Here is a 118,401-nt window from a genome sequence, read left to right as displayed (position 1 = left end):
GTCAAGGGCAGAGACTGTCTTCTGTGAACTGAGAGAATGATTTCGACGACCATCCGCCAAATTCAGGACTGTTACCGTACCTCTCTGCATCCGTCACGGGAAAATGCTACTAATTCAAAAGCAGGGAAGTCAAGAGTGCTCCTCAGCTCTCACGCACAGAGCAGAGAACACCTAAACTGCAGCAACGTGGGAACGGGTTGTTTTGCCATGATGATTTATGAGTGTAATAATCGGGCCGTATGAATTTTGTAGGACTTTATGATGAAAACATTCATCGACTTCCGTAGCAGTCAGGTCAAACACTTCTGGAAGCACATATTGCAGTTTATCCACCTTTGCAAGCACAAGCATGTCCCCAAATGTCTGAGCTGTGACGTGTCTCGCGTAGTTTAATGTGAACAGATACCCCATTTCCACTGGCTTCTAGAGCTGAGCTGGAGGCTGCTGCCTGGCAGGTGTGGAGGGGGCATGGGGACAGCAAGCCCACTGAAGGTGACGCTCAGGTCCTTGTCACTTACTGTGGTGGCACGGTGCAAGCCAGAGGCTGAGCAGGGGTGAATGCCAGCGCCCCCAACATTCCCTCCTGTTCACAGAATGGTGCCCGGCGAGCATCTGGTGGACCAGCCCTGCCGTGTGGGTCATCTTATTGCCATAGGCCCTGCCATCTTAGGGACCCAAGGGCCCCCAAGACCTTGACTGTAGTTCCCTTCAGAGTCCGTGATAAACCAGCTGTGTACCCAGCCTGCCCCCGTGAGGCCTGCCGGGGAAAGCCTTTGTAATCGCCCAGGGCTGTGCCCGAAAAATCACACGTAGGATTTTCATCAAGAGCAGGACTCCTTGGTTTACCGGGCAACATCAGGCTAGAAGGATGTTTTATTTCTGCACTCTGTTAGATACTGGCGACAAACACATCTGAGCCAGCTAAAAGCAAAGGGAAATTTGTTGGAACGCTACTGGGGCATTTTAGATGATGGAAAGAAGGAGCTAAATACAATTATGGGATTGGCAGTGATAGACTTGAGCTTTAGAAGCAACTAGAACCAGGGTCCTGAACATAGCCAGGACCCTCCTCTCTTCTCGAAGCATGTCAGACATGTGCTCTTAGGCAAAATGGGGACTTCGGTGGAAAATGACTCCTTAGGGTAGCTCATATAACTAAATTCTAACAACTTTAGAGTTTCATATATCGTGGTTCTACCACTAGCCCTACCTTTCTCGGTTCTGGTTTAAAAAAAAAAATGGCAGAGAAGTCTGAATGGTCCCTTGCAGTCCACCCTGATTACTGGGCATCACTTATTAGAATTATTAGCCAGAAAGAGGCATAGAAACCTTCTCTTTAAACACATAAGAAGAAATGGCATTTTGGTAGTATGTTTAGGAACACAAAGGAAAAATGATTATTGAGAAAACTTAGCCAACAGCTATTCATCTGCCAAATAATAACTTGTTTTATAAACAGGGCAAAGATCAAAAATGTCCTTGTTCCTCCCCAGCCTGATTTCTTAGTTTTGACAAATGTTGCATAGCTTCCGTAAGATGCTGACATCAGGAAAGCTGGATGAAGGGCACAGGAATGCTCTGTACCATTTTTGTGACTTCTCTGTAAATCTAAGATTATCTCAGAATAAAAATGCTTAAACATAAAATTAAGAAAAGTAAAAAGTGACTAGGTTTTGGAATCAGATAGACCTTTGTTCATATGCTGTTCAGACCTTCTAGCTGGTGGCATGCTGGAGTGGACTTAGGAGAGATGACTTCCAACTTCAGGGATATTGCAGATCAGTTATTAGACACAGACTTTATCAATAATTAACTTTTACCAGTTTACAAATAATTTTTTAAAAAGGTAGTAATTCCTTAAGACTCCTCATTTCCTAATTATTTAGTAGAGTCAATTCTTGTTACCCAAGGTAGTTATGTTCTATAAAGTCGCTGCAAACACTGAGTTAGTGGGTACAGTAATAGGGCCCTTGCGCCTAGGGGACATGCAGGTTCCTGCGAGCCTTTGGTGACAACATTTCCATCAACTGATCAATGCATAACCTTGTTTTATATGTTTCTGTTTACAGACGCCTCCTTTAATATATATTGCTGGTCATTAACATTGCACTCAGGTTCCACACAGCACCATAGCCTGTGTCTGAAGGAAGCTAATTGACACCTATTTTGCCCATGAGCCTTCTTGGATTTAGGAATACCAGACAGCACTTTAGCACCGGGCTTGGGGGTCATTTTTAACATCCAGATCGCCAACAAAAAGCACGGCAATGCAGAAAACGTGGCAATAAAGAAACCGTGAAAGGGATACCATGTTTACAACATGAGCTGAAACAAGAAGGCAGAGGGTTGCCTTGTTTGACCTCAGCTGAAAACATGCACGTTGAGCAACTTCACTTTTTCACTGGTATGACAATCTCCATGAATGACCATGACAACACAGTGAGTATTGATTTGGGGGTTGCAAATCAATTTTAGCAAGGAGAGGATTTTGCAAATATGGCACCCGTGAAGAAATGGGGATCCACTGTATAGTTTACTATTATCAATGTGCTTGAGGTCGTTCACCTCCATTGTATCTGTGTAGCAGAAATATATAACCGTGTCACCGTGGATCTCTTCTCAACTGTTGTGTGCAGTGACGTCACGTCACCCTAGTTGCTTGAAACTGGCCACAGTGGGAGCATTTACACCACAGAAATTGGCAAATGCTATAAATCTGGCCTTGATTTGTTGATTGTCTGGATTTAAGAAAGTGATGGAAAAAATGTAGATTAAACTTAAAATTCTAATATCTGGAGCCATTATGTTGCAAATACTACCAAAAATGAGGAAGTATTCTTTACAGATTCAAAAACTACAGTCCTGAATCGTAGACTGCTTATACACTGCCTAATACTGTCTGATTCAGCAGAGTAGTCACTTAATGATTGATGAACAAGTGACATTCTGACATATGTCATCATTTCAAATCCATCTTAATTAATACTGCAATAAAACTACAACATGCATGCCAGAACTTTAAAAAAAAAGTTTTTTTTTGAGACAGGGTCTTGTTCTGTCACCTAGGCTAGAGTGCAGTGGCATCATTATAGCTCACAGCAACCTCAAATTCCTGGGCTTAAGCAATCCTCCTGACTCAGCCTCCCAAGCAGCTAGGACTATGGTGCACACCACCACAGCTGGCTGATTTTTGCTTTTGTGTAGAGATGGAGTCTTGCTATTTCCCAGGCTGGTCTTGAACTCCTGGCTTCAACTGATCCTCCCACCTCAGCTTCCCAAAGTGCTATGATTACAGGCGTGCATCACTGCACCTGAGAACTATACTCTTTTGTAAATTGCAACAACAGGTTGGCTGTGATGAACATCAACGAAAGCGTTCTTTGAGAATCACTTGTCAAAAGGAATTTACAACACTGCATTAGGCATTACTATTAAATTGTGTCCCACACATCCTTTATTGGGAACATTTATAATTTAAATGCATTCATTTCCAGGTAGCTGGTTGCCTAGGCAGAACACCACTGCCTCTAGCTAAGTGGCCTCAATGACTTAACCACCAAACCTCAGCTTTAGCTAGGTGTAAAACAAAGAAAAATCAACATTCCTTCCTTGCACGATTTTGAGAATTGAAAGCATAATTTTCCCAATGCATTGTTTCCAGGCAGGGACTCCACGAAGCTCAGTCCCCTTCTTCTCCTCGCTCACCTCACCTGGAGGGCAGAACCAGTGGCTGACTCATCCCAGCACACACTCACCCCACCTTCCCAGTGTAGCCTGCGGGGGGAGCTGCCTGTCTGGGCCAAACAGGTTTCTTTACAGGCAGGTGAAAACTCACCACTAGGGGGCGTGAGCAAGATGCCTTTCATGGCTTTGGTTCTTCTGACAGTATCCCTGATTTGGAATACTGTGACATATTAACCCTCCCAACCCTTACCAGGCTAGGCAGAAGATAAATGTTTGAAGTCTGCAGTCACAGTGCTGTGTCCAGAGAAATCTAGCCTGGTGATCAGCGTTGGCACCCTGGAGAAAAAAAATGTTAACCTCCGAGCCCCATTTTCGATAACTATAAAACAAATTAAACTTCATCTTCCACCTGCCTTGTCTTCCTAGGCACACAGTGTGCAGGGGCCGCTGCTGGCTGCTCAGTAATGCCCATCATTGTGATCTGCAAAGGCAGGTCTCACCTAAGGAGGGGCAGGCAGTAAAGCACCCCTCCTCCCGGATCCTGTCTTCCAGCCAGATCTTTCAAGAAAAGACCAGCATTCACAGTTTATATGTTACCTGCTTTTCACAGGGAAGGTGCATTAAACCAGGCTCTTCTGGAAACCGATGCTTGAAGGAGATGATTCCACTGGCGGTAACCTTGAGCAGGGCTGCAAAGTGCTAGATCCATGAGAGATCTCCAGCATCTCTCCCCAACCCCCACCCTGTCACCTAGGTCTGGCCCTGGGTATTCCTGGAGGGGCAACTTATTTTTTCTTTTGAGGGGAGTTGACCAGTGACTCCTCCCTAGTGTCTCAGCGAAGCCTGCCACTCCTGAGCAAATGGGACCTCACTTGTTAAGCTCTCAGGCTCCCATCTGTTTAGCTGTCCCCACTGGTGGGGACTCTCTCAACAACCATTTTCCTCCTTAAAAAGCCAAATACTAAAGATCACCACTTGAGAATGAAAATAATAAAAACCACCTTGATTAGTTTTCTGCCTGCGTGGGATTCACAAATAAAGATTCTGTAGGGAAGCCGTTGACTGCAAATGTAGCTGGCTTAATTCATTTCCGCCACTCTGTCCTATGTTCTGACACCCCCATTAATGATTCTGATGAATAGTTTTACACATCTGGGATGATTCTGGCCATTCTAACAATATCCTCTTGAAGCTCTTCCAAGACACATCCATGCTGAACGTAAAACATCAGTTTTCTTGTAAAATGCAGAAAATCTTACCTGAAACACAATCAAAGGTTACCTTGTGTTCTTGCATTACACTAAAGATTGACTTTAAGGATTTTAACCACAGTGGAAATTCCCAGGTGTGTATGTGGTGGTCTTGAAATACAAGTCCCACAACTGCATTTTAGACTGCCAAGGAATGAGTGACAAAGTCTTACTAACAATTTTGTAACAGGAAATGGCTCAGAGTGAATTCAAAGGACCACAAAAACAGTCATTTTTTTTTTTCTTCTTCAGACTTTATTTTGAATTTTCATTTTTGGATAACCAAGCAGCTCTTTAAGGAGAATGCACAGAAGGGTCATTCTGGCACTTTTGGATAGTACATAAGATTTTTTTTTTTTTTTTTGTAATAGTCACATTCAGCCCACTTGCTCAGTCCACACTCCCATGTTTGGTGAACAAGATCAGCCCATAGGATTCCAGAGTTAATACGTCACCGTATATATACAAACAGCCAATAAAACCATAATGGTGGCTAGTGGCCAGAGGGACAGGATGGGCAAGGGCATCTCTAAAGTGTCCTCTAGTCTATCTTAGCTAAACAGAACCCACGTTACACATGATAACTAGAGAGCACGCTGCGCTGAGAGGAAGGTGCTGGGCCCCAGGGCACTTGGCCGCATGCAGTTTACAGAAAGGGATTATCATCGAGTAACTTTATAAAATCCAGGCAGTTCAGTTAAACGGGTTCAGAAAAACCAACAAAAGCGAGGGACTGTCTGTTGTCACTGTAAAAAAGGCACTTGGAGTTAATGCGACCAGAATTGAAGGACTCTTAGCTGATTAAAAAAAAAAAAAAAAAATCTCAGTACGATTTCATTTAAAAGGCTTGGATGTCAAGAGATGACATACTCAGGAGTTCCCGGAGGGAGTCACTGAAATAAACCACTGAGAAGGAGAACAGATTAAAAAACAGAGGAGTGAAATTTTTACAACCAAATTGTATTTGAAATAAAAAAAAAAAATAAGAAAGAAAAGAGAAAAAGGCAAACCCCAAAACAAAACCTAACCAAAGCAAAGATCTAAGCGACGAAGCAGCAATGCATAGCTTTCCTTTGAGATAACGCATTCCTTGAGACACTAAAGTGCCCACTGAATTGCTCGATAATAGCTTCACAGTAGCATTATTGGGATAAAATGGATATTCAAGCAATGCAAAAACGAGTTCCATCTGTTTCCAGAATCTGAGGGGGAACTGAGGTGATCGTTGGAGTGTAGCGACATCACTCGGGTCTGCTCGGTGTCCCCGGAGGCGGGACACTTGTCCAGTCCGTGGACAGCCGGACACTGCTCTGGGCGTCCACTGGAGTCACCCTCTATTCTGAGGGGTCGCCGCCAGTCCGCTCCGGCAGGTGCGGAGCAAACGGGAATGCGGCGAGCGAAAGGCCCACTCTTCCCACGGTGGCCGCTGCTCCGCTTCCTCCGTGCACGGGGACACGCTTCCGCGGGAAAGGATATTTGGCAATCTCGTGTCATTCCCCGCGACGGCTCATTTAATGTTGAACGCCATCAGGGGTCGCTCCTCCCGTTTCTGCCAGGGGCTCTTCTTGTCCTCTCCTTGGTCGTCCTCGTCGTCTTCGTCTTCGTCTTCCTCCTGAGCAGACCGTCTCTGGCGGGGACTGGCCGGGGGCTCGGCGGGGACGTCTGCAGTCCGCCTGGTTGTCTCCTCCTGCAGGCTGGGCAGCTGGCCGCCGCTCCTCCGGCCCGTCCCCTCCAGCAGGCACCGCAGGGCACTGTCCTCGGGGGTGCAGACCGTGGTCCCGCACTCGCTGCCGCTCTGGTCCATGTCGTCCAGGTACACGAGCTGCGTGTAGGCCGTGCCTTCCGGGGCCCTGGGCTCCCTCTGCTGGTGCTCCTGGCCCGGTGGGTGGCTCTGCTGCAGGGACAGAGGGTCGCCCCTTCCCTTCCGGGCAGATTTGGGCTCGTTCATGTCCACGCCGGAGTCCAGACTGGCGTCGTTGCTTCCATTCCTGCCAGCTCTTTGGAGGTCGATGTACGAGTGTCTGACGTGGGCGTTGGACCTGCCGTCCAGGGACACGAACCAGGCCCGGGGGTGCGGCAGCGGCTTCCCACCCCCGAGCTCCATCAGCGCCTTCTCCGTCAGGAGCTGCACCTCGCTGTTCATCTGCGCCAGCGCCGCGTCGTTCAGGGACGCCGGGATGGAGAGGGACTCGGACATGGCCGAGGTCTGGGGGCCCCACTCCCGCGCCCCCGCGTCCTGCAAGTGCTGCTGGGAGATGGCCTGCGACGACAGCGGCTGGGGCTGCATCGGGCCCGGCGGGTGCGGGAAGATGCCCGCGTGCGGGTTGGCCAGCTCGGCCTGGAGTCTTTCTATGTCGAGCTGCTGGTCGGCGGGCACCACGAGGGGCTGGCTGACGTAGGAATGGTCCCCTGGGAGTTTCATGTAGTGGGCGGGGATGACCAGGGCGGGCAGCACCTTCCTGTAAACGCTGTCATTGACCTGGTCCACCGAGCTGCAGCAGATCAGCTGGCCCGGCCTCGGGAAAGACGTGGGTCTCTCGAGGTGATCGACTGACCGCGACATCATGCACTCGGTGGGTCTGCGGTCCAGGAGCTGCTCCTTCTCGGGTGACGAAGGCGCAGGATACAGGTGCTCCTGGATGGTGAGTTTGCTCCCTGCAGACGCCGGATCCTCTCTGTCCTGCTTGTCAAACAGGGGCTGGGACAGCACGGCACTGTAACTGCCCCTGTAGTCGTCGTTGCCAGGGGACTGGTAGCCTTCCCTGTCTGCAGACTTTCTTGCCTTTAGGGGAAAGATCTCCACCGACTTGCGGTAGTCTTTCCCCAGCGTCCCGCTGGGCGTCAAGTTATCAAAGGAGATTTGGCTTTTGTCTTCCTCCTTGTGGGACAGGAGCTCCTCCCGAGAGCTGAACTCCTGGGAGGTGCTGTAGGAGAGCTTCAGCATGGGGGTGTGCAGGTCCTCCTCCGCGCCGGGGGACATCATTTCCAAATGCACCCCGCTCATCACCTCCTTTGCGCCCGGGGCCTCGGGGCGGCCGTGGCCGGCGACAGAGAGCGGGCCGGGGAATTCCGACGCCCGGCGTGAGAACAGCAAGTTGATGTGTGACATCGAAGTGGACTGGTCTCTTTTGGAGCTCTCCAGGGCTGCGGGCAGCTGCAGTTTTCTGTGATGCTGTCGTGGCTTCAAGCACTTCCTCCTGCGACCGAGAGACACAAGTCAGACCCAAAGATCAGAGATTCCCATGGTGGAAAAGTTTCACCTTTCCCCGTCAGATCCTAAATTCTCCATTTCCACGGGGAGAAATCAAACAACTAAATGGACAGCCAGGAGAAGGCTTCTCACCCCACACTCTATCCTTATTTTAACCCAGAGCAGCAGAATCTTGGGATTTCATCTTCAGGCTTTTTATAAGCCAAGTTATTAATTCGAAAGGGGCTACTCAAGGGTTGACAGTCAACATTCTTGCAAACCAAACAGATGTGGCATCAAAATAATAGTTCTGCTTTGCCCTTGAGACTATCATCTCGTAACCAGCATTTAGGAATACTCTGAATGAAGCATATGACAGTTGTCAAACTTTAAAGAAAATAACTCCCCGTCTAGGCAACGTTATCCACAGCATGCCTTTCGTCTGTTCATTTGCTCATTAGATCGAACATTTGAGTTCTTAGGTACGTTTTCACAAGCAGAAAAAGTACCTCGATTTAGAAAAACAAAAGAAAAAGACACCCCTCCGTAACAAGGCTTCCAAATACCAATTGCACAAGAAAGTCTAGATTAAAAGAGATAGTGCCAAAATGGTAACACTTTACCTGCAATAATACAAAAGCAGACACAGCAAAACCAAAAGTATGAAAGCCATTCCTCCTAAAATGGCCAAAAGAAACACCGTGTGATACGTGGTAATGTCCTGTGTTACAACGGGACCTAGAAGGTCAGAAAATGGCAATTTTAGAGTTTTGAATACCTTGAAAACAAAAAGAGGGATCATTCATCGAGAATGTAACATCTTCTTACTTTTCCTGGCTGGGGCACAGAGCAGTGGCCAGTGGAAAACACTCTTGGGATGATGTGCTTGCGGTTCTACCATTAATCTTTTCATTCAACGGTTAACACGACTATTATGGGATATTCTGTGGCTAGTGGCACTTGGAATACTCACATATGAAATATGGTTGTGTCAAGAGGCTCTGCTTAGCCAAGAAATGGGCCTCTCTTGGTGGCACATGCAACATTCTAAATACATGCTCTTTTTTTATTTTTTTTGCTACTACTTTGTCAACTAATACATGCTATTTTAATCAAAGAAAATGAACATAGGATAACGTTACGAGTGGGAATCTCACATTCAGAAAGATGGCCTAAGTATCTGGGATTTTATATTATAAGAAAAAAAACTTGTATGATTTTAGTCTCACTTTTTCTGGGCAGTCAATTATTCTTTTTTATTTTTTTATTTTTTTTTATTTTTTATTTTTTATTTTTTTTTAGGCAAGGGAGTGAACTGTCTAAAACCAATTATTCTTGTGTGGAGTGATCTTTGTCTAAATGAATCAGTTAAATGTATGAAATAAATTTTCTGTGACTTAATCGGTCACTTATTACAGAGTGTCAAGGGTGACTAAGATGGTTTTCATCTTTAAAAATAAAATCCTCCTCTGCAATGCCTTTTCAAAATAGCGAACCTCCTTAGAACTTACAGATAAGGTTACCAGAGATAAAAATATTTTCTTTTGAATTCACATTGTAAAGAATACCAAGAGACAGTTTAACTCACATTCTTTTTTGTTGTTTTTTTTTGTTTTTTTATCCCAACAATGCCATTGGTATATTAATTTATTTCTATTTTTGGTAGAGACGGGGTCTCGCTCAGGCTGGTTTTGAACTCCTGACCTTGAGCAATCCGCCCGCCTCGGCCTCCCAAAGTGCTAGGATTACAGGCGTGAGCCACCACGCCCGGCTACTCACATTCTTTATGTTCAATAGTAGTATAAATCTATCCTAATGTTACTGACAACGGATTGACAACGAGAACCTCCCCAAATGATAATATTTGGGCATTTATCAATGTTCAGGTACCCTGACAGTATACCAATATATGGGAAGGAACAAATTGTGCTTTCACATGACTTCAGAGTAGCATGGTTATAATTATTAAACAACACAATCATTCACTTATTTTTGATTTTTCATCTTCTAAGAAGTAGATTTTTTTAAAAAAATCTATTTAAGGAGACAAATCTCTTCATTTAAAAGCTAGATAAACTCAAGGTCTCCCAATTTTTGAAAATAGTGACATTACTTAAATTCAAGAGATAACCCGCTCTCTTTCAAATATAATTTCCTTCAATGGAGTGGGAAGATGAGGTTAAAGTTAACAAAAATTTATAAAATAGCTGACACCTCTGTACTGCCTTACTTGTTTTTATTTTTAAAAAAACTTTAACAACTTTTTATTTTTTAATTTTTAATTTTTATTTTTTTTGAGACAGAGTTCACTCTGTTGCCCAGGCTAGAGTGTCGTGGCATCAGCCTAGCTCACAGCAACTTCAAACTCCTGGACTCAAGCGATCCTCTTGCCTCAGCCTCTGGAGTAGCTGGGACGACAGGCATGCACCACCATGCCCGGCTAATTTTTTCTATATATTTTTAGTTTGCCAATTAATTTCTTTCTATTTTTTTAGTAGAGATGGGGTCTCGCTCTTACTCAGGCTGGTTTTGAACTCCTGACCTTGAGTGATCCTCCCACCTCGGCCTCCCAGAGTGCTAGGGTTACAGGCGTGAGCCACCACACCCGGCCCAGGAAACAACTTTTTGTACAAAGACAGCCTCCACGGACACACAGGCAAAAAGCTTTGTCAGAAGTCACCAAGAGACCTGGAGCACACTTAAAGATCATTTACCAAGTAACTGCAGCTTGGTGCTTTAAGTACTCAGAGTGTTACTGTCTTAATTTCTGCCAGTGGAATGCTTTATAAAACCCAAAGCCTCTAGCCGGGCATGGTGGCACATGCCTGTAGTCCCAGCTACTCGGGAGGCTGAGGCAGGAGGATCGCTTGAGCCCAGGAGTTTGAGGTTGCTGTGCGCTAGGCTGACGCCACGGCACTCACTCTAGCCTGGGCAACAAAGAGAGACTCTGTCTCAAAAAAAAAAAAAAAAAAACAAAGCCATACCTCACTTCCTTCCTAAATAGAGAATTAAGGAAGAAAACCCTAATTATTTTCATTTTGGTTTAGGGCTCGTGAAAGCTCAGCATCACTGTAATTTGTTTTACTGGAAGCGATGGACAGCATACACATCCCCGTGCTAAATACAGACAGGGGCTGTGCAGTGTATCCTTTTTATAGCTTTGCGTCTCCTCCTTCCCTATGAGGAAGCTCCCGGGGGATCTACGTGTGGCAGTTCCTGCTTCCCTCCTTATAAAAGCATGTATAAGTCTGCTGCATGCTGGGAAAACTGATAGCCAAGTTTCTCTGAAATATATCTAAAATAAAAGTCCACTTTAATGCATCGATTTTGTAGCCTCTACTTTGGAACAAAGGAGTATCTTTTCCTTCCTCCCTCTTCAATCATATTTTAGATATTTTACATTTGCAGAATGGGGCATTTCTACACCTGGTTCATGCTTCTATTGCTACAGAAACAATACCACCAAGGGAAACACATTACTCTTAAAAAACACGGGTGTGAAGTTGAAATTCTCTTGGTGTGGGAATGAATATAAAGTCAGCGAGACCTATCTTTCAACACCCTCCAACAAATCAGTTACTTTGGGAGTCTAAGTGCTAATTCCAGTGATAATTCCATTGCTGAAATATTCTGAACTTTCATTGTGGAACTGCCTTCATGGTTAATTTACAAGAGATAACGTTCTAATTCACAGCACATTTCGACCTAGCTCCATCACCTACTCTATTCACCAGTTTTGGACGTGCCTGACTTTCAGATGTATAGAAGAAAATATCAAAGGCACCCTCTTGAGCATAAAGATCTGCCGCCAATGAAGATATTTGCTAATGAAAGCCATTGCTGGAAATAATTCCCCCAAGATGACCATTTCGAAAAAAAAAAAAAAAAAAAAAACAATTCTGGAATACTCACTCGGGGTAAGATAGGTTAAAAAATAAACTATCCAGCACATTCTGAAAGATACGAGTTAATGCACATATCTTAAACAGAGGTGAATATTCTTTTAGACACGAAGCAATGGGTTTGCTTTCAGGCCTTTTGGAAATGCCCAGCTAACCTTTTTTTTTCTCCCAGTCTTGACTTTCTTCCAGTGCCTCTGCTTTTTCTTACTCGCTCACTCACACCAGACCACAGCTGTTTCAGGAATTAGGGAGGAGGCCCTACCCGCCTCCGTGGGCTTTTGATTAAGAATTCCCTAAGGCAGCTGTCTGAGCAAAACAGGGACCCGATTCAAGGCTATTTTCCATGCATTATTCTTATCCTAGATGGGAGAGTTCCAACCAGAACTCCCCCACCCCCACGAAATACCTTATTGTCACCACTTTCCCTTGCAGACTTCTGACCATTTTTGAACAAGATGTGATCTCCCCCCTGAAGTCATTTGCAAGAGCATGCTTAGCCTGAACCCTCAAAGACCAGGCAAATCAATCCGCATCATGGCAAGTGTTGGCCTCATGTTACCTGGCACGGGAGGGGACATAGCTGCCACCCAGTACCCCAACTGGGGGGCAATGTACGTCCACGTCGGCTGGCTGCCTTCCTGGTGCACGAGGCCCAGACCGCTCTTCAGCCACGTTCCTGGGGGACAGAGAAAGGAACTTTTAGCCACATGCCCGTTAAACTCCTATTGAAGCCTTAAAGCCCATTGTAAAAGGCGCCTTAAATGTCATGTTTAGAACCCAGAAGGTGACCAAGATGGCCACACTGTCACCTAGGGACCACACACAGCTTCCAGCAGAAATTCTTTTCAACTTCCCTCCCATGGATAAGGTGAGCAATTTTAGTTTTACTTTGCATTCCCAGTTGAATTCCTTTGAAGCCACTTTTATCAAACATCTCCCCTCCCAAACACAGATAAATTTAGCAAGAAGCCTTCAAAGTTCAGAAGTAGAATAAAGGCAACTTATGGGGTTGATGGGGGGGGGGCAAGGATGAGGAATATCCAGCTGTTTATGTTCTTCATCCTCGAGCAAATAAGCAAACTTCCCATGCCAAACTGCAGACTGCCTACATCAAAATTACTTAGGGAATTAAAAAAAAATACATATATATATATAGATTCCTTGATACTATCTTGGCAAATTCTAACCCAGTAACCCTGGCTTAAGTGAGCCTTTTAAAAAGCTCCCAGTTGGTTTTGATGCAGGGAAATATCGAATAGGTCAAGGTCTCTGCTCTGTCTTCCAATCACCACTTTAGTATTTAACATCAATGAGCACCTGCTGCATACTGGCTGGTCACAGTAAGTCTTATACTCATTACCTAGAATTCTCACAACAACCCTACAGAGTAGGACTTATTTTCCTTTTTTGGATGAAGACACCGAAGGCCGGTGAGTTGTAAAACTTTTCCGAGGCCTCCGGGTTGCAGAGAGCAGGGTAGGAACAGAACCTAGGGCTGTCTGGCCTCTGCTCAACCACGCTGTGTTTCCTACAAACCTTCTCAGCGTCTGACTGTATTTTAACTTTGTGAAGTTTCTAGAAGCAGACCCGCTGAAGAAGATTAACTCGCTTTAGGTTGCTGGGCTGTTTCCCAGCCAAACACGAACGCCTCTTGCTGGGCTGAGCTGCTCACCGACAGAGAGCCCACTACACACCTACGCTGCATGGTATGGCCCATCGCTCCCAGGCTACAAACATGCACAGCAGGTCGCTGTGCTGAAGACTGCAGGCAATCATCACGCCACGGTATAATAAATATTTATTAATTAAATAAATATTAAAATTAAAGTATTTATTAATATTTATTGTGTAGCTAAACAAATCTAAACATTGAAAAGGCATAATAAAAATACGGAATTATAATCTCATGGGACCACTGTTGTATGTATATATGCAGCCTGCTGTTGACCCAAACGTCATTATGGGATGCACGACTGTCTTCTACCCCCAGGGCTTCAAATGCTTGCCTTTCCCAGCTACGCACATCACGGAGGTGGCAAAGGTGGCTCCCCACCCCCGCCCCCTGCAAAGAAAGCAACACCACTTGGGCTGCTTGGAGGCCTGGCTGGTTGCCATGGCAACAGTCCGATGCAGTGGGTGGCAGGAAAGGTGCCTGTAGTGATGCCTCCCCGGCAGCCCCTCCTCCGCTCTCACCCCACTGCCCACACTACAGGGGGAAGGCGGGAGAGCCAGCCCGCCGGCAGCAGCAGACTCTGCATCCGGACCTTCCCCTGCCCCGCGCTAGGTCCCCCCTGCCCCAGGCCCCGGGTTCAAGTCAGAAGAGTATACATGCAAGGAGATTTCTAACAAGAGCTTGAGAATCCAGGATGCTCAATTTGGATCTACATCCTAAAGTGCACGCACCCACCCAGACATCGTTCAGCTGCTTGGAGGATCGCTCGGTGCTACGGGGCTGCCGTGCTAAGGAGACAGAAACAGAAGGCCTTGGACACATGAAGAAAAAGGGGTTTTCTGCTGGCTAAGAAAGTTTCCCTGAAGGCAGAGAATGGGTTGTTTGGGCCAGGTGCTTCCATGTCCCCAACCCCCCCCACTCCCCTGCCCACACTGGCCCGCAACTGTCGCATCTCTGCACCCAGGAAGGGGCTGTGCACGCTCAGTTTGCAGTCTTCCCACATCGGGCAGCACCAAGGAACGACATCCCGCATAACCGACCTTTCTAGATCATTGGCTTTCCAATAGTTTTTAACGCCTTTGGAATTTTCCCCTTTAATGGGATCTTAAGCAGAAATTAATATCCGGAACTGATAAAAGGGAAGCTTCTCTGCATGAGGGTCCAGTCCCCCCTCAATCCCCAACAGCAACCCCCAAGACACCCACTGAACACGGTCCGGAAGTTACTTTTCTATATAACTTCAGTCTCATTTGCCAACATGTGAAAAGGCAATTTATAAAAATTCTAAAAATTATCATTTACTCCCGCCTTACAAAAGCGTATACAGTTTTGATTTTTCTTGAGAACCCAGGGCCATGATTATAGTCAACTAGAATGCCAGGTTTCTGACATATTTTTTGTCTTTGTTTTTTTTTCATTTCAGAGTATTACGGGGGTGCAAACGTTTTTGGTTACATGATTTGCCTTTGTGCAGTTCGAGTCAAACTTATACGTGTGCCCATCACCAAGATAGCGTGCATTGTACAGCCAAGGAAATAATAAATAGGGCTCTAACACATATATTCCCTTAGGAAGAAAGGGCTGAGAATTACACAGTTGTTCTGCTAAATATCCTTACCTACCTTCACGTTTATTTCGCTGTTATCAGCTCTGTGCCCCCATCAGCAACGACACCCCAACTTCCCCCCCGGGGCAGGGTGCTATAGGAAGACAGACAACTTTCCTTATTCCAACTGTCTGCAATAACACACGTGGGCAGAGTGACAGATGGGAGAACAAAACCAGATCTGGGGCCGGGCGCTGTGGCTCACGCCTGTAATCCTAACTCTTGGGAGGCCGAGGCGGGCGGATTGCTCAAGGTCAGGAGTTCAAAACCAGCCTGAGCAAGAGCGAGACCCTGTGTCTACTATAAATAGAAAGAAATTAATTGGCCAACTGATATATATATAAAAAATTAGCCGGGCACAGTGGCGCATGCCTGTAGTCCCAGCTACTCGGGAGGCTGAGGCAGCAGGATCACTCGAGCCCAGGAGTCTGAGGTTGCTGTGAGCTAGGCTGACGCCACGGCACTCACTCTAGCCTGGGCAACAAAGCGAGACTCTGTCTCAAAAAAAAAAAAACAAAAAAAAAAACAAAAAAAACCAGATCTGGAACACTGACATTCTGAATCCAAGTTCAGCATTGTTTTTCTTCAATGCCACACCCTCCGATCGGGTTTTGCCTGAATTATCATTCTTTTAGAATTAAACGCAGTGGAAAGATTATTTTTTTATAATTACGCAATGGAAAGATTCCGAGATCTTTTCAAGAATCAACAGTTTGTTGAAATAGCATCCTAAGTATTTGGAAATGAGTTAGTTACGTATTCGGCTGGCAAGGCTCACTGTGTGTAAAGTGCCATGACTTCTTCATTTGGAAGCTACGTTTAACGACAATGATCATTATGCATATTAATTGACAGGCAGGAAAAGATATGCCTTATCTTTGCCTGTGAGATCTGATGTGGTCTTCTAGCAACCACCAAGCATGCCACTTTCCTGCTGGGTTACCAAGCCATAAAAAAATTGGCTTTTGTTTGCAAAATAGCAAGAAAAGTTGAGTTCAAAAATTTACAAAAAAAAAAAGGGCCCAAAACACAATGTCTACTTTGAATGCAACCTAACTAAAGAGATCAGATTTATCCTGCTGTCCCCGGCGAGCACGTTTATTCTGTCCAGAAACCCCTCAGTGGCAGCCACGTTACCTTTCTCAACGTTTGGTAACGAACAGAAAGACCTGGTATCACGAGCACCGTGGATTTTGAAAAGAAATCGGAGAGAGTGAAAAACGCACATTTTAGCAGACTATGCATCGATGTTGACATCTTGCACGTTAGCCAACGTGTAGGAACACAAGTCGCGGCTTTACACTGACACATGTCACCATGCCAGACCTCGGAACACTGGGCAGATAAACACCCAGTGCTATAAAGAGTCAACGGACCGCATGGACGACTTCCTGGGCGCGACTTCCCACTTTGCCACTTCCTAGCTGTGTGAGCTGAAGACGACACAGAAGAGGAACTGGGCGTCGTCTGTGACATCAATGAGCCACTGCAGGGATCCTGGAGCTGCCCGCCTCAAGTTTCTTTTGTCATGTGAACAATAAACGGCCTCCTCAAGCCAACACTGGTGGGTGGGTGGGTGGGTGTTCCACCTCTCGCAGCTAATGCATTTTAATGGATGTTATTTTTTCCTACAAGAGGCTAGAGTGAGTTCTACTGGGTTTGTGACCTGGGACTGAGGAAGCAATTTCACAGCCACTCCAAAGTCCCCTCTCCAAAAGTTCTATCAATGAAAAGGCGAGTATTCACACTACACACTGTGAAATATAGCCGTTTCTATTCCTGCACCTAAATTGCCACTCTAAAGTATCTGGGAACATTGAGGATGAGAGGTGAGGTCACATCTGAGCAGGTGCAGGTATGAATTCAGATGGAGGAATCTGCTTCTCCTCCCCGGGCTTGCGACAGCTCTGGATGAGTAACTTGCATGCAGTGAGCATCGGCTCACTCGAGGAACAAGCATCTTCAAAGGCGTGCACCTGTCAGATCCGGGGCAAACACTCATCATCATCATCATCATCATCATCATCATCATTGAGCCCTTCCAGATCACTGAATATGTTGTGTTTCTCTAAAAACCACATGACTTCCTTTTTAGGGCTTTCATCTGCATTCTCTTAAGCTATTAACATCTACTATCATTTTCTACCATCTATACAGATAGAATTATCAAAATCTAAGTCTACTTTATTGCAGGCTTTATCAAAACTGGCACAGAATCCCACTAAAATCAATATATAAAAATCCATCAGCCCATAAGCCACCGTTCATCAGAATGGCAGAAATAGTGACAATTTCTATATTTATGATATTGTATACAGTAGCCTTTCTTCCCCCCCCCCCCCGAAATTAAAGTCTATGGCTTTGAATAGCTAGGTTTCCTTCTCTGGAATTATTTTTCCATGAAATCAGCGAGGAGTAAACATTCCTTGTTAATTATACAGCAAAGTATTTGCCTGGTGGTCAATTATCTAATCGTTCTTGCTGAAAGCAATCAAACCGAAGAGCAAGAGTTATGTGCAGATGGTTGGATTCTTATAGCTCTGGGCAAGTACATTTCAGGACTGGTTTAAACAAGAATAAAATGAAGGGCAACTCACTCTAATCAACGACCTTCTGTACTCACCATAAAATCACAGGTATGCTGAATATTAGAAATTAAAAACAACGACACTGCATTCAGCTGCAACATGTTCCCTGGGTATTTTTAGGGTAGTTTTTGAGAAACAGATTCTTAAAAATAAATTTAATCTAAGCAACTGATATATTTTTTTTTTCCTTTAAGCTTTAGCTGAGCTGTCACGAGACTTACTGAAATAAGTTTCAGGAAAGAAGCAGTTATGGGAAACCATAAAGATTCTGGCAGACTTAGAGACAGCCTATGCCTTAAATAGACAGCCAAAAGTATTAGGATGCGTAATAGCATTAATAAAATTTAATAAGAGAATTCTGAATTTATAAAAAGATATATATATATACATTTCCAGAAAGAACTGTGAGAATATGACCTAATTAGCCCCATCTTTAGAGAAATTTTGTTCATTAACCACTGACAGCCAATACTCATCTTGCAATGACAGGTCAGAAGGGACTGGAAGGGGGACTCGGATTGTGGGTGGCACAGCTACGAATCCCTTGCATTAGAAAAATCCCCACAATGAAGGATCGCATAACCAGAAATTTGCAAACATCTGCAGAGACGTGGCTAGGATGATGCACTCAAGCAATGCTTGCTAAAGAGTTTGGGGAGCTTGTTAGATGCAGATTCTGATCCGGTGAGTCCAGAGGCAAAGTCCAACAGGGCAGTTCCAGCGAGCTCCCAGGTGACACTGCTGCTGCCACCACGAGTACCAATGCTCTAAACTATCTGCTCTTTCAGGAATCCCGGATGCCATTTCCCACACACATTGACGGGGCGGCCAGTGCTTGAAGCAACTTCAGATCTATTTCTGATATATTCAAGAAGAAATCTAGTCATTTGTCAGACTACAGGCCAGGGGTCGGCAAACTCAAATGCCTACAGGCGCCACCATGTCCCTGTCTAGAGGGGAAGAGCTCTGCTTAGTGACCTGGCCTGCTGCATTTCTGGCCAAATGGTTCCAAGCTTAAGACATCTCCCTGCCCCCAAGACATTCCCATGCTGGGCTTCTGAGTGTCCTTTGGATCTCAGCTCAAATGTCTCCTCTCCAAAGGCTCTGACCAGCCAATCACTTTCTCTGACATCCCTCTGCTTAATTGTCTTGTAGTACTTAAGCCAACTGGTTCACTGTCTCCTTCTAGAACAATGGCTTCATAATTATAGGGTTCTTCCCTGCTTTGTGTTGCCATTGCTTTATCCTAGGAGCCTACAATAGAGTAATGTCTGGCACGAAGATGTTCAATAAATATCTGCTGACCGAGTGAATCGCTCGATTTCCCCCCCCCCCAAAAGAAGCCAGGAATAGAAATGCATGGGAAATCTTTCCATTTGCAAATATTGGCAGAAAATACAAACACAACAAACAAACAAACATCCCCACACCAACTGTATGGGCCAAACAAAATATATCTGGGAATGGGTTGATGTTTTGCATTCCCAGATCGGTCCATCATTCTATTAAAGCCACAGCAAGTCTTGGCGTCGAAGCAGGAATCCACGACAATCTGATATTCTAGAAAAGGAAGGGGAATGTGGAGTCTGAAGGGTCACGTTTCATGTCTCTCCTTCTCGGTTCCCAAGTGCTGGGTTTCAGCTTCTTTCTGACACAGAAAGACGGCAGCCCCTGACAACTGCAGGGTTGTTTTGAGTACAATGATGAAAAGTGTCACTTTATAGTAATACCTATTTTTCTAATGGATAAGCTCAGCTAAGAATGAGTTGATTGAAAAAAAAAATTTTTTTTTTTCCTGAATGATCTGATGTGTGATCCTATTTTTCTTTCTGTTCCATTCAGGCAAACTTCAAACTGCACGTTGGAAATGGCGAGACTGCCACGCACAATTGCACCTGTGTGTCACTGTGTGCGTGTGCACACACGTTTTAAAGGGGTGATTCAAGGGAAGGGGTGGAAAGAACCACCATAGTAGGCACGGAGCATGTGGCTATCAATGTGCTGGGTTGCTTTACGTGTGTGTATTTAAGTCTCATACAATCTTGGAAGGTAGGTTTTACAGATCTTGTTTTTGAGGCTAGAAACTCTAGGTGCGGAGAAGTTGGTAATCTGCCCAAGGACAGGCCCACTCCTAACGTTTGCAGAACCTGAGAGTTTTCACACCTGATGAATGCACAAAACTGCTTTCACAAGAAAAAAGAATTCTCATACCAAGTGTTGACCTTATTTCAAAAAATCTTAATATGCATTACGTATGTGCTAATGTTAATATAAAAGGGCTTACAGCTCATACAAAAGTATAAAACCAAAACAAATTCAGAAATAGAAACAGAAGCAAGGCTATAGCTTCAAAATAAAATTCAAATTAAAAATGCCAATCTCATGCAGTACCTGATGACATACAACTGAACTTGTCACTTGACAGGTGAACGTGACAAAGACAGCTAGGTGGGGCTTCTGTTGAACTTGGCACAGCTATGATTCGATTCCCTCCCACCCTTCTCAAGCTGAACTTACTGTAAAACTTTCCTTCTTTCTTTCTCATACTTTGATCCCACTTTTCACGTGCTGGGGTTGCACCATTTATATCCTACGTCTCCCACTGTTCAGTTCTCATGAGTCCCACTCTATCAAAGAGTCTGCTCATAAATGCAAATCCAGGCAATAACAGTACCTGATAGTTTAAAATCCTGAACTGAATCCAGAGGATGCAGAATATTTCCACGTTAAGTTGTTTTAAAAGATCGTGATCAAACTCCAAATTTGAAAACCCTTACAGACAATTCCCAGGCCCTCAGGAAGCCCTCTGGGTCTTCGGGCTCTGGTTGGGGAGACACCTGTGAAGCGAGGACAACACAGGCTGTCACAACAGCTGCTCTACTTCAATGAAGGACAGAGCAGAGATGGCGACTCACGGGGGAGACCAGTGCAGAGACCCGCTCTGCACGCCAAGAGATCTTTGCTCCTGCTTTACTCAAATGAAAAGGCACCACCTCTTCTGAACTTCCAGGGTCATTTGGAAGTTCAGTCCCAAACGATGATGATATTTCCAAATACGGAACAGCTGGTAGACTAAGGCACCAACCAATCAGCCTGGATGGCCAGGCATCACAGCTCAATAACAGCTTTGGGTGAGACTGGGATGTGACACTTAAGGACATTAAGGCTTTACTGTACCCATCTTCTTGTGTCACCCTTCAAAAAAAAAATCACAAATGCTATAAGGGCTAAACAATAGCAATGATTATGATAATAATAACAGCTAGCCCATGCAGAGCCTTTTTAGCAAGGGTGAGGCCCCCATTGTAAGTCTTCTCTATTCATAATAATTCTGTGAGTCAGGGACCATTATTATTCCTATTTGATAGATGAGAAAACTGGGTCCCAGAGAGATGAAAGGACTTGCTCAAGATCACACAATTAGTAACCCCAAAGAGGAGCCAGGATTCAAGTCCAAGCTGCCTCCATGCCACTCACGAATGCTGATGGCTCTATCTCATGCAATGCAATATTCCAATCTATCAAAAATATTGCCACCTTTTAATTACCCGTTCAAGTCGAGGTAACTGAAAACAGAAGACATTCTAAAGATATTTGGTTTTGAAATCAATGATAGCATCACTATCTTCCTAACCTAACCGTTCTTTACCTGGGCTCGTATTAGAATGAGCGTGCTAGATGCATGCTTGAAATCCAGGCCAAAGAGCCGCAAACTAAGAGGGCATCCAGGCTTTTAGGTGATGGGGAAAGACAGCAAGAAGATGCAAATTTGCAACCAACAATCCGCAGAGTGGGATACTCCATAAGTGGTAATTACAAGTTGGCTGTAAAATACGACATGTTTTCTTTCAGGGAGAACATATTGATCTTGATAATCTAAGACCAGAAATGCAGGTGACACCAAGCATGGGAAATTCTATTTCTATGAGAAATGACACTTAAAACCGAATAGCTCAGAATAGGGTTTTAAAACAAAAGAGCCCCTGAACCACAACTACACTAGGGCTACTGTGATGGTATTATTTTCTGAAAATTCTTAATTTTAGGCGGGGGCGGGGGCTATAAACACCAAAGGCTTATTAACAAATTCTTAGGAATGGATTGACTACAAGATTGTTTTTTGGGGTTGCTAGGCAACACTGAAAAACAAATGTCCATGTTCTGAGATCACTGTGCGTGGGGCTTCTCCCAAGTGTTCCCGGCCTTTCTCCCCTCCGCCCAGACAGCAGGAGCAGATCACTGTCACTGGGCTGGTCAGGGATCGTGGTGGCAAAAGACACCCAACTGGACCTCAAAAGAGAAGTGACAACTGACCGCCTGGCTGCCAAGATCTTTGGCAAGAGAAAGTGTCCCCTGGACTGTCATCATTACCCAAAGGACGTCACATGCCCCTCCGTGTTCTTTGCTACCTGCGATCACTTGGATCTGCTTGCTTTGCAAATAAACTGCCCTTTTTGCTTCTACAAATCTCATGAAAGCCCGATTCCCTCCTAAGGGCGATTTTAATACCTAGGAAAGTAAAGACTCTTTTCCTGAGAGTTATTTCTTTGTTTCCAAGCAATAGTCTTCTCTGTGAAAAGATCTATTTCATAACAGCTTTCTTAAGGATTGATTGATATCACACGTAGATAAGGCGAAGATTCCTCCTTTGTTTAATACCTTTCAGTACTGCGTCTGTTCTTTTTGGAAAAAAAAAATAGAAGACGATGAGTAGGGTTCTAAAAATGAATATCACACATCTATGGACATACTTCACTGTTAGAGAAATGGGCCCTTTTTGAATTCTAACTTTTGCCCACACAGTCGAACACAGTTCATCCTTAAAATTCAATCCCTACACCTCAGTATTCCAGTCTGACTTCTTCCATCTGGACATGTGGTTTATGATATGTAGAGAAAAGGATAAACCAGAATAATAATTATTATTATTATTATCAAAGGCAATTATTTTAACAGCAGTTTTAGGTTCACGGCCAAATTTAAAGGAAGGTACAGAGATTTTCGATAGACCCCCTCCCCCCACCCCCCATGCACCCTCCCCCATGATCAACATCTGGAAATCAGAGTGGAATCACATTTGCTACAACTGAAGACCCTACCTGGACACATCCTTGTCACCCAAGGTCCATTAACTTACATGTTCAGGAACACGATTTTCATTTTCTTAAAGTTACAAACATCATCTAGTGCTTATAAGAACTCCCACTCTTTGCACCTGACCTCACACACACACACACACACACACACAAACAAAAACCCCAATGAAATGGAAAAAAAAAATCTCAGATCTGTATTTGAAATCAAGCTCCACCTTCAAGGGGCCAGATGGCCACGACTTACCTAAAAGGACTAATTGAGTGAGCGAGCACAGCTTGGGCAGTTATGTTCGCCGTCTGATGCGGAGACAAATCTACTACTACAGGCCAATTATGACGGGGTATTCCTGAGTGCATGCTACGTATGCACCATACATGCTAAGAAGCTGGTTCAGTAACCACCATTTCTATAGCAACCCACACACACTCCGCATGCTGTGCTTGAGGAAGGCAGTTAAAACTGGATTTTTCTACAATGCGGCTTCCCTCTTAGAATATGCTTTTATTTCTGTCATCTCTTTAGAAGGAGAGTATTCCAAACCAAGTATCCTAAGATACCATTGAGCAGCAGAAACGCAGCAAAAACAGAATCTTTTAAATCTCGATTTCTTTGCCACTCCGTGTCAGTCACGTTGAAGTCAAACCGCTGACCTGGTTTTCTTGTTCATAAATGACCAATTCCCCAGGGCAACAAGTGAGAGCTCGGTCTGACAACCTGTACATCAGACGGCCATCTGCTGCCCCAGTTACAGGCTGAAGGAAGTATATGTCTGTGAAATTGAGCTGACAAAATCATCTCTCACTGTCCAGAAAAGCTCAGCTAAGAGGCATCTACTACGATCAACAAACTTCTTTTGCCAGACCTGGGAAGGAACACTCTTCTTTCAAAGGTCAAACTGGCCCCAGTACATATACACCGTGTGTATATTCACTTTATCTCACCCCCTCATAGACCTTGATCCCCTAAGACAGAGAGAGAGAGAGAGAGACAGAGACAGAGACAGAGAGAAAGAGCAGAAATTAGATAATAAATGAAAATATTCTGAGAATTTTTCAAAGGAAAAGACATCCACTAAATAGAGTCCTCTTCTGGTCTATAAATCAAGTAGCATTTTTAACACAATGGCTTCAGCAAAGCATGTAAATTGTGGCAAAAGTTTCAATTCTAGTACAGGTGGATATCCCTTATCTGAAATTCTTGGGAGCAGAAGTGTTTTTGCATTGCACACTTTTTAATTTTTTTTGGGTGTTGGAATATTTGCATCATACTTAATCAAAAAACCTGAATTCTGAAATGCTCCAATGAGCATTTCTTTTGCATGGCAGGTTAGTGCTTTAAAAGTTTCAGATTTGGGGGCACTTTGGACTCTGAATTTTCCAATGAGGAATGCACAACCTGTGTACACAAATCGTGCTTCTTAAAAACAATCATTTTTTTATTGAGGGTATGTAGCAATTAGCCGACTCATACTGTTGTAACAAACTAAACAAAATTCAATGCTATTTGTATTCTAAGATAGTGTTAATCTATTAGGTCACCCCCTGATAAATATATAGGTTGAAATATGGAGATGCTAATTTCTACAATAAAAAATTCTTCACCTGTTCCACAAGAAAAAATGAAAAGACAACTGTAGCTATTTTTTTTTTTTAAAAAAGATGTGTGATAAACAGCAGCAACAAATACTGACCCCACTCTCACCATGTTTGAAAGCGAACATCTCTAAGTCTCTGTCCTAACAGTCAACTTTCAGCTATCTCTGGCAATGATGGATAAAAGTATTCTACTTAGAGTTAAAACATGGCTTTATTGAGTTAGTGTTAAAACCTCATTTTATCATTGAAACAGAAGTTCCCATTGAACTACAAAAGAATTCCATCTTTCTTTCCAGAGTTTGAAGTCCAGCCCTACAATGAAGGTACTGTCACTCTAAGCATCCACTGTCACCCCTGGCAACATGTAGGAGGGCTCTCTGGTTAACAGGAAATGTGAAAGTAGTGGTTCTATCAACCCCCAAAGTTTTGATCCTGCAGAGTGCAGAATATACTTGCACTGTAATATTCGAATGGAGCTTTCTAAGAGCTTCCCCTTGGAAGGCATTTAGAATAGGGGGTCACACACTTTTTCTATAAAAGGCCAGACAGTAAATATTTTTGTTTTGTGGAGACATAAATCTCTGTTGCAATGACTCAACTCTGCCGTTGTAGAGCAAAAGCACTCACAGACAATTTGCCACCAGATGGGCATGGCCGGGCTCCAGCGGAACTTTATTTAGGGATGCTTTTGCATGAATTTCATACCATTTTCATGTCTTAGGAGATAGTCTTCCTCTTTTGGTTCTTTATTCCTTCCATCTTTATTGAGGTGTAACTGATGAATATAAATTTTATAGAAAGTATATGATCTGATGTCTTGATGTATGTAATAAGCTATTAACATATCATCACCTCACAGTTATCATTCTCTTTTCTTCTTTTCTTTTTTGGTGGTGAGAACACTTAGAATCTACCCTCTTAGTAAATTTCAAGTATGCAATACAATATTGATGAGTATCACCACCACTCTAAGTTAGATCTACAGAACATATTCACCCTGCGTAACTGAAACTTTGTATCTCTAGGCCAACATCTTCCCATTTCTCCTCCTCCTCCTTTTGTGTTTTTCTCCGATCATTTAAAAATGTAAATGCTATTCCTAGCTTTCAGGCCACAGGTGGGCAGCTCTGCTTTAGATGAAAAATTCTTGATGGATTCACAAGTTGCTATTTCTGGCTGTTAAACAATGTGGAATTGACAATTGTTTTGATGTCTCTAAAAATGTCAAGTATTAACTGATTTGAAGTGATTACCATAATCATAAATAGCAACTTATTAGTAAACTGTATTATGTTCTTAAGATGTGTTTGATGTATTCCTAAATTTTTTCCTGATTTGATAATACTGTCTGCAGAATTTTTTTTATTTAACTTAAATATTTAAATTTCTACTTAGACAAAATTATTGACTAAATATGATAGTCACGAAGACCTTATGAAATATGTTTTTCTTTTTTTTTTTTTTTTTTTTTTTAAGACAGAGTCTCTCTTTGTTGCCCTGGCTAGAGTGAGTGCCGTGGCGTCAGCCTAGCTCACAGCAACCTCAAACTCCTGGGCTCAAGCGATCCTCCTGCCTCAGCCTCCCGAGTAGCTGGGACTACAGGCATGCGCCACCATGCCCGGCTAATTTTTTCTATATATTTTTAGTTGGCCAATTAATTTCTTTCTATTTGTAGTAGAGACGGGGTCTCGCTCTTGCTCAGGCTGGTTTCGAACTCCTGACCTCGAGCGATCCTCCCGCCTCGGCCTCCCAGAGTGCTAGGATTACAGGCGTGAGCCACCTCGCCCGGCCTTGAAATATGTTTTTCTATTGAGTTTAGTAAGTTAAAAAGACTTGTGGTTTCTTTGGAATGTCCATCTAATCTTGAAGTTTTCAGAAAGCATATTTTAATTCACTTGATTCTTTTTGAATTACTATCCACACGCTGGCTTTTCTCTGTGCACATGCAATCTGTTACAGCCAGGAATTTGGCAGTTGTGTTTTTCACAGTAGATACTAAGTTAAAAAGACCATTTAAATGGAAATAGATCAACTACACAATGAAGCTACGCAATGAAAAACAGCTCAATGTATCCTGGGGATTTTTTTCCAGACAGGAAACAAGAGAATCGGATAACTTATATTTCAAAGGCTTCATAACAATGCACATTTCTTTGTTTTCACTGAGTTCTATATTGTATGAGTTTCCTGTTGCTGCTATAACAAATTAGCACAAGCACTACACATTTATTCTCTTATACTTCTGGTGGTCAGAAGTCCAAAACCAGTTTCTCTGGGCTCAAGCCAGGGTGTTGGCAGGGCTGATTCCTTCTGGAGGCTCAGAAGGGAGAATCCTTTTCCTTGCTTTCTGCAGTTTCCAGAATTCCGGAATTCCTTGGCCTCTTTCCCCACTGTCAAAGAGCATCACTCCAATCTCTGCTCCTGTCCTCACAATGCCATCCCTGCTGATTCTGTCCCTTCTCACAAGGACCATTGCAATGACAGTGGCCTACCCAGATAATCCAGGAACACCCCCTGCCTCAAGGTTCTTAATCACATCTGCAAAGTCCCTTTACCAGATAAGATAATATTCACAGGGTCCAGGGGTCAGGAGATGGTTCAGTCTGCTACACATTTCAAAAAAATGTCTTTAAATAAACTTTTGGACCAGGCGTGGTAGCTCACACCTGTAATCCTAGCACTTTGGGAGTCTGAGGCAGGAGGATCACTTAAGCCCAGGAGTTTGAGACCAGCCTGGGCAATATAGTGAGACCCCACCTCTACAAAAAATTTAAAAAATTAGCCGGGTGTGGTGGTGCATGCCTGTAGTCCAAGCTACTCAGGAGGCTGAGGCAGGAGGATCATTTGAGCCCAGGAGTTTGAGGTTGCTGTGAGCTATGATGACACCACTGCACTCTAGTCCTCCCAACAGAGCAAGACCCAGTCTCCAAAAATAATTCATTTGTGAACTATATATTCATTTGTGAACTATATACAAAATACACGAACAAGAGCAAGGATGCCATATGCTTACAGCACATATCACCTACACATGAATCTCTAGAGAAAGCTTCATCCTATTAGGAGCATGAGCTTTTATACCTCTGGCTCTACTCATCCATATGCAAATATATTCATTCAAAAAAGAGAAGGCAGGAAGGAGGAGGAAAATATAAACAGCAGGGTGGGAGTTCTAGGACAGAGAGAAATCCAATATAAGTATTTTTCTCTCTAAAAAAGAGCTCAAAGCATCATCCTTTTAGTAAACATATATATTAATACTGCAGTAAGCATATATATTAATACTGCAGTAAGCATATATATTAATACTGCAATAAGCATATATATTAATACTACAGTAAGCATATATATTAATACTGCAGTAAGCATATATATTAATACTACAGTAAGCATATATATTAATACTGCAATAAGCATATATATTAATGCTGCAGTAAGCATATATATTAATACTGCAGTCCCTAATCCTCAGGCTGCAGACTGGTACCAGTCCAGGACTTGTTAAAAACCAGGCTGCACAGCAGGAGGTGAATGGTGGGAAAAAAATGGATGAAGCTTCATCTGTATTTACAGCCGCTCCCATCACTCGCATCACCGCATAAGCTCCGCCTCCTGTCAGATCAGCAGCTGCATTAGATACTCAGGAGCACGAACCCTGCTGTAAACTGTGAGTGTGAGGAATCCAGGTTGCCTCCTCCTTATGCGAATCTATGTCTGAAGATCTGAGATGGAGCTGAGGCGGGGATGCCAGCGCTGGGGAGTGTCTGCAAATACCGATTATCATTAGCAGAGAGGTTTGTCTGCACGATATATGTAGTGCGCTTGAATCATCCCAAACCATCCTCTCCCCGCCTCCCCCAACGTGCAAAAAATCGTCTTCCATGAAATTGGTCCCTGGTGCCAAAAAGGCTGGGGGCTACTATATTAATACATATAAAAGTAAAGGTAAATTTTATGTATATATAGTCATCTTAAGTACAGATGTTATATCAGAATATCTTAAACTTCTGGCTTTTAAAAACATATAAGTTATCTCATCTGATTCGACCATGCAACAGACATTTTAGTTGGATACTTAGCATCATGCCAAGAACTGTTCTTGATCACAGGGATCCAAAGATAAATGAGCCTCCTCGAGGGCACAGGAGGTAACCAGGAACTGCACAGCTGTGACCGGCCACACCCCTAGGACCAGCACAACAAGTACAACGAACGTGCTGTGTGCAGTGCAGTGGGGAGACCCGCGTTTACTTACTGAACACTTGGGGTGCACTTGCTATGTTCTAGGTGCTGCACTGAGCTTCACACAAATATTAATTCATTTACTCTTGTGATGATTAATTTTGTGTGTCAACATGGCTAAAGGCCACAGTCCCCAAATATTTGCTGGGGAGGCATTTTTTTTTAGGTGACATGAACATTTCAATCAGTAGGCTCTGAGTATAGCAGATCACCCTTCGTGGTACCTATTTTCTAGGTACCTTTGAAAAGATGAATTGATACAAAAAATATCTCCCAGTTGTCTTTATGCATGACCTTGAAAACTGACATTTGTTACTTGAAAACTGATGTTTTAGTATTACAAAAGTATTACTAAAATATTGCTGAAATATCAGTTACTTGAAAACTGATATTTTAGCATTACAAAAGTATTACTAAAATATTGCTGAAATATCAGTTACTTGAAAACTGATATTTTAGTTACTTGAAAACTGATATTTTCAAAGCTTGACTTTCAGGGGCCGGGGCAGCAGGGTGGAGTTGGAACCCCCTTGCTATCAAAATCCTCGGCACGAGCACGTGTTCCGACCCTGCTGCCCTGAGTGGAAACTGTTGAAACTGACTTAGAAACGCCTTTTAAAAGTTTTATACTTTTGTATATTTTGTAACCCAACGATTCCATTTTCTCCCCGGGGAAATAATCATGGCTATGCATAAAGATTTAGCTACAAAGGTTATTTGTTAAAGCATTGGTTAGAATAGTAACATTTTCTTTTCTGATTGTAGAACTGAATTATCATCTATCTATAGAATGGGACACTACCTACTCATTAAAATTGCTCCTGCAGAATAATAATGTTACGGAGAGATGTTCATGCTATACTCATGATTTAAAAGCATGTTATAAGAACAGTACCGAGCGCATAATCCCATTTTTGCCAAACACGTTTTATGGAAGGCAACCTCTAAGATGGCCCAAAATGACCCCCCCCACATCTTGGAAAGATGGAAAGAAATGGTGGCATGCCCCCCACATGGAAAGAAATGGTGGCATGCTGCTTTTGAGATTATAAAAGATGATGACTTCCATTCTGGGCCCTTGGGCTTTTGAATTTTTATCTTGTTTTTCATTTTCTCTTAGATCACTTGCTCAGGGGAAAGCAAGCTGCAATATTATTAGAAGGTCTACAGAGAGGCCCACCTGAACCTTCTGGCCAAGAGCCGTGGAGGAACCAAGGCCTGCCCCAAACCATGCAAGGAGTGTGGAAGAGAGCTTGCTAGCCCCGGCTGAACCTGGCTTGCGATGACCTGGGCCTAGGCTGACAGCTTGATGGCCACCTTACAAGAGACCCTGAGCCCCACCCACCCAGCTCAGTCACACCTGGATGTCTAACCCCCAGAAACCAAGCCGACAGGAGACTGCATTGCTGTTTTAAGCTGCCAAGTTTGAGGGTAATTTGTTACGCAGCAATCAACGACGAATACATACGTGCATAGTGAAATGACCAGAAGGACAGAGTTCAAAATAGACTAGTGGTTTTCTCTAGGTGGTGGGATTTATGGCTGACTTTTATTTTCTTTGTTTTGTACAACGTTGGCAAATATCATTTTTTCCTTTTCCAGAAAGCAGAAAAAGAAAACCGCACGACCAAGAGCAATCATAGGAGCTTCTGAAGCATAAAAGCATAAGGGAGAGCCCCTTTTAGCTCTGATAGCCCTTAAAGATTCAAGTATAGTAGCTGAAATGTGCAAAACAAAAGCAAAAAAACAACAACAAAAATGAAGTCCAAGAGAAGGCCTGAACGCACAGTGGGGGTGGCTCTGCCCACTCGTAACCACGCAGTGTGCCGTGAGCAGCAGCCTTCACCAACTTTAAGGAAAGAAGATTTGCAAAAGCTTCTTAGAAGGAAACCGAACAGCAGTGAAGTCATCTGACAGCCAGTGGTCTGCACAGAACTCGCGCTTACCCAGCTTCTGGTCAAACCGCCACGCCGCGACATAGGCATTGTGCCTCAGGCTGCTCTGTGTGGCCAGGGGCACGGTGACATAGATGGGACCATCCACCAGCACCGGCGTTCCATTACCGCTGAGCAGGTGGACGCTGACAGCTGTGACCGGGGTCAGGTCGTGCCTGCTGCTGTTTCCTAGAACGAAGAGGCATTCTCTGTCACACGCACAAAGTACCCACACCGGGCTACCGTGACCAGATTGTCGCCGCTGCCGGTTACTGAGCACAGCACCTCCTACAGGCCAGGAACTGCGTGAAGCACTTTAGATATATCATCTGCACCACAACCCAATAAAGGCAGGTAAAACTCCCATTTTACACAGAAACAGGCTCACAGTAATGGTAGCTGCCTAAAGGCATGTGCCAATTAGTGGTCAAGGTCAAGTCTGCCAATTCCAATTACATTATTGTGCTTCGCTTTCAAAAGGGAAGGACTTCTCTATAATGGGAGATGAAAGTGTACGTGGAAATCACTGAAAATAACTTCCACACTAAGTGAGCCCCAGCGCACGTGTTAATTACTTGGCAGATTACCACGTGAAACCAAATGTTTTAGAGTAGAGATTGCTTTTTTTTTTTTTTCTAAATAGTAAATTTTTTCAAGGACTGCTTCATTCTGCTCAAAAGTATCCTATTGAAACTTGGACTTGAAATATTTATGAGTTATTTTAGTTGCCATTGTTATTTTGGTCTGTTTAAAAGGAATTTAATATATCAATTATTTTCCATTAGAGGCCTTTTGTCCAAGCCAAAGCTTTAATGACTGTCTACAGATAAATTAGACAATGCTTATGAGAGCGATATTTATGCACTTAAGCAATCCATTTCAGATCTTTCTCCAGTGAAATGCTGTATCACACAAAAGGTATTCTGCCATAATTTTACATCTTTCCTTGAACGGCATGACAAAAACACAGTGCTAAAAAAACGTAAGCTATATTAGAACACAATCTATAGGATTTCCTATTCAGCTACTTACATACTTACCTACCAACCTACTTGAACTAATGCAAACCTCCAATTTGGACTAAGTTTAAACATTGAAAGCAAACCTAGTGAATTTCAGAGTCAACAATGAGTTACAGTTAAATCTCCATAGAGCAATTTCTACACAGCTAAGAACATTGTTACCTTTTAACATTCACACCCCTCTCTGTTTTTCAATGAAGGGAAAGGCACAGGAAGGGACATTTCATTGAAAGGTCTAAGTTGTAATCATAGATTCAAGTTCTGAAATCCTTTAGTTTGGCCATTTCATTTTAGGGTAAAGAAAATCCACACCCAGTATTTACTGTACTTCTGGTCAATGTATCTTGTGGATCCAGACATAAACAGGCCGGGTGTGGTGGATCATGCCTGTAATCCCAGCACTCTGGGAGGCCGAGGCAGGAGGATCACTTGAGCTCAGGAAAAATTAGCCAGGTATGGCTAATTAGTAGCTAAATAGTAAAAATTAGGTGGGTATGGTGGTGTGTGCCTGTAGTCTCAGCTACTTGGGAGGCTGGGACAGGAGGATCACTTGAGCCCAGGAGTTTTGAGGTTGCTGTGAGCTAGGCTGATGCCACGGCACTCTAACCAGGGAAACAGAGCGAATCTCTGTCTCCAAAAAACTAAAAAAGACAGAGAGAAAGACATGAAGAGACAGGAACATGCCAATTGCTTAAAGGAGATGCAGCAGCAAAGCCAGGAGTACAAGGTGACACTCTGGCTTCTGTTAGAACCCCTCAGTGAGACAGAACTTAGAGCTACAGAGACATTAAGTAACTTATTAGACTGCATAAACAACTCAGAGGTGATGATTTCCATTAGGAGTGCTGTTTTCTCCCATCCTACTTAGGCAGGATGCTTCAATAGGGCGGCAGCAGGTAGTTAGAGTACAAAAGCCCTAGAAATGGAATCTTCCTTCCCACAATCCTGCACATTCTGGCCCAGGAAGGTGAGTTTCCAGTACCAGATCGGCCACTAACTGCCTGCACAGCCTCTGGCAAGTGACTTCACTCCTCTGGGGTCTGTATTTCTCATCCTCAAAACTAAGGAGGGTGGGGGTAGATGTCTTTCTGAGACTGTGGAAAGAATTATGCTTGGCTGGAAACATGTAGGAGTATGTACGGCATTGCAGAGTTGGGCATATTAATGGGAAACAATATGCATTAGGTTCATGTAATGTCATGTTCCTTTAGAAGTTCTGTAGCTGTTGGTAAGACACTGGGGACAATTACATCTGCTTTCTGGAAGCTTCTCTCCTTCCTCTGGGCTCCTGGAAGCTTCTGTCCTTCCTCTGGGCTCCGTTAAATGCCTGTTCCTCCTCTGTACCTTCCCAACAACTCTCCCTTTACCCTCTCGCATTCTTTAACCTGCAACGATTCGTACTTTGAAGGATTACATTATTTTCCTTCCATTCTTCGTCACGAGACTTCAGTTCTGCACAAAATACCAAGGTCTATATCTAACGAGGCTTTCCTTCCTGTTCCATCTGGAAGTTGCCTGGCTCCCGTTACGTCCGGATCAAGACAGGCGTCAGGCAAGAGCAGGGGGACGAGGGAGAAAGACCGCTGGGCCGCAGGAGGGGACGAGCCACACCGTCTTGTGCCTGCCGCGTGGTCACTCGCATCACGAGAGGTCCCGCTCAGCTCACACCTAGGGTTCTGTGTGGCTTTGCATTCTAGTACCAACCTTTTGGGATTGCAAGAAAACTTTGCACCTTAATCATGTTGTTGACACCTCTCTGCATCTTCCTGGGGTTGTCAGCGTAAGTCATGTTTTCAAAACCCCTTGGGAGTGTCACAGAACAGCTGTGCTTTCTTAGCAACATGGGGAAAACAGCATGATGCTTTTTGGCCTGCACGTGAGGAGGGCGTCCCTCTGCAATGCCAGGAAGCTACGGAGCAGACGGACCGAGAAAAGAAGGGAGGAAGTGGCTGAAATCTCCACGTGGCTGCCTTTCTCTCCTTGCAACTCTGGATCGTCCCCCTCTAAACTGGATACCACAGCCTTTAAGACAATACAAGGAAAACCTCCTAGGGGGACCCTTTCCTTCCCCTTGGCAGCCCCCCCTCTGTTTCTGCCACCTTCAGTGAACTCCAACCACGACCTGTCATCTCACAAAGACACATCCAGGCCAGACTCTCCCTCTAGGCTGAAATCACTTAGATGCAAAATCTCTGAAATCTCTTAGATCTCTTAGATGAAACCTTTTATGAAACAGGAGGCAAGTAACTGGGAGAAAGACAAACTGACGCTGGAGACAGGTGCCGAGCTGGTGAACCAATGGGGTGTCTACACTCTGGGGAGCCCACGCCCCAGACCCCAGGGGTACATGCAGAGTACTCTGGGCTGGACCCCTTCCCTGCTCAGTCTCTGATATGCTCTGATCCTTTCTAGGTCAATCTGTCAGTGGAAGAGAAGTTTAACGTCACCTTCCAAAGACCTTCTCTCTCCTCTCTGAAATAACGGAACGATTTTCAAATAAAACAAACCCCTCTAAAATCAATAGTCCTATGTCTTTGTGTTCTTCTTGCTCCAGTCTTCTCAGGTTGCATGACTTACTCCAGAGCTATTGGAAGTGGGGCACAGAAAAAATTAATGAGCTCGGAGGATGGAGGTTGTCCCTCCAAGTTAGGGTTTTTATCGGTCTTGCTGCATTTTGTCCGGGAGACTGGATGGAGGTTGTAATATTTTGAATGGGACTTCTTCATGCTCCCTGGGAAGACACTTTCCTCCCAGGCCTGCACAGTTCAGGTAAAAGTCAGTATTTTTTCCCCAATAACGTTCACTTAAGGTGACTACTATGCATCTGTCTGTTGACAAATCACTAACACATTAATCACAACACCAGCACACAAAAATAATAAGAAGAAACGTTTCAGAAAATGGTACCAAGGAAGGGAGAAATGGGAGTCGAAAATCACAAGGTCACCTTCACATGTAAACAGAAACTTACTAACACGCTACAAAAGGGATCAGACGTTTCAGGTTTAAAACCTTTTTCAGCATAACTGGTTTACGTGCAGTATTGGAAAATTAACCGAAATTCAATAAAAGTGTCCCTAGGAAATGCAGTAACTTGCCTTGCAGGATTGAACCCAGAACAGCTTCAGATTTTGCATTTTTAAGCTGTGACTAAAGTGTGGGAGAAAAGAGGAGGGGGGAAGACAAAAAAAATAATTGAGGACCCTAGAATCCTGGCACCTTTTCCACCAGGACGACTGGGGCCACCCTAGCGCGGAGGGTGGAACGTCGCATGGGAATGGGGGTGCAGGCTCACGTCTCCAGCCCTTCTCTGATAAGGAAATGATTACGTATTTTCCGGCTGGTGGCTTTGGGTGTCTCTGATCTTTGAGCTGCATGTGTCATGTCAGAACGGTGAGAATGACGGAGATGATTTAGAGACCTGCCGGAAGAGGATTCCAGAGCCACTTCAAAGCCTGGCCGCTTTGAAGGCAGGGAGGGCAGGCACAGAGAGAGAAACCACGTGAGCAAAGTTGGAAGGCCGTGGGTGGCAGAAAGTAGTGCTCCCCATCCAGAGTGCTCCCCATCCAGAGTGCTCCCCATCCAGAGTGCTCCCCATCCAGAGTGCTCCCCATCCCGAGTGCTCCCTGTGCCTGTGGGGTGGGATGGAGGTGTAGGGCCACCCTGTCCCTCCTGGCTACAGTGCATGATGGGTGGGGTCGTGGGTCTCTGCCGGGCCAGCCACTCCCCCAACCGCACATTCCAGGAGCACATGGGACAAGGCAGAGGGCAGAGGCCAAAAACCCACAAATCTGATCTTATGCTTTGTAAAAAAAAAAAAAAAATGTTGCAATCTCGACTATAAGAACCTCTCTGAATTGAATATGCTTAGTCCTCCAAAGGAGAGCCCAGAGAAGGTGCTCGGGGAAATTGGTAAAAGCAGAAAGGTTCAAGGAGATCAAAGCATCAACTGCGGTTCTGCCTGGGTGCAGACTTGAGTCCCTAAACGCACTGACGTAGGGCAGCGCAGTGGACCTGAGCCTGCAGAAACAGTTCTCCTTTTGCAACTTTGCTGCCGTTCTCGCATGTAATGCGAACGCTCTCAGCCATAGCTGAAATCCATGCATAACGATTAAAACACCGAAGCTCCCCCACCTGAGAAAGAGAAGAGACTCAAATTACCTGTTCCATTCCCGTCTAATCCTCGCAAATAAGGAAAACTGTCCACCTCTTGCGGGGAGCTGGCGGCCGTGAGAAAGGCGGTCAGGTCACTGTAGCTGGTGTTCTCTGGCAGCCGCAGGGCCCTTCTCTGGAAATGGACTCGGGGCTGCGGCCGGGCACCTGCAGAGACGAACCTCTGAGTTACCTCCCCAAGGAGCAGTTTCTGTTTTTAGAAAATGCAAAACCAGGAAGTGCGGGCTCTCGGGTTTCAGCACGCCTCCCCACCCCGGCCCTTCCCACCCAGCTCCCCACCCCCCTCCACCCACCCCCCTCCACGCAGGACACGGCGATGTGACAGCATGCTATTATGGCGGAGGAATAATAGCCCATTGTCACATTTGTTTTGACACAGGATCACAGGATGTTATTTGGGTTTTTAACAAAAAGCTTTTTCCAAGTTCTAATTGTCGAGCAGCCTTTTCGCTGCCTGTGGATTGGGGTGACGTTTTTTTTGGGAAAGTCCGAGTAACTGAACTGAGTAGGTGACAATTAGTCTCTTTACACAAACAATGTGAGAGGCGCTCTGTGATACTGCTACAGCCCCATCCTTAATCTCCCTGGTGACCTCGGGCTTAATGCCACAGACCAAAGGGAAGCAGAGCAAGGGGATTAAACGTGTAGACTTGAAAAGGACCGTAAATAAGAACCCACCAGCCACGAGCCCTTTCCTTTCTGCAGAACCTGCCACTGGGCATCCAGTCTATTCCGGAGGGGCGATTCCTACTTGTGACAGATTATGTCGCAGATTTTACGACAAGACTTTTGAAATGATGCAAAATGACGCTCCTCCACCAAACTCCTTTGTGCACAAGGGTGGGTTTAGCCAAGAGGCCCCCCGCCCACCCCCACTGCCTCCACAGTGTTTGTGCTGTCATCTGCAGTTTAACTTTGCCCCCAGATGTTGTTTTCATGGTCAAACCTGAACGTGTTCTTACCTAAGGCTACAGGGACAGTCACAAGACGTAAAGGTGCTGCGTAATGTTGCACAAACCCAGCAAAAACATTAAGACAGAAATCGTAGATCCCATCCCAGGCTTGAGACAGTCCCCGTTGCGCTTGTACTTGGCCGAAGGTGCCTCCTCCCCAGCCCACAGCTGTCCTGGTGCGACAGTCCTGCCCCAGAGCCGGTGGCCTTTATAGCCACTCTTGGGTTCCTTTTAACCCTGGATCAGAGAACTTATAAGGGGAGAATAAGCCTGTGCAGACATGTTCTAGAATAAGGGGAGTTTCAGAGCTCAAAGAGTCAAGTCGTCCAGGTCTCTCTTGCTACAGCCAAGGAAGCCCAAAGGACGTACACAGACTTATGTCTGGGGCAGGCCGTCCTGGCTATGAACCGACTGCCATCCACCTGCTAAAAGTCACCGGCAAGGCTTGTCCAGGGCCTGTCCACTCTGTGAAACACGAGGCCCGGGTTTGGAGCCTGCAAGAGCAGGTGCCCGAAGTCATGATGGTCCCATCTACCTCTGGTCACCTCTGCTGAAACTAACCGGACACAGGCGTCAGTCTGGTTCCAGACCATTGATGCCCTTTCTTTACCCCTAACAACCCCAGGGTGACGCACTCGCCTCTGGGCATCAGTATCTTTGTCATTCTTTTTCTCTGCCCTTTTCCTTCAGTTTGACGGAATACTGACGTCTCATTCCTGCCACCTCCTCATCTGCAGAGAGCTCCCCATGAGTGCCTTGTACCCCGCGGGGAGCCCCCCGTTTCCAGCCCCTGTCCCCAGCGTGGCCACGCATGCCCCTGGCTTCCTTTGGTCTCCTGTCCTCTGAGATTGAAAGTCAATGTCAGGCCTGTCTTTTCTCACCCTCACCCCCGACGACATAACGACACTCGTTGCTTCTATTATTATTTTTCTCAATGATCGGGAAGTGCACGTCCTCTGCCTGGTGTTACTCAGTGAACACCCCTCTGCAAGGGCCTGGGTTTCCCACCGTGGAAAAGCACAGAACTCTGCGAAAACCAAGAAAAGAAGGGCGCGTCTGAATGTGACAGGGGGAAGCCGGAGCTTGTGTTCGGGAGGGACAAGGCAGAAAGCAGAATCGGGGCTGGTTACCCCAGAATGAGGGTAGGGTCCATGCACCCTTGGGCCTCAGGAAGAGCCCCTTGTGCAACACACAGGGGCTGCAGACTGACAAGGGGTGGCTTGTGGGGAACCCAGGACACGCAGTTGCGGGGACTGACCTGGGACCCAGAGAGCCACAAGCCCAGGCTGCTCTCCCCGTTCTCGGGGCTCCCATGTCTCACCCTGACCCTCCCCCATGTCCCTCTACCTGTTCGTTCCCTAGCAGTGCAAGCGTTTCATGCATTTCCCTCGGACTTAACAATCCCCTCCTTCTCCCCAACACCCAGTTCTGATTCCAAGTCGCCACCATCATGTTCCCTATTATCTCGCTCAAGTGCCAAGACTGGCCAGTCTTCCCTTACCCACATTTCTTGCATCATCTTTCCCTCCCTCTCCGCATCCAGCAGCCTACGTGACCTTATATCACCCCCTGTCTCGACTGTCAGGGAAGTCTCCTAAATGACCCCTCTGCTTCAGTCTTTCCCCTTCCTGCTTTTCATCCACCCACACCTTGACTGTTCTAAGACACCACGGTGACCATGCCCATGCCCTGCCCGGACACCGTCGGTGGATCTCTACCGCTTACCGAAGTAACAATGATGACGAGAACAACAACAAAAATGCGTAGACCACGGTAGACCCAGACTGCTACAGCTACATCTCTCCTCTAAGGGAGAGGTGTACATCAGCACTTTACAATTTTCAAAGTTCCTATATTCGCTACTTAACACACACAACCACCCTGTGAAGAAGGAACTGTCTTCACTCCAGCTAGATCATCGTTCCTCAGCCTCAGCACACTCTTTGCATTTTGGGCCAGGAGATTCTTTGCCGGGGTGAGGGCTGCCCTGTGCCTTGTAGCATGCTCGACTGCATCCCTGCCCTCTCCCCACTAGGTGTCAGTAGCAGCCCCCAAGCTGTGACACCCAGACCATCTCCAGACGCAGCTAAAGGTCCCTGGGGGATAAAAATCACGCCCCCCCCCCTTAATGGGGACCCACTGCACTGTCCATTCGGAGCAACCCCACGGCAATCCAAACAACACATTCCGAGCATCCTCTCCATAGTGGGTACCGGGTAGGCGAAGGGAAAAGGAAAAAGCTGTTATTTTTCTGGAACTCAAGAGTAGACAAGGCATTTCTCTCTGCCTCTTTCTGTCTCTGTCTCTCTCCGCCTCAGTCTCTCTCTGTCTCTCTCTCGACCCATCAGATGAACGAATATGCTTAAAAAGATGCCAACACTCGGTTTCCGCAGGGCAGGATGAAGACGTCCAAGTCAATTTCAGAAGGTGAAGTTTAAAGAAAACCGAGGTTGCAGTGTGAGAAGGGAGGGCACTGGAGCCTGAGGTTGCAGAGGTTTTCTCTTCCCTGCCCCAGGGCTCCCTTCCACGGTGCCACTTAGGCCTCTTAAATGGATCAATGTAGATGTCAGCCATTAATCTTGGGGATAACCGGTCCTGTCTCCTTCTCCCTGAACCCCAGTCAAAGGAATCTCTTCCTAGAGCTCTTATCACCTCTTGATGAGTTTATCACATCATCCTCTTTTTCTTAAACGTTTAACTCCCTAAAACATCAATAAAAACCCTTCCTGTGGGGAAAAAAAAAAAGAGTGGAGAAGGCAGCCATGGAAATGGCTTAATTATCATAGTGTTTTATTTATTTATTTATTTATTTATTGAGACAGGGTCTTGCTCTGTCGCCCCAGCTAGAGTGCAGTGGTGTCATCACAGCTCACAGCAGCCTCTAACTCCTGGGCTCAAGCGATCCTCCTGCCTCAGCCTCCCGAGTAGCTGGGACTAGAGCCGTGAGCCATCATACCCGGACCATCATAGCGCTTTAAGTGCCAGAATAAGAGAGAAATGACAAAAGAACAAAATAAACGTCAAGAGAGTGACCCACTGCCCAGGAGAAAAGCAGTTCCCTTGGTGGCATCTGTGGGGGGCAGGCGAGGGGTGACAGCAGACATGAAAGTATGGGGGAGGGGGGAGGTCAGGTGGGCGTGGGGAGCTGAGCAAGCCCGTGGGAGCCACGTGGGGGCTGCATGGGGGCCGGGGACCGCCCAGGAGGCTGGGGAAGGGCGTGGTGAGGCCGGCTCAGGAGTCTGGCCTTGCATGTGTCTGCTGGGGTGAGTTGGTAGCAGTCATTGCTTTGTTTCCACCCAATTCTGAGAGCAGGTGGCGAATGGCCGTGGGTGGAGACTCTAGTGTCACAGCGATGGGCCAGGAGGCTGCTATGAAATGGTTCAAGGGGGACAGGATAAAGTTCCAGGTGAAGTCGGCACAGAAGCTGAAAGCTATTTTTTTGGAATAAGAAGAGACAGTGGCAGAGAGACTCAAGAGGGCTGGACCAGGTGGGGACGTAAACCTGGGGGTTGGGGGCTTCGGGAAGGACAAGGAGGGCTTAGAAGGTGCGGGGGGTCTGGGAACTCTGGCTCTGTTGAACCATTATCCTAAGACGGTTCAGGCTTTCTTTATACAACAACTGTTGACGATAACAATACAATCACTTTCCTCATTTTCAAAATGCAAGCAATGCTGACCGCTAAGGCCAATCCCACCGAAACATGCATTTACTGTGCAATGATCGGTCCGTTTGCAAACATGCTGCAGAACCCTGCCTGGTCAGATGAGAGATCCGTTTTATTGGTGTTTAGAGTCAGAATGTACACAGATGCCACACGGTCTATCTGCAGAGCAGAACGCAAGCGGGCAGTGTTTGTATTTTTAACGAAAACTCAAAGTCAACCCAAATTTACCCTCTATTTTATTTGGCTGGAAATATTTTTAAAGCAAAAACCTCAACAGAAACATGAAGTGTCCCCCTGATGAGGGCAATGGTCCCTCTTCCCTCCTCTCTCACTCTGTCCCCACCTCCTACCGATGGCCTTCATTCTTCAAAGCTTTTACTTTTGCATGATGTAAAACCAAACAAAGAGGTGTCATCTAATACCTCGTAGAATACATGCAAAGCTTCCTAACTAACTAAACTGTCTTCGTACTACCTACTGCTTTTTCTGGGACTGTCTGACACGTCACACCATCTAAGTAACACACTAAAATCCAAATGGCTTATAGCTCATGCATGTGTAAGCAGGCAGGAGTTTATTGTCTTTCTCCTCTGAATCTATTAAAAAAAAAATAACAAAAGCAACTAAACACGAGCAGTTTGAGAATAAAAATGTAGTGTATCACTTTTAAATTCAGTATTATATTTGGTTTTGTAGATGGAACAGAGCTGCATGAATTAGACAGAGGCAAAGACCTACATGTGGCTTTCCTTCCAACAAGTAGGAAAACTTGAAACTAATAAAAGGATCCATTATTATTACTGTCAGGCCTCGACTCTGCTGAGAAATGGAATCAGTACAATTCAACATTATTGAACTCATGAAGTCTGGTAAGTTAAAAAATTAACAAAATGTAATTTTCAAAAGCTGGCATGGAAATGAGATAATAAAAAGGAAGAAAGGGTGCTCAGCTGGTTTCTGGTTATATAAAGGAGGCAATGATAGAATAGACTGAATAAATTAACTGTTAACAAAAACTACTTCCTTGGTCTTATTTATAATATGATCATTCTTCTTGCTCCTTAGAGAAAGAGCTATTCAAGTAGTCAGTGTGTGTGTGTGTGTGTGTGTGTACATGCAGATACTACACTTATCTTAGCATTCACAATACAGAAGATAATTGACCACAGAGTAAGTGGTCTATATAGGAAGTGCACGAAGCAGGTGGATTTTGTGTTTGTTTACGCAGTCATTCGATGAACTACTCTCTAGGTGCCTACCATGGGGAAGACATAGGGCTGGGCCCTGGGGGTCCTGAGATGATACCAACACAGTCCTTGCCCTTCTGGTTTTTAAATTTCATTGGGAGGTAACGTGTACCACCAAATACGGTAGCAAGGGAGGTATCACAGGAAGAGCCGGACTCCCAGCTGCTACTGTCCCTTGCTGTTAAGGACATGAGGGGCTATAGGGAGATGGACCCGAGGGAATCCAAGGACTGGAGCCAGAGGGTGTCAAAGGCACATATGGTGGAACCGCCCTGGGCTCAGGGTGGCTCCTGAGTGACACGTGGCAGGAGCGTGTGGGTGTCACTCCAATGCTGTGCCATGAGTGTTGAGACCCGACTCATGTCCCGTCTGCTCCTTGCTGACCTGCTGCCAAGCATCTTTCTCTACTTACTCGTCCTCTGTGTTCTGTTCCCCCTGGTGCAACCCCAGGCCCAGCCTGCCCCTGGTGACCACTCAGCCATGATTCTTTCTTCTTCTGGGCTTCTTCTTCAAGAGCTGCTGGCCCCAGCTGATTTCTTCCAGCCAGGTCCCACTCCCTGGCCACCCCATGGACTGGTTACCCCTGAGACAGGGACCAACTCTAGACCCGAGAGCCACGGCCTGGCGGGATGGGTGGGTCACAGGACACTCGTCCCCTAGCAGCTGGGGTTGAAGGCCAGGCGGTAGATGTCTCCCGCCTCCAGTGGACATTCGGGAAAGACCCCTGGCACACGTGCTTGCAGGCTGGCCTTCCTGTCCGGGGGGCTCTGAAGATAGACCAGACGATGGAGTGGGATATCTCAGATGGAAAACAGACAAAGAAGTCCAGTTTGGCTAGAATGCAGCCTGTGAAGGAACAGAATACTTGGAAGGGACGGGGAGACCAGACCACAGAGAGAGTGCTCAGGAAGGAGACTGGATTTTATTCTACAGGCCAACGGTGGCCATCAAGGGACAGAAAGGGCTGGAACTCAGCCTGGGAAGACTCACGTGGCAGTCCAGTGCCTGGCGTGTTAGGAAGGACAGACTCGAGGCATGAAGCCCAGCTCCAGCCCCAACAGAGACCAGGAGGAACAGCCCAGGGGCTACTGCAATGGTCTGTGCAGAGACCACCAGGCCCTGACTCGGGGCCTGGGCAGCTGGAAAGAAAGCCAGCGCACACAGGCACAGGGAGGTGACCGTGCAGTGACCTGGGCTGCAAGGCCAGGCTCACAGCAACTGCACTCGACTGACAGAGTATAGAAGAAGGGAAGACAAAGGTCGCACGCAACTGCCACGTGGGCGGGTGACTGCTCACAGAGGGCACCTGCCACGATGCTGGGATCCTTCTCAAACCCCGTCTGAGTCACGAGAGGACACTGCCAGGCGTCAGGGCTGGCAGCAGAGCAGGCAGCGAGGAGGGCGCTGGGCTCGAGGTTCCAGACCCTGCAGTTTGAACCCTCGTCACAGACACCACGCCAAGGACAGCGCCGGTCCCAGGAAGAGAGAGACAGGAAGAGATTTTACATTTTCTCCTTTCGCAACTTAGTAAAGGGAAATGTGGGCACAATGGGTGTCAAAGGCGGCTGTGAAGGGGAAGCCACTGACGACCAGCACGCATGGCCCACAGGTCACGTGATGGGGGGGGGTGACGCAGGGCACCTGCCCCGTGGGAAGCCCCTTGTGCACAAACTTGGCAACCTCGCCCCTGCCTTGCCAACCAACGGTCACTTCCCCGATGACCGCAGCGGCCACCGAGGCCAGCGCCAGGGCACCGTGCAGCTGTGAGTGTGGGGAGTTGGATTTTATTCCAAGCACAATGGGAAAAGTCACTGCAGAACCGAAGGGAGGTGACTCGGTTGCTTTCGCTTGTGACGATGGCTTTGGCAAGAAAGTCAGTGGGGCGGCCAGTGAAAGAAAACCCGCGGCAGTGCTGTCTGGTGACACGGCGGTGTCCTGGACCCGTGAGGTGGCCACACAGACGGGGAGAAGAGCCTCAGCAAAACGATGCGATTGGAGGAGAGAAGACTCATCCCTGGCAGTTCCCAGAGTTTCAACTTGATCGACTTTTGCACCGTTTTCGAGACCGACAACAAAAACCAACACAGTCTCTGTGTGTACGTGTCAAACGTGAGACACCTGTTAGGCCCCCAGGTCTAGATGTCAAATTAGCAACTGGGGGAGGGGAGGCCCATCCCCAGGGGAGGGTCCGGGCTGGAGACATGGAACTGGGCGCAATCAGCATCCCCAAGGCATCAGAAGCCGGAAGTCTCAATGAGATCGAGAGAAAGGACTAGAAAGAAATGTGGGCCCAGGACAGGCACTGGAGTCCCCGAGAAGAGGTGACCAAGGGGTGGAAGAAAGAAAATCCAGGCATGATGTCGTGGCGGAGAGGGAAGGGAGTGGTGGCCGGGTGTCTCTGTTCCATTCAGGGGAGGGATCAAGGGGGGTGGAGAGGGAAATGTCCTCAGAGTTGGGACAACATAGAGGCTGTGAGTGACTCTGCCAATTGCAAAGCTAAGAAAAGAAATCCAGGAGGCTCCCGAGGCTGACGGGCACAGGACCCTGTGCGGTTCTGCTGGAAAAGGCCCAGCTCTGCTCTCCCAGAGGGGAAAAATCAAAACTCATGGCTTTTAACTGTGCAGGCGACACCCAAATCTGTATTGCTATTCCTGTGTTCTCTCCCAAACTTGAGTCAGAAATGCTGCCAGATGCTTCTACTTATCTGCTCTTCAGATACATTCTCGAAGAGCAGCGGCTGCACGCGGGGCTCCTCCTGTCACCGCATAGCTACGCGGTCACAAGAGCGTGGACGGCAGTGGCCTCGTTGCACGCGGGGCTCCTCCTGTCACCGCATAGCTACGCGGTCACACGAGCGTGGACGCAGTGGCCTCGTTGGCAAACGGCACACGGGTTTGGGTCCGTGGAGAATGATGGGTACACAGTGGGATTAAAGTAAAGAACAGAGTAAATGCAAAACGAATCTGACGGAACATTCAAAGCCAGGAAACATCCTCCTCTGGCCCGTGATTAAGATGCAATGAAACGATGCTCTCTGCACAGAATTGCGTCTCAGGTAAGCATTCCCGGTTCTAACCCCCGTCACTGAGCAAAGCGCAAGTCCCTGGAACCTTCTGTGTGAGCTTCTCTGTGGGAGCAACAGGAGCCAGAAAGGGGTGCGGTCACATGTACGGACATCGGGACACACGGGGGACAGATTAAAAAAAACAAGGGGACAGAAGCCACACTGTGTGCGGATTAAGTTTAGAGGCAGTGGCTGGACTCGGACCCAAACAAGATCCAGGGACAGTGTCTCCCTTGGTGGGAGGAGACAGAGGGTGGGAAGATCCGGGCAGCCCCTTCTTCTGTGTCATACACTTAAACCGTGGTCCCAAAGGAAATAAGACTATAGCCAAATGACAGTGAATAGACAGTATGTCCCGGCTGTGGATAAATCCATCGCCATCTCCAAATGACAATAAGCGGGTCCCATATAAGATCTTAGTGGTTGGCCCCAAAGTGACCATCAGTTTCCTTTTTAAATATTAAATATACCCAAATAACTAAGAGGATACATTTCAAATGTCTCACCATTGTAAAAGAGGCAACAGATTTGTTAATTAGGTTGATTTAATCATCCCACATTGTACACATACAACATCCCACTGTACCCCAAAAGTGTATGCAATTATGATTCATCAAGCAAAAATAATATTAATAATAATAAAAATCAAGACAACTGTTAAACATACCTTGGAATCCTGATACTATCTGGACAATATCTTCGTACACCATCAGAGTGGCGGATCGTTCTGGGAGCAGGCCAAGGCTCAGTGAGGAAAATACTGTAGGGAAAAAGCGGACATGAGGGAACTCTGGCATTTAAACCTAAATGCCCACGCTCATCTTTTGGGTACTCTGCATTCTTTGCATCCGCTGATTTCAAACCCATCAATATTATCGACTTTTTGTATGATTAGCAAAATACCTTCAAAACACCCCCATTGAAGTATTGCAATTTCTTATATAACAAACTGCTCTGTAAGAGTCATTTTGTTTGTTAGAAGTTTCTAGCAAAGTACCTGAGCCTATTCACATTCAGTATATCAAAAGCTATAATGTAAATACTATATGAGCATAGAATATACAATGTCAAGTGTCAACATTTAAGAGAGACTTTAAAAATACTTGGTTAGGTTCATGTGTGCCTCATAGTAAAAGAACATTGTCCCCAACCCTGAGAACAAATAACATGCTAGAAATTGTGCTACGTTAAACCTCTTAAGTACCTAAACTTCCAACTAAAAATTTCACAAAGCCTGCAAGTTTCTGGGTGGAACATATGAATTTAAGAGAAAAAAACAAATAAATGCATTACGGAATGACAATAATTGCTAATATTATCAAACCCCTTACTAACATGCCAGACATCATTCTAAGTGCTTTAATTGTGACATTTTATTTAAGTCTCAAAACAGCTCTATGAAGTTAATATGCCCATTTTACAGGTAAGGAAATAGGTTTATATACGAGGAAGTGACTTGCTCAATATTTAGCAGTTGATAAATGCTGGAAGCAGGATTTGAACTCTGGAATCTGCCCCCCACCGCTATGCAACATGGAAATGGGGCCCAGAGAGGCAAAGTGACTTTCTGGGGAAGTATCAGGAACTAGAAAGATCTAGTGCTGAGAATATCAATCCTTTGCCTTTGGTGCTGATGCTTAATAATGCCACAGGGGACCAGACGGGGGTGCTGGCCTGGCAGGTGACCTCTCTGTTCACTCACCCTCCACCCAGGCAGTTTCTTTAGCTGTTATTCTCTGCAAGGCCCAGGGCCAGATCCCAGGGTGCACCAGATAAATGCTGGAGGCAGCCTGTGCCTTCAAGGGTCACGCATTAGAAGGGGTCTAGACTCACAATAAATAGCTGTAGGACAAGCAGACTGTGGCAAGTACCAGGAGAAACATAAGAACACACCTTGGAGCTGCGGAAAACAGTCTGGCAGTTCCTCAAATAGTAAACAGAGAGTGATCCCACGATCCAGCCATTCCACTCCTAGTTATAACCCAACAGAACCGAGAACGTACGTTCAAACGGAAACTTCCATGAGACTATTTGTTATAGCATTATTTATAATATGTCCAATGTGAAAACGACCCAAATAAATGTCTACCAACAGATGAATGGACACAGTGTGGTACATCCATGCAGTGGAATATTATTTATCCATAAGAGGGAATGCAGTACTGACACATGCTACAACATGGATGAACCTTGAAAACATCATGCTAAGTGAAAGACGCCAGACACAAATGGTCACATCTTGTAGGATTCCCTGTACATGCACATGGAATAGGCAAATCCGGAAAGACAGAGAGGAGATGAGTGGAAGCTGAGGCCGGGAGGGGTGGGAAACAGTGTATCATTGGGCATCCGATTTTGGGGGGTGATGGAATATTCTGGAATTAGTTACTGTTGGTCCCACAGGGAAGCCAGGCCTAAAGGGAGGAACCCGAACTTTGAGAAATCCTGCATGACGTCCAAGTAAACCTTTTATCTGTGACTTTTTCACCCAATGGCGCTGGGCATTTGGTGGGCGGGAGAACAGGACAGGACTATCGTAGCAGATGCTGCCTGCAGGAAGCAGCTCAGCTCTCAACCCAGGCTAGGGCTCCCCTCCCTCCATGCTGTTCGAAATGCTGATGCCTGGGCCATCCTGCCCCACCCAGAGCTACCACGGGGCCTGCAGGCATTCACCAGGCCCCTAACACCTCCGTGTGGACCGGTATGGGGGCTCTGAGCTCTGAAGACACCTGTGATCATCTCAGAGAGGTACGTGATTCATGCGTTGTGTTCTGAAAACTCTTCTCACCTAAAATATTTGGTATGTCCATATATAAGGAGGTTGCTCTGGGAAACTGTTTCTCAAACCTCATTTCTTAAAGGGGAAAAGTGATTTCTTGCAAAGAGCCTGCAAAAGAGGTACCTCCAGGTGCTTTCCAGAGCAGAGAGCAGGGCTCATGGGACCAGTCAACCGAGTGCCCAGGGGGGTAGGAGGCAGCAGAGAGGCCATGAGTTCTTCGAGAACATCGTATTTTTACCCAACCTAGAACAGATGCTAATCAATGCCCAGAGGTTGTCTTCACACCCAAGTACATGTTTTTTTTGTTTTTTGTTTTTTTAATTTTTTAATTTTTCTAGGACAGAGTCTCACTCTGTTGCCCAGGCTAGAGTGCCGTGGCATCAGCCTAGTTCATAGCAACCTCAAACTCCTGGGCTCAAGTGATCCTCCTGCCTCAGCCTCCCGAGTAGCTGGGACTACAGGCATGCACCACCATGCCCAGCTAATATTTTTTCTCTCTATATATATATTTAACTGTCTAGCTAATTCCTTTCTATTTTTGGTAGAGTTGGCGTCTTGCTCTTGCTCAGGCTGGTCTCGAACTCCTGAGCTCAAACGATCCTCCTGCTTCGGCCTCCCAGAGTGCTAGGATTACAGGCGTGAGCCACTGCACCCAGCCCATGTTTATTTTTTCATATGCAGAGAGAAAGGAACATCTCATTCTACCTGGGAGAGGCAGGAAGACTTCTTGGAGCAGCAAACAGCCCAGCTGGGCTTTACAAATAGAAGACAAGCTTGCAGTGGACAGAGGTCAAGGAATAATGGCACAGGCACACACAGAGAAGGGAAAACACCAGACTCCTTCAGAGCATGACAAGTTGGCCAGACCACAAGATCAGGGAGGTAGAGGTGATCGGGGAAGGAGGAGTATGTCACCTCCACTCCATCCTGGGGCCAATGAAGGATTTTAGGCAGATGGATAACCTAACTGCATGCCTTCCTTGAAAGGGAAAAAAATCAACACATCCTCTAGGAACTACTACTGTTAAGGATGAAAAAGGAAATCCATCCCAAGAGCTCACAAGAATGCTCGTGCAAACATAAATGCTGTGCGGCACATGAATTGTAAAGAATGTAACCTAAACATGTGTACCCCCATAATATGCTGAAATACAAAAAAATTTTTAAAAAAGAATGCATTTTTTAGTTTCAGATTTTCAGCCTGTTTTAGAAGAGGCTCCCAGTTCTCCTCTCTTCCTTGCCCAGTTATGTGGTAAACCGCGAGTATTAGCCTTGACCTCCAAAAACTTGCGGGAGAACAACAGTTTACTCTGTTTCTCACACAGGGCACCCTAGATTTTGCTCACATTTCCCGTTAGATTCTACTTAAGAGTCCCTTTATGGCATTAAAAAGGCGAGCAGAGTGAAATAAGCAAAGACACAGGAAGGTCCTTAGAAATTATCTGGGCTTATTAATTTAATTTTAGAAACAAGAAGCCCAGGCTCAGAAAGAGGTGATGGGCCCATGTGCGTGGCGCCAGCTGGGCGTGGGCAGGCGGGGATGTGAATGTCCTTCTGCCTCGCCCCAAACTCCTTTAATCAGATGACGACACCCCCGTTATTTGACTCCTTTAAGAAAATGGACATTACGGAAATGGTTTCTTTTTCTCAAATGATCATGTTAACGGCATCAAATCAACGTAATTAGAGTACAGTTCATCCTCATTATTTACAGATTCTGTATCTGCAAACGCATATACTCGATAGAATTTATCTGTACCCCCCACATGGACGCTCGTGGTGTTTTACGTGCATACCTTTGGTGTCAGCTCTCATCCTGGAAGTGTCTCTATTCGGGACAGGCTTTTTGTTGGGGGATTCATTACTTAAAATGGAAAATGGTTTGGCAATTTCAGAAAGCACTAAAAACACAGCACTACCATTCAATTCAGCGATCCCACTACCGGGTATCTATCTACCCAAAGGAAAAGAAGCCATTCTATCCAAAAGGTACTTGCACTTGTGTATTTATCGAGGCACTGTTCACAACCGCCAAGATACAGAATCAACCTAAGTGCCCATCAATGGGTGACTGGGTAAAGAAAATGCGGTAGATATATGCAGTGGAATACGATTCAGCCGTAAAAAAGGGATGAAATCATGTCTTTTGTAGCAACATGGCTGGGACTGGAGTCCGTTATCTTAAGTGAAACAACTCAGATCCAGAAAGTCACATACCCTATTGGGAGCTAAATAATGCGTATACAGGGACAAAGTACAATGATAGACACTGCAGACTTGGAAGGACGGGAGGGTGGGAGTGGGGTGAGAAATTACTTAACGCGTGCAACACACACTATTCAGGTGACTGCTGCACTAAAAGCCCAGACTTCACCACTATGCGCTCCATCCATGTCACAAAACTGCACTTGTACCCCTTGAATTTATACAAATAATAGATAAATAAGTGACGCGGCCCCCAAGCGTGATACTGAAGTTCTACCTGGTGTCCCTATGGCACGAGAGGGCTGTGATGTGCTTTGCAGGGACAATAACTAACGTGTGTCCCATAAGCTTCATCTGAGCACGAGTTACAGGGGCTGTGGGCCGTGAGTTTGATGCTAATCGATCGACTGTATCAAACAAGGTGTCTTTCAACAGAAACACACAAAAAGCAAAGGGATGTATTGATCGGCTCATGAAAGTTTTGTGACCAGAGGCTGGCAGGAACCTAGCCCTGTAGGTTCCCTCGTTGGAGGATGGCTCAGTGTTGGCGAACTCCGAGATGGGGCAAGTTTATGGACCATGCCTCCTGCCGATGATGAAAATCGACTGCATTCTGTGCACTTGTTCTCCCAAAAAGGCAGATACTGTCCAAACCTCCCTGGGTTAGTTCCAGAGCCTTCTCAGTATGGAGAACAGGGGAGGTCACATGTTTCCTATAGATGTCGCCTAGTTGGGACCGCCTTACCTATTCTGGGGCCTTGCCAGGTGCCTGTCCCAGGCCCCCTGCCCGCCACCCTCTGGGTGACCTCGTAGTTCTGACTCTCCCCTTAACACGGATGAGCCAAACTAAACCTCCAGCCCAGACCTCTCTCCTGAACCCCCAATTCGTTTCAAACTAAAGGCCAAATGTGCTCACTTGGTGTCCCAGAGGCAACTGAAACCAAATATACCCTGAACTAAGACTGTCACCAACTAATTGTGCCCCCAACACCTGCTGCTCTGCCCGTTTACCAATCTCCACCCATCTCTGCCCCAGCCTGGGCTTGGGGGGGGATACATGCAACAGGAGGGGGGAGGGACCTGTCTAACCCCATCTGTTATTTGAATCAACTTCAAGGAACTGTGGTGTGGCTGGTCCCTCCACTCCAGAGCCTGCCCCTACATGTACCCCCCTCTCTGCCACCAGCCAGACACCTGGTCCACTCACATTCCCTCCATCCCATCCTCTTCCTCGCCTCTCTCCCGCCATTCTCCAATGCCGTCTGGACTTCGCTCGCTAAATCATTTTCAAGTTTACCCCCTGTCCTCTAAAACCTTCCCAAATCATCGCCTCCGTTTCATCTGTACGAAATCCACTTTCCGGCTCACGAAGCCGGGTGTCAAACTCTGGCGGACATTTTTATCACTAAGTACCTGGTGGGGTGGGGAGGTTGCAGGTTAAAATGCAGATTCCCGGGCAACCTCCCAAGATCGTGAGGCAGAGTCCCGGGATCTGTATGATTTCATGGGCAATTTCAGATGCCGATGCCAACGAATCCTCGAGACTCGGCTCCCCTCTCGCTGCCCCTAGGAAGCCTCCACCCACCCCCTGGGCCGGTCACCCACGCTGTCCCCAGCACCCTATCGGCACGTCTGAGCCTAAGTCTATCAGACAGACATCGCTTCTGGGGCTGACTTCGCAGGGACACTATAAACTCTCCGGGGCGAGATCTGTGTCCCTGATCTGTACCCTCAGTGCCCAGGGAAGTGCCTGGTACACAGTAGGTACTTAATCAATGCAAACAGAACTGAAGGAAATTCTGGGAATTCACGTAGACGCTGGAATTTTACAGAGAGAACAGACAGTTCCAGGGATGGCCAATGTCCCCAGAGGCAGGAGGGTGCTTGAGGGAGGGAAGGCACCTCCTTGTGCTGTGGGACAGAGTCCAGCACTAACATGGCACCATACTCAGCGCTGCACATGTACTGAGCACCTACTGTGTTTCAGCACTGTAAGTCAGTTTACGAACGTGAACTAATTTTCAATCAGAACTTCTCTACGAGGTCGTCTTCGCTCCAGTGTACAGAGACAGGCACTGAACTCTAACCCTAACCCTAACCATAACACCTAACACTAACCCCTAACCCTTAACCCTAACCCTTAACCCTAACCCTAACCCCTAACCCTAACCCTTAACCCTAACCCTTAACCCTAACCCCTAATCCTAACCCTAACCCCTAACCCTAACCCCTAACCCTTAACCCTAACCCCTAACCCTCACCCTAACCCTAACCCCTAACCCTAACCCCTAACCCTTAACCCTAACCCCTAACCCTCACCCTAACCCTAACCCCTAACCCTAACCCTAACAGATGGGAGGTTAGAACCCAGGTCAGTCATTTTCCAAAGCCTGTGTCACCCACTCCCCAACTCCTACCCCCGAGCTGACCTGTGTCACGCACTGTCCTCACCCCGCGTGGCGGACGGACTTTCTCTAACGTGGTGAACGGCAGGAAGGGGCAGAAGGGGAAAGACAATCTCTCAATCACTCCCCACCTCTGTGGACACCCTGTTCGCACACCACCGGCTTCGCACTCTGTCCCCAACTGTCCCTTGCGAGAGGGGACCCCAAGAGGTAAAGCAGAGAAGAGACAAGCTTATTTCATTACTGTTTCCGTGTGTGGCTCTGTCACCCTGTGCCCCCCAACCCCCACCCCGTGTTAGAGGAAGACGGGGACAAGCTTACCGGGCAGCCGGATGGGCTTCCACGGGGCGGAGTTGGGCACGTAGGCGTGCTTCGTGGCCGTGACGATCAGCTGGCTGCCCAGCTTGTACTGGAACTTGATGAAGGCGACGCCATCCGCCCCCGAGGTGCCGGACGCGATGGAGACCTGGTTGGTGAAGACCTCGATGACGGCGTCCGCCACCGGCTGGTGGGTGCTGGAGTCGCTGACGTGCACCTTCAGCGTGACCTCTGGACACGGGAGGGAGTGACAGAGAAGAGCTGCCGTGAATTGGCCACGATTGTGGCGGGGGTGGGTTTGAAGGTTGGGCGTGCTAGGAAAACCTAGATCCCCGCCGGAAACAGGAATGATTTCAATCTGGGACATTCTCTCTCCTTGGAGGTCTCTGTTCACGTCACACGATTTCCTATTGTCGTCAGAGCAGAGTCCCAAACCGCTTCCCTCTTTGCTCCTTCCTGCTCTCACCGACAAATAATTGAGGGAAAAATTCTACCCCTTTAGGACAGCGGGCGACAGACACAACACTCGTCCAACAGGGTCCGCGCTGCAGCAGAGGGGACCGGCAGGCCCAGGGAGTTGCAGCCGTGTGCGACATACTGGCACACTTGGACAGAAGTCACTCGGGACCCTGCCGCTGGCCATCGAGGAGATAAGAGTGAAAATCGGTGAGAGCTATGTATCTTTAAAGGGAGGACCCCCAGAGTGGGGTGGGCGATTGTTCATCCTCTCTCCAGGCCTCAGTGTTCCCATCTGTAAACTGGGAATGACAACAATGCACATCTCAACATACAGGTGGGAACATTTAGCATAATATGCCTGGCAGCAGAGTAAGCACCAACTAGAGCTACTGCCCCGAGATTTTTCCGATCATGATGCAAGCGTTCTGCGTTGGGGTTCAAGAGTGCCAGGAGAGGAGCTCAGAGAAACGAGTCAGAGGGGAGAAAAGTGTCACACAAGAAGGGCCAGACAGCCCTCTCTGGGAGTATTAATACCTTCATATCCAAAGTTCTGTCCTACACCGGGGTTTGGGTTGAGAACCTCCACCGTGGTAACTTGCCAACTATTTCCCTATTTCAACTATTATATACTTAAAGCAGCCTTTTCAATATCACAGATTTCAGTTAGTCATTTTCTCACCCATTTTTTTCACGTGCTGATTTAATAAATTTCTTGAGATGACCACAGAGAACAGCTAAACAATCCCAGACTGTGGAACTATAGATTGCACCTAACAAGTCTCCCAAAACCTTTTAGAAAGAAAAAAAATTCATCCTACAAAAAGTAAACTTGGCTACTTCCAAACCATAGGAGGAGGAAACTAGTAGCAAACAAGGGATAAACCAACATCATGAAAATCAAGGATGTGATATTTGAATGCAGACCTGTAGGACATACCCCACACACATTTTATATATATATATATATATTTTTTTTTTAATTACTATGGGTACATAATAGTTGTATCTCTTTATAGGACACCTGTGATGTTTTGATACAGGCATACAATGTGAATCAGTGAAATCCGGGTAATTGGGGTATCCATCACCTCAGGCATTTATCATTTCTTTGTGTTAGAAACATTCCAATTCCACTCTTTTAGTTATTTTAAAGTAGTGTTATTATTGATTATAGTCACTTTGTTGTTCTATGAAATATTATTCCTTGTATCTAACTCTATTTCTGCATCCATTAACCATTCCCACTTTACCCACCCTGCTCCTTCTACCCTTCCCAGCCTCTGGTAGCCATCATTTTATTCTCTGTCTCCATGAGATCAATTGGTTTTAATATTTAGCTCCCATATAGGAGTGAGAACATGCGAGATTTGTCTTTCTGTGCTTGGAAGATCATTTCCTCCAGTTCTGTTCTTTTTGCTCAGGACGGTTTTGGCTATTCTGGGTATTTTGTGGCTCTGTATAAATCTTATGATTATTTTTTCTATTTCTGTGAAAAATATCATTGATATTTCGAAGGGGATTGCATTGAACCTGTAGATTGCTTTGGGTAGCGTGGACATTTTAACAATGTTGATTCTTCTAATCCATAAGCATGGAATATCTTTTCATTTTTTTGTGCCCTTCTCACTTTCTTTCATCTTTCAGTGTTTTATAGTTTTCATGATAGAGATCTTTCACATCTTTGGTTATGTTTATTCCTAGGTATTTTATTTTATTTGGAGCTACTGTAAATGGGGTTGTTTCTGATTTCTTTTTCAGATTTTCCACTGTTGGCATATAGAAATGCTACTGATTTTTGTATGTTGATTTTGTAGCTTCACTGAATTTGTTTATCAGTTCTAGCAGTTGTTTTTTTGTGTGGAGTCTTTAGGTTTCTCTACATACAAGACCATATCATTTACAAACAAGGATAATGTGACTTCTTCCTTTCCAATATTTGGATGCCCTTTGTTTATTTCTCTTGTCTGACTGCTCTAGCTAGAACTTCCAGTATTATGTTGAATAACAATGGTGAAAGGGGGCATCTTGTCTTGTTCTATCTCTTAGTGCAGGGGTCCTCAAATTTTTTAAACAGAGGGCCAGTTCACTGTCCCTCAGACCGTTGGAGAGTGCGCACTGTGGGCCCGGGACAAGTCGGCTGCTAAGCAGGACAGGCAGCAGTGGCAAAAACACCTGGAGGGCTGGATAAATGTGCTAGGTGGCCTGCATGTGGACCGCGGGCCATAGATTGAGGATGCCTGTCTTAGAGGAAAGGCTTTTAGTTTTTCCCTATTCAGTATGATACTCGCTGTGGGTCTGCCACATGTGGCTTTTATTGCATAAGTTCCTTCTATATCCAGTTTTGGGAGAATTTTTAACATGAAGGGATGTTGGATTTTATAATGCTTTTTTAGCATCAGTTGAAATGATCATATGGTTTTTGTCCTTTGTTTTGTTGATATGATGCATCACACTGATTGGTTTGTGTAAGTTGAACCATCCTTGCATACCTGGGATGAGTCTTACTTGATCATGATGGATAATCATTTTAATGTGTTGTTGAATTTGCTTTGCTAGTATTTTATTGAGGATTTTTGCATTTATGTTCACCAGAGACACTGACCTATAGTTTTCTTCTGTTCACACACACATTTTCTTATTTAACTTGGTCTTCCTCATCCACAAGTAGTAGGCTGAATTATAACATAAATTACCCCAGCTTTCATTAACATTCACATAGCAGAAATTCTTCATCGATGATTATGTAATTTTATGGTAATGTAACATTTACCAACAATTGGGATTATAACATTTCTGTTCTCTCGTCACGGTTTGCTGAGAAGGCAAAAGCTGCTGATATTTGGAAAAAAAGATTTACAAATCAACGGAGAAAGAGGGAGCTCCACTCTAATCAACGTCTTAGATTCTACCACTTGAGTTTCTTCTAATATGGGAAGCCTAGTTTATAGTCTGCAACATACTTTGCAAGAGATTACTTAGTTCCTTTGTTTGGTGTGATGAGGTAGAACAAAATGTCAATATGGTTAGGTGATTCTTACAGAGCATGGGGGTGTCATTTTTATAGAATAACACTTCAAATGAGAAGCTCCCTTCAACAGCAAACAAAACTATTCCCACTAAACGACAACCAGGGGAGTGATCTTATGACTAGGTGAAACACTAGTTACTAACGCTACTCTCATTTACAGGAAGACCCCTAATGGGTCCTAGACCCAAATGTGCGTGAAGATGCACCATGTCTCTTTGCTGGTGGTTGAGTTGGGGGCCCTAAATACCGTATAATCCGAAACTGGCACGTGATGGTTTCACTCCCACCCCTGCACATCCTCCACCAAGTTCTGCTCATTTTCATTCCAAACTCCACATCTCAGAGCAGCCCTTTCCTCTGCATCCTTGTTAACACTTCCCTATTGTCATGTCTTCACCACCCATCACCTGAACTGCCACTTGGTCTTTTCACAAAAACTGTCACCTTCTTTGGACCTGAGCTCCGAAATCCCACTGAAGCCAGAGGGAGCTATCTATTAATAAGACACTCAGCTGACCTCTCCCTGGAGCCTTTTGTACCAGTGGAGCCATGTACCAGTGGTGGCAACTGCAGCCCAGCCCTTAGGCCGAATGGGGCCTGCTGCCTGCTTTTGTGCAGTCCCTGAAAATTACCTGGAATTCCATTTCACTGCCCCTAAATAAAGTTGTATTAGGACACAGCCACACCCAGTCACTTGCACGCTGTCTATGGGCTGGGTGTGCATTGCAAAGGTGGCGTTCAGGAGCTGTCACAGAGGCCATATGGCCTGCGAAGCCTCAACTGGGTCTTTTGGGTCCTTTGAAGAAAAAGGTGCCACTGCTGAGGGGCAGCGTCCATGCCAGGCACCCTGGTCCCCAATCCCACCGGTGCCACCTGGCTCCACGCACTGCCCTGGCACCTCCTTCCTGCTGTTGCTGCTCCTCTTTGAAGGAAACGCTTTTCTCCAAGTCCCCTTTCAGGTGGCTAATTCCTATTCCATACAAGTCCTAGGTGAGGCCGGTTCAGGAAACTGCTCCTGAGTGAATGGCCAGCCCTTCGCTCCCCCAAAGCTCTCCCTGCACACGGACTCTGCCCCTCTTCCTCTTCTACTTCCATCTGTCGCATGGCAGGCAGACCGTGGGGGTGTACGGTGGAGACCAGTCCCTTGACCTGGAGGAGGTCTGAGCTTTGAGGCATCTGGTTTTGGGGCAGCAGGGGTGTCCCTGGAACAGTCACACCACGTGGCTCCACCATGGTTCCAGCTGCGAGCCTCGGCCTTCCAGAACTTTCGTGAGCAACCCCAAGCTTGAATAAATGTCCCATTAAGCCAGCTAAAGTGGGCAGAGCTCTTCGTCCCCCTCGGGTTTTGTGTCATCCTGGCACAGCTATGTGGCCTCCTGGAAACTGCACTCTTAACCCAGTGGGCCACTTCGCCATCAGGAATGCAGATGTCGCCTCTAGAGCCTTCTTGGATTTTCATCGGCCAGCGGCAGAGCCAAGAAGGAAGAAACAAGCACCCAGGAACTCTCCCTGCGCCGTGATTCAGAGCTCCCTCTGCTCTTGGCACACACGAGGCTGTGGCTCTGCGGGCACAAACGAAGTAGTACAAAGAGCATCTGCTCTGTGGGTAGAACACCAAACATCTCCTTTGGAGTCTAGCATTATCTTTCAGTCATTTCCTTCCCAAATGCCACCAATTTAGAACTAAATGCAACAAGCCTGTTTCAAATTGTTGGCTTGGGAGAAGCCACCTCTAAGTGGCAAGTGAAGAGCAAACATCGTGGTGGGGACAGGAGGAGGGAATGATGGTGGACAGTTCACAGGCAGACAGAAGATTCCACCGGTCAGTGTTCGACAAAACTGCCTGAAAACACGGAAAGGCTAAGCAAGTATGAATATAAAGTATATCTTGTTTCCCTTCCCCTTTTGTCATCAAATAATAATGCGTATCTTTACTTATTTTTCTGCAAATGATGGGATGCATTGATTTTATGACTTCTCATCCAAACTCCAAAACAGGCTAACACAGAATATTCCAGAACACTGAGTCCCTTGTGGTTCTCACTGAGAGAGAACAACTTGCGCCTGCTTTTTGAACATTCTACACTTCTCAGTTCTCACATCTACTCTCACAAACTCTGGCTTGATCTTAAAAGGGAAAGTGAAATTTGTGGACTCGATTTCCCTTCTTTCTTTTCTTTTCTTTTTTTTTTTTTTTTGGTTTGTTTGTTTCTATGATGTTTTTTGGCTCCCTGGGACTGCTTTTTGTTCCCTTTTACATTTCCTAAAACTGGCCTTTGTTCTGGGATTTTAATTTTTTCTTTCTTTTTGGTTTTTAGAGCTGTTGGTTTCCAAGGCAACTCACCCTAGTAGTTGGGAACCCAGTATTTTCTGGGTTGGCCACTGGGGCCCCAGCAGGAAGAAAGTCTTATTTCTGCCAAGCAGACCCAGCAAAGGCGGTCACCCCAAGTGGCCCCAAGCTCCGGCACGCTAGGGACAGCCGCTGAAAAGGACATCACCCCACTTAGCCACCAGCACTATGATTAGCTATATTTAACTCCCCCAATTTAGGGGAGTTACAATGGCCTTTCATCTCTTAAATAAGACAATAAAAGATTATACCTGATCACTTAAAAACGTTTTCCAAATGAGAGGGTATTTTTAAAATGTCACTAGACCTTTGCTCTAAGAGATTCTGCCCCGTGTTACTTGGTGCTATGATTTTATGATATTAGCACATGGACAGAATTTCCATGTTTTTATTAAATAGCCTGTTCTAGGACACTTAATGTGCCAAGGGGCAGCTTTCTGTCCATTTATCTTACTTCCTTTATAAACATAAAGGTTTAACTTTGTAATCTGATGAAATTAGGATGCATTTTGTCACGTGCTATTAGGTTATTAAGTGTGAAATGTCTGATTTCTCTAAGTACTAAGTTTGACAGTTGACATTTCTGACATTTTACATTGACACTTCTTGTTTTATTTTTATTATTTGTTTGTTTGTTTATTTACTTATTTATTTTTTGAGACAGAGTCTTACTCTGTCACCCCAGGTAGAGTGCATTGGCATCACTGTAGCTTACTGCAAAACTTCAAAACTTCTGGGCTCAAGCAATCCTCTTGCCTCAGCCTCCTGAGTAGCTGGGACTATAGGTGCACACCATAATGCCCAGCTAATTTTTCTATTTTTAGTAGAGGCAGGGTCACAGTCTTGCTCAGGCTGGTCTTGAACTCCTCAGTTCAAGCAATCCTCCAGCCTTGGTCTCCCAGAGTGCTAGGATTACAGGTGTGAGCCATTGTGCCCAGCCTTCTCGTTTTATTTTTATTGCGAAGGTACATCCTCAGTCTTGCAAACACACGTTTTGGCTTGCGATTATCTTTCAAATTCTTTTTAGAGCAATTTTTGTGAAACCATGGATAAATAAAAAATTTGTGTTATTTTAAAGTATGAGTTCTGTCTTGGAACCAATGCAGCACACACAGCTCAAAATATCACCCAAATGTTTGGGAAGGGTGTGGCAAATGAATGCACAGTACATTGATGGTTTGAGAAGTTCTATTCTGGTGATTTTAATTTTAAATTAGCCACGTGGGCAACCTGAGCCCACAGTAGATGATGATCTGAAAGGTGTAGTGGAAGTGAATCCATCTCAACCTACGTGTGAATTAGCAGCAAGGTTGGATGTTACTATTCCAACAATACTGGGCCATTTGAAACAAATGGGCAAGGTAAAGAAGTTGGATAGATGGGTTATGCATGAATTAAACGAGCATCAGAAGAGACACCTTCTCAAAGCTTGCCCTTCTTTGTTGTCTCAACATGAAGGTGAACAATTTCTGTATTGTTACATGTGATGAAAAATGGATTTTTTTTGACAATCACAAGCCTTTGGCACAATGGTTGGATAAAGATGAAGTGCTGAAACACTGTCCAAGACCGAATATTCATCCAAAAAAGCTAATGGTGTCTGTCTGGTGTCCAGCGCTGGAATTATCCACTACAGTTTCATGAAACCTGATCACTCAATGACAGCGGATGTCCTACTGCAGCCAATTGGATGAAATGATGAGGATGCTTGTGATTAAACAGCTGAGACTGGTCAACAGACACAGGACAATCCTCTTGCAAGACAACGCTCAACCGCATGTCGCACAAACAACGCTGCTCAAAGCACAGAGCTGGACTTGGAAACTCTCTGTCGTGCACCGTATTCACCAGACCTTGCACCAACTGCCTACCACTTCTTCCAGGCTTTGGACCGCTCCTTGCAAGGAAAACTACTCAATTCTCAACAAACTGTGGAAAATGCCTTTCTGACTTTCATTGCCACTCACTCTCCAGGTTTCTTCATTGCTGGCATAAACAAGCTACGGTGAAGAGGGCAAAACTGTGTTGACAGTTTAGGCGCATCCTTTGATTAATTGCAATGCTTCTTCTTTGAGAGATATTTAATTACACTTTTGACACAAAAGCAGACATTTCATATTTAATATTTTTCTCCAGTCTCACATAAGGCACATACATGCACCTTATACTGTTCAATCTTATTTTTTCCTTAAAATTTATTAAGTCATGTCCTCCAAGAAAATGACATATATGTATTTTAAAAGACCTACATCATATATTATATAAGGTATTATATTATATGTCATACAATTGACTATTTAATATATTTCAAAACATAATAGTTATTTTAACGTATTATTTATTAATATAATATATAATACAAGGCAATAAAAATCTGGTACAACTTGCATGTCTCAGGATTCCCTTACATCCAATTTCCAGCTGCACTATATTGTTTGGCAATCCTGTGTGTGTTTAACCCTAAAAGCAATATTCAACTAGATGTTCTGCAAAGACCAAGACTTCCGTCCTGTCTGCATAAGAGGAAGGACCATACAGGCACACTTCAGAGAGACCAGTTTGCTGGACATTTGGTCTCCCCCTGTAAACATCTTTTGTACCAAGAGCTGGCCTAAACCTGCCTAGCAACCTGCGGTTACAACTTCTGATACAGCATTCCCACCTATGTGGGGTTCTCCTTTTAAATGCATTCCTTCATTTTCAGCGGAGGATCATGATCTCTAGACATCCACTGAATGTCTACTGACTGCAGAGGCACGTAAGCAGTAAGCTTGCTTGAACTGAGAATACCATTCTGTGTTTTTTCCTGTGTTCTACAGTCTCGGGCAACTGACTCATACTCTGAACCTCATGAAAAGACAGATGCGTGGTAGATTCAACAGCTACAGCTTCAGTTTAGACCAGAAAGAGAAGAGATGGCAACAGGCAGCCCATGGGTGAAATTTCCGTGGGCTGCTCCTATGGGTTGCCCACCCTTTGGAGAACAAAAAGCTTAGAGCTTTTTGTGCCATCATGGTCTTGACAGGTCAGATGGGTACCGCATGAATTAAATGAGTGTCAGAAGAGAAATTGTCCTGATGCTTGCTTTCCTTTGCTGTCATGACAACACACAGTCTCTTACCTCAACCTCCTGATCCCTCTGTCCCTCTAACACATAAACTATCTTGGCAGGGCTCGTACGGTATGTCTGGCCAATCAATCTATAGGTTCCTTGCTCCTTCCCTTCCATCATGAAAATTTTATATGAGGATCAAACTGAGGATCATCCCATCAACAATACTTTCTAGCCAACATCACACCAAGTTGCCAAGAATGTTGAAATACACAACAACAAACACTCATGTAACTACAGCAATTAAAGAAATGATAGAAGAGACATATATTGACTTCTTACTTTTTTCAAGTGATGGTTAAGCCTCCTCTTCCTCACTTTAAACAATCTATAATGGAAACTGAACACGTAATACTCAAATACCAACAATTAATACTCAAGTACCAACAATCTCCTACAACTTTTTGGCTGAGATTTCTATGAAGTCTGTACATGTACTAGTACATGAAACAGCAGAATTCCATTCTCTGTTATTGTACCTGATACAAAATGAGGTTTTATGGGTCTGGTTCCATATGCACATTATGCTAGAAAAGAAACCATAAAGTGGCTACTTTCTTGCAACTAACCAAGGAGTTATTTAGGTAAACATTCCAAGATAGTCTCAAAACTATTGCTAGACATACCTGCTTTCACTGTATAATTTACATATACAACCAAGTGTTCACAAGCAAAATTCGTGCCAGAATGTTCCTATGGTCTCATCTAAAAAAATTATCTCATCAGATAGACATTTGACAGCAAACTAAATTGACATAAGCCCAATCTTCTTTATGTGGTTTCAGGAATCACTTAGACATAGCATTAAAAGTAGAATACGAAAATATGATTACTTATCTTGGGGGAAACTTCTCCAAAAAATTCAAGCCAATTTAAAATAAAAGAATGTGACTGTTCAAAAGAAATACGAATCACCATTTTGGTATTCAATAACTATTTCCATTAAAACACTAGCAACACCAAAATAAAGCTGTGGTTCCATCTTTTAAGATTATTTTTCCATAAAAAAAATCAATGCATATACACAAACCTCACAATATCCTCATTTTTCTCACATCTGGTACAGTATATAATGACTACAACATGGGAATATAAATACTAAATGGGTTGACTAAGCTTCACACAGTACCCTGCCCTGTTGAATAAGACAATTAGATGATGCAACATTGCGGTGATCCAAGACCTACAAGTATTTTTGTAAGGAAATCCCCACAGTAAACCACGCTAAAATGCTTCTGTTTTGTGGGTGTTTTAAAATTTTCACAAAGGCACCAAGTCCCCTGATGAGCGTTTGGAAGAATCTGGAAACCGCTAAGTTAATGACCAACATTAAGCACATCTGTGAAATTAGTGTACACACCTTAGCCGAGCTTCAAAGATCTGCTGGAAGATGCTAGTGGGATGGTTGCCAAGGCAACTCGGCGGGGGAAAAAATTCTGTGTGTGTGCTTCCAGATCTATCTATATCTGCGCATACGCATTTAGAACAGTTTTTCTGTCTAGGACAAGAGCAAAATTACATGACATTTCTAATAGCTTGAAAAAAGAAGCTTTGAGAGGATGATGAAGATGATGATGTTTTTTTTTTTTTAGCAAGTCGTTTCTCTCTGGGAAGAGCCCAGTTAGAAAGCGCTAAGTGGGATGCAGTAGTGAGGAAACTGACTCATTAATTGCTTTTGGAATTTAAAAAAAAAAATGAACCAAAAAAAGGCGAGCTGAAAGGGCTTGCTGAGAGATTGCAAATGGCCCAAGAATATGTGACGCTTGGTGGCACGGGTATTACGAAACAAGATAAAAGCCACTGGAGCAGCTCAGGTTTGGTCGATGCAGTGATTAAATCGCACAGAGGGGCTTATCTTTGCAAAGAAACAGAGGTTATTTAACAAGCCGATGATGAGCTATTATTAAAATTTTCTTTTCTATTTCAGATGAAGTTGAAATATTTTAGGGCACTTTTAGGTCTTATATTATGAACGTTGGGACCACTGGGGAATGTAAACTGAGTGCACATGTTACGGCCACATAGTCCAGGGCTGGCTCAGCTCTTTGATCAGCTCTGTGGTCCTGGGCAAGTTGACAGCCTCCTTGAGCTGCCATCTCTTTGACCCTAAAATGGGGACACCGAGTATCTTGAAATCATCCTGGGATTTGTTGGAGGGCTGACCGGAGGTAACTCTGCAAGGCATCTCCTAGCACACAGGTGTTCCTGATCTTGTCTACTTGCAGGCATGCCACTAACTTTATCTGGTGACGCAAAACTGTGAACCCCTCCTCCCCAATTCCAGAGCTCCTCAATGAAAGCAAACTAAAAAAGGAAAGACAGTTTGCTATGCAGAGCGAGGGGCTCTGGACTCCGACAACCTGTGCTCTGAGTGTTGTTTCTGCCAATTCCAGGTTAATGCTCTTAAGCAGAGGTTTTCTCATCTGTAAAAATTGAGGGTGATGCCCCTGCCCATAATCATCTCACGGAAAGAGAGTGATATAACAGGTGCAAACTACTGTTAGCCATTTTTATTAATATAATTAGCTTAGTGTTTCCTAACATTTTGACACTTAAAGGATTACTAAGGACACTTACAAAAGACCTCCTGAAAAGGTTCGTGCAAGGAGCTGACCACATCTGGAAGATTCTTCTTTCTCTCTCAGACCCACTACTGACAATTCCCAGAAATAAGAAGAAGCGGGTGCCATTGGCATGAGAACTCTCCCTGGGTCTCTTGTACTTCTGCACCCCTTGTGGAGCAAGGTACTGACTGTTGCCCTCTGTTTGGGGCTCTCTCTTCAAGGATGTTTAGTGAACAGCCATGCAAGGTAGATAGCAAAGGGTGGGCATGCTAACTGCTCATCAGAAAACCTTTGGGTTTCTGGAGCTCGGGGTCTCTCTCCTGTAAAGCAGCCCACTGCGTGCACAGGTGTCATTTGACCTTCTCTGTGTTTTGTCCCTACAGGAAATGGGGCCAGGGAACTGCAGCAAGAATGCTGACCCTCTGGCTACAATGACTGCTGCTGTGAGTAATAAACAGTCCTTCGTCTCTGACCCAGAAGTATCGTGTCTCTACCAGCTTTTATCAAACTAATTCTAGCTTTTAGTTTGATAGAAGCAGGTAGAGACAGGCTAGCTTACTAGCTTCCAAGTAGGGCAGAACAGCAAACCCTTCCTAGTTCTTGGGTCACTAGCGAACCCCAGGAACTCCAGGAATTGTGAAGGCATGGAGGCAGGAAAATAGTAGAGAAAGGAACATGGAAGTCAGAAAAAAACAGACACAACATAGTCATGAGTTTTAGGTAATGCCATTTGGTTTATGAAGTAGATTTTCAAATTCTTTTTTTTTTTTTTTTTTTTGAGACAGAGTCTCACTTTGTTGCCCAGGCTAGAGTGAGTGCCATGGTGTCAGCCTAGCTCAGAGCAACCTCAAACTCCTTGGCTCAAGTGATCCTCCTGCCTCAGCCTCCCGAGTAGCTAGGACTACAGGCATGTGCCACCATGCCCGGCTAATTTTTTTCTATATATATATGTTAGTTGGCCAATTAATTTCTTTCTATTTATAGTAGAGACGGGGTCTCGCTCTTGCTCAGGCTGGTTTCGAACTCCTGACCTTGAGCAATCCGCCCGCCTCGGCCTCCCAGAGAGCTAGGATTACAGGCGTGAGCCACTGTGCTCTGCCTGATTTTCAAATTCTGAAATAACCCTCTGTGAGGGATGGCTAAGGTTGCCCGTTTTCCTTGGCAAATTCTAACCATTCCCAACTCCCCACACCACACTTTCTCCTACCTCTCAGCCACTTTGCTTCCCTAGTTTAACGTGTTGTTCTAGAATGTTCCACAAAGGTCCAGACTTCCTAGAAGCAGATTCTGAGGGTTTCCTACTCCGAGCGTTAGTGGATGTTTTGTTTGTTTTTTAAAACACTGATCATTTTAGTTCCCTTAGTTCCCACAAGAGAGTTGCAAAGCCACATTTAGGTCATCCCACCCAGTAACTGAAGAGTAGGATTAAAATGATATGCTAATTAGGGAGCCAGTTGCTATTCATTTAACATTCAAAAATAAATGTACATTTGTTTAGTGAAATACCATTTCTGCTTTTTAAATCTGTTTCAATAAATTCTGTATTCATGAGACAGCACTGCAAACTATGCTCTCACTCCTACCAGTTACAAAACCTTACCCTGTCCCGATTAACACCAATATTTATAAACTCCAATTTATAGAGTTTTCTAAGAAATTTAAAACTTTTCACAACACAATTGAAATTTCCTGCCTCATCTATGGGGGGGGAAAACCTGCCAATTCTGAACAGCAAAGTACTGTCTCTGGTGATTTTTTTTTTCGATAGTGAACACTAACACATATAATATCTTCCACACAGCTTGAGTGTGTAGAATGGTTCTTAGTTTGCGCCAAATGATTAACCTTTCGCCTTTTAACCTTTTATAGCTCATGCCTTGGCAGTGATGTCAATAAAAGAGCTTTATTTTCCTCTTGCCTTGAAAAATAAGAATTCCACACACCCTTTCATTGCCACTTCAGTTAACAGTTCTGCAACATAAAATGGAAGTCTAGTTTTCCAAGTGGCAGCACAGGAAGTCTGCCATATTTTGTCTTACTTGGAGATCGATGGTATGTTTAGTTCTCCCTCACAAAGGCACTATTCAATGTCACCTGTCAAATGGGTCACAGATACTCTACATTGAATAATCTTTTTGGCTTAGCCCAAGACCTCAAAAGTTATGAGAGTTGTAGGGCCAATGATGATGTCCCTAAAAGAGCCCATATGTCTAAGGAGTTAAGAAAACGAACATCGGCAGAAGAGTACACATATGGAAGAGATGAAAGGGATGTCCCAGGGCGCCCACTGACCTGCCCTCCTGGCCACGAGCCAAGTGGAAAATGCGCTGCCCACGCCACAGGCACGTGGGGCCAGTTCCCAGGGCTGATGGAGAACCTTCCCACTGGAGCCAACGCAAGGAATGCGGGAATGGTGAAAAAGTTACAGGAGGTGTCAGAGAAGCATTGTCCCCAAAGGAAAAAACAGTCAGCTCTTGGATGCACTATAATCTTTAACTACTTTGCAGATGAGGAACTTGAGGTTTTTGTTTAAGGTTACACAGGCTAGCTCATCACTGAGATGGGGCTGGCAGGGTGAGCAGGTGTACTGATTGTGTCTTTTTATTCTGTCCTTTTGATGCTTTGAGATCTTGGAGCTTCGCTGAGCCTGGACACTGCCCCTCGCAGGGCCAGCTAATGCCTAGAGACTGTCTGCTACTCACCAGTGAGTGTGATTTTGATATGTAACCCACAAGTTCAGAGCCCAACTGTCCCTAGCCTCCTTTAGGGACTTGTGCATTCCAGGCCACCATTCCCCCATCCCGATCACCCCAGGATCAGATAAGATACCAAGCAAACAGGGAAGGGACAGCCCCAATCAAATCAGCCAATCCTAAACCTGCCTAGCCTGTCTGCCCTGCCTCTCCCACTCCTTCTGAGAAAACCACAATAAAAGCTCTTGCCCACCCACATCTTCCCTCCCTCCCTCCACCTCCTGATCAAGCCTGGCGCTGCCCCAAGTAGCCCTGCCTGGTGTGGCATGCCCCTCCCCCCTCCTCTTGGAACTGTGAGTACAATGAACTATCGTTTCCATGGCAACTGTCTCCTGATCTGTTGACCTCGCCACACCTGAATAATAATAAAATCTATATTTTAGAACAGTAGGTGAGGATACACCGTGGACAGAGTACTGGGACCGAAGTAGTCATGTTTACACTTGCCATGAGGAAGAGTTTTCTGCAAGTTTAGGTTGCAAGAATAAACAGTCCGTTCTAGATCACAGCAGATATTTAAGAAACGAGAGGAGAAAATGTCCTGTCAGGGAAGCACAGCAGAAAACAGCATGGGACCTGAACCTCTAAGTTACCTTCCGGACTCTATGGAAGACATATTCGTGTCCCGGCAGTGAATGAAACATTTCAGGCTTTTGATGGCAAAGGAGCCTTGACGATTTCTGAGTAGAAAAGGATTATTCTTACATATGGTGCACACAATGAGCTGCAACAGATGGGCCCTGTGGGACAATGGGAGAGTCAGAGGATTACAGTTGAAGACCACCACTGGGCTCAGAGAGAAGCTCACTTGTGCCTCTGTGCTTGGACATGAAGGTGGGGGAAGAAACAGGAGGAAGAGTAAACTTGAACTTTTCCATATGCAGCTTGACTACACATTTCTTGCAGGGGCAGGTCCCTATCTGAGTGTGCATTCAAATAAATGCACACTCAGCAATGCATTTATTTGAATAACGTGATGCAGAAGATTTTAAGTTATAGATTTGAATTTGGGGGTTTCGCTGAGGCTAGGACAGGCACAGTACTTCTTTGGTTCTCCTTTGAAAAATTCACATAAAAATATTTACGTTGTGCAGAGGAAAAAAATGTTTAAATAATTCTGCCATCAATATCAGGCGATGGAGAGTCATTTATTTAGCTTTTCTGGGATGGGATGTTCTTTTTTAAATTGACTGTCAAGATCATTGGATTTAGGGTGAAAAATCTTAAGAAGGGCAGCGAAAGAAAACTGCATCTCATATAACAATCTGCACCCGGAGAATCAGCAGTTACTTCCAGATTGTTCTGCTCCACTAGGCCCTATCCACCGTCACACTGGAACTAAATTCAGCTGACATCCATCACAGCTGACACTCCTTCCAGAAGAAGCTTCCTAGAGCAAGGCTTTCTAATATGCTACAAGACCTTTCAAAAACACTCAGTAATTCTAGAGTGAGACTGGGACCCTCTCCAAGGATTTGGGTCATCACACACAGTTCACGTGTGTGGATATTAACTTAGATCCTGTGCGTTGTCAAAATGCTCTCTGTTGGGTGACCTGACTTCCTGCTTCCACCATGAGTGTAAGGACCATACCACCAGCCCACCCTCAAGACGGAAAATACTTTGACTTGTTTTCTAGGAAGCTGTGAATCAGCATAAACCCTACAAATGCCCACTTGCTAGCACGGTGCCACTGGATGCCATATACACAAGCCATATGGGGGCCGAATCCACAACCCTGACATGACACAGATGGGGTGCCGACAGGCCAAGCTCATGGGCCATACATCAGATTAAACAGCGAACATTTCATATTAAAGTACAAAGCGATTTGAGGAAGACCCCAAGACAACAATTCTACCACCACAAAAACACGAATATGTTCTTCTAACACTGTGATGTTTCCTTTCCAATCAACTGACCAATAAATTCTTGGTGCTTATTTAGGAGCATGGAGGCATTGTGAGGAAATGAAAACTTTTAATTGTTAGAAAACATGACACAATTTTGTCATTCTCATGCTGTCCATAGTCACACTGTGATCTTTCAAAATCAGTGATTGTTACACACACAATGCAAACATGATACATTATACTCTACTTCCAAGCATACAATCAGAGTATGCAGGACTTACTTAGGAAGGGTAAAAACTGTAATGCCAGAAAGCAAAACTGCTACCTCATTGTGAAAATTCATAAATGCCAGCAAGAGGTTCTAAAGAGAAAGTCTTATATAAATAGACAAACATCTACTAACATTTAGTTTTTACAAGCAGAAAGTTTTTAAAGATACAGAATAGCTCGGACATGTTATCTTGACAAAGTTTATTTTGATCAGTATTTGCACAGATAACTGCTAATTTTTCAACTTTAAAAAAACACATATAATCTTAACATGAACAGCTAATTCCTTGTTGCAAACCTGGTCCCACTTTTTACTTTGAACAGTCAGTTTTCTTGATAATTTCTTATTATGTAATTTGTAAGCAATAAATTATAGACACCCATAACTTAAACATGAATGTGATTCAAATTAGGAGCAAGCAGAAACCAAGTTTACTGTCTAATGTGCATATTTACTGAAATAATCAACGAGCTTAACATTTGCTCACAACGCATGATTTAAAAGCTACGCAAAGCAAACCACAGTATGCAGTCTTGGCCGACGATTCCCCAAGTTTAAGATGAGATACTCAATAGTATGTGAACTTGAATCCACAAAGAAAATGAAATATTTGAAGGTGCAGAATCTAATCACACCTAATTTCTAAAGGTTTGCTTTAGCACTTGAAGGAAATCTGCATTTTCTACGACTTCTTTTCTATGCCATGGAAAACAAATGATTAATTACAACCACAGGTAACTGCTGCTAATATTTAAACTTTCAGGGATCATGAAATTATTTTCACTTAATGATTGGGCGAATCTTCAATTAGGAGGAAAAAAGAACATGAAAGTTATGTCTAATTTCTAAACTCTGATCTTTAACTTTGCCCAGTCTCTGGGGTTTGTTGTTGAGCAACAAATGGGAGTTGTCTTTGGGTGTAGGACTCATCAGCCCGACAATAAAAGAGAGTAAAATGACAGTAATGTCATTAACTAGCCAATGATATTTGACGGTAAAATTTTCTTTCTGGCCTTAAAAGACCAAATATGTAAAAGAATAGCCAATTTCCAGGTTCCGTTGCCATGCACACATGGGGGTGGGGGTGGATTAAGGGAATGTGTTTGGAGAAGGAGGCATTTGGTGGGTAAGAGGAAAAAAAATTGACAAATAAAAACAAAACATCTTACATATGCATGAGACATTACAGTTTCCAATAACCATCACACAGGTTCTCTCATCTGATCTTAATAGTAATCTCATGGCACAGCAGAACATGTGATGTCTTAGGTTTACTTAAGGGGAAGGGTGACCTAAAAGAGGTTAAAAATGCCCTATCAATGGCAGAGCTGAGATGCAAACTGGTCTGGTCTTCTGACCCACTGCGAGGCCCCAGTGGTGAGAGCAGAGTGCTATGACCAGCCTGGTAATCCTGCCAGAAAAGCTCTCCCCAAATGGCCTGACTTCTCTTCTAAAGATCCGTAAGTTTTAAGCCTGAAGCCTCCAGAGGATTGGGGAGGGACAGTCCTACAGGAGGGGCAGGTTCCAGGCCAGCACGGGGCATAGGGGACAGAGGGCCATAGGAAGGGAGGGCTGCCAGGATGCACGCTTGCTGTTCTGAGCCTTAGCCCTGCTCTTAACACAGTCACAAGCCTGAGAGTCCAGCCTGCAGTCTGCTCCCTATTCCCCCCCCAAAAATACATATTCACAGTGCTTGCCTTTTTTCCCAATAATTGACCTCTTAATTCACACTCAGAGCCTAAGCATTTCTGTTCGCAGAGACTGGGCAGGCTTTTGCATGTTCATGAGCACAATTACAGCACACGGGTAGCTTTCTGTCAGCTCAGGTATATTCTCCACTTATCCTTGCAAAAGGCTGCTTTTGCATTTAACATTTCAGTGACCTGGAGTGGAAGGACAAGGTAGGAAAAAAGATTAAACCCATAACCCCTTTTGAATTATTTTTGATCCATTTGCTGCAAAAGCAAGGAGTGGCTTGTTAAAAGGATTCAATCTGTATGAAGTAGACTTTGCCTGTCCTGTGCAAATGCTTGTGTTTCCTCCTTGAAACAGATCTGATCTCCTTCCTGGCATTAAAAATGAATAGTAAGTAGGGCTTCCTCTCCACGAAACCTGGGATTCCCCTTAAATAGGGTCTAAGATGCCTGTCTGAGTGGCTTAGACCAGGGGTCCGCCACCTACGGTGAGCTGTATGATTATTTCATTACATATTACAATGTAATAATAACAGAAATCAAATGCACAATACATGTAATGCACTTGAATTACCCCAAAACCATCCTCCCCTCCCCCTGAGTCCATGGAAAGATTGTCTTCCATGACAATGGTCCCTGGTGCCAAAAAGGTTGGGGACCGCTGGCTTAGACAAATCTGGGCACTGGTTTCTTTCCCCCCCAGCGAGCTGCACCCTGCCCCGCCCCAGCTGGGAGTGGGGAGAGGGAGGTGGTTGTTGCTGTGACCCTAAAGAAGGGGACTCCATGCTTTCCTCCTTGAACAGAGCACTAGAGGCCCAAGGAACAAGGGAGAGCTCTCCTCTGTTCTCTTCTTTCCCGGGCATGTGGCGGGGGACCTTCTTCCAACCCTCTCTCTCGCTTGCAGTCAATATGGTTTGGATAATAGCTGTTTCTCAGGCGACAGCTCATCTGAAAAAAATGGTGCCTGGACAGTGCCAGGCCAAGGGATGCCCTGATGCTCCCAGGAAACCGACTTCATCATCCCACATGTGTCGAGTCACTTTACAGCGTACACGGCATACTCACATGTCATTGCACTTGATCGCTTACTTTTGCGGTGAGGTATGTGAGATTCGCCCCGTTTTTACAGACAAGGAAGTCAGCTCAGAGAGGTTGAGCGACCTGCCCACCGCACACAGCCGTGACTCTGCAGAGCTGAGACTCCAGCTGGCATCTTCTAAATCCAGTGCACCTCTATGACATCAAAGTGGCCTCTCATTCAAGTCCCAGGCACTGCATTTCAAATCGGATCGGATCAGGAGGTCACCAGAAAGGAAGATAAAAAGCCCCCTGCTCGAAAGAAGAATGGGAGGAAGAATAGGCTCCACGTTGCAGACAAAGCAGCAAGGGTAGAAACGGAGGTGACGCTTGCTCTGACCTGTCACTCCAAGCCCGAAGCCATACTGCCGCCTCCTCGCTGATTCAGAAGTCGGCCGCTCTGTGGGGCGGCTACCAATATTCTTTAGCCTTCGAGCCCTTTCTCGAAGGGAAAATGCTGTGCTAAGTGACAGTGGCGCTTGCTCTGGTTAGAGCCGGCGGGGCCAGCTTGGGGTGCACATGTGAGCTCCCCTTTCTCAGGGACCCTCCCCTGTCCCTCCGCCACTCCCAGAAGTGCGCTTCTGCAAATGAAACCGTTGCTCCTTTTTAAAGTTTGGCACCAGAGTGTAAATCATCTACTGGACTGAGTTCAGCACGTTTTTATTTCCTAACTTTTGAGCAAGGCGTTCTTGATGAAGGAACCAGATCACGGGTTTGCGTCCCAGCCTGCAAGACTGGAACAGAGCGCCGGTCCAGCGGCCAGCTCCAGAGAGACGTGGAGCCCAGTGGCACTGGATCAGAACACGTGGCCCCTCCGTGCAAACACTGAAGCACTCTTCAGTATCAACCTCCTCGCCTGTCGTCTGTCCCAGGACCCAGCAGCTGCTGCAGCAGGAGAATCGCTGATTTCCCGCCAGCCCCACGAGGGGCAGTGAAATGTCTCTCACTCCCCTGGCCCGGGCAGCCCGGGCAGCCGGCCTGTTTCACGACTGGACAGCTCTGGGTATTAGAAACTCCTTCCTTTTCCTGACCGAAAATTTCCGTTCCTGGAAATTCTCTCTCCTCATTATCCTAACTCTGGCGTCCAGAGCCAAAGATTAACACTTAACCTTCCCCCTGTTAGCCTAGAGAGAATTAAAAGATGAAAACGTATAAGCCACTTGAACAAGTCAACTTTCTTATAATAAAGGGACTGACCGCTTTTTAAATAAAAATGCAAGAGCCCGGGGCACGCGCAGATTGTAACTTTTGAGTTTTTGCAGATTTCCAAATTTTTAAAGCACAACCCAAGCCAAAGGGAAATTGAGGTGCATACACAAACATTCCACAGGTGAAGGAAAACACAGCTCTGCACGGTGGATAATGCCATTTGCTATTGACGCTGTCATCCTCAATCTGGAAAAAAATAAAACCGGTTCAAGATCTGCAGGAGTGTGTGATCAGAGAAAGGCCAGGTTCCATCTTCCTTGGCAAGGAAGATTTGTTCCCTGCCGGGACAGAACAGATTGTCGCCTGAGCCCGCACTCTGTGCAGGTAGGAATCACTCCTGGCCTTGCTCTGTCCAGAGTCGCCCAACCCAGCGACAGGATCTGGCCTTTCCTCCCGTTATCTTTCCTGCCGTCTGCTGTCTCCCTGCCAGGTATCTCCTGTTGACACCGAGCGCCCCTGATTGAACGCAGAGAAGCCACTTCCCAACTGCCGGGACGCCAGGACGCGAAGTGTGGCACGCCGCGCAGCGGTCGCGCGCTAGACGGTAGGGACAAGCCACCACCCTACGGCTGGGAAAGGACTGCAAAACAGGAGGCCACGTACAGTGTGATCGAAACAGAGGCCCGAATGCACGCCACCACTGTCATCACGGAGATCCGTAATGCCATCAGCAAAAAAAGAAGAAAAAAAATATATATCCATCCGGCATATTTTAGAGCTCTCATGTAAGCTGATTGACCAAATATTTGTGGTTTTTTTTTGCTAATATTGTACTTTTTAATATATTTTGATTGGCCAACCTCTTAGCCTTTTTGTGCTCTGATTTCAGTTTTCTATGATATTTGTTTTTTTTTTTAAACACAGTAGACCTGGGCACTTGCAGATTTTAATGTTTGTGGTTTTTGTTTCTCTCTTTGTTTTGTTTAAGGCTGGCAATCTGGGGAAGACGGTCACTTGTCTGGGGTGTGATTCACGCTCACCGCGTCAGGGAGACGGGTCCCTGGGTCCACGTGGCCAACACGACCGGCTCAGCTCAGCAGCCAGTTCTCCGTGTCGAGTTATTTCTGGGGAAAGAGTCTGAGGGCCCCAGCACCCCTCCTTATGCAGATCGAGGCATTTCATCCCAACCCCTGAGACCCCAAAGGGTCCACATTCCGGTGAGCCCAGGTGAAAGGTCAGGGAGCACCTGCTGTATGCATCATGCTCTCTCGTCTCTTGTGAGCCCAGGAAGACGAACAGGGACAACCCCCAGCTGGAGGCACCACCCAGGCCTGGCCCGAAGCCACAGCTGCAGGGAGGACTATGGCCAGCTCGGTCTGGGCAACGTCTCTCCCCTGTCCCCCTGGGAGGGGCGGGCAGGCTCTCGCTCAGCCTTGCCTTTCCCCATCTTGGAATGGTAAGGTCTCAGACTCCAGCTTGGAATTAGGGAAAGAGGTCACTCTCGGGCCTTTTTGTTTTTTTTTTTAGCCAACTTTATGGAAGTGTATTTTGTACATAAGAAAGCCTGTCCATCCTAAGTCTATAGTTAAGTGAATTCGAACAAAAGTGTACACTCACATAACTACCACCACAATGAACACAGATGGAGAACATTCCCCTGACCCCCCAAACTCCCCTTGTCTCTTGGCCTACTTTTCCCCATCGGTTACATCCTCTAGCATGGAAAGGCAGAATGAGCTGAGCTGTTGTCATCTACTGGCTTTGTGAATGGAACAATATAGCTAATCTGTCTCAGTTTCTCCATCTGCGAAATGGGACCAGCAGTAACACTTAAAACTGTTGCACTGTGTGAATTACATGGTCTGATACGTGCAGAACCTTTACGTTTGTGCAGGGACACGGCCGGCCTTGTCCACTACGTCAGCTGTTGTCACCAGCAGCAGAAAGGGCTCCTTCTCTGCTGCAGAGGCTGCTTGGGGTAGTGCCCGGGGAAACCGCCTTGTAATACCGCATTTTTCCCATTATTCTAACACACTCGGCACCTGTGCAATGCACATTTATCCACAAGGGTCTCACAAATGCCTCTCCACCAAAACAGTTCACTGAAGTCTCACTGATGAAGGCTGCGGTGACCCCGATCACACTGGCCAGCCCCTGCCTCCCTGCCCTGCGACTCACCCGGGGCCCCGGTCCCTAGCTCAGGCCTTAAGAGGCTGCGATGTCCTGTTCATTGGGGACAAAGGGGAGCCTAGAGGGAGGTAAGATTTTTACCCTTTTCCCTGTGACCGTCAACCTAAGGCTGAAAGTTAATGTAGAAAAAGTATAAAGAAGCAGAAAGAAAAAAAAAATCTCATACACACAAGTCCACCTTCCAGAGGCCACTAAGTTTGGGGGGCATATTTCCCCCAGGTTTTTTTTTGGGGGGGGGTTTCTTGCAATTTTTCTTTACGCAGCAAGAAGGTTTTATCACATGTACATTTTTATTTTTTGACTTAAATTTAGCATATAAATATTTTCTCTTGTCACTAAGCCTCATGGTAAAGATAACCTAACATTGCATCACATGGAGATGTCTAATACTTATTCCCCACTTGGGGCTGGTAGGTTGTCTCTAGAGGGTGGGGCACTTATAGCCTTGGGGCCACATGTGGCCTTATGGATCCCTAAGTGTGGTCTTTTGACCTTATCCAAATTTTACAGAACAAATCTTTTAATAAAGGGATTTGTTCTGTGACGTTTGGATTTGGTCTAGGGGCCACACTTGGGGATCTGGAGGGCCACATGTGGCCGGTCCACTAGACGTTGTGTCTTAGCAGGAGAGCTGTCCAAAAAGATCTTCTCTGGGGGATGTCGAAGAAAAAAAACAAAATCGCAGAGTGGCGACAGTTGACAGTTGTGCAGGGAAGAGACGCAGGCCTGTCCCCAGTCACGGAAGCAGGACGAAGGGAGGTGACACCCGACAAAGGAAAGAGCGTGGAAGGGCAGGCACATTGTGTGGCGGGAGGGTTTGGGGGAAGGCAGAGTGCCAGGAAGCTGTGACCAGAGGGGGGACAGGGGTCACAGCCAGCTGCAGGGACCTGAATGCCAAAGATAAGGGCCGGAATTATCCTGCAGGCCAGTGGGCGCTAAACCCACTTTTATATACGTTGTTATCTGAACAAGAAGTCTGGTTGTCCTAACATGTCATGCAGACACATCTGCTGCCATGTAATTTATAAATAAACACACAGCCAGTGGGGTCCGTGCTCGATTTTACTACTAGAGGTACACGATCACCGAACGTGACAGCCACATGGCGTTTAGCGATGAGGAGGACCGGACCGGGGTCAGCCGGGGAGTGGCGTGAAGGGATCTGCTTTTAGGAAGAAGAGGAGGGGCAAGGGATTCCTCCTCCCCACCCTCCGGAGTGCATAAACCTGGAGAAAGAAAGATCAGAGAATCCTCGTGGCCAGAGCTGAGGTCCAGCTCGGCTCCCTGGGATGGGAATAGCCTCGCAGCTCAGGGACCAAACCCCACCGCTGCTCCGAGAAGGGGTCAGGAAGCTGCTAAGCATCCGCGTGCAGCGGGTCTAACCAGAAAAAGGCCATGCACTGTGGTTCTTGCTGAGAAATGCATGCACCTTCCTCCAAGCAATCTGTGTCACCCAAGGTCACCCCCAGGGACCCTGGGAGACAGGATTCTCCTGCCCAATCCCTGATAAGCACTGGAGTGGGTTCCTGTCACCACCTTAGGCAGGCCACTTTGGGATTTTTTTTTTTTTTTTTGAGACAGAGTCTCGCTCTGTTGCCCAAGCTTGAGTGCTGTGGTGTTAGTCTAGCTCACAGCAACCTCAAACTCCTGGACTCAAGCGATCCTCCTGCCTCAGTCTCCCGAGTAGCTGGGATTACAGGCAAGCACCACCATGCCCAGCTGATTTTTCTAAATATTTTTAGTTGTCCAGATCATTTCTTTCTATTTTTAGTAGAGACAGGGGTCTGGATCTTGCTCAGGCTGGTCTCGAACTCCTGACCTTGAGCAATCCTCCTGCCTCAGCCTCCCAGAGTGTTAGGATTACAGGCACGAGCCACCGAGCCCGGCCAACACTTTGGGATTTTTGAGGTGTCTACAGTCTTATTTTTCCTCCGTCGGAGCGTGTGTAATTTTATTTCTTCCCCATCCTTTAAATGTCTTTAGTATTTTAATTCTCAACCCCTCCCTCTGAGACTTCACAGGCATCTAGAAGGTGCGGCCACTGTTGGGCAGAGCACCCTGGCCTAGGCGCTGGCAGTGCAGAGACCCTATTTTGGGGATCACGTGGGTGCCGTCTCTCTCGCTAAATTATTAGATGAGGCGGTTCCAGACTGTTCCTGGTCAAGGAGAAACATCCTGGTTTAGAGAGTTGCAAGAGGAAAACTCAGTCCTGTGGTCCCAAGAGGGTTTATAAACACTTTAGAAGGGACCAAAGGGGGAGAAGAACAACAAAGTCACCAGTGTGACGTCCCCTTCTGTCCAAAGGAAAATGACAATGAGTGTCGACATGGGAGGGACACAGCTGGACACTACCTGCCGACAGGAGACACAGCAGGTATGCCCATTTCTATGACACGCCTGCGTGTGCAACACACCAGTGTTGCACACGCAGGACTCAGTCCTGGGATCTGTCTCTTTTCCATCGGTTGTGCATTGCGGCAGAAAGTCCACGTTCACAGCAAAAGAAAAAGAATGTCACCTCCATGCCTTCAAATTAAAAAAGGAGACGTAGCCAGGAATTCTGAATGCCTATGAGAAAGGCTTTCTCAAAAGTGAGCTGGAAAAACAGAAACTATCCCTTAATCCAAGAACTCGGAGAAGGCACGGGTCACATATAAAAGTTTCCATAAAATTCTTCTCCATCTGTAGTGCTTCTAATGAGGACAGCAGGTAAAAATACGTATCTATAAAATGGAAAACCTTAGCGTGACCATTTTGGATCATACAGTAAGTATGTACGCACTATTCATCTAGTTCTGCCTAAATAAGTTACGCTAATATTGTGTGCGGTGGATATATTGAAAATTATCAATGAAGAGTATGATTTTAGGTAATTCAGACAACTTTCACTTTGTCTAAATCAAAGGATGCCTAGGAACTGTATTTGGAGACAGTTTAACAGGGGATGTCACATGGGTAAATTTTGTGTTGAACTTGGCATTCAAAGCATAAACCACTGTCCCATTTACGGTGGCTTATTTGACATTTGGCCATTTTGTGGCTTGACCCAAGAGGGCCACGACAGAAAAGATTTTCCTTACGTGTTCAAGTTTGCTACTTGGGAAAGCTAATCCAGAGAATATAGTATATACTCTTTGGAATATTCAAAATACAAATATCATCCCTTAAATAAGAGGTAAGGTAGTCCATATGATTCCCCTATGGGAGAATTTCTGGTTAGGAGAATGAAGGCAAACAATAACTTCAGTAGACTCTGGGCCATGATTTAGTGAAAATAAAAATACATCTGTGTTTGGGGATCTTGAGAAAAAAGCTCTGCTCTCAGGTGGGCCGTCTGGTTCTCTCACTCACATTCCTAACAGGGTACCTTTCGGAATCACTTCTTAACAAACACTTATCAATGAAAAATCCACAGCTTCAGCTTCAGGTCTTGGAAGGCACCGAATATTTTTTTAAACCTTTTTTTTTTTTCAAACTAATACTATGACCTGGTTTCACAGTCAGATTACGGATTTACAAGTTTGTAAAACTTTCGCTAAAATAAAAACTTGTTTTTGGCAAACGCGAACCACATGGAAAAACCAAAACACAAACATTTAGAATTTTTCTAAGTCTAAAATTTCTATACGTGCAAATACTGGCAGTCCTAAGCAGAAACGTAAACCCTTTAATGAAAACAGAAAAAAAAAAACAAAACAAAACCAAAAACTGAGGCTTCAAAACCAAAATGGTTTGTACATCAAGTCAAAAAGAAAGACCACGGTGCCTGTACTTCATATAAGCTCATAAAACGACATAAAGTGTTTAGGAGAAAAATTCAACTGATAGTGGTTTCCAACTCTTTAGTTGTGCAAGGAATATATACAGCACTGGTTTTTATCTTACATTATTTATCATGTAGTTGAGAAACAAATAGTAGATACTGTTGCTGACTTGGGGCCAAGAGAGCCATGCATGATTATGTAGCATGGTGCAAAATTCTGCAGGAAATAAAACTCTAATGGTTATAATTCCTTTCGCATGAACACTAACTGTGTCTCTTTATGCTCTGGTGGTAACCTTAGGCCTGATACAACCATGGGTTATTATATCTTTTAAAACCTTTGTGGAGATTAGAGGGCTGCAGGAAAATAGCACTGGGGGTTAAAAACAGCTTTCTGAAATTGTTCTAAATGGACAAATAATGCTTTGCTTTCTTTGACAGCTGTTCAATAACTGAATACAGCTGGAGGGAGAGTCAGCTGCCAGGGGATTTCTGTTTGGTTCACGACCAGGTTTTCTTTTCCAGAATGCTTTCCAACACTCCAGCGAGTCTTATGTATCTTGAGTGTATTTAAAAAGATGATTTTTTGTTTTTATTCTTTTCCATCAAGCTGCATCCACGTTAGATAAAACAGTCTGTTGATTTAAAGGAGGTAGCCTTAAGGTTTTCTATTCCACTCACCTAAACCGTAGCTGGACACACGAGGAGATATACAGCTAATCATCTTCGAGTTACCTCCAACAGGACCCTGCACTCAATGCCCTGTTGGTACCAGTCACCATTACCAAAACCGTTTAATGGTAATTACTAATGTCTCAAACAGACAGCCCGAAAGATGGCAGGGGTCTTCCAGAAACAGCAAGGAAGCTGTCCACCAAGAGCCCCCCCAACCCCACCCCAAGAATGGGGTCATTCTGGAAAATCTGCCTCATTGTCTGGGTCTGGTCTCCAGCCCTGATGGATTTAACCTTTAATAGGCCGTCAGAGAGTGATGCATGAAAACGAAATACCAAAGTCTTCATTTGCAGTGAAAAATATTAATACGTCTCTTTTTTTTTTAAGGTGGCAATACTCTCATCAGATGGCCAGTATGTGCTCTCCTTTGAAAGCAGATCCATCCCAGAAGCCAACTTATCATCAGAGATTTACTTGGTGGGCACACAGAATTAGAAAAATGGGAGCTAATTATGGGATTCAAAAGCATTGTAATGGCATCAGGCTAAAATAACCCAAGGGATGTACCTGCACAGTCAGAATAGTTTTGTGAAAGAAACCATAGTATCTTCTACCCTCTGTGTTATGATTCTACTTAAAAGCGAGAAGTTCGTAGCACTCTGGGAGGCTGAGGCGGGCGGATTGCTCAAGGTCAGGAGTTCGAAACCAGCCTGAGCAAGAGTGAGACCCCGTCTCTACTATAAATAGAAAGAAATTAATTGGCCAACTAATATATATAGAAAAAACTAGCTAAGCATGGTGGCACATGCCTGTATTCCCAGCTACTTGGGAGGCTGAGGCAGCAGGATTGCTTGAGTCCAGGAGTTTGAGGTTGCTGTGAGCTAGGCTGACGCCACGGCACTCACTCTAGCCTGGGCAACAAAGCAAGACTCTGTTTCAAAAAAAAAAAAACCCACAACAACAACAAAAAAGTGAGAAGTAATATAGTTTGAAGGACAGAACACAGTGACACAGTGCCTAGTCTCCTTTCAATTAAAAAAAAAATGTCCTTAAACACAGTGCCGTTTAAAAGGAATAGCCATCTACTTGCCAAGAAAAGCTTCTACTTTCAGTGCTACTAAGAATACAACAGAGAAAAAGGTCCACATGGCGCATAAACCATTTCAAAATGGGGCATCACAAATGGAAAGGATGGTGGTTAGCCAGTTTTGCAACAGTGCAGTCATGTAACTTTTAGCTGTCATTCCTGAAATGCATAAATAGATGGCAAGCAAAGTCACTCCTTAGCAAGATAAATCTGAGTCTCACCTCCACCCCAAAAAGTACAAAATTTGAGATGGAAATTAACATGCATGATGCCTGGTTCTGATTAACAGAGAATTTAACACCAAGGCGTCTACTTGGGACACGCCCACTGAGACCCGACTTTCTCCATCCTTAGTAAAGATGAGATGATTTAAGCAGAGAAGTCCATGGCAAGCAGGGCTTGAATGGTACAGCTGCAGGAAAACACAGACCCATCCATCCTCAAATGCTATATACTCTTTAAAGAGGCCCATCCTATTTCTTCTTTGGGTGAAACATTCTTTATATGCCGGTATAACCAAGTATATTCTATTCCCATAGCATAACATACTGCAAATATTCCAAATTTTAATCACATTCTCTGGGCGATCAGCAGTCTTTGGACTGCACTGAAGCTCTTCTGGTGGCATTACCTCCAGCCAACCTCTGGCCTCCTGCACTCTCCCACCATCACGCACAACCAGCTGAGATTTACTGTCTGTTTTTCAGCGGTGGCTTTACTCACATTACACACATCCACCCGAGGAATGTTTAGAGGTTTCCTATTGACAGTCTTAAAATCTACTTAACCACCAGTGGCAATTAAAAAGCCTTAGACACAAGGGCGAGGGGGAAAAAAAAGAGTCCACAAAAAAAGAACCAAAAAAACCAAACCAACCCCCCCCCCCATCAATATCCTTGCTGTCATGATAGGAACCACAACTTAGTCATGGCTTTAATAATGAATCGCAGGCAGAGCAACTCTTACTAAATAAAGGCCTTTACACTTCGAATCGCACTGAGTAAAAACATCTGGACGGACTCCCTGCAGCCGGCACTCGTACCCTGCACCTGGGGACTCCAAACAAAACAGAAAAAGCGACCTAAGTGACAGGACTTGAGCAAAGCTAGAGGCACATCACACGATGCACGTGTCTAATGATAAATGATTAATTGCAATACACTTGCTAAAGCTGAATAGGGAGGTGAGCTCCTTCCCTCCTTGTCTGACAGCTAGTGGAGTTCCATGGCATTGTGTGTGCAAAATCTACACGCAGGAAGCACTGTCTACAGTTTCCAGCTGCTGCTTCTGAAGTGGACAGAGAGCTTTTACAGACACTTGCAAAGCAGTCTGATATAGGAGCCTCTGTCTTTGAATGACTGCTCCCCTTCCGATCTCTTTGTGCAGTAGGTACACCCCACCCAAGCCTTTTTTTATTTTTTTATTTTTTATTTTTTTGTGGCTGGCTTATCTTGAATCTCTCCCAAACTTCGATTTAGTCTTCACAAAAAGATAACTCACTTTTTGCACTTCATATGGTTTATTTAACATTTAACTAAAGCCGTTAATTGCCAACAAGTTCAACTGGCGATAACAGTTCGAGAACAAAACTGATTCTCTCCAGCGTAGCACTGCCTGTGGACTGGGGGAGCTTGCTGGCTGGGCCTTCGGTCATCCATGGGTGCCAGCCCCATGGGGACATTGGTGAATCTGGCAAGTTCAAAGTGTTCATGACATGAGAAACTACCACAGGACAAACCAAGGATAAGTGCCTGCTTTACAATGCAAACTGCGTCTTATCTGTTTCAAGAGATTTTTACCAGGTCCCCTTTCTGCTCAAGACCTGCAGTAGTTGACTGGTCACCATTGCTGTCTTTGGCTTGCAGACCCCGAGCTCTCACCCAGCCAGCCTGGCCTCCCACCCATCTCGGCATAAGCCCCCGTCTCCACCTCCACCTCCAGCTTCCTTGACTGTCCCTGTGTGACTGTCCTGACTCCGGCTCTCTGTCCCCATTGGTCCAAATTCTACCACCTTTCACCCTTCAAGGCCTGCCTCAGTTCCATCTTTTTCTTTGCCCTCTTTCGAGGCAATTTTGTGCACCCCAATACTGGGTACCCCAAACGCTTGTAGCCTATGTCAGGGGTTTTCACATTGTGCTGGAACTCAGGGTGGGAGCCATCTAGAGAATGAAGCTTGAATGTTGCCTACACCATGGGATGCAGATCCCGTTTGTTTCCCTCATCTGCACATTACATGCTCGTTTTTCCACCCACAGCAGCTCTTGGCTTCCATGTCCAAATGGGCCAGGAAGTGAACGGGGGGGGGGGTGGGGGGGTGGGGGGGGTGCCCCTGCCAAGCGTGCATGCGGTAGGGAAGTGAGTGCTGTTTCACTCTGACCTGGGTGACCATGACGCACACAAAAAGCACATAGAAAGTGCTCTGACAAGCCCATCATTCAAACATTCATCTTTAAACAATTCAGACTCCTGCTCTCAAACCACATTCCTGACTTCCACCTAGTACAGATTAAACACATCTATATCCAATGGCGTTGTAAATACCCCGAGGATGCTTGAGATTAGGAAATCCATGATGAACTGTTCTGCAAAAGAAAGAATCATTTTTCCTTTGCAGCTAATTACCCTCTAATTTATCTGCTGGAAAAAATTTGGATTCTTCTATTTTATGTTCTATTCATAGCTCCTAAGAGTCATGGGGGGACTGACTTAGGTTCTCTCAGCCTCCTGTGTAATCTGCCATTTTCCTCAGCTCGTTTGTTGAAGCAGACTCAGAAAGTAATTAAAAATAAGCCTCTGGTGAGAGTAAGGACTTTGCTATTCTGGTTTTCTTTCTTTCTTTCTTTCTTTTTTTTTTTTTTGGTAGGTCAGGAGGATGCAGCCATATGTGGTAGTTTTCGCCACCAAAATGTGGTAACAAATGTATAATATAATATAATGATTGACCATCTTTCTCTTAAGTGCTGATCAAAAATGAATAGAAGCTCTAGGTTTTAGATCAAGTATTGCTTTAAAAAAAATGAAACAAGATCAAATCTCTAGGAGGGAGTAGAGTACGGTGGTTGATGGTTTTGGAGCCAGACTATGTGGGTTCAAATACCAGCTCTGCTCAGTATCAGCTGTGGACCCCCGAGCAAGTTACCTTCCTCTCTAGGCCACTCAACGTGACAAGATTTTAGGGGAATAAACGAGTCAATGATTAAAGCAGTGTCCGGCACGTGCTAAGTGCTCACTCGGTGCTAGTGACGATTGTTATTTCCATAAAAATATCCGAGATTACCTAATTGGCCACTCACTCTATCTCAGTAAGGAAACTTGCCTAAGAACATCCTAGCCAGAAATAACTACATACTCATTGCTTAAACCCACCAGGCACTTTTGCAGCCTTAAAAAAAAATTTTTTTTTAATAAATACTAAATTTTTGGTTTGCGCCAGGAACTGCACTATTCTGAAAAAGATGCCTTGGCGTTTAACCCTGGAAGCCCAGCAACACTGATGCCCATAACAACTGCTGGTGCTGCATGCTTTTTATGTAACTTGCTCTGTTCACAGAATTATTAGCATGATCTTGGGTTTTCTTGAGCTGCAGCTGTATAGATGCCTGGCTGTGTCCACTTGGTTGATGTCATTACTCATCTTTAATCAGCTTTCTTGATTTCCTCACCTCTGTTTGACTCCAATCCCTGTCTGGCTCCAGGGATTTGGTAACCTGGTTTTCAAGCAATGCTGGCCCCTGCCAAGCATCTCTACCTGGAGCTGGAGTACCCAGGAAATGCAGGTATCTACAGGGCACCGATGCACTTGGCCACCCTTCCTTCTGCCTCTGACTATCAGGGTACAGATCAGAAGCCACGTGTCCATCACTGGGCCTCTTTTCACAGATGCATCATCCCTGCAAACAGGCAACACAACTCTATGAAGATGGTAAGTGACAGCAAGAACCTGTGGCTCAGAGGTTAAGTAATTCACCCCTAGTCTTGCAACAGGTAAGCAGCACTGGTGAAGCCTCTGCTGAGATGAGTCCCCACTGGGAGATCCCGGTCACAGGTAGAAGGAAGCCCTCAGGTGTGGTGATGTGTGGAAAACAGTTGTGAATCCAGATGGCGTAGTAAAGAACACGCAAAGCCAAGCACTACATATTTTGCAAATAGACACTCATGTATAAGCTCCACATCGATACACGAACTTGAACTACAAACTAATAGTTTACAAACAGGAGCCCTGACCAACCAGCAAGCATGAACGGATGCAGGCTGCAGGGGACCCTGTTGGGCGAGTCACCAGTTTCCACTTGGGGGTTCTTTCTGGCTGCAGAGGTGACATCCAGGAAGAATCACAAGCTGATCCAGTAAGAGAGAATGGCACAGCTTTTGCAGTGACTGTGCGGGATACATACGGCCCCATGACCTACTGGAAGCCACTTCCACATCCCAAGGGGAACCAGCCAACCTTAGAATAAAGGTGGTGTCACCTGGGAACAAAGAAACCAGGATCCTCGTGACACTGCCAAGCCATGTCACGCTTCACCCAAGACCAGCACTGTACCTGTGGCTTCTTAGTCTCAGAAACCAACGCTCCCTTTATTATCTAAGCCAGTTTTGAGGGACGCTGCTTATTAACTCACAGAGTCCTGCTGTGGGATCATTCAAGACGAGCGCTTTCTTCATTGCACAGGATTGGCCATGCAAGTCCCTCAACATTATCCAAGTTCAATCCACTTGCTAAACATTTCCCCCCTCAGAAATGGCTGGTATAAAGGATTAGCTTCAGTCTGTTCTAGATTGAATTATTTTACTATATTATCAAAATCATGATCTCCTAATTTTATTTATTGTTTTCAAAGAGACAGGGTCTTGCTCTGTTGCCCAGGCTGGAGTGCAGTGGCTATCCATAGGCATGGTCACGGCACACTATAATCTTGAGTTCCTGGGCTCAAGCGATCCTCCTGCCTCAGCCTCCTCAGTAGCTAGGACCACACAGGTGGGCACCACTGCATCGAGCTAATTTTTCTTATTTTTTTGTAGAGGCAGGGTCTTGTCACATCATCCAGGCTGGTCTCGAACTCCTGGCCTCAAGCGATCCTCCCACCTCAGCCTCCCAAAGTGCTGGGACTACAAGCATGAGCCACCACGCCCAGACCCCTAATATTTTCAGAGGCAAAACAAAGCCGTTTCTTGGGGAGCCACGGACTAGGCAAACAGAAGTAAAAGAGAAAAAGCAGAAAAGCTTCTACGTGGTAGCTAAGGGGAGAGAGCAGACATATATTCCGTCCAAAGATTAGCGCAGAACTTCTGGTCATTATTAATAAGATCGCTCTAATAATAAAACAAGAACAGTGCAACCACTCAAAAAGCTATCGGTTGATTATTTCCAGCATAAGCGTAAATGCCACCCATGGGCAGTCTCTTATTAACCTTCTGTACCACTGCCTGGAAAGCACTCGTTAACAACCCCGGGCAGCTTTTAAAGCCTCTGCGGCATGTTTTGCCAAATGACCTCCCTGGAGCCTAATAATATCCCTGTGGAGTGGGAGGTGTCATTAGGCAACTGCAAATGAAAAAAAAAAAAAATAATTGAGGTTTGGAAAAGCTGAATGCTTTCCTCGAGTTCACAGGACTAAAAAGTTAGAGGAGCCAGATGGCGGAAGACCCAGGTCTTCTAACTCAAGTCCAGAGGACCTTCCACCATGCCACCTGGCCTCTCCCAGATTGTTCTGGAAGAACTTCCTGCCTCTGAAGGCAGGTGAGCAGAGATGCACTGTGCCGGACACCAAAACAGTGCCCCTCGGACGCTGCACGAGAGCCACGAAGTTAAGAAGCAGGCACTATAGACAATCTAAAAGTTGAACCACCCACATCTGAACGTTAATAATTAGCTCTAGAAACTCACTCATTCACCACCCTCCTGGTTCCAGCGGCCTTTCCTTCTCCCCAAGGGCCCAAGGCTTTGGTGAGTACTTGGAATACTCCACACTCAAAAGTCAAATATAGGCTGATTACAGGACCGTCGTATTTTCTAAAAAATACAATTAAGATTCAAGAGATATTAATTAATTCATAATTAATTAAGGTCCTAGAGCACCTACAAACTCAGACTAGCATGTTGAGGCATTTGAGCTTCTTAGCAACATATCTGGGGCTAGACTCTAGAACACATTCTCTGTGCATTAGGTTAACTTTTCAGCAAAAGCAAATGGTGTGTGTACAACTGTACTTTCTCTATGTACAACCATACTTAATCTTTGTTTCCATTAAATGGAGTAAAAGTGTGTGTATATAGATATACTGTTTTCTCTAACATAGATTAAAAAGTGAAAGAGTGTAGGAATACATTATGCGATGGATAATAAAGATTAGGTTCATTTTTATCTTCTACGGAGACTCAAGTTTCTGACTTGTGTAAGCTTTCGTTATTTACCTTGACCAGTGATGAAGAAGAATTCTTTTAATCTCTGCAACTGCCCTCAGATTTCTACCCAATAATCAGGAACTTCATACACTATCTGGTATCAGAGGTCCTTATGAGTGACAACTGTGAAATCTTTGATTTATACACCAGTCAACAATCTGTATGCCGAGGGAAAAGGGAATCATAATGAAAAGGATATTTTTCAGAGCATGGTATCTTCAAAATTAGAGTTAGGGGAAATGCACAGAAATATACCAGGACGCAAGGCCACCATCCATGTGGCATGTGCCACCGCCACCCCCAGGTGGACTGGGGTTGTGGTGTTTTGTGCATGTCCCTCCTGAGGCATGGTTGGAATGAAAAAGACCCAGGTTAACAAAAAAAAGACCAAACAGAGCACTTTTATCAGTAAAATATATTTGCCCTTCACATGCAAAAGGCTGTGATCCAATACTCTAAATAAAATCACCGATCGCCAACACATCGGGGGTGTGGAGTCAGCAAGAGCATTAAGCCACATGCAGAGACACTTCCTGGGACCGCGACACTGTGTGTCACATGCATTTCTTGGATTTTGAGATGTAGTTCCTCTATCCCTTTCCAACATTTCTGAAATGGGGCTATGTTTTATAATCCACACAGGCATATGACAGGATCATGTCTGATCAGAAATGCTCCCTAAGAATCAAGGAAATATTACACATGCCCTCCTGTTATTATCGGCTCTAAAGAAATATGGCTTTAGTTAGTAAAATGTCAGTTTTATTTAAAAGTGTTAGTTCACTCGCAGGGCTAACATATTTTCTCATAGGACTCACATAAGAGGCTTCCCTCCCAAAGGATACCATGTATGCAATGACTACAGGGGTACCTACCTGCGAACTATTTCGATAAGAAATAGATTCTTAAATTCAAGGATTTGGGGATCACTGTCTGGGGCTGAATCTTCTAAATGTGTTGGAAACTGACAGACTCACACCTGCTTCCTCACTTCTATGATACCTTTCAGCTCTGGTCGCTGTTCTGAGCAAAGCAAGCTGGTTTATCCAGAGCCTTCCTTGGATATCTCTTCTAAAGGTCCAAGACCAATACTCAAGGGACAAGATGGGAAATTAATACTAAAATTGAAACCTCCCTAGTTTTTAAGAACACTGGTTTTTTTTTTTGGTTTTTGTTGTTGTTGTTGTTTTTGAGACAGAGTCTCATCTTATTGTTCTGGGTAGAGTGCAGTGTTGTCATCACAGCTCACAGCAACCTCAAACTCCTGGGCTCAAGTGAGCCTCCTGCCTCAGCCTCCCCAGTAGCTGGGACTACAGGCGTGCACCACCATGCTCATCTAAATTTTCTAATTTTTGTGGAAACAGGGTTTTGCTGTTGCTCAGACTGGTCTTGAACTCTTGAGCTCAAGCGATCCTCTAGCCTTGGCCTCCCCTAAGTGCAAGGATTACATGCTCGAGTCACCGCATCCGGCCAGGAACACAATTTTCAAAGCCCTCAGTTCTACCAGTTCCAAATGCATTTGGGGAATGGTAGCAGCCGTGAGCTGGCTACACTCAGAGCTTGGTTCCCCAATCAGCACTGGGCAACTTGAGGAGGGATGGTCTGGAGAGGTGGCTGTCCTGCTCTAAGTTGGCCCCAATCTGGATACCAGGACCACAGCTGGGTTCCTAAGCACTGACAGAGGGACAACCCACCACTAGGGTTGGCTGCAATTCTTGCAGCTTTTGTTTCTCTTGGGCATTAAAGGACTACGTGCTGTAAGACTGCATTGTGTCTTCCCCAAGTTAATATGCTGAAACCCTAACCACCAATGTGACTGCATTTGGTGGCAGGGCTTTTAGGAGGTAATTAAGGTTAAATGAGGTCATATGGGTAGGGCCCTAATCAGATAGGATTTGTGGCCTAATAAGAAAAGGAAAGAGAAAGAGATCCCTCTCTCTCTTTCCTTCCCTCCCTCTCCGCCCCATGAGAAGACGGCCGTCTGTAAGGCAAGAAGAGAGTCCTCCCCAGGAACTGAATGGGCTGGCACCTTGATCTTGGACTTCTGCTGTTTAAGCCACCCAGTGTGTGGTCTTTTGTTAGCGCAGCCCAAGGAGACCAATTCAGTGTGTTAGCAGAATAACAATTATTTGGGCAAGTTGAATTCAGTGTGTTAGCAGAATAACAATTATTTGGGCAAGTTGAAGCCACAGCCCTGGACAGGAGAGAATTCAGGTTCCAGAAGAAATTTCCCAGGGGCTCACATATGCACTTTGGAAACAGCTACATTTATTATCAGGTTTGCTTTGGGGGTGGGAGCTGTGTTTGAGTCCTAGTTCAGCCACAATCCTGCGAAAGTGACTTCACCTAGAACAGTCTTCCTATTCTCACATGTAGAACTGGGATGATACAACAGCATCTGTGTAGGATACTTTCGGCTGCAAGGAGTAGAAAACCTGTCTAGCAGTGGGGACGGTGGGGTGTGGGGACAGGAGGAAGGCTCAGTTCCTTTTCCTTAAGTGCCTAGCTCTTATCAGGAAACAACATCTTTCCAGAAGCTTCCAGAAGACTTAGATGTGTTCTCACACCTCAAAACATGCCCTTCCTCACCAGGGTGACCCCAACCCTGAGGCCAAACCCACTCACGCTGACACCTGAACAGAACTGCTCTGTTGTGGACCATTTTTATCAGGGCTTAAAGGTGAAAAACTACACGTCATATACTTCACACACTAGATGTTGACTACGCATACGCTTCGATTTCATTTTCTAAACTGGAACCCAAAGTTATCTGGTAAATTACATCTCCTTCCATGAGATTACTTGCTGTGGTCTTTTTACAAAATAATTCAGGCCTGGGTTTCAAGGAGTGAGGGCAGGAGTAACTGGAGGATAAACTAAGGAAGAAATATAAGCAAGATTATATTTTATCTATAGCTTAATATTAATACCGTAAGTTGTCCTGGTGGTCCTAAAACTTTGTTCATATCACCAGATACCTTTACGGTGGCTTCAAGTAACCAGAGCATCCAAAGAGTATCTTTAGTTTCAATATATCAAAGTCCTCTGGAAAACAGGGTGGGGAACCCCAGTACTTTAATTAGCAAGTAGGGAGAGAAAAAAAACCTCTTAAGATTGTTGCAGTTCACTTTGTAGTTTTAAATAAGTAAGGTCCTATTTAAAAAAACAAAACTCTTAGCAAGCATACCACAGGAAAAACCTAGTTAAAGGCCCTTATGGACATATTCATTTTGGAATTAAGCCTGAGGTCTGATTCAGATGAATATGATCTGATCCAAATCAGGGAGCTACAGAAAACAGAGTCCTCGCCTGAATTTTACATATTCAAAAATAAACTCAGGACAGGGGAAATAGTAGTAGTTTTATATTCTAAAAACCAGTAGCTCACAAAAACACTAGCAGAACTTCACCTTGTTCTAATTCAAACCTGGAACAGTGGAGGAGAAAAGTCACTATTTGCATTCTCTTAAACAACAGATATAAAAATAAACTGTGTACCATGTGCCTGTCAAAGTAAAGAATGAAGGCCAATTAATAAAGGAAACAGCAATTAGCAAAGTCATTAATTACATTACTCCTTTTGCCTCTGCTGTCACGGCTAACAATGTTTTGACATCTTTTGCCTGTATTTATGGGCATTAACAAGTATAACACATTTACAATAGAGGCCTAATATTTATATACACTTTACCTAAAACCAAAGTAAAGGAGACCAGTGACCTTTGTGAGGAATATGTTCTCATCCCATTAAGAGTTCCAGAATTCAAATATGGCATACATTTTCTCCTATAAAACTTGGATTTTTGCCTGACTATGGTGGTTTAGGCCTATAATCCCAGCATTTCAGGAGGCCGAGGTGGGAGGATCAGTTGAGGCCAGGAATTTGAGACCACCCTGAGCAACACAGCAAGACCCTGTCTCTACAAAACAAGCTTTTGCAGCTCTGTAGTCCTAGCTACTTTGGAGGCTGAAGCTGGATGATCACTTGAGCTCAGGAATTCAAGGCTGCAGTGAGCTATGATTGTCCCACTGCACTCCAGCCTGGGCAACAGAGCAAGACCCTGTCTCTTAAAATAAAATAATAAAACCTCTTAACTTCCACCCCTAGCACAAACAGTTAGCTCCCTTCTTGGGATTTTAAAATAAACTTTTAATTTTAGAACACTTTCTGATTTACAAAAAAAAAAATTTTTTTTTGCAGAGATAGTACTTAAAGTTCCCACTTACCTCAGTTTCCCTGATGATGAACATCTTACGTTAGAATGGGACATCTACTGCAGTTAATGAACCAGTATTGATACGTTGTTAACTAGAGCCATGTCTTCATGTTTCCTTAGTTTTCCCCTAATATCCTTTTCCTGTTCCAGGGTCCCATTTGGGACATTTAGTCGTCCTGCCTCCTTAGGCCCCTCTTTGCCTCCTGTGACACTTTCTCAGACTTTCCTTGTTTTTGATGACCTTGAGAGTTCTGAGGAGTACTGCTCAGGTATTTTGCAGAATGTCCCTCAATTTGGGTTTTGCCTGTTGTTTTTCTCATGAGCAGACTAGGGTTACGAGTTTTGGGAAGAAGACCACAGAGGTGAAATGCACTTTTCATCGTGTCGTATGAAGGCTAAAGACTATCGAGGAGACTGATCACTGGTGATGTTGACCTTGATCACTGGCCGAGGCAGGGCTTGTCAGGTGTCTGCACTGCAGAGCCACTGCCCGCTGCTTTCCATACTGTGCCCCCTGGAAGGAGGTCACCATGCACAGCCCATCCTTAAGGGGTGGAGGTTTACAGCGCCCTCCTTGAGCACAGACTGTATATATCAGTTACTTGGAATTCTTCTGTGCAGGAGATCGTCTCTTCTCTCCCTTTCATTCAGTCACTTATTCATATTAGCACGCACTAATGGATGCCCAGAGTTAGTATTTAGCAAGCAGGATAAAGGATGTTCTTGCTGCTTATGCAAATGCATGCTGTATATGCAATGGCTAAGGAGGACAGAGGCCCGTCCATGGGGGTGCAGGAGAGTCACGGGCTTCCCTCACCTGCCAGCCCCATGTCCCACTACGTTTAAATTTCTGCCTCAATAAAATTATAAAGCGCCACGTGTTTGGGCTCAAGCTGCCAATGCTGAACCCACCATGCCAAAGCACCTGGCAACTTCACCCTCAACCCCTACCTCCACGCAACCATCAGATCACATGGGTGACACATGCACCTTGAGTTGGCATCTGGCCAGAAGGGTGGCCAGGATTCACGGTCCTCTCCCCCTCCTCTCCCGCAGACTTGTGCATGCTGGGACGCATGCGCTAAATGGGTTTTCGGTCTGGACGGTGAATTCAGGGTAAACAATCCTGCAAGCCTTGATAATGAGTTTATGCGGATACCTAGAGCTGAGCAGCCAGGGGCACCTACCCATAAATCGTGACAGGTGACACATGGAGGCGGTGCAGGGTGCTCAGTGAGCCCACAGGGGAGAGACAGCATTTGCAGGAGGTAGTAAGAGAGATGATGAGCTACAGTAACAAGGAAGGGTGACAGAGGCAGACAGGGGCACGCATTCTAACTCATAACTACAGCAACGTTTTTGGTGGCAGTAAAGTCCTTCAAAACTGAAGCCTAATGCTTTTAAATTTGCAATCTTGTCCATGCCAGTAGATCTCAAACTTTCCAGGTGGTAGAACATGTAGAAGTGACAGTGAAATTTGCACTGACATCAAACTTAAAATAAGTTTACAATTTAGGAATGAATAGCATTCACCCTATAAAAAGTTCTAATAGGGAAACACAGCACAGACAACTAGAAAACTGCATCAGAGGAAAAGTTTAAAACTGTGATATTTCCCAGTACAAACTGGGAAACATGCCCCCAAATTCCATTTTCACTATCAAAACACCTCTGCTTAGCTCACGAAAAGTCCTAGTTGAGAACTGCTGGTTTATACGATTAATTTGTGTAACAAATCTTGTTTCCAGTTAACTGAAGGGTATACTTTAGAGGCCATTCTGTCTAAAGTATTACAAAATCCAAAAACAAGCAAAGCATAAAGAGGCTTTGTAACATATGTTTAAAACTTTAAGTATTTCCTTATTCTTTCCAATTGCTAGCAATAGCCACTACCATGCATTAGTGAAGATTTCTGATACAATATACAGAATTGCTTAGGAGTTTCATGTGGAAGACTGCTCATGGCAAAAAAAAAAAAAAAAAAAAAATACAATAAAGTCAATCTGCCTTCAAAGCAATAGGAGAAAGAATCAAAGAGGAAAAGCAATGTCATCCCAGCACAGGGACAAGACCAGCTGTGCTGACGTTTTTTTTATCAGCTGGTACGCAGAGCTGTAGACAACCTGGTAGAAAAACCTAGGATTTCTGAGGATGTGAATAATCTCAGGCACATCGCAGGGGGACAGGGACACTTCTGAAAAGGTGACAAGGTTGGACACCACTGCCTCAAACAGAGGGAGACCCATGTATTCACCTGCTCAGGTGGAAGGTCTCAGTTGGAGCAAACAGAGGTCTGCCATTGCCAAGGTGCTGCTAGACTAACCCTTGATCCCAGCATCGGAATCCCAGGGGTTAGTACTAGATTCCAAGACATCTTGGTCCACTAGCTCTGAAGCAGGACCCAGGAATCTGCATCTTTAACTAGCAACCCAGGGCTTGGGTGCAGGAGGTCCTTTTGACTAGGGGCTGCAAACCCAAAGCATCTGTCGGCCAAGCCATCCCGGGAGTCAGTCCTCAAGACTGTTAGCAACAGGACAGATTTGTTAACATAATTCGGAGGCACACCCTGCCTAGAAGAGGGTCTAATTAGCAGCCTGGTGTAATTGTTAACAAGTATCGCTGCAACAGGCCTGTATCAGTCAGTACTTACACTTTAATTACATTCAGTTTCGCATGCATCATTTTCACTACCCCAGGTTAACACCACTAAAATCACACCAAACTGCACAGCACAAAGGATTAATGGCAAATAGAAAATAGACATCAATTTTAACTCAAATTTGAGGCACTCTAGTATGACCAGTCAGACCCTCTCCAGGCAGACTTACCAAAGATTTTAGAAACACAGTCTGAGCACACATGGGTTTCTGATCATTTGGGCCACTACCGAAAGACCTTGGAAGCCCTGCCTGGGAGTTCTGGCCCGGATTGCATCCTGCCACGTGTTTAACCCCTGTGAAAGGTTCTGTCACTTACCGTGCATGCATCTTGCACGTTGGCACTGAGAGAACATTTCGAGACAATGCATGACACTGCAGCCCAGCGGGTCTCCACCCTGGCTGAACTCTACAACAGCTAGGGAAACTCTGGAATAATGATCCGTGTGCAGGCCAAGTGCTCAGAAGCTTGGGTGAGTCCTGGCCACCCTGTTGCTTTAAACATGCTCCCCAGGTAATTATAATGCCCCGGGGCTTGAAACTCACTGGGAATGTTTTTGTTCCTAAGACTGAATACATCTCAAAAGTGGGTACTGTCTCCCCCATTCTGCCTAACAAATGGAATACTTTCATAAATTATTGCTGAACTAAACTGAATACATTTACAGATCAGACAAATCTTCTGTCACAGGCAAGCAACCTCAGGGATGGAAGGCTGGGTTGTCATTTGGGAGCTCATCTTTGCAACTGTAGGACTTTGTAACAATTAGTGTCAGACCTTCATCTTGAAGGAGGTGCAGTTAAGAATTGAGATGTTTCCTAACAGTGTGGCTGAGATTTAAGTTGGCAAAGGCAGCAGCTTTCACTAAATACTGGGCGCTCTTTCTCTGGAACATCACCATGACTGAAAATTGAGAGCTAAAATACTATTAACCCCCAGCAACTGTCTTGGACCAGTTTTAAGGGTTGCCAGATCTAGCAAACAAAAATACAGGATGCCCAGGTACATTTGAATGCCAAACGAATGAATACTTTTTTAGTGTTAAGTATGTCCCATGCAATATTTGGGATATCATTATACTAACAATTTATTCGTTATCTGAAATGCAAACGTAACTGGGCGTCCTGTACTTTATCTGGCAACCCTGCAGATAACAAGCCCCCAAATAAATTGCCTACTCCCTCTGCCTTGTGTTTCAGGAGACTGTTACTTTGTTTGTTACTTTGTATCAGGAGAAAAGGATGGCAGTATTACAAGATGAAAACATTTGCAAATCCTGTGTTTGTTTTCCAACAAAATGCTTTGATATTCACAAGCATAGGGACCTTCTAAGAATAATCAGAATGTTCTTCTCCTCTCACAGTGACTTTTCAAAGGACTGAGCTCTTCAGCCCTGAACAAAGGACACAGCAGAAAGGAAACTTTTGTTGTTGGCCACAGCTGAGCAAATCTACAGAACAAAGGACGCATTCAACTCACACCTTGCATCATAGTCACGCACACAAAACTTTGGCTATATGCAGAAACCAGAAATGATGAAATTTGATCCGTTTAATCTTGTAATTATGAAGTTCCATTTCCTGCTCTTTTGCTCCTGTGAGAGGTGAAATGGGGGAGAAGAGAAGGAAAGAAATTGGCATGATCAGATTTCCTCTTTCAGCCATCACTGCTAAGGACCAGATGAGTGAGTGGCAGTTCTGGCCTTAAGGAGAGACAGGTGTATGAAGACTTGCACCAAGGTTTTCTGCTACACCCTCAGCACCTACAACAGTGCCTGGTTGGCACACTGAGGTGTTCTATAAATATTTGTTGAATAAACAGCAAAGGTATACACACAGATCTGGGGTGGGAGATCCAGAGGGGATGACACTCAAAGGCTATGACACCTGATTACTTAAGAAGAGTGAAAATGACTTCAAGCAGGAGCATTCTAGGCAGGAGCGGCATGACAAGGTGGGGACGCTGGAGTCACACATGTGAGGACATCCAACAAAGAGGCAGTGGTCACAAGAGAGGTCTGCACTGGGGACAGAATGGGAGTCCACCCAGGAGACGGCTGACAGCTGAAGCCCTGGAGGAGAGGAGAAGATGTGGGGAGACCAGGCGTGGGATGCTAGACCACGTCTTCCTCGACAAGGAGGCAGAGGGCAGGCTGGCAGGACAAGGACAGTCAGGACAGACACCAAAGGGGACGGAGGTACCAGGTCCAAGTAGAATGGGCAGAGAAATACCCACTGGATTTGGTGAAAGGGGCTGTCATGGAGGGGACAGGGACTGCCAGCAGGGGGCTAGGGCATGAATTTGGGGTGAGCAAGGGGAGAGACTGAGTGTAGACAAGCAGATTTTCTGGCCATGGGATGAAAGAGATTAATAGGTTGAGGGACTATCAGGTCAAAAAGGAGGCCGGGGTGTTCTTGGTGGAGAAGCTCAAGATCTGTATGAAAGGAAGAGACAGCCACAGGCAGGGAGCTGTTGATTACACAGCTCCCAAATGAAAAGAAAGTTCCAGTGCTCTGAGCAAGCACTCACAGTTGCCTTTCCTCCACTTCCTTTCCTGTGTGCTCCCGCCATGAGACCCCAGTGCTCCCTGAAACTCAAACAAGCCATGGTCCAGTTGGTCTATAGCCCATACATGAGTGCCTTGGCTCTTGTCTGGGTGAGTAACTCTTCTGCAGAAGGTGGGAAATATGCATGTTTCAAGAAGGTGAGCCATCAGGTGACTGAACTCCACTTAATTCATTTAAAAACACAAAACAGGATCACTTGAGCCCAGGAGTTTGAGAGCAGCCTGGGCTACATCTCTACAAAAAAAATCTTAAAGTTAACCAGGGCATGGTGGCGCACACCTGTAGTCCCAGCTACTCGGGAGGCTGAGGGGGGAGGATCGCTTGAGCCCGGGAGTTCAAGGCTGCAGTGAACTGTGATCGCACCAGCGTGCTCCAGCCTGGGTGACAGAGCGAGACTCAGTCCCTGAAAAAATAAATGAAAATAAAAACACAAAGCAAAAATGAAAGCCCTGTGAACCTGGAAGACAAGTGCTCACACAGCTTGTCATCTAAACGGCTTCTCTGAAGTCCTTCTGGGACTCTGCAGGCAGCCGAGAATCTCCGGGGAGATAAATTACTAAGAGGTCACCGGGGAATTTCGCTGCCTCGGCAGTGGCTGGAACACCTTCTACACAGGGACAAGGAGGACCAAGGGCAGCTGGGGCCACTGGAAGAGCCGGTCACCCCACCATCTGGGCGTGGCGCACAAACCATGGCTTTTCAACACATCAACTGTAGCAAAAAAGATCCGCTCAAAGATCTAGTCATTTATTACTCCTTAAAAAAAAATTTTTTTTTAATGGGAGAAAAAAATGAGAGACTCTGCATCTCTGAGTAACAATATGCAACTATTATTATGTCTTTAAATATGCCCCAAACTGCACTCGATAAAGGACTTACCCAAGATGCCATTTGCACAATATTGAAAAATCACACTAAAATAAGCTCATAGAAACGTGCAAGCTTCATGACTGATAATGGTCGCATTCCACTTTAAAAGAAAAAGCAAAAAGGACACGATGCCACAAACTGGTTCCGGGACAGCAGCAGTGTTTCTGTCGCTCTCTGAAATAGTTTCCATTGGGTCAGAAATCCATGCAGTGCGACAGAGGTGGCCTCAGGATCACTAAGAGCTATTGGAGAGTTTTTTCATGTATGTAATAAGTACACAGTAAGTATTTTGATTGTCCGAATGGTGTAACCAACTGAGTGCTTAACCTAGAAAGAGATCCCTTCCATGTTATTTGTGTTCCACCCAAATGTGTTAATGTACTAAATCCACGACCTCTCTTGAAACTAGGCTTTGAATAAAGTGAGAATGAAATTTTCTAGGTAGCTTTCTTAAATTGGGAAGTTCAGAGTCTAAGAGAAGGGTAGCGGCTTGTTTACCTGTTGGCAGAGCTGGCCACAGAATAATCTAGGACAGGGGTCCTCAAACTTTGTAAACAGGGGCCAGTTCACTGTCCCTCAGATTGTTGGAGGGCCGGACTATAGTTTAAAAAAAACTATGAACAAATTCCTAGGCACACTGCACATATCTTATTTTGAAGTAAAAAAACACACGGGCAAAAACACCCGCATGTGGCCCGCGGGCCGTAGTTTGAGGACGCCTGTATCTAGGGGCTATCATAGTCGCTAGCGTCTATGGCCACTGTCCCGGCTCTGCCGCTGCCCATCTGTGACCATCTGGAGGTGGCTGCAGCGTCACACCTCGCTGTCCCCAGCGTGGCTCACCACCCAGCAGCTTCGGGCTTCGTGCGGGAGCTTGTGAGGAGTGGCAGCATGTCAGGGCCCACACCAAACCCACCGAATTAGAATCCGCATTTCCCAAGATCCCTGGTGGGTCCCATACACACTGCGGTCTGGGAAGCAGGGGTTCTAAGAGCAAGATGAGCTGGCCATGCACAGTGTCCCCAGGGCCCAAGGCGACATGGACAGCAGGCAGGCAGCCACAGGAAGTTCCTTCCATCATACCACATTTTGTCTTATCGCATTTTCATTTTTTTCATTTTATTTACCTTTTCTCCAAAGTAACAGAACTGGTTTCCTTTTTTTTTTTTTTTTTTTTATCCATCACACTTAATTTTTTTTTTTTTTTGAGACAGAGTCTCGCTTTGTTGCCCAGGCTAGAGTGAGTGCCGTGGCGTCAGCCTAGCTCACAGCAACCTCAAACTCCTGGGCTCAAGCAATCCTCCTGCCTCAGCCTCCCGAGTAGCTGGGACTACAAGCATGCGCCACCATGCCCAGCTAATTTTTTTCTATATATATTAGTTGGCCAATTAATTTCTTTCTATTTATAGTAGACACAGGGTCTTGCTCTTGCTCAGGCTGGTTTCGAACTCCTGACCTCGAGCAATCCGCCCTCCTCGGCCTCTCAGAGTGCTAGGATTACAGGCGTGAGCCACTGCGCCTGGGCACCCTTAAGTTTTAAAAGTAGTTTGGCTTCACGTTTTACCATCGAAAGTTGTGTCGACTTTAAATTATTTACATGCACCGGGTGGAAGGAAATGGAAAATATTTTTTTCATGGTCAACGTCAGGTATGATTATATATGTTTTTTTCCTTTTTTCACAACAGTTGCTAAATGACTCGTTAGCAAATCTGTATTCTCCCAGCAAGCTAGGAAGTCCCTTAGATCATTAGGTAGAGAAATGGCAGGTCATGAGAAGTACACGGAAGGCTGCCGTGTGGAGCACAGGATAAGATTGTAAGCACACACCCTCCCCTGCGGACAGGTGTTCTATCACAGGTCTAAGTGCATAGTTTTCCATCTGGAATACCAATCCTGCTTACTGAACAGTTAGCTGCATGCAATAAATTGTCAACTCAGGAAAGGCAGGGATCATACAGGACAGAGTAGAAGGGGTTCAATAAATAACTGTGAATGAATAGCGCTTAAACACTCAGCTCCTTCCCTTTCAATTCCTGGAAAGGCCAGAGAATCAAAGGAAACTCCAAGTCATTCCTGATTGCCAAGAGGTCACTGCCCACACTCGGGTGTCTCCTCCCGTGTGGCTCCCATGAGGACCACTGGGGACTAAGTCACTCCCGTCCTGTCACTAAGACATCGAGTATCAGCTTCCTTACCCTGAACACTTTGAGGACTTGGAAAGATAAACATTGCGCAGATCTGGGCGTTAAGTGGCTTCTGTTCAGCGATCTTCCTAGTCTCTTTCTTCCTCTGGCGGAATTTACTTGAAGGAGGTTGAACTTTCCGTACCCTCTTGCTGCTGTGATGTGGATGCTTTTTAGTTAACTTCATTGAAAAGGCAAGAAGAACGAGAATGAGGAAAGAAAGCGAGGAAGATCGCTCACAAAGACAACTAATTGCGCTCTAAACCAATTACATGAGATGAGCGGAGGAGGCTGGGGTGGGAGAAAGTCATGCTGGAAAAGCCAGATCCTTTGATGTTGGAGTATCTGGTGGAAGATTAACCGACTGAGCAGAATAAATGGGTAAAGGAGGAATTATAGTAATTGCAGAGAGGAAGATAGGTCAGACATGGCCACGGGTTCACAGACTCACAGTAACACCCGTGACTCATTATGTCCCTGTGGTAGGAGACATGAGTTTACTAGCAAAAGTTCTGCAACCCCACTGATAATTCTGCAAAAAAAAAAAAAAAGGAGAGAGAGAAGAAGCCCCTTTTCAGACATGCTATGAACTTAGGCGTCTTGGTTGTAGATGATGTCATTACTGGTTGTAGATGATGTCATTATTCCCCTGTGCCCCCCAAAGCCAGAATTGACATGGATGGTGGTGTGGCCTCCAGAGTGAGTGCTTTGTCCCTTTCTCTGTATGATTAATTCTTGGCCTTCAAATCTCAGCTCAAAAGCCACTTCCCCACGAAGCACTCCTAGACTGCTCACTACTTAGTGCCTCCTCTGCACCAAGACCTGCTTTGCTCATACCTGTAGTCTCCACTCGGATTCTCACTTTTTAAATTTATCTTTTCTTACCCCAGAGGAGCTTGAGTTCCTGAAAAGCAAGGACTGGGTCTTCATTCTTCGTGTCCTCAAGTGTTTGGACCAGAGGAAGTGACTGCCAACGCTCATGTCATTTTGAACACGGGAAGTATGCTTGGTGGGCCCCGGCATTGAGTGGCTCCCACCGGAGAGTCCCTGTGCCACAATCACAACTAAAGCACACTGTGAGTGCTGCGGCCCCCGAGAGAGCTGCGCTGAGAGGAGAGGAAGGACTCGTGTGGGATTAACACCTCCACGCTGTATAGCGATGTCACTTCGAGCCACCTTTTTCATCTATAAAAAGCAGTAATATCTCTCCTGAATGCCTCTCAGGATGAGGAGCAAAAGAGGATCTGAAAGCACTTGAAAACCTATAAAGGATCATGCAAATGTACAACATTCCAGTGGGGAAAGAAAGGTAAGGAAAGCAGAGATGAGGGATAGATGGATGGAAGGATGGATGGTTAGTAGGATGGATGGATAGAAGGATGTTTGGATGGAAGGATGGATGGGTAGTAGGCTGGATGCATGGGTAGTAGGATGGATGGACAGAAGGATGTTTGGATGGATTGATTGATAGTAGAATGGATGGATGGTAGTAGGATGGATAGATGGAAGGATGTTTGGATGGATGGATGGATGGATGAGTAGTAGGATGGATGGACAGAAGGATGTTTGGATGGATGGATAGTAGGATGGATGGATGGGTAGTAGGATGGATGCATGGGTAGTAGGATAGATGGACAGAAGGATGTTTGGACGGATGGATGGATGGATGGTAGAATGGATGGATGGTAGTAGGATGGATAGACGGAAGGATGTTTGGATGGATGGATGGATGGATGGATGGATGGATGGATGGATGGATAGTAGGATGGATGGATGAGTAGTAGGATGGATAGATGGGTAGTAGGATGGATGGACGGAAGGATGTTTGGATGGATGGATAGTAGGATGGATGGATGGGTAGTAGGATGGATGGACGGAAGGATGTTTGGATGGATGGATGGATGGACAGTGGCTCATCAGCTGCAATGCAGCTATCAGAAGGAAAAGGTTGGGAGGTGTCCAACTTCAAGTCTTGCCAGTCCATTCCCCCTCATGGACTCTAAGGAGTCTGTATTTAGAAATGGGAAGATATGAGCAGGGAGGAAGGAGCCCTGCCCAATTAATAAAATGTTATCTAATGAGTGCATGTAAACAATACCCCTGGTCCAAAAGCTAGTAATTCTTTCTCATGTTTACTTAGCATTTATGAAGTACTTTAACATGTATTGACTTAGAAAGCCTAAGTTCAATATTTAATACAGCATCTAATAGATTTCCATCAAGGCACTGAAAGGAACATCCTAACAGTATAGGCAGCGATTTTATTTTTAAATTTAAAGAGGCAAATGAGGTTCAAGTAGGTGAAGAAAACTGTTTCCAAAAGCAGTGGGGAAAGTACACAATGAGAGCCTTTTGTCAATTTCGAATCCAACTAAAAACCCTAAGTTACAGCACAAGAATCAGTTCTAAAGAAAATAAAAAGTGTGCATGAAAAGCTACTTGAACAGTTTGTTCTGCCAAGAGGTGAATGGGCTAAAAGGATCACTCTCTGAGTTTAATTTCACTAGGCAGTCTTTAGTTTATAGTAAAGGGAAATGTTTTCTTATCCATGAACTATGTGCTCAGTATAACGCACCCTGCGGTTCGCAAAGTGGCTTAGAAAGAAGAGGCTTAATTTTGCTACAACAGCCACACCAGCAATACTGGGGCAGTGCCCGGAGAGCAAAGCTGCATTTTAAAAGGGCTCTCTGTGCTCGGGCAGATGGCCTGCAAACTTGACCAGACTGCAGACACCGCGTCCCCCACTCTCACCAGTTGCATGCATTAACTTTTCTAACCAAGAACCATATGCCCTATCGCCCATTCGAAAACATGCATGGCAGCTGGCAGGGAACAGAGGAGAGAGCAAAAAGTGGGAGACCTTGTTCTAAAGGAGGCAAGGAAAAACCAGCCACCTTCCACCCTCTGATGAGATGGGACTATTTTAAATCATCAAATGCCATTTTAAACACAAATGATTTCTCTGACACCATCCTTATGGGGCTGATATTGCCTTTTTGTAGTACAACACTTGGTGTAACGGACTTGCATTTATCCGATACTGTTCTGTTTTCCTAACTTGGAATGGCCACACATTTTCTTAATATCAGAAATACTGACATCATAATAGCTCAATCAGCAACTCCCAAAGTATGCTTGTCTGTCACATTGAACCCCAAATACGTGTAGGGTTTTACACTGAAGAAGACCATATGAATATATCTCATGAACATCGAAGCAAGAAAATGTTCTATGTTCAGGGAAAAAGTCCCCCTTTTACACAATCTCTATATTAATACAATTAATTTATTATTAATTAATTATTAACTATAATATTTATTGATTACTATTAATTGTTAATTATTATAATTAATATAAATAACAAAAGGGCTATTTACACCACTGATTCTGTCTGTTCATGCAGAGTCCAAAGAAGCCAAGCAAAGGACATGGGAAATACCTCCACTAAAAGGGTAGCAGTGTAGACGGCAGGGAAATGGTACACAGGTGTCGCTGTTCTCTGCATAGATACAGTTCCTAAAAAAGCAGGCAGCTCAGAAACAGAATAAAAGTTAGGAAAGGCCATAAGAAAGAAGAAATAGAACTGAAATTAAGGGCCACCTCTGTCCTAATCCCAAACATGGATCTCTCCATTAAATCTGCACAAGGACTTGAATGCTCATCTGAAACGCTAAATGTAGAACAAGCTTTAACAGGTTCACATGGCGACCCCGAATTCATGTTATCAACACCCAGCATGGTCTTCTCGAGGCCCCTTCTGGGACGTGGGCAGCCCAGGTGTGCATCTAAAAAGTGGGACTGAGTCACACCTGGCAGTCCCAAACCCCTCGCCACACCTGCACTCTAGGTTCCTCCCTGCATCTCAGCTTGCTCTCAGACCACTGTAGGGAAAGTAGAGGCCAGCGGTGCTCTCAAGGCAATAAATCAGGCAACTGCCTCCCTGCACGTCTCAGGAAGAGGCCAGAGGAGACAGGCTCAGGGAAGGATCAAGTCTGATCTGTGAGTTCTTCCTCTAGCAGCGCTTCACGTAAAGAAAAACGGAGCGGGCTGCAGCCCCAGCAGCCTGGCGCTATGTGACACATCAGAGCTGCTCTGGTGTCCTAAACTTTTGTTCCACAGCAGGTACTGCCCCTGGTGTCTGCAGACAATGGGTTAACTGGCACGAGCAGAAGAAATAAGGGAATCATCATAACCTAACTTTATAAATGATACGCCCAGTCTTTGGGGGCAGCTTTGTAAAATGTCAAGGCATTTCACTTCTTATAGTAGACCATCTCCTGGTACGTTCAATACTGATTCCAGTATTTTGACTTCTGGAATAGGTATGTTTAGAACTTTATTATCCTGACGTTTAAAAGCTATTAGAATACTTTTAGGAAATAACTCGATACATTCATGACTCAAAAGGGTTAATGAAGTGTTGCAAGTAACTTCTGGAATCTGCTTAGGCAACGGGAGATCCTGGCTCTTGTTAGAGTGTATCAATACTTGTACCTTCCAACTGCTATATGCCCTTGGGCTTCCTTTAAACAGGGGCACAAGTGTCAAAACAGTCCCCCTATATCACCTCCCGCTCTGTATCCCCAGCACACAAATACTAAACTCTGGAAGGGTTATTTTAATTTCTCTTTCCTTCCCATTCCTTCTCCTCCCCTCACACACACACACACACACACACACACACACACACACACACACACACACACACAGGCACATGCACATGTATGCATACACAACTATCCACACCATAGCTTATCTAGCAGGTATGTGATAAACTGGTTCTATGTGATCTGATGGGATATTCATTAAGATAACTTGATCATGTGATAGGCTAATAAAACTCCAAAGAAAGTCAAAATTTGCACAAGACATTGCTGAAAGTAAACATAAACATAACAGTGAAACCTTAGTTTTGGTTGCTAATTATGCTTTAATGTTTCCAAAACTATGCTTTCAATGTTTTCAAATCATTTATACTGGGAAAGTGAAATGTATATACCATATTTTTATCAATTATTATATATATATGCCCTCAAAATGGCTAAAATTTAAAAACTAACAATATCAAATGTTTATGAGAAAGTAGAGTAAGAGAAAGTCTTATACATTTTGGTGGGAATATAGAAAGATACAACTAATTTGGAAAAAGATCTAGTTTATAAGAAAACTAAAAGATCTAGTTTTCTTATAAAACTAATAAATATTCACCTATCCTATCATCCAGCAATTTCACTCCTAGGCATTTTTCCAAGAGAAATGAAAAAAACATATCCATGGAAGAATTGTATAAAATGTTCATAGCAACTATAGATACAACATCCAAAAAACTAGAAACAACTTGAGTGTCCACAGGAAAACAGATAAACCCTGCAATATTCATGCGGTGGAATATTATTCAGCAACAAAAAGAGACATATGACTGAAACAAGAAACGAAAGGATGGATCTTAAAAAATGTTAGTGTGAATAAAAAGAAGGCAGAGTAATATCCTGTCTGAATCTATTTATATGAAATTCTAAAATAGACACAAAACCAAACTATGGTAGAAAAAAAATCAGAACAGTAGTTGCCCTGAGTTTAGATAGGGACCTACTGGGAAGGGGAACAAGGGAACTTTCTAGAGTTTGTTAATATTCTGCAAACCTTGATAGGGTTTGGGGTTGCACAGGAGCATGCAAATGTTAGCACTTCATTATTTGTGTATTTCCTTGTATGCAAGTTTTTCTAAGAGGAAAAAACATAACTAAATGCGGAACTCAAATCAATGATATACATTTTGGGGAACGGGCACTGATGCCTGAGATATACTTTAAAATGCATCAAAAATATGATTAATGGGTAGACAGAAGGATGAATAAATGGACAGATAAGTAAAAAGGCAAGTACAGTAAAATGTTAAGTGTAGAACCTAAGTGGTCTGTATGGTTATTCACTGCACAATTTTTTTGCATTGTTTTGGTATGACTGATATTTTTATGAAACAATTTGGAAAAATTCTGTTAATGGCCCCACACTATCATCATTTTAAAAACTTAATATTCTGGATCTTTGTGTAAGCAAAAAGGAACTAAGAAGCTTTCTTTTTTTTTTTCCAGAGACAAAAGGATTAAAGTTTCGCAAGCAAGTTCAAATACCAAATAAATACAGGTATCTCACACTTACTGCAGAGCAAATAAAGCCCTCCCATTATGCTGAAGGAGAAAAAAAGCCTTTGTGAATGCAATCATACCTGAATGACTGTTTTATACATAACCACATCCTTCCCCACCCACAACTTGCCAATTACTGGGTTTGAACATGTTTCTCTTGTTATATAAACAGTTTGCTAAATACTAATGGGCTTTGAACACAAGTCAAAAGATTCCCCCAATCCCAGCTGGGTGTAACCCCCAAAATCCCACTCTGCTCTACTGGACCTCCCCGAAGGGCTCAGGAGAGTTATTTGTGGGGGTTTCTTATCTCTCTGCACATCTGGATCCCATGCAGTATCAAAGTACCAAAGCTTTGCTCTTAAAAGACACTCACTAAATAACTGTTCAAGGTGGTTTTCCATGGTTGGAGGGCATACAGGGACCAACAACAAGGGATATTTTTGTCTGTCTTCATAAAAACTACCAGGCTCATGAAGAGCCATTATTTCTATTGGCAAAATGCCATGATGATCAAAATTCTGTAAAATGATAATTTAATCCAAGTCATAAAGCATCACAGTCTAGCCGTGAAGGCCAGGCTGCCCCTGTTGATGGACTCTTCCAATTATCGTGTGGCTTTGGGAAAGGGATTTCACTCCTTTGCACCTCACATTCCTCTTCTCAAAAGGAGACTGGTATTTTGCACCTCAAGGGACTGACGTGAAGATGAAATAAGACAATCCACCAAGTTCCTTTGCAAAGTGCCTGGCATGTCAGAAGCACCCAACACACGTTAGCTAATTGTCATGGTTATTTTGTCACGTCTAGGTGAATGAAGCTGAGCGGGCCTGTCTCTATTACGCCGATTTACCACTGAGTATGGCAGACACAATCGGTACTGACAATTCGAAGAATTTAGTAAATCACAGTTCTCCAAATAAACTTCACTCCCAGGTTCTCCGAGTCGAAATACACAAACTCAGCACCACTGTAAACATACCTTTCAGTACTGCATAAGCTGCCTTATGTTTTCCTTGGCTATGCATCCATGCGGTGTTCTGAAATCTCAGGGTAGCAGGGACAGGGAAGTCACTTGTCTACAGCCCTTTTTGAGGTTTGCCAAGAGAACACCCCCAGGAGTCTTCTTCCTCCTCCTCGATATCCCCAATGGCAGAGAAATCAGCCTCCCAGCACCCTCTGTCCACTGGAGGTGACATGACCCATGCTCTGCATGATGGCTGGGCAGGTGGCATGAAGCCCTCCACAGATGTCCACGTCCCCATCCCTGGAACCCGTGAATATGTCACATTCAACAGCAAAACAGGCTGCAGAGGTAATTACGAGTGATGGACTTTAAGATAGGGAGATTATCCCGGATTAGCCGGAGGGCCTGATCTAATCCCAGGAGCCAATACAAGCAGAGAACTTTCTCTGGCTATGGTCAGAGAGACACAGCAGAAGGAAAAGTCAGCACTCTGACATGGGGGAGGCCTTGGTGCACCACTGCTGGTTGGGCAACGGGAGGGGTGAGGTGACAAAGGATGCAGGTGGCCTCTCAGAGCTCAGAAAGGCTCCCAGCCAACAGGCAGCAAAGTAACAGGGACCTCCGCCCTGCATCCTCGGGGAACTGACTTCTGACGCCAACCTGCACGAGTTTGCAAAGTGGATTCTTCCCCAGGGCCTCTAAAAAGGAACACGGCCCCAAAGATGCTTTGATTTTGGCCTTGAGAGAATTTAAGCAGAGACTCGCTGAGCCAGGCCATGGTCCAGACTCCTGGCCCGTGCAAATGGTGAGATCATCACGGGCGATTAAACCACTCGGTTTGTGGTGGTTTGTTAAGGCAACAATAGAAAATTAATGCAGGGCCAGGCATGGTGGCTCACGCCTGTAATCCTAGCACTCTGGGAGGCCAAGGCGGGCGAATTGCTAGAGGTCAGGAGTTCGAAACCACCCTGAGCAAGAGTGAGACCCCCATCTCTACCAAAAATAGAAAGAAATTAATTGGCCAACTAATATATATAGAAAAAGTTAGCCGGGCATGGTGGCTCATGCCTGTAGTCCCAGCTACTCGGGAGGCTGAGGCAGAAGGATCGCTTGAGCCCAGGAGTTTGAGGTTGCTGTGAGCTAGGCTGACGGCTGACGCCATGGCATTCACTCTAGCCTGGGCAACAAAGTGAGACTCTGTCTCAAAAAAAACAAAAAAGAAAAGAAAATTAATGCAACGGTCCTGAAAACATCTGGAGTTCCCTAACATATTTCCCTATATCTTGTTTTTTCTCTAGATCAAGTATTCTCTGGGACTGGGCTACCTTTTGCAAAGTAGACTTTGAAGCTACTCACTTTAGTGGCTACTCTTTACGAAACTAAAATAATAATAATAATGATAATAATAAAACACCTGGAGTTCCTCCATCCGATTAACTCAGGCCAGCTATCCTGGGGCCGAGCTGGTGATGACCAAAGGCAGTGCAGGTCCTGTCGCAGGGCTGCGTACGCACAGGGACCTGCCAGCCCAGCCCTGGAAACACCGTTGGTGGCTGACGCCATGACGTGGACTGCCACAGCGTGACCTGATTTCCAGCTCTCCTTTGAATGTGTCCTGGAGGGTCAACGGCAATCTCAACTCTGGCATCTAAGGCCAAAAACCATCCTCCAAGTACGGTCAAACCAGCTCGTAACACGGCAGAATTATGTCCCAACCCGCTTTCTAGAAATCAGACCTTCATCAGGGCAGCCCAAGATCACCCTGGTGGTTTTGGGTAACCAAGTCACACATTTTACTCATTCTTTACTCGACTAATGCTATAGTCACCTAAAAAATCTAAGTCTTTTTCCCATGGATTAAAAAAAAAATTAACCCATTCTATTCTGCAACTTGGTTACTGCCACAGTTACTGCCCACAGAGGGTTATTTTTGTCAATTTTGCAAGCCCTCTTTTTACCTTTATGCTTGCTTTATTTCCTAAGAATGTATAATCAATGTCCTCATCCAAATTATTAATAAAATAGTATTAATTTTAAATGATAATTATTAATAAACAACTAAATTAAAGTGTTCCTAATAATAAAATATTATGACCCAAGGTAGATGTGCTTTAATTCTCTCTACCAAGATAAATTTCCATTAGAAAACACTTCTTGTTGACTCTTCTCTCTGAGAGATTTAAGCCATCATTGTGGTGCAAAGGAACCAAACCACAACCACTCTCTCAGTGCAAAGGGGAAGAAAGTAAACCTCATTCATTGAGACTGGGCTACTAATGACTCTTCTTGGAGTCAGAAACCTTACTGATACAACTCAACTTGTGGATTCAGGACTGCTTTAATCAAAGCACTCAGTCTTTCATTCAGCTCTGCCAACAGGACATCAAAAACCTTTCCCCCAGTACAAATTCAATCATTTTCCTATTCAAATTCTGAGATCAAAAACACTAAGTCTAAGGGCAAGTAAAAATGTTCATCTGACTTGGAAATAGTTCAGTCTCTTCTCATTAAATGTATACTTCTCCATTTCTGTGGGGTATAGTTTAGACAAGATAAAACAATAAAACAAAACAATCTCATCAACTCAATACTCACTTCCAAGGTATCTTTTCCTAAGCCATTTTTTCCTATGCCATTTCCTACTTCCCACAATTCCAAAAGATCTTACTACTTCTCACATTTGAGTATGTCTTCATATATTTCATATAAAATTAAAGGCTCAAAATATTTGATGAACATATTAAGTCCATGTTTGATAATTTTATCTTCCCATCCAGTTTAAGTACTATGAGAGAGCTTTATCTAATCGTTTCCATAATTATTACTGAGAGCTTTCAACTGACATTGGAAATCACTGTATTGTCCAATCTATGCTGTAGCTGCTTAAATATTTGATCACCAAAATGATCTCCTCTACCTCACTTATAAGTTTTAGGAGCACTGGGTGATGGACTACATGCTTACATTCTCTGAAATAAAACTTCCTGTGACTAAATCCTTGAAATATCTAGAAATAAACATCACAGACAACCGGGTGCTGGACTTTTAGCCCATACAAGAGTTAGTGGATTTTATCTGACTCAAGAGACTCTTGCCTAATCACATACCAAGTACCTTAGTGATGGCCTTCTCACTTTACTAATTTATTTTTCCATGTATTTTCCAATTGGATTGTGAACTTTCAGGGGGTGAGAATTTCTAAATAATCACACTCCCACAAAAATATACTGCACCTCCCACATACCACCTCTTTTTATCTAATAAGTATTCAGCATACTGTCTTCCTACAGTAGATGTGCACAATTAGGAGCTTGGTTTCAAAAGCAGAAAAGAGAAGAGCTACAGGGGAAAGAAAGTGAGGACCTGAACAATCACCCTTGGGGAGAATAAAAGGGAATGTTGTAGCTGAAGAAGATGCTTCACACTGGTGAAAACAGGAGATAAAGTGGGAACAGGTATGCAAGGAAAGGCAGGGAGATTGTAAAGGCCACACTTTAGCAATTTAGATTTCATACTTTGGGCAAAAGGGAAATAGTCAACATTTTCCCTGCAGGACAGAAACATGAATAAAATGGCGTTTGAAGAGAAGACAACATGGAAAGGTCTGGGTTGAAAGAACAAATTAAAATAGAGAAAGATGAAGACATGCCATCTTCCGGCAAGTACCCTTCGAGGGCTACCGTATACATGGAGTGGAAATTAGGAAAAATGAATGAATAATATGGATGAGACAGGATAGAGAGACGAGGATGCTACTAACCTATGGCAGGCAAGGTCGTGGATCTCAAAATCAATGAGGGATTCACTCCCTTTGTTTATTGTTTATTTACAATCTGGCCAAAGCCCAGACATCGAGAAGGTTCCAGCTTCCCTCCATCCTTGAGTTCAGTTCCTTGGGAGGAGACTGGTGCCAGGACACTTCATCATCCTTCTCCTCCCCTGCACCCAAGACATGAGGTTTGGGTCCCACACGACTCCTCCAAATCACCAGCTGCTCTTCCGGGCCCTGTCCCAGTGTCACCTGCCTCTCCTCTCTGGGCTACAAGGAACTTGATTCTTTTGCCCCCAACAGAGATGGAAATCGCAGGAGGCCAGTCAATTTCCCCCATCCTGTTATTGCCTGACAAGTGCAGCGTTGAGGCTTGTCCAGGGCTTTGCACACTGTTCCTGCCCTTGCCAGCATGGGGACTTCTTCGGGTGCTCAAATGGCCCCGGGGCCCGGGGCTCACAGGTAGGGCTCACGTGCCTAAGAGACGTGGAGAAATATCAGAGCAGTTGTGGTCAGTCTGGGAGGAGGCAACTGGGGGACCACTCAAGTTGGATGGTGCTGGGGGTGGGGGTCTCTGACGTTTCCATATACAAAGGCACCGAGGACTCACGGTGACATCCGATCACAGTTTTCTTTTCGGTCACTTAGTTGCTATAGATATATTTCAACAAACACTGGAGCACAGCTTGAAAGCAAGCAAGATTTCCATGAGTGGGTTTTGGCATGGCTTTAAGAGGCTACGTGTTCTCTCTGCAGGTGTGACTTCCAACTCTGGAAGGAACACAGCACACGTGACGTATCTTGCTTACGAACGAGAGAAAAGTCATGGCTCACTGATCTCATCCGGAAGAAGGGGAGTTATTCTCGTGATGGAGGTGTCCTTGAGGTGTTCCCCAGGGATCCTTGTCATGGCTCCAGTTTGGCAGAATTTTGTTAAACAAATGCAAGAGCTCCTTGCATTTGTCCCATTGTTACCTTTGGTAGCTTGGTTCCAAAATGTGGTCCACACTGTCCCACTACCCTCACTATATGGGTGCATCTCCTTTCACAATTCTTATGGTTTAGGATCTTTTAGTTTCCATTGCTGCCATAACGAACTATGACAATTCAGTGGCTTGAAACAAGTTCATTATCTTATAGTTCTGGAAATCAGTTTCATCAGTTTCATCGGGCTAAAGTCAAGATGTTGGCAAGGCTGTGCTCCTTTTAGAGGCTCTACAAGAGAATCTGTTTTCTTGCCTTTTCAGGCTTCTGAAGGCCACTCGCATTCCTTGGCACGTGGCCCCTTCCTCCACCTTTAAAGCTATCCATGTAACATCTTCAGTCTCTGACTCTGACCCTCTGCTTCTACTGTTACATCTGCCCTGACTTTGACCTTCCTGCCTCCCTCTTAAAAGGACCTTCGTGCCTATACTGGCCCCAGAATAATCAGAATAATCCTCCCATCTCACTACTGAATCACCTCTGCAAAGTCTCTTTGGCCATATAAAGTAACATATTCACAGGTATGGGGATTAGGACATGAACATCGGCGGGGCCATTATTCTATAATACTACAAGGTCTATCTGGCTAGAGAGCACCTTACCTGAGGTCACTTTTCTTCTTCTGACTTGAATTTCCTCATCTCCAGAGCAAGGAAGATAAACTTGATCTCTAAGATCCTCCTGGCACTAAAATGCGCTCTTTAAATGCACCTGTGAGATTACAAATTCTATGGATTACAAGCGAGAGAAAGGATCTAAGGATCTAAGCAGATCCTTTCTCTAGATCCAAATCTGCTAACTAGATTTGGAGTCTAGTTAGCAGAGAAGAAGGTATGCTTGGTTGGAGTATAAGGATGGCAGACCAGGATTTTGAGATAAACCGGGTGCACTGAAGCTGAGATGTCAATTAGCTTGTTGGGCTTAAATAAATGGAGCTACAATATCAGCCCAAGTCAAGAGAAAGGAAAGCCAGCATCACTCACATAGAAGTGCTTAATTACTGGGATCTGTAAAGATGACTAAATTCCAAAAGGGGTGAATGAAAGAAAAAAGAGCAAATGTTTGCAGACTGACCCAAGAAAGAAGAACTGGCAAATGAAATAGAGGCTTCATCAGATGAAGGCGGTATCATCCTGAATGTGCTAATTGAACTGTTTATTTTAAGGGGACTTATCATGAAGCCCTTTCTAAAGTGGTTACCTACCTCAAATTTGCCCATTTATAAGTTGGAATTTTTAAAAGATGTTTTTTTTTTTTTTTTTTTACTGTAGGGCATGCTATTGGGTCACCCTGAAGATTCTCTTCTAAAACACAGTTATTTCATACAATTCATTGGTCTATTTAGAGTAACTTAATTTTGGAAATACATTTAAAATACATTCAGTTCTGTGTTTGCTAGAACTGAATGATTTAGCTTAGAACTGTTGTCTTTAAGATTGCATTTGGTGAAGTCAAGTAAAAATGACTTATTTACAACATTTCTCTATAACTTGACCAAACTATAATAGCATATACTGATATGTATGATAATTTCCATTAACCATGTTTCACAAAAAGTACACAAGCCAAAGTCGTCTATCTAAATTTCTGAAATATGCTTCACCCAACTTTCCCTTCACTATATATGTCTGTTGTCTATCCAACTTATTTCTATGTGCTTTTTTTAGTAGTAGTTACTAACAAAAGTAGTAAACTAATATTTACTAAAATTTCTAAATTAGTATTTACCAGCAACAATTTAAAAAACCAAGTATAGTTAGATTTACTGAGATGCCAGTAACTTGTTCAAAATGAAGAACTGATTAAAGCTGAGAAAGTACTTTCATTTCAAGCTATTTCAAGTTTAGAAATCCATGCAATCTTTTCCTTCTTTTGGTTAGAATTTTAAGCTAATAACCTGTAAATTCCATAGTATTATAGGACAAGTGCAAATAAATACACAAAAATGATTCAGAAAGTCATTTCAAAGACTTTTTGCTGAAATTCCCTAGACACTGCTATTATTTCTGCAGAGTTCTCACACATGGCTTGCAGTTGGCACCCAGCTCTGTAAGTTCAGCTCCTGCAGTTTCCCAGGATGTGAGTCTGTGAGTTTTATTTAGATACTATTTTTTGAATATAATGTCAACATAAGTCACGCTTGTTGGACGATCCTCTTACACCTGAAATCTCTTCAAGGTCTTTCAACTGATCACAGTGTTCTAATAACTGAAGTTTAAGTTTGGCAAAGACTAGATCTCTTGCAGGGAAGACAGGAAGCAAATCATTCCCCTCAAATGTTCTGACAGATTGTAGCTTTTCTGAGATGAACAAAAAGTTAGCACATCATTGCAAAACACCTTACTACTAGATAACCAGCAACAAAATAAAGACTGTACAATAGAATGCTGAGCATAAAGTCCTGACTTAGCTCTGGCCTTTCTTTTCACACCTAGAGTGTTGGGCTTCAAAAATACATCCCTACAGAACACAGCTTACTGCTCTTCAAAAAGAGCCCCCTTTATCAAGCCGGCCTCAATGCACTGTCTTGTAAAAAGGAGGTACAGAAAGTGAAAATTGGTCAATATCTTTGAATAACAGTTTAGGGAAAAAATCCCAGAAAAAAAAATTAGATACTATAAATGCTTCCGAGCAACTCAGATGAAACACTTAATAAAAACACACTGTCATATTCTAGAGCTAGTTCAAAGTCATGACTAGCAAAGCCAAGCCTCAACTGTGACAACTGACAGTTGCATCGGAAATCACGTTCAATGCGGCTACAGTAACAGAATCCGAAGCCAAACCATAAATTTTATTTTGAATATATAAATAGCAAAGTAATGCCAAGAAACTTTACAGATGTTAGTTTCCTCAGATGACATAATATTCACTTAATAAAAAAGGTGTCATTTAGTCCCAGGAATCTAGTCGAAATATTATAGTATATTATTTCTGTATGTTTGAGGCCTCTAACCTTGACCAAACCTTGTTGGTACATAATACTTGTTCAAAGTATGATGTAAGTAACAGTTCCTACCATAAAAGCAACACTCTTACAAAGTAGGTTTCAGAGAAGGTAAACATTGAACTTTTTTTCTTAAAATGCCTGCCCATGATGGGACTGCAGGTGGCATTATGGTATGTTTATGAGCTGTCTTCAATGCTTAACCCATTCAGCACTACCTGAGCACCGAATGTATGCAAAACAATCTACAACCTGCTTCGGGAAATGCAAAGTGAAATCAGGCGTAGTATTATTTGTCTTCATGTGTACAAGACTCAGGACAGCAAAGAACACATGAATTTAAAAACTATAAGACAGTAAGTGATAAATAAATGTCAAGATGGTTTGAAGAACTCAGTGGGTTGAAAGTGACCTTCTAATGTCAAAGACAAAAGTGTCTATTCCGTTAAAAATGCTACCAGTCCAAAATTCAGATGCCTGCTAGTGAGACCCCTGACTTCTGATAGAGAGCCTAGGCCCAATACTTTAAAAGGCCATCTTTATGGTAAATAACAAATAAAGGAAGTAATCCAAGGTAATTCCAAGATACCTGATCTTCCATTCAAATCACACCACATACTAATATACTTCTAGCCGTGGCATAAATGTCCTTATAAGTCGACCATTTAACAGGTTGACCATTACTTTCCCACGTCACAGAACATTCCATTTCTGAGAGTTTAGTTCCCTGGCCTGATTTCTAGCAGTAAGAGCTTGGTAAAACGTAGTCTTAGACCTAAACCTAGTAGGTTTTTCATGAGTCTTTTTTTTTTTTTAATTGAAGCCGTGACTTCCTCTATGTCACAAGTGTATGAAATTAATATTTCCATATATTGCTATTTCAAGTGCAAAAGAAAAAAAAATTCAACCTGCTCTTTGGAATTAGTGGCCTTGTTGAAGTGCAAATATCATATTCTTTAAAAATAGCTGATTCAAAAAGGAGTAGGGTATTAATGAAAGAAGCTACAATTCGGCACTGATGATCTAACGTGCAAAACATTCGTTTCCTACATGAAGAGACATATGGATCTTTTTGTAGCTTGTTTACGTCCCCCCACTTCCACGACATGCGTTACTAAAATGTATGCACAATTCACAATGGTCATCTTCTACCATAGCTAATAGAAGAAGCAACGCATTTAAGAGATACCAGCAAATGATACAGCCAAGTGATGCATAGGAAAACCTTTAACTCAACATTTAGGCAACAAACTAAACCCAACAGATTGGTGGCGGAGCCTCTCCTTCCTGTCGCAGCAACATCTTGGTGGCAGTGGAAGTCCAGGCTTCTCTGCTCCCAGGCACCCTGGGCCTGCTAGTCCAGGGACCAAGGGAAGGCAGGGTCCCAGCAAGAGGGCTTAGGGAGGGGGCTGTCCCCCTTCATTCAGTTTGCGGGGCCCACTTTGCAGGGCACACACCCTCTGCAAGGAAATGTCTCCCGCAAGGAATCTGGGGGCTCCGCAGGGAACTCCCTCGCAGGAGACCCGAGACCCCCCAGGGAGCCCAGGCGGCGGTGCCCTGGGTGGATGCCCTCATTCAGTCGCCCTTCTGAAAAGGCCAGCGACAGAGAAGCCCTCGATTTTGCCCCTGCACCAGCGTGCCAAGGAAGCTTTGGGCTTCCCCCAAACAAATTCTGATTTTTAAAAACAAAAGACAGGCTCCTGGCCATTATCAGAGGCGACCACGTTACTCCCAGGGCCGAAAAGCAGATTTGCAGGGGCCAAAGATTAGACAAAAGGCACGAGCTGGCGACAAACAGACCTGGAAATGATTTTTTTTAGGGGGGGCGGTGATTAGGGCCTCCCAGGTCCAATTCTTTCTCGCCTTCTAGGGAGGATTTCTGGGCCGCTGAGCAAATCCCTACGGTCTGGAAAAGACGTCGGGCAGGGAGGGGGGGGAGACCCCGAAACTTTCCCGAACTGCGGCAGGCGGGTGGCGGGCAGCGGCCGCGGACCTCGGGGTGCCGGGACGCAGGGGCACCCCGGGGCGGCGGCCGCCCGCCGGGTCCCCGCCACAACAAAAGGGCCGGGCGCAGCCTTCGCGCTCGGCTTGCGGGACCCTTGCGGGACCCGAGCCCGGAGCGGGGAGCCCTGGGCGGCCCCTGTGGCCGCGGTGGCGGCGGGGACGGCGCCGCGTGTCCGCGGCACGGCATAAAGGAAAGGACCTCCGGGTGCATCCAGACGGGCCGCCAGCCGCGGCAGCACGACAGCTGGTGCCGCCCGCCCGGGTCCCCGGTCCCCGCCGCCCGCCCGGCCCCGGGAGCATCTGGCCGGCGGGCCCGCGTCCCCAGCGGCGCCGCCCCCTCGGGAGCGCGGTGCGGGGCGCAGGCCCGGCGGCTCCCGCTGCGGCTCCGCCCGCGCCGCCGCCGCCACAATGCGGCCGGGACCCTCCCGCCGCCGCCGCCCCTGCGCCAGGCCCGCGCGACACAAAGCCCCCGGCCCGCCGCGCCCACCGACCTTGCGCCGCGGCGCCGGGCTCCCGCAGCGTCTTGGTCACCGCCTTCCAGACGTGGCAGCCCAGCAGGCAGAGCAGCAGCGCGGCGGACCTGCTCATCTCCGCGCCGCGGGCCGCCTCGGCTCGGCTCGGCGACAGCGGCCGCGGCGGCGCGTCACGGGCGGCCGGGCGCCGCGCCTGCCTCCATGGCGCTGGCTCCGCGCCGCGCCCGCCGCGCGATTGGCCGCCCCGCAGCCCGGCCGCTCCCTGCGCGCCCCGCGCCGGCTTCCCCCGAGAGCCGCGGCACGGCGGCCCCGCCAGCGCCTTAACCCCTTCCTGCCCGCCCGCCGCGGCGCCCGCGCCCGGGCCCTGGTGCCACCTGGCGGCCGCCGCGCCGCGGGAGCCCCGCGTGGCCCCTGCGCGCCCCTGGCCGCGCGTGCCGGCCTCCCGCGCCCGGCCCCTGCGGGAAGCGCCGCTCGCCGCCGCGGCCCGACACGGCCGGGCTCCCCATGGCCGCGGCCCCCGGGAGCAACGGGACCTGCCTTTCAGGGCGGAGCCCCTCGCATCGCACCTGGTCACCTGCGGGTCCGCGGGGGACGCTGTGCCCGCGGTGGGACCTCCCTAGGGTTCCGCAGTCCCACACCAGCCAGCGGCTGTTCGGGTCACAAGCCGCCTGTGGCCGCCAGGGTAGATTTGACACCCGGCGTTAAGGGCCGGAGGGAACACACTGCCTCAGCCTGTGTAGACTGCAGTAGGCCATCTCCAGGTTGACTTGTACTCGGATGTTTCTAGAAGGTTAGGGTAGGGAGGAATTTACATTTATTGAAGCCCATGCTGTTTGTTTGTTTTTCTTTCCACCTTTGCTTTGTGTTATTAAAGGAAAAAAAAATCACTGCATGACGTGTTCAGGCACAGCAGGGAAAACGCTATCCAGGACCATTGCAATAGATGTAGGGGCTGCTGCAATGGAATTTTGCAGTCGGGGACAGAGATGGGGCCCCACTGTGACCACAGCATGGGCAGGTGAGAATTTGCAGCCTGGGAGCAGTGCATGGGGGTCAGTGGATGGAAAATTGCTAAAAGGATTCTAACCAAAATTCTTGTTGCAGACAGGCGAGGCGAGGGTGATCAGTTGGGGGTGGGGGAGGTGGAGGATGGGAACCAGATCAGATATGGAGGGTGACCAGGTATCTGGGGTGGGGGGAGGTTCCTGCTGAAACTGGATTTTAAAAGGAAGTGCTCAGATGGGCGGAGGAGAAGGTTCAGGGGTCTGGCTACAGTGTGGTCAAGCAGAGAAGCTTTGCCAGTCTTCACAATATGAGATCTAAGAGGTGGGTGTCATTATCACCATTCACAGTTGAGAAACTACAGGCTTACAGAGGGTTAAGGAATTTGTCAAAAGGCACACAGCTGGTCAGTGGCAGCGCCAAGATTCTAATAAAATAGTCTGACCCCAAACCTCTGGACCGTCCTTAAGCTTGGGGACACCCCCAATGCCCCCCCCAACTTTTCTGTGTCTCAGCTCGCTCCTGTCTGCCTTCCTACACACAACTCTTTTGTCCAACGTCTCTGTCTACCTTGTGCCCCAACCGGCA

The 118,401-nt window shown here is 45.2% G+C and overlaps 1 protein-coding gene and 1 long non-coding RNA gene across 2 annotated transcripts; one reads left to right on the top strand and one right to left on the bottom strand.

Moving 5' to 3' along the window:
- Positions 1-5,736: 5,736 nt before the first annotated feature.
- FAM171A1 (family with sequence similarity 171 member A1) lies at positions 5,737-117,012 on the bottom strand. The gene is made up of 8 exons (XM_020284131.2): positions 116,830-117,012; positions 52,595-52,822; positions 45,552-45,644; positions 35,944-36,102; positions 30,773-30,949; positions 12,586-12,702; positions 8,748-8,862; positions 5,737-8,131 (listed from the first exon to the last, which is right to left on the bottom strand). Exons 1-8 carry the CDS (start codon positions 116,924-116,926, stop codon positions 6,442-6,444), a joined length of 2,676 nt encoding a protein of 891 aa, XP_020139720.2. The 5' UTR covers positions 116,927-117,012; the 3' UTR covers positions 5,737-6,441.
- LOC142864358 (uncharacterized) lies at positions 53,174-74,069 on the top strand. Its single transcript, XR_012914901.1, has 3 exons — positions 53,174-53,257; positions 64,488-64,547; positions 73,890-74,069. It is a non-coding gene; the product is annotated as an uncharacterized LOC142864358 (long non-coding RNA).
- Positions 117,013-118,401: the final 1,389 nt, after the last annotated feature.

Source organism: Microcebus murinus, chromosome 25 (genome assembly GCF_040939455.1).
Source record: "Microcebus murinus isolate Inina chromosome 25, M.murinus_Inina_mat1.0, whole genome shotgun sequence".
Lineage (NCBI taxonomy): Eukaryota > Metazoa > Chordata > Mammalia > Primates > Cheirogaleidae > Microcebus > Microcebus murinus.
Note: the sequence above shows the minus strand (reverse complement) of the source record. Positions and strands in the feature narration are given on the sequence as shown.

Bases quoted from the DNA above. Each gene is read 5' to 3' on its own strand.
- FAM171A1 (XM_020284131.2), bottom strand. From the start codon at position 116,926: ATGAGCAGGTCCGCCGCGCTGCTGCTCTGCCTGCTGGGCTGCCACGTC. The intron at 45,645-52,594 runs GTAAGCTTGTCC...TTTTCCCTACAG, and splicing joins GAAGCCCATCCGGCTGCCCG to TATTTTCCTCACTGAGCCTT. The intron at 30,950-35,943 runs GTAATTTGAGTC...TCTTCGTTCTAG, and splicing joins ATTAGACGGGAATGGAACAG to GAAACAGCAGCAGGCACGAC.